At 37.4% G+C, this 144,179-nt stretch overlaps 1 long non-coding RNA gene across 2 annotated transcripts; it reads left to right on the forward strand.

Annotated features, from left to right (window-relative positions):
- The first annotated feature begins 891 nt into the window (after nucleotides 1–891).
- LOC135272079 (uncharacterized) lies at nucleotides 892–57,683 on the forward strand. Of its 2 annotated transcripts, none has more exons than XR_010340186.1 (3): nucleotides 892–1,057; nucleotides 1,908–2,130; nucleotides 57,600–57,683. It is a non-coding gene; the product is annotated as an uncharacterized LOC135272079 (long non-coding RNA). The 2 variants fall into 2 exon arrangements; XR_010340185.1 differs by having other exon boundaries at nucleotides 892–1,051.
- The last annotated feature ends 86,496 nt before the right edge of the window (nucleotides 57,684–144,179 follow it).

Consider the following 144,179-nt stretch of genomic DNA (forward strand, 5'->3'; position numbering starts at 1 on the left):
GCTTCTTTAAAAAAGTAACACAAACTGGGTAGCTTAAACCAGGAGTCCCCAGTCCCTGGGCTATAGACTGGTACCTGTTGGTGGCCTGTTAGGAACTGGGCTGCACAGCAGGAGGTGAGCGGCAGGTGAGTGAGTAAAGCTTCATTTGTATGTACAGCCGCTCCCCATCACTTGCATTACCGCCTGAGCTCTGCCTCCTGTCAGATCAGCAGTGGTATTAGATACTATAGGAGTATGAACCCTATTGTGAACTGTGCATGGAAGGGATCTAGATGGGGGGGTCCCTTATGAGAATCTAATGCCTGATGATCCGTCACTGTCCCCCATCACCCACAGATGGGACTGACTAGTTGCATGAAACCAAGTTCAGGACTCGCACTGATTCCACATTATGGTGAGTTGTGTAATTATTTCATTATATATTACAATATAATAATAATAGAAATAAAGTGCACAATAAGCATAATGTGCTTGAATCATCCCCAAACCAACTCCCATGCCCGGCTGTGGAAAAATCATCTTCCATGAAACAGGTCCCTGGTGCCAAAAACGTTGGGAATGAATTGGCTTAAACAACAGAAATTTATTGTCTAACAGTTCTGGAGGTATCCGTAGGGTTGGTTACTTCCCAGGTGAGGTAGAAATCAGTTCCATGCATCCCTCTAGTTTCTGGCAGGTTTTGGCAATCTTTTGGCATTCTTTGGCTCTGTTGCATTACCCTGATCCCTGTCTTTGTCTTCACATGGAGTTCTCTCTGTGTGCATGTCAATGTCTTTTTTTTTTTGCCCACGTTTACTGGAATCAGGTTACTGTTGCTTTCAACGAAAAGTCCTAGGCCTTTGAGACTTCAGTAGGTTTGCTAATACAGTTGATCATTGAACAACATGGGTTTAAACTGTGCAGGTCCACTGATATGTGGATTTCTTTTCACCTCTGCTATCTCTGAGGCAGCAAGACCAACCCCTTCTCTTCCTCCTCTTCCTCAGGCTACTCAAAGTGAAGATGAAAAGGATGAAGACCTTTATGACGATCCACTTCCACTTAATGAACAGTAAATGTATTTTCTCTTCCTTATGATTTCCTTAATAACCTTTTCTTTAGATTGCTTTATTGTAAAAATATAGCATATAATACATGGAACATACAAAATATGTGTTAATCAACTGTTCATGTTATCGGCAAGACTTTCTGTCAACAGTGAGCTATTAGTAGTTAAGTTTTGGGGGGGTCAAAAGTTGTATGTGAATTCTTGACTGTATGGAAGGTCAGCACGCCTAACTTCACATTGTTCAAAGATCAACTGTAGTCAGAATGCAGTGAAACTTGGAGATCCAGATGGATAAATCCTCTATTTACTTATTTGAGACAGGTTCTCATTCTATTGACCAGGTTAGAGTATAGTGGCATTATCATGGCTCACTCTTACTTTACCCTTGACCTTCTGAGATCAAGAAATCCTCCTGCCTCAGCCTCCCCAGTAGCTAGGACTACAAGTGGACACCAACATGCCCAGCTAATTTTTGTGTTTTTTCTGGAGATGGAGTCTCCCTGTGTTGCCCAGGCTGGTCTCAAATCCCTGGGCTCAGGTGATTTCCTCACCTTGGCCTCTCAAAGTGCTGGGATTACAGATATGAGTCACTGCACCTGGTCTATTTATTTTTCTTCTTGGTAGTCAAAAAAATGAAGAGCAAGGATTCTAGAATGGGCTGTAGGAAAAGATGGTGGAATTAAGATGAAGACTGGTATCGGCCTGGCTTCAAAGTCTAGTTATTGTGTTGGATGCTAAATTAAGGACACTCTAAAATCTTTCTCCTTATTTAGATTCCCTAATTTGGTCACATGAATTAGCTGTAATTGCAGGTTGGTCTCTACTGTAGTTTGATGCTAATCTATGCTTACACTTGAAGAGACACTGAAATAACAGCATGCAAAGAAGATGATGTTCACATTCACATCCTGACCCTGGAGCTATAACCGGACCTCTAGATCTCCTACTTAGGAAAGTATATCAAAATGCAAGTGAAAAGAATGTTTTTGAAAAAAACCTTGGATTTGTTTACATTCTTTGTGGAATAAAGAATTTAACCTTTTCCAGAGAGAGATCTGGCCTTTGCCCTCAGCTTCTGGGAGGTAAGCTCTATGTTCTTGCAATGTCATGCCTGATAGGAGTGTCTTGTTTGGGAATTTAGGCTGTGCCAGACAGTCTAACAGTGTAATTTACGATGGAAGTTTTGAGTCATGTCAACCAAAATTAAGGCTGCGGAGGCAGAAATAATTTGACAAAGGTTTATTGGAAGCCAATTGTGAGGACTGACTTGGGAAAACATACCCACAAAGTTGGGCATATTCCAGAGTCCACTACCGGTTGCAAGGCTTTACAGGAAAGTTTAGAAGAAGGAAGGAGAACTCCTCATGCCAGAGTTGTCATTTTCACTGTAGGGTGTAATACAGAGGTTATAATCATTGGCTACAGATTACAACATACAAGCTAAAATGTTCTACATGCAAGTCAATCAGTAAAAGTTCATGACTCAGAAACAAATTAGTGTTCTTTTCAGTGTTAGTAGCTTACGTATTAATTAGTACGTCAACAATTTGGAAATTCCCGACAAGATTTGAGGAACTCATGACAGGATTCTTTAGTCAGAATCATAAGATAAGCCTTTTAACCTAACCTAACCTGCATCCTAAACTCTCATCATAAGTAAAACAGCATCTCGAGAGTTCTGTGAGTCTTTCTACTGTATTATTAAACCTAAGTATGGTCTTAGAAATCCTAAACTTGAAATGGTGTCAGAAGTGGGGTTAGTCTTGTGGACTACACTTTAACGTTACAACTAAAAAATAATCTGTAAATTAGATTTCTGTAATTATTAATCATGCTAAATTAACAGTTCTGTGAAGAACTGTTAATATGAACAGCTGATACAAGAATAATGCTGATGATTGTTTGTGGAAAAGAAGAGGATTTGGGGTTTAAAGACCTAGCAAGTCCTCCAAGTACTGAAGTATTCTATTCATTCATTCATTCAACAAATATTTGCCCAGTGCCTCACTACATTCCTTAAAGACACAGTCCCTTCAATTGGGATGATCTCTAGTAAAGAAAAATGATAATGACTAACAGAGATATCTGATTCAATTCAAACAAGAATCAAACAATTTTAACAGAGATAGAGACATAAAAACCGTTAGGTCTGTTTTGTTGTAATAGTTAGAAACGTGATATTTGGAGTCAAGTAAAACTGGGTTGGCTACCTGACTGGTGATGTTCAGTACCACATGTACTGTGAAATTCATTGTAACTTTAAGCTCTTTCTCACTTTTCTTATTTGCGAAATGGGGATAACGACACCTACTTCATAGAATTGTTGTGAGGCTTAAATGAGATGATGTATTAAAGGTACTTAAGGTCAATTATATAATCAATACATGTTATATATATAATAATTATTAATATGCTCAGATTTATCTTCTAATCAATCTTTTCTGAGTTGAATGTGAGAGGGTATTGCTTTCCACCACACCTATGCTAATTTTAGTGGCTACTTATTTCCTTGGTCCCAGGAACTATTATGGCATCAAGAGTGTAGGCCCAGTTTTGAACTGTATAGTTTAGCAGAAAATGGCAAATGAACAGGTTTGGGATTTATTTAGTAGCAGTGACTTCAATTACAGCTTCTTTTGCTGCCTTTTGTTTTGTCAGTAAAATACCAGAGGGATTTGGGTATTGTATATACAGGGTATAAAAAGCCCCAAAGAAGGTGAAATTAGACTTTGTAATCTCATGGCTTTTAGGCAGGAGAAGGATTCTGAAGCAGCTGGTGAGAGTAAAATATTCATTAATTTAGTCTGTAGCAATATGCAAATGTTTAGATGGTTTCTCATCTGGGGTAACTCAAGCTATGCCCCTAAGACATTTTAATTGTGCAGAATATATTGAGCAGGGAGGACTAGCACGAAACCCTGGCAAACTGGTTATTTCTGAGATTTTATTCATTCTCAGGAAAATATGTATTAGACTTTGGGCTATCCTATCAAATTTACAGGATAAAGGGAAGAGACTACACAACATGAAAAACTAAGCTAACATTTTATAAAATTCAAATGTTTTGTCTTGAGTACATTAATTTTTAAGGCAATGTTGTCAAACATGATACTTTCGGCACAACCCCGTTTTCAAGCAGTCTAGCCATTGTTGTTCAGTGTGCTAATGTCTTCCAGGTAATTATACCTTACACTACTATCACACCTTGGGCTCTGCTCTCTTAATTCTCAAAATTTATTAATCTTGTTGGCTAACTCTTAGATTGTACTCATTTTTAAATAAATTGTTCAAAGTCACAGTGCTAGAGTGTGGCAGAGCTAAAAGATTTCCTGCTAGTTCTGTCAGAAGCATTTGAACCAGAGCTGCTCCATCCTGAATAGGGGCTGGGTAATATAAGGGAGACATACTGGGCTGCATTCCAGGAGATTAGGTTTTCTTAGTCACAGGATGAGACAGGAAGTCAGCACAAGATACAGGTAACAAAGACCTTGCTGATAAAATAAGATGCAGTAAAGAAGCTAACCAAGACCCACTAAAATCAAGATGGCAACAAAAGTGACCTCTGGTCATCCTCACTGCTCATTCTATGCTAATTATAAAGTATTAGCATACTCACAGACACTCCCTCCACTGCCATGACAGTTTACAAATGCCATAGCTACATCAGAAACTTACCTTATATGGTCTAAAAAGGGGAGGAGCCCTCAGTTCCGGGAATTGCCCATCCCTTTCCCAGAAAACTCATGAATAACCCACCCTTTGTTTAGCATATAATCAAGAGATAACTCTAAGTATATGCAGTCTAGCAGCCCATGCTGCTGCTTTGCCTATGGAGTCGCCATTCTTTATTCCTTTACTTTCTTAATGAACTCGCTTTCATTGTACTCTATGGACTTGGCTTGAGTTCTTTCTTGTACCAGATGCAAGAAGCTCTCTTGCGGTCTGAATCAGGACCCCTTTCCCATAACGGTTTCCTCTTCAGTAGACCTGTGATTCCCAAACTCTCATATGTATTAGAATCCCATGGGAAACTTGTTGAAAATATATATGCCTGGGCATGATACACATAAGTGCTGAATCACAATGCCTGGTACAGGGACCAGAAATCTGCATTTTAAACAAACACACCTAGTGATTCTGAATTAGGTGACTGTAGGACAACACATATGTGTAAGGTCTGTTCTCGCTGAGTTTAAAGTGAAGAAACTGAGGCCAGCACAAGAAGATCTGATGCGAAGGAATTTATTCAGGCTCCCGGACGAGGTTCTACAGTCCGACAGGAGGGGCCGGAGAAGTGGCATGGACTCCTCTCAGACAGGGGGTTTTATAGGGAGTGAAACAGCTCGATTGGTTGTGGGAGAGCAGGACTGCTATTGGGTAAGTTACAAGCCTTTACCTAGGACTTGGCTTGTTGTTGGTTGGAGTTACTCAGCTGCTATTGGTTGTTAAGACTTGGCTGCTATTGGCTGTTAAGGCTTGGCTGCTATTGGTTGTTAAGACGATAGGGTTACCACACCTTGTTTGCATACTGGGCTCTTTTAAGGGAAGGTCAGGCTGTGTGAGCATGGGAGAAGGGAAAAAACCTGAGCATGTCTGAGCTTGCCTGAGCTCGTCTGGGCTTGTCCGAGCTTTTGAAAACAAGGCAGGGGGCGGTCTGCGTCCGTGCTCCCAGCGAGGCAACCGGCCTTACAATATGGATCACATATGAAGGCTCTGAGAACAAAGACTGTTAGTTATTTCTGCATCTTTTAAACATCGTGTGCAATTCAGGGTTAATGCCACTCCTTATAGGAGAGAAGAAAATAGAACTAGTTTCTGTAAAAGGGAAATGCTGTTTTCTTTTTCTCTGCCTGCCTGATGCCACTGCTAGAAGAGGTATGCATCTGACTCTTCTTGAAGTTTTAAGTTGAAACTAAGCTTTACTAATGGGAGTCCCAGAAGTGGCTTCTATTAGTGATATTCATATTGCATTAAGGAATGAATGTGAAAATAATAGAAGCAAATCAAAGTTTCAACCATGAAATGTTTCCCTTTCTGGAAAATCCACTGATATCCTCCATAGCCACTATTAAATGCCACAGACCCACCCTATTCCTGCTTTTTGTTTGGGTCTCATTGACTCCCATCAACCTCTGCAAGTAGTTACCAGGAAACAACAACATTCTAACCTTTCCTAAGACCTACTGCTGCTTCCCAGAAATATCTAAGCAAGCCATCTCATGAGAATAAAAAATTGCCTCTGGGTTCATTCGGGTCGTCAATCTCTGGAGGACGGCAGTTTTTGCAGCAATTTGACACTCCTACTTTCGGCTGAAATTGGAAACTGCCACCTTTCTTTATATTAAGTAAAATTCAGCTTTTGGCATGAGCTTATACTGTCTTTTTTTAGCCTCAGGTTTTGCTGTTCCTAATGGGAATTACTTCCCTTTTTACAGTGCAAGTGCTAGATACATAGTGTCAGAATAAAACACCACGTTCTGTGGGGCTCCCAGGAACTATAACTGCACCATAGAAACAATAAAACAAACGAATGAAGCAGGTTTTATTTATGTCAGTTAATAATCTCCATACACATAAGTCTTCCTGTAAACTAACAAAGATGATATATTAGACAATTTTCTTAGCGATGTTCTGAATTAAATGATTGTATTTAATTTTCTCATCAGTAAAATGAAGTGATTAGACTAGATTAGGGGCCAGATTTGATTAGGCTTTGCAGACCTTACCGTCTTTTTCACAGTTACCCAATGCTGCTGTTAACCATGGAGAATACATAAATGAATGGGCGTGGTTCTGCTCCAGTGACTATTTATGAAAACAGGAGGCAGGTTGTATTTATTCTGCAGCGTATAACTTGATGACCATGGATGCAAAGGTATTTTCTAGCTCCTTGATTTTGTAATTTTATTCAAACAAATTGAAATCCAGCTGTCATTTGGTTACTCTTTGGTTAAGATCTCTAGTTTTGTCTACCAAAGTCTACTGAAATTAGAAATAATAATAACAGTGTATTTTAGTGAAACATGAATGTGTCGTGAATGTGGTAAATATTTTAAAAACATTATTTAGTTGAATCCTCTCAAACAAACCTAAAAAGTGGTAATATTATTATCAGTGTTCACAGAGGAGGGAAACTGAGGCTCAGAGAAATTAAAGTAACGTGCCGACAGTAAGTGATTGTCTTAGTTCGTTCAGGCTGTTGTAACAAAATACCTTAGACTGAGTAATTTAAAAACAACAGGAGTTTATTTCTCACAGTTCTAGAGACTGGGAAGTCCAAGCTCATGTTGCCAGCAGATTCGATGTGTGGCAAGAGCTCTCTGCTTCATAAATGGTACCTTGTTGCTGTGTCCTTACGTGATGAAAGAGGCAAGGGGCTTCTGGAGCCTCTTTTATCAGAACATTAATCCCATCTCTGAGGGTGGAGCCCTCATGACCAAATCACCTCCCAAAGGCCCCACCTCTTAATACCATCACTGTGAGGGTTAGGTTTCAAGACACGAATTTTAGTGGGACACACACATTCAGACCATAGCAGTGGTACAGTGGGAGTCAGGTTCAGATATGTCAACTTTGCGAACCTCATTCTTTGAGAGCCTATTTGATTCTTAAATACCATCCTCTCTACTGATTTACATGAAGGTAGAATATTTTTGCTTCCCAAAGAATTAGCTTTTGTGCTAATCCTTTATTGGGGAATGAATATAAAGCAGGAATGAGAGGAAAGGGAAAAGAACAAGAAAGAGGGCAGCCACGGAACAGAGGGGTTTTTAAAGGTATATTGTCAAACATGTCAGAGCCTGAGGCAGATGAGAACTGGGAAGAAACCACTGGATCTGAAAAGTAGAAAGTGTCTGATAACTCTTGGGCTAATGGTTGGGGCCAGAAGCCAGACTACAAAAGGAATAATAAGTGAAAGTAAATGTAGACCTGTCATGTCAGAAAACTGGCAATATAGAGGGGAGAAATGAATGGCTATTTCTAGCTCTCCTAATCTTTTCATTCTCTCTACATGGAGCATTTAGGAAAAAAACCAACAAAAGAACAAACAAACACATATCCTTTCATCAGCTGATTGCTATGCTGCTTGGCAAGGTTGTCACAATTTAAAGATCAGGACTTAGTCTGATATGGGAGCAAACATTTCTTTGTGGCAGAAATTCATTAGTCTTGCTCCCAGTCGGCTGGTGACAGAATGGGCACTAAGGTTTTCTTCTCAGTGGCTGGGAGTGTTGCTTCAGCATCACTGAGCTCATTATTATTTTACTTTCAGAGCAAGATGAAATTAAGAGGCGAGCTTGTTAGGAAGTCAGTTCACTGTGTCATGCAGATCAAAGAGGAATGTTGGAGCAGTGCAGCTCCTAAAACACATACATGGTTATTGGAGTAACAAGCAGAATTTTGTTAATTTTTGCTTTCCTTAGAAAGTAGGAGAAATGGATCATTTACGTCAAGGTTCAAAGCTCCCCATAGCTGAAGAGAAATATCTCCAAAGGCCATAAAAATAAAAAGACAGTTTGTTTATATCAATTCCTAACATAGAAAAATATCCCATTCATTATGATATTGGCTGTTGGTTTGTCATAAATAGCTTTTATTATTTGGAGATACGTTCCGTCAATACCTAGTTTATTGAGGGTTTTTAGCATAAAGGGCTGTTGAATTTTGTCAAAGGCCTTCTCTGCATCAATTGAGACAATCATGTGGTTTTTGTATTTGGTTCTGTTTATGTGGTGAATTACGTTTACAGACTTGCGTATGTTGAACCAGCCTTGCATCCCCGGGATGAATCCTACTTGATCATGGTGGATAAACTTTTTGATGTGCTGTTGCAATCGGCTTGCCAGTATTTTATTGAAGATTTTTGCATCTATGTTCATCATGGATATTGGCCTGTAGTTTTCTTTTCTTGTTGAGTCTCTGCTGGGTTTTGATATCAGGATGATGTTGGTCTCATAAAATGATTTGGGAAGGATTCCCTCTTTTTGGATTATTTGAAATAGTTTCAGTAGGAATGGTACCAGTTCCTCTTTGTATGTCTGGTAGAATTCGGCTGTGAATCTATCTGAACCTGGGCTTTTTTTTGGGTGGTAGGCTCTTAATTGCTGCTTTGACTTCAGACCTTGTTATTGGTCTATTCAGGGTTTCGACTTCTTCCTGGTTTAGGATTGGGAGGAGGCAAGTGTCCAGGAATTTATCCATTTCTTCCAGGTTTCCTAGTTTATGTGCACAGAGTTGTTTGTAATAATCTCTGATGATGGTTTGAATTTCTGTGGAATCTGTGGTGATATCCCCTTTATCATTTTTTATTGCATCTATTTGGTTATTCTCTCTTTTCTTTTTTATTAATCTGTCTAGTGGTCTATTTTGTTGATCTTTTCGAAAAACCAGCTCCTGGATTTATTGATTTTTTGAAGGGTTTTTTGTGTCTCTATCTCCTTCAGTTCTGCTCTACTCTTATTTCTTGTCTTCTGCTAGGTTTTGAGTTTTTTTGATCTTGCTCACATTCCCTTTGAAATCTGGCACTAGACAAGGATGCCCTCTCTCACTACTCCTATTCAATATAGTACTGGAAGTCTAGCCAGAGCAATCAGGCAAGAAAAAGAAATAAAGGGTATTCAAATAGGAAAGCAGGAAGCCAAATTGTCTCTATTTGCAGACGACATGATTGTATACCTAGAAGACCCCATCGTCTCAGCCCAAAATCTCCTGAAACTGATAAGCAACTTCATCAAAGTCTCAGGATACAAAATCAATATGCAAAAATCACAAGCATTCCTATACACCAATAACAGACTTAAAGAGAGCCAAATCAAGAACGAACTGCCATTCACAATTGCTACAAAGAGAATAAAATACCTAGGAATACAAGTAACAAGGCATGTAAAGGACCTCTTCAAGGAGAACTACAAACCACTGCTCAATGAAATAAAAGAGGACACAAACAGATGGAGAAACATTCCATGTTCATGGTTAGGAAGAATCAATATCGTGAAAATGGCCATACTGCCCAAAGTAATTTACAGATTCAATGCTATCCCCATCAAGCTACCAATGACCTTCTTCACAGAACTGGAAAAAACCACCTTAAACTTCATATGGAACCAAAAGAGAGCCTGCATAGCCAAGTCAATTCTAAGCAAAAAGAACAAAGCGGGAGGCATCACACTACCGGACTTCAAACTATACTGCAAAGCTACAGTAATCAAAACAGCATGGTACTGGTACCAAAACAGAGATATAGACCAATAGAACAGAACAGAGGCCTTGGAAGCAACACAACATATTTACAACCATCTGATCTTTGACAAACCTGACAAAAACAAGCAATGGGGAAAGGATTCCCTGTTTAATAAATGGTGTTGGGAAAACTGGCTAGCCATGTGCAGAAAGCAGAAACTCGATCCCTTCCTGACACCTTGCACTAAAATTAACTCCAGATGGATTAAAGACTTAAACATAAGACCTAACACCATAAAACCCTAGAAGAAAATCTAGCAAAACCATTCAGGACATAGGCATAGGCAAGGACTTCATGACCAAAACACCAAAAGCATTGGCAATAAAACCCAAAATAGACAAATGGGACCTAATCAAACTCCACAGCTTCTGCACGGTGAAAGAAACAGTCAATAGAGTGAATCGGCAACCAACAGAATGGGAAAAATTTTTGCAGCCTACCTGTCTGACGAAGGGCTGATATCCAGAATTTACAACGAGCTAAAAAAGATTTACAAGAAAAAAACAAACAAGCCCATTCAAAAATGGGCGAAGGATACGAACAGATACTTTACAAAAGAAGACATACATGAGGCCAAGAAACATATGAAAAAATGCTCATCATCACTGGTCATTAGAGAAATGCAAATCAAAACTACATTGAGATACCATCTCACGCCAGTTAGAATGGTGATCATTAAAAAATCTGGAGAAAACAGATGCTGGAGAGGATGTGGAGAAATAGGAACACTTTTACACTGTTGGTGGGAGTGTAAATTAGTTCAACCACTGTGGAAAACAGTATGGTGATTCCTCAAGGACCTAGAAATAGAAATTCCATTTGACCCAGCAATCCCATTACTGGGTATATATCCAAAGGATTATAAATCGTTCTACTATAAGGACACATGCACACGAATGTTCATTACAGCACAGTTTACAATAGCAAAGACCTGGACCCAACCTAAATGCCCATCGATGATAGACTGGACAGGGAAAATGTGGCACATATACACCATGGAATATTATGCAGCCATCAAAAATGATGAGTTCGTGTCCTTTGTAGGGACATGGATGAACCTGGAAACCATAATTCTCAGCAGACTGACACAAGAACAGAAAATCAAACACCACATGTTCTCACTCATAGGCGGGTGTTGAACAATGGGAACACATGGACACAGGGAGGGGAGCACTACACACTGGGGTCCATTGGGGGGAAATAAGGGAGGGACAGCAGGGGGTGGGGAGTTGGGGAGAGAGAGCATGGGAGAGAATGCCAGATATAGGTGAAGGGGTGGAAGGCAGCAAATCACACTGCCACATGTGCACCTATGTAACAATCTTGCATGTTCTTCACATGTACCCCAAAACCTAAAATGCAATTTAAAAAAAAAAAAGAAAAATATCACTGGTTACATTTCTAAACTGTCTATTTCTACTACAGCCTTCAAAGTGGGGATTTGAAATCTCCTGCTTACCTTGAAGAGGATTGAAATGATTGTCTCCTTTTGTAAAAATCTTTAAATTGAACAATTATTTTCAAGACAGATTGTCTATATTGAGTCATTCTGCAGAAATAAAAAACACTTAATATTTTAAATGCATTGTCATTTGGAGCACTTTCAGATTAAATAAGTAATTATCTTGGGTGATGCAATATGAAACCTTGAGTAGAGGTCAAAGAAGTTCTATGACATTTATAGATCTTTAAAAATAGTACTTAAAATAGAGGAAACTATGAATCATCTTTATTAACCATATTGATATAGTGAATAATGGCATCTACCAATAATCAACCTCAAGTCTCAATTAGTCACGATCCAGGGTTCAATCTCTCACTAAGAGCAAATATTTTACCAGAGTGGCTAATAACAAACTGATATAGTTCCACATCATAAAAATTATGTTTCCATTTTGATAAGGATGATTTGTAACCTTCTTAAAGAATTGTTATAGAAGGTAAGAGGTAGGGAAAAAGATTTGAGTAAGTTTTCAATATAACTGAGGCTTGGCTAAAATAGCATGTAATGTAATTAAATTATTTAGTGAACACATTGGTGGTGGTGTACAGCTTTCAGTATTTTAAGGGATATGAAATTTTTCATTTTCCCTTAATTATAATATTCCTGTACTTTTATTTCTATTAATTTATCTTTAAAAAGGAATTTAAAAGCCTTTATATAATACTGTAGAAAGTCATTCATTCATTATTGAAGAATAGGAATATAATTATTAATTTATCTTTCTCATCCTTTTATTTATCTTTACAATATTTGTTTAGCTGTGACTTTAAAAGACCTTTAACTGGTTCTGCTGTTTGCTCTAAGAGATGCAGCTTAAGTTATTTATCACAGTGGAATTAAATGCTACCTAATTAGATTCTCTTGATTTTCTCCATGGGCCATTCTTAGAAGACTGAAGATCTCTTGTTTGAGGACACATTGGCTTAGCATGCATGTCTGCCACAGTGCCCCAACACACAGAGAGTAGGCATGAGTGTGGTTTTGAGTTTATATTCTTTTGAATGCACTTTTTTTTTCAGTTCACTAATTTTTTTCCAAGTTAAATCTAATTTGACCTAATTGTATAGACAAACAAGATTCCTATGCTACTTATCATTTATGTTTGAGTATTAACCAACTTTGCTTGGTGATGTTGAAATAGACTCTAAAAGTAAGCAAATCACCCCAGAGTTCCCTCAGGTGCTATTATTTTTGGGGGTGCCATTGGAAGAAATAAAAACAAACTCTAAAACACAAGCCATGTCCGCATACAGCTGTAGAATAAGAAGGTATCTCTGTTATTTCAATTCTTAGGGCAAAATTTACTTTTTGAGAATCTGTTTATTATTATTTTGAGTATTAGTCATGAACTTAAAATATAAGTATAGTAGGCTTATAATTCTACCTACTAGCAATTTCTTTTATATTGAGACAGTTTCATTTATACTGAATGTATAAAATTAATAATGATATACTTAGTTAAAAAATGATTATGGAGTTATTTTTATTTATTTTGACAAACAGGAATTTATTCCAAGGCTTTGAATATGTGGAGACATGGATCTCCTCAGGGTGTTGTTAGGGTAGTGAAGCTATAATAATAATGTAACTTGTTTGAGAACTCTTGTTCTTGCTATGGGCAATCAAATACATGATTACTGAAGAAATAAAGTATTTAGAATTCAGTTTGTATTGAAACAAACCCTCTATAGTCCCAACTTACAGATACATTAAAATTGTGAGTCACAGAGTCCAACTGTATTTTTTTACTGGAAAGTTTAAACCCCAGACTCACGATAAGAATTTTCATAGAAGGAAGCAGAACTTTATTTCTGGAAATATCAGAGATTGCAGTTTATTTATTTATTTATTTTGGTGAGGCAGCAGAGTAAAAGGGAGTCATTTCTCAAAATTAATGTTGAAAAATTTCTGAATCTTATTTTGTCTTTGTATTAAAGGTGTTTATCTCTCACTTGTTTGCAGAGATAAAAGATAAAAAGGGCAGTTTTAAATATTATTGATTTCAATATTTACTTGACCTAGACAATTTACATTGATGTCACTAAGAATTAAGCATACCCATCTGAGCATAATTAATTTGTGAACTGTTAGAATGTCATTTTTTATAGAGTAGTTGTTAAGAGTTGAATTGTATACCTCTAGATTCACGTGTTGATTTCTTAACACCCAGTACTTCAGAACAGAATGTGATTGTGTTTGGAGACAGGGTCTTTAAGGAGATAATTAAGTTAAAATGAGGGCATTAGGGTGGGTCCTAATCCAATATGACTGTTGTCTTTATAAGAAGAGGCGATTAGGACACAGACGTGAACAGAGGAAAAACCACGTGAAAACACAGGGAGAAGACGGCCATCTTCAAGACAGGGAGAGAGGCCTCAGAAGAAAACAACCTTGCCAACACCTTGATCCCAGACTTCTATCTTCCAGGGTTGTGAGAAAACAATTTCTTATTCAAGCCACCCAGTCTGTGGTACTTTGTTATGGTAACCTGGGCAAACTATTATAATACAGTTACAGCTATAGCCATGGAAATTCTGAGACCAATCTCTGTCCTCTAAGAGGTTTTATGAAGCCCAGGCCCTGGCAGTTGTAAATGTTATAGTAGTCAGCTTCTCTGTCACCTGGTTTATTTCCTCTGACTCCTCCTCAGGTAGATGGGGAGAGAGTGTTGCAATGGATACTGCGAGTCTGATGCGTCCCAGTTCATCTGAACTCTGAATCTACTTTCCCTATGGCTCCAGGTGGTGGTTGTGTAAGAAGTCAGATTGCATGGGCATGTGTGCGAACTTGTGTGTGAGGGTGTATGTGTGTATTGAAGAGATGTTAGAGTATGGTATTGGTTAAGAGAATGGACTCTGGAACCAGATGGAGGCTAACAGCTCTACATTTACTACGTAATTTTGGGTAAGTTATTTAACCTCTCAGGGCCGCAGATCTTTCATCTGGAAAATGGGATCAGTGACGGTCCCTAGACTTGTAGGGTTGTGGTGAATATTAATTGATTAAAATATTTAGAATAGGGCCTGACACATAGTAAGTGCCAGGTCAGGCATAGCAATCTTTATTTCATAGAGTTACCGTGAAAACTAAATGACACAATGAGTTTGAAGTACCTTACATGGTGCCTGAAAAGTTGTAGGCAGTAAACACCTGTTGCCTTATTTTTCTCCTCAACGTTCCCATAATCTCAATATGGTGTTAAGGTTATACTCTCAACAAGGGCATCAAGGTATGGAAACTGCAAAGACACTTTGAAATCAACTGATTTAACTATTTACAAACGGGTGGAGGAGGCTGAGGCACATCAGAACACAGAACTACAGTCTCCCTGTTTCTCCCTCCTTCCACATTGATATAGTTTGGATGTTTGTCCCCACCAAATCTCATGTTGTCACGTGCTCCCCAGTGCTGGAGGTAGGGTCTGGTGGGAGGTGTTTGGATCATGGGGGTGGATCCCTCATGAATGGCTTGGTGCCCTCCCTATGGTAGCAAATGAGTTCTTGCTCCATTAGCTCATGTGGGAGCTGGTTTTTGGAAGGAGCCAGTTTCTTGATTACTTTCAGTGAAAAAATAAAGAATAAAAATAATAAAGAAGCCCAGCACCTCCTCCTCTCTCCATTGGTCTTTCACCCGTGACATGCCTGCTTCCCCTTTGCCTTCCACCATGATTGGAAAGCTTCCTGAGGCCTCACCAGAAGCTGAGCAGATGCAGGTGGCATGTATGTACAGCCTGCAGAAACGTGACCCAAATAAACTTCTAAGCTACCAGTCTCAGGTATTCCTTAATAGGAATGCAAGATAGATAAATACGTACATCAACATGTTGTCTTCCTGTCATGCATCCTTTTTTTTTCTCTCCCCTGCGTCTCACATGAGGGAGAGTCACATTTAATACAGTCAGTGGTTGGTGGTAGATAGAAACTGGCAGAAGAAACCAGATGATGGTAAAGACTTGGCAGGGGTTTTATTGTCCTCCTTCCTACAAATGTGAACATGTTTTTATTTTTCATAGGATTATGGCCATCAGCCTTTTAGAAACTGATGACTTAAGCACTAAATCTCTCCTGGTTCCTTCCCCGACCTTTGAGTCTCTTCTATACGGCCTAATTGATTTGCTCCTCTTTGCCTACTTTTCTTTACTCATTAATGCAAGGCTTTCACAGTTAGCCAAGGGAAAAGTGCATCAAACTCACTTTGCACTCTGAATCTGGAATTGAGACATCCCCTCAGCAGCATTTTTGCACAGTGGCTGATTTGCTATGAATTTCTGTTTTGTGTAATTTCATTAGTCAATTAATTCCCATTTTAATCTTTTATGACCCTTACACATTGCAGATGAGTAAATTGGAATATATTGATAAGATGAGGAATTTTCAAGCTATATAAATCCAGTCCACACCAATTTCAGTCCTCTTTCAAAGGAATGCAAAACTCTGATAAGACTGAGAATGACTCCAGAAGACAAGCTTGAAAGTTTTGTAAGTGACCAGATGGTGGCAGCATAGAATGTGTGAGAAAAACTCCATGAGCAATGTTAAAAACATCGCACAAATATGTTGCAAATAGTAGCAAAACTACTAATTATTGATGAGAATTAAGATAGAGAAACTGGTTATAGACATGCAATGCAGTACCGGAAATACCTGAATTTGACTCTGTGTTCCTACGCGTCGGCTGTGTGAACTTGGGCAAGCCAATTAGCTCTTTCTCTAAGCTCTGCTTCTTCATTTATGAAGTGGGGACATTAATAGTTACAGGATTATTTTAGGATTAAGGGAGATAATGTTAAAGACTTAGTCCCTCCTAGCAAGGATATTGTTAAGTACTTACAGAGACAGAGAGAGAGAGAGAGAGAGAGAGATTTAATCATGTCAAATACGAACATCATATTTCTTTTTTTTTTTTTTTTTTTTTTTTTTTTTTTTTTTTAGACGGAGTTTCGCTCTTGTTACACAGGCTGGAGTGCCTCCTGAGTAGCTGGGATTACAGGCACATGCCACCGTGCCCAGCTAATTTTTTGTATTTTTAGTAGAGACGGGGTTTCACCACGTTGACCAGGATGGTCTCGATCTCTTGACGTCGTGATCCACCCGCCTCGGCCTCCTAAAGTGCAGGGATTATAGGCGTAAGCCACTGCACCCGGCCTTGAACATCATATTTCAAAAGAAAGTTTTTGTAACTTTTTCTGAATCAGTAGGATAACGAGAGGAAGATGGGAGCAGTAATTAGCCCCTGTGTGCAGGTAGAAAGGAGATGCTTTGTCTGCAGAGAGTTTAAAAATACTAACAATGTCAACTGAAATCAGTCTTCTTTTTAAAATCACATGGATCAGCAACTCTAAACAATGTTAGTGATAAAAAACTCTTCTTCATGGGAACTTTACTGTTCTTAGCAAATTGAAGCTTTCATTATCATTCGAAGCATTTTAAGACCCTTTACCCTCTGCTTCTGACTTATGTGCCTTTTATGCTTCTTGCTTTCTGAATCCTTTCCAGTTCAACCGGACAGATTGTTCAATGGAGATGCTCTCCGTTTCCTGCTTCTCCATTTTGATCACATGATTCCTACCACCTAAAATGCCTTGTAATCTTCTTTTCATTTATTTACATCTTACGTTTCCTTCATGGGTGCAGCTTAAGAGCTGCTACATACTCTGGGAAGCTTTCCGCATCTGCTGGATCCTGCAAGGACATGTCTCCCTTTTTGTGTATGTAGCTATTTTGGCCCTTAGCATCCCTTAGCATCTGCTGTCTTTTTTTTTTTTTTCTGTACTTTAGGTTCTGAGGTACATGTGCAGATCATGCAGGATTGTTGCATAGGTACATACATGGCAAGGTGGTTTGCTGCCTCCATCCCCCCATCACCTATATCTGGCATTTCTCCCCGTGTTATCCCTCCCATCCTCCCCACCCCCTGCTGTCCCTCCCCTAGTCTCACTCAACAGACCCCAGTGTGTGATGCTCCCCTCCCTGTGTCCATGCGTTCTCATTGTTCAACACCCGCCTATGAGTGAGAACATGCAGCATCCGCTGTCTTCTGTTCAAACATATTGCCCCTTCCTTCCAATGTAAAGAAGAAGCTAATTCACAGAGTTGATATTATTTCTGTAATCTAGTGCAGCTTTAGGTTTTGATATCATGTGTACACTTGGTGCTTACAATTGTGTTTGCAGTTCAAGACATTCTGTCACAGAATGAACATAACTAGTGGGTATCTCCAATTTTGAACTTCCCTTGGGATGTGTATGCTACCTTAAATAGTGTACACAATGTAATATTAATTAACATTAGGCATTTTAAAAGGAAGATACAATTATTACCTTGTGGGTTTAAGGGCAAATGGTTGAAGTCTTCTATATGATATTCAAACCACTGAGTTTGAGAAAGAATAACGTGTAATTGTATCAGCCTGTGTCCAATCAGGAAACAGAAACTGCACAGTGATAATTTGAATTTCCCAGGGCCCAAGATTAATATGCAAGGTCTCATCTGGGAGCTCTAAATTCCACATTCAACTGATGCTGTTTTTCAGTAATTTTCCATGAGACCTGAAATCTTTTTATCTCTTCTTGGCTGGTGTAAAACTGAATGTATATTTTAGCATGTGGTGGCCACTCCCTTGGTGAAAAAATACTGGGTCTATGAAAAGTACTGGGCCTTTGAACTTGAGCTTCACCCTTGTGTCTGTATCCTAACCAGCTACTGTGAACAGAATGCTGTCAGCATTTACCTGTCATTAGAGAAAGTAAGTATAAAACCTCTCCCTTCACATCTCATATTCAACAAGATAGCCATATACTGCCAAGTCCTTTGTGAAAAAAATTGGCCAGATCCTGGGATCAGAGGCTCAATCTCCAGAAGTGCAGAGATCTCACAGGTTCCGGTACACCAAGTGGATGCTCTGGGAAAAAGGGAGTACTTCTGAGCTGAGGTGGCTCCTGGTAAGAACAAATTCTGGACAGGTAGTTTAGTTTTACTTCTCTCAGACTCTTGTGAAGTTGGACCTGGGTGTTTAGCCACTTCAATAATCTTTCATAAGTACATGGAGGTTGGCGAGGAAATCTTTGTCTCATATCATTGTTGATTAGAATTACCATCTTTGTTGTTTCAGGAATCTAGTTTAGAGAGTAAGCTAAAATTCTTCATCACCAAACCTGCAGAGTGTAGCGGGTGGGGGGGACATGGCAGAGGTCTAGCTATTTGAAACACTTGCTGTAGCACATGCCCCATGAACCCAAGGAACAAAACTAGGAATGATGCTAATAGAGCAACATAATAGTTCAACATAAATAGGAGAACTTTCTAACAGTGAGTTGTCTATATATAGGATGAACCGTCATGTTGATACTGAGTTTCCCATAATGTGAGATATTCACATAGGTGAGAATGTTGTGGGGTATTCAAGTATTGGTAAATGATGTGAATAAATTGATTCAAATTCTTTTTCTTATCTGGAGTCTATAGTTTAGGGATTTTGCCATTTCTTCTTCCAAATCAGTTGATTAGCCTGTTAGAAGTTTTCAGACATGAATAAACACATCAAAAGCAAATTATTGTATCCTATTTTTTTTACTCTTTTGATTATTGTAGATGGTGGTCTCATCTCCTAACATATACTAATTAGAGACATGGAAGGAATAAGCCTACAAACTGAAAAGTAGATGATATTAAAATATGACAAGTATGAAAAATTACATGGGATTTTGGAAATGCACAGAGTTTTACTTGTTTGCTTTTTTTTTTTTTTTTTTTTAAATTGGAGAGAAATGCAGTCTTGTAATGAAGTCTTAGGTGGCATGTGAAATGAGAAATCTAGATTTTGGCTCTCCTGTTGGGCTTTTCTATCAATGGAAGCTTTGTTCCTGTATTGAACAATTCTTTCCTCCTAGCTGGCTCATCTCATGGGAGAGATTTAATGAATAATTGATGGAAGGCACACATGCTCTGTCTATTGTATCTTCTATTCAAGGAGAGAAAGATACAAACCTCTTTGGGTGTCTGACTCACGTATTAGATGCAGGTGCTGTGTTGGCAATTTCCTGTATGACAAAGAAATTAAAATAGACAACCCACTTCTTTAGAGTGGGGTTGAACATAGGCACTGCAGTGAGGTGGTTTGAAGATCTTTAGAAGGAGGGTAGTTAAAAGCTTTCTATATGATATTCAAACCACTGAGTCTGAGAAACAGTAATGTGTAATTGTATCAGTCTATGTCCCATCAGTAAACAGAAACTGTGCAGTGATAATTTGAACAGAGAAAGTGAAATATAAAGAATTGTTAAGTATAATAACTTAGAGTAATGGGGTTTGGAGTAATAAAGGACTAATTAATATAAAACAAAAAGAAGTTTAAAGAATACAGAATAGCACATATAAGAAGCAGCCACTACTTCCAGGGCCGAGATAGAGCATCTAAATAAGAGCCTGTCCCCTGCCCCAACCCTTGGGGGTGAGACACAAACCTTGTTGGAGGACACAGTTATCAGTAACTAGATGAAGAACTCACTGGGGGTGCTGCACAGGTGGAACTTGCTGGAAATCTGAATCTAGGATTCCAAGAAAAGCTGCTAATGAGGAGGTATCTTATTAGGAGTATGTCGCTAAAATCATGCAATGGAGTGCCGGGAGAATATGCTAGCTATTGGGTCCTGCTAATCACTTTGGTTTGATCTCTTTTGTCTTTTTGCTGTTGTTGTTCTCAATTCCATTGATTTCTGCTCTTTTTCTTATTATTTTCTTATGTTTGGTTTGAGATTATTTTGGTCTACTTTTTCTATTTCCAAAATTGAAAGTGTGGATCATTGATTTGAGGATTTCTTCTTTTTTAATTAAGTATTTTGTGCTTATTCACAATAACAAAGACATAGAATCAACCCAAATGCCCATCAATGGTAGACTCGATAGAGAAAATGTAGTTGATATACACCATGGAATACTATGCAGCCATAAAAAAGAATGAGATAAGTCCTTTGCAGGAACATGGATGGAGATGGAGGCTATTATCCTTAGCAAACTAGCCTAGAAACAGAAAATGAAGTGCTATATGTTCTCACTCATAAGTGGGAGCTAAATGCATGCGCACACAAAGAGGGAAACAACAGACATTGTGGCATGCCAGAGGGTGGAGGGTGGGAGGAAGGAGAGGAGCGGAAAAAATAACTATTAAGTATTGGGCTTAGTACCTAGGTGACAAAATAATTTGTACAACGAACCCCTGTGACAAGAGTTTGCCTATATAACAAACCTGCACATGTACCCCTGAACCTAAAATAAAAGTTTAAAAAAGCATGAGACTTTTAAGTGAGAGAAAGGAAAGTTGAGGTGGCTATAATAATATTATGTAAAATCTCTATTTCTGATAGAATGTCTTCTGAAGTCCACTTTGTCTAATATTATTACAAGCCACCTCAACTTTCCTTTGATGAGTATTTTCAAAGTATCTCGTTTCCATCCTTTTACTTTTTTTTTTTTTTTTTTTTTTTTTTTGAGACGGAGTTTCGCTCTTGATACCCAGGCTGGAGTGCAATGGCGCGATCTCGGCTCACCGCAACCTCCGCCTCCTGGGTTCAGGCAATTCTCCTGCCTCAGCCTCCTGAGTAGCTGGGATTACAGGCACGCGCCACCATGCCCAGCTAATTTTTTTGTATTAGTAGAGACGGGGTTTCACAATGTTGACCAGGATGGTCTCGATCTCTTGACCTCGTGATCCACCCGCCTCGGCCTCCCAAAGTGCTGGGATTACAGGCTTGAGCCACCGCGCCCGGCCCCATCCTTTTACTTTTAACCTATTTATATCTGCTATGTAAACGGATCTCGCTTCTGTTATTCAATCCAGCATGTCCATTTCATTTGTGTGTTTAGACCGTTTGCAATAATTGTTGACATGCTTCTACTAAAATCTGTTATCTTGCTAGTTGTTTTCTTTTTTCCCCCCAAACTTTTTTACTTCCTTTGGATTGAGTATTTCTTATGACTTCATAAAAAGCTTATATGCTCTTTATATTTAGCTGATTTCCTATACGGTTTGAATGTGTCGCTTAAACTGTGTTAAAAGCCTAATCCCCAATGCAACAGTGTTGAGAGGTGGAGCATAACAAAAGGTGATTCGGTTATAAGGGCTCTGCCCTCATGAATAGATTAGTGTTGTTATCACAGGATTGGGTTAGCTATTGTGAGAGTGAACGTGCTACAAATGTGAATTTGGCCCCCTCTTGCCCTTTTCCTCTCTCTCACCTTCTCTTGTCCTCTCATCTTCCATGTAATGATGCAGCAAGAAGGCCCTCACTGGATACTGGCACCTTGATACTGGACTTCCCCATCTCTAGAACCTTGAAAATAAATTTTTTTCCTTACAAATTACCCAGTCTGTGGTATTCCATTTTCACAATACAAATTGAACTGAGACACTCTAGTATTTACTATACATATTTAATCAATTATACACTACCTTTAAATTATATTTTACAGGTTAAAATAGTATAAAGACCTTAAATAGTACATTCACATTTTTTTCTAATCCTTTGTGCTATTGTTAACATGTATTTTACTTTACATGCACCATAAATGCATAATTCAGTTACTATTTCTTTTGCCTTAGAGAGCCGATTGTCTTCCAGAACTTTTAAAAATTAGAAACAATTAAATTTAATATTCATCCTTATTTGTCTCAACTCCAGTGTTCTTTATTTCTTTTTGTAGCTCCTGGTTTTTGTCTGGCTTCCTGAGGAGCTATCTTTAATGCTTTATTATAGTACTTGTCTGATAGTAACAATTTGTCTCTTTTTACATGTCAGAAAAAATATTTTTGCTTTAGTTTTGAAAGATATTTTAATTAGGTCTAGAATACGTAGTTGACAGGTTTTTCTCCTTTTCTTTTTCTTTCAATACTTTAAATGCATCACTCCACTGCATTCTGGCTTGCATGATTTCTGACCCAAAGTCTGCTATAATTTTTGCTTTTACTGTTCCATAGGTAGTATTTTTTTCTCTGCATTTCTTCAAAATGTCCTCTTTCTCTTTGCTTTCTGATGGTTTTAATATGATATCTTCATGGATGTGTAAGTGTCTCTATAATTTTGTATATTTCATTAGTTTTGGAAAATTCACAGCCATTACCTTTGCAAATGGCCCTGTTCTCTCTTTATTTTCCTACTAGGATTTAAATTACATGTACTTTAGATTGATTTTGTTCCACTGCTCTTGAACGTTCTGTTTGTTTTTTACACTCACTTTTTTTCTTTGTGTTTTGATTCGGGTGATTTCTATTGACCTCTTTAAAATTCACCGATTTTTGTTTTTCCATCAGCTGTGTTGAGTCTACCAATCAACTTGTTAAAAGCATTCTTCATCTGTTACTGTATTTTTAACTTCTATTATTTCCTTTTATTTTTTTTCTTATAGTTTCCATCTCTCTGCTGAAATTCTCATGAGTTCAGGCAGTGTTCCCACTTTTTCCATTAGCATCTTTGACAGTTTAAGCATAGTTATTTTAAATTCCCTGCCTAATATTTACACACCTGGGTCATGCCTGAACCTGAGTTTGCTGATTGTTTTGTCTCTTGACACACCGTTTTTGTTTATTGCTTCTTCACGTATTTTGTAGGTTTTGCACGCATGCCATTTATCTTGTGTAGGAATGTAGAGACTGAAGTAAATGGAATAGGAACATGAAATTTGTAATACCACTTGCTAAACCTTTTGCATGGGGAATAAGTCCATATTTTTGGGGTACATAGTTATGTTTAGATTCATGCAATGTAAAGTGATAAACTCAGGGTAATTATTATACCCATAATCTCAAAATTTTATGATTTATTTGTGTTGGGAATATTCAAAATCCTCTTTTCCAGCTGTAATTTTTGTATCCTTTAACAAGTCCATCCCTATCCCCACAACCCTTTGCAGCCTCTGATAACCACTGTTCTACTCTTTCCTATGAGATCAACTTTGTTAATTTCTGTGTATGAGTGAGAACTTGTGGCATTTATTTTTGTGTTCCTGGCTTCTTTCACTTAAGTGAAAGAGGGCTGATCCTTCTCATGGAACTAGGCTCATCCATCTTGCTGCAAATTAAAGGATTTTATGTTTTTTTTAAAGGCTGAATAGTTTTCCATGTGTATATATGCTACATTTTCATTATCCATTCATCCGTCAATGGACACTAGGGTTGATTCCATGTCTTGGCTCTGTGTGTAGTGCTGCAGTAAGCAGGCGGGTGCATATATATCTTTGATATATTGGTTTCCTTTCCTTTAATATATAGCCAGTGGTGGGATTACTGTTACTATATAGTAGTTCTATTTGTAGTTTTTTCTAAGAACCTTCATAATGTTCTTCATAATGGCTGTACTAGTTTACATTTCCACCAACAGTGTATAAGAGTTTCCTTTTCTCCACATCCTCACTAGCATTTGTTATTTTTTGTATGTTTAATAAAAGTCATTCAAACTGGAGTGTGATGATATCTCAATATGGTTTTGACTTGCATTTCCCTGATGATTAGTGATGTCAGACATTTTTTCATATGTTTGCTGGCCACTTGCATGCATTAATTTGAGAAATGTCTATTCAGATAATTTGCCCAATTTTAATCAGATAATTTGTTTTGTTGCTGAGTTGTCTGAGTTTTTTGTAGATTCTGGATATTAATCTTTTGCCAGATGAATAGTTTACAAATATTTTTTAATAGGTTGTCTTTTTACTCTGTTAATTGTTTCCTTTGCTGTGCAGAAGCTTTTTAGTTTGATACAATCCCATTTGTCTATTTTTGCTTTTATTACCTCTGCTTTGAGGTCTTATTCATAAAATCTTTTCCCAGACCAATGTACTGAAGCATTTCCCCTACAGTTTCTTTTAGAGGTTTTATAGTTTTGGGTTTTACATATAAATCTTTAATCTGTTTTTTTTTTTTTTGTATAGGATGAGCAATAGGAGTCTAGTTTTATTTTTCTGCTTATGGTTACCCAGTTCTCCCAGGTTCATTTATTAAACTATCCTTTCCCTAATGAATGATTTTAGCACCATTGTTGAAAATCATTTGGCTAAAAAAAACATGGATTTATTTCTGTGTTCTATTCTCTTCCATTTTTTTTTCTTTTTAGATGGAATCTTGCTCTGTCACCCAGACTGTAGTGCAGTGGCATAATTTGGGCTCACTGCAACCTTTGCCTCCCAGGTTCAAGCTATTCTTCTCCCTCAGCCTCCTGAGTAGCTGGGATTACAGACACACACCACAACGCCCAGCTAATTTTTGTATTTTTAGTAGAGATGGAATTTCACCATGTTGGTCAGGCTGGTCTCAAACTCCTGACTTCAGGTGATATGCCCAGCTCGGCCTCCCAAAGTACTGGGATTACAGGTGTGAGTCACTGTGCCCAGCCCCATTTGTCTTTTTAAATGCCAGTAACATGCCATTTTGGTTACTACAGTTTTTTAGTATATTTTAAAGTCAGGTAGTTTGATGCCTCCAGCTTTGTTCTTTTCTCTCAAGATTTATTTGGCTATTAGAGGTGTTTTGTGGTTCTATAGAATTCTAAGATTGTTTTTCTATTTTTGTGAAGAATGTCACTGGTATTTTGGTAAGGATTGCACTAAATCTTGTTTTGGGCAGGATGGCAATTTTAACAGTATTAATTCTTCTGGGTGTATTTTAGCACCCCTATTTCTGTGGCTCTTTTTTCAGCAGTTATCTTCAAAACCAAATGGAGAGAAAATATTTTCCAAACCTCTGAGTAAGAAAAGGATAAAACATTAACATTATAAGAAAGGGTACAATTAACCCTTCAAACATGAGTTAAAAATAAATAAAATAAAACACTGACTAGAAATTATTGGTAAGCAACTTGTTCTTTGAAATATATGCTTTAATAATTCAGAGGCACAAAAAGAAAAAAAAAAGCAATTGAATGAATTGTCTGTTAAGAGAAGTTGTTTCACTTAATCCAGTTTAGAGTGAATGACCCCAACTGTCTCTTCAAATGTGGGAAGGGCCCACCAGCCAGATAGTGGCTCCCAACTGAAAATGGTCAGACTTCTAATGAATGAATTATGTTAGTTAAGGAAGACTCCATGGTGAGAAAAGTTTGAGCTGTTCTCTAAGCAGGAATGTTCCACCGAAGAAGTAGCATGGGAGAGCATTCTGGGTGAAAGCAAATGGCATGAGGCAAGTTGAAGATGTGAGCACAGAGGACATGTGTAAGAAGTAGAACTTACTTTCATATGATTGCAACAGCATGGAAGAGTGGAAGATCTGTAATGCAAAAGGAGAGTAATTGTCTACAACTTCGTGACCCTTAATTAGCTGTTTCATTTTGATCCTATAAAAATTTCTAAGAAGAAAAGTATGTAGTAATATTGCTAAAGTGAAAAAGGATTGATTGGTGTCTCATCCTAGCTCTCCTGCTAACTTGGTTCTTTGGTCATTCACTTTTCTCACCTATAAAATATGGGGTAATTGTACAGGTCCTTTTCAGTTTAAAAATATCCACAAGTCAGTAGTGAATAAATAGAAAGAACTGTTACAAAACCTGAGATGTAAGAAATAGTACACATTTTCTTCTAGATGGAATTAAACCTGGTTATTTATTCCACAAATAGTTATTGCATGGGTTCTGTATGTCAGACATGTGCTCAATTCCGCAGATATTCTTAGAAAAGAAGGCAGAGAAGTTTCTGCCCTCCTGAAGCTGAAACTAGCTCTCGTTTCCACAGGATGAAGTTCAATAGCACTCATTTTTCACAAAGTCTGCTCTATCTCTTGGGTTATTTTAGAACCTTGGGATTTTACACAGTCCAGGAAAAACAAGAGCAATCCCTGCCTCTGTCTGTCTCTGGCCATCATCAGAGTTACCATTGCTTTGTGTCTGGTCCTATAAGATACTTTTGAAGTGTCTAGCTCTGCCAGACGTGAAAATAATTGATAATAATTTAAGTAATAAATACTGAGAATTTTTATTGCTTTTATTATTGTTATTTTATTATTACTGACTTGGCTGTCATAGGCATTTCAATGAGGTCAACTAACTAGATATTTCAACATAGAGATACTAGTAGGGATTTTCTTCAAAGTAGTTCCACTTCCACTCATACCCCAGCAACATTTTTGGCCCTCAGCAACAACAAAATGCTTAACTGCCTCCTTAGGAGTAGGAAAAAAAGGTCTAATTTTGTGTGTGTGTCTGTGTGTCTGTGTATGTGTGTGTAGCACCTCCCCTCTGGTACTCACTTTTATTCTAGAAACTTTTGCCAAGAATCTATTGGCCTCCATTTCCACAAGAACTCATGTAACTGTCAATGTCCTGTGCATTATATGGTGCTGTGAACAAGGAGGCTGGTGTCTGGTAATTCACAAAAGCCCACCCTTACACACCTCTCCAGTCTCGGGATAAATCTGGGCTTTGAACTATGACTCTACTCAGTTCTCAGGGCCACACTGTCATTCATCATGTTCCACTTTGGACAATATGGTCACTATCTTTTTCAGGCATAAAGCTGCAAACCTATAGTCCAAAGATTAAATTTGCTGTCAGACAGCTTTGTTATCCAACTTACTATAGTCTCCATCACTCCTTTTTGATTCCCAATATTGAAACTGAGCATCTGTGCTGTCATTCTTTCACTGCTGCTTTTTTTGTATTTGTGGTTAAGAGCACAACCCCTAGAGCCAGACTATCCAAGACTGATTCCGAGCTCCGCTCCATACTAGCTGTGTGGCTTGGTCAAGTTATGTAAACTTTCTGTATCTCAGTTTTTCCATGTGTAAATTGCAAGTAATGTAAGACACCTATCTCATAAGAATGTTGTAAAGAGTAGCCAAATTTGTGTATGTGTGCCACGTATCACTCTACCTGACACATAGTTAGTGCTTTGTAGGTGTTATTATCATTATTGCTGCTGTTTAAGGTGTTATTTTCTTATTACTGACTTGGCTGTCACAGGCATTTTGATAAGATCAATTGACTAGATATTTCAACATAAAGATCATTAGTGAGGATTTTTTTCGAAGTAGTTCTACTACCACTCATACCCTAGCAACATTTTTGGCCCTCAATAACAATGAAATGCTTAACTGTCTCCTTAGCAGTGGAAAAAAAAGTCTAATTTTGTGTGTGTGTGTAAGGAGTGAAGGAGCATCCTTCTTTCCTGTGATTATAGTACTGGTAATTTTCTGGTCACCCTATCAAATTTTAACAGGTCAAAGACATTTTTTTCCAATTTCTAACTCTAAAGACTGCACAGATTTCCTCACTCTGCTCTTTACTTAAAGCATCACCAAGAATCTATCTCTCCTACATTGAGAAATTGGCTGAATTTTTTTCCCATCTGCTTCCTAGAACTAAATTGTGACTTTTCATTTTATATCACTTATAACTGAAGGTAATTTAAGTTACTTCTTAAAGTCTTGAGCTTAACATGTTAGCTAGATTTGTCTGTTAATCTGTTAGTTAGGTTTGTCAGTCTTTCATTTTCTGTGGTGACTCAAAAATATTTTTCACTTGGTCAATAAAATATAGATATTTCCATTTTATTGAACCATTTCACATTTCTAGCTCTAGGATTGTTGATGTTTTCAGATGCCTTGCACTTGCTATTTCTTGATTTGTGACCTTTATATTGCATCAAAAGTCAAACTTCCAATGGAGAAAATTTTATTTTAATATACACTTGGTATGTTTCATAGGTTCATAAGCTCTTTCTCTTTTGTGCAGCGAATGAAAATAAATGATCCTGTGACAGACTGGCAGCCAGAGTTTTATTACCTATGTCTGACCATGTCCCTTGGGTGGAAGTGTCAGCTCAGAGCAGCTGGGTTTTTATTTATTATCAGGGCGTTTTGTACACATTTAAAAGGAACTGTGGTTGTGGATCTGGAAATAGATTTTATGTAGAGACCCGGAGACCTAACTTCAGAAGCTGGTTGAATGATCCTATGATAAAATGGGCAGATCCTAATCTTGTTTTTTGTTGTATTACCTCTTAGGTAAATAAATTTCTGCCATTCTCTGGGGAAGTAGGAAGGGCCGTTCACTAAAACTGTACTTTTAGCATTTGCAGTCCTTCTGTATGCTGGTCCTGCAGGTTGATTTAGAAATATGTGAGTTCGAGACCAGTCTGGCCAACATAATGAAGCCCTGTCTTTACTAAAATGACAAAAAAAAAAAAAAAAAAAAGCAAGAAAAATTAGCCAGGCATGGTGGCAGGTGCCTATAATCCCAGCTACTCAGGAGGCTGAGGCAGGAGAATCCCTTGAATCCAGAAGGCGGAGGTTGTGGTGAGTTGAGATCATATCATTGCACTCTAGCCTGGGCAACAAGAGCGAAACTCTGTCTCAAAAACAAACAAAACAAATATATATATGGAGATCAGAATGGGAAAATTGAAGAGTTCAGGTAAAAGGAACCCTTTCTTTTCATGTGTTTCCAAATGATAACTTCAGATAGATCAAAGGACACATTTTTCATGGTGGTGGTTTTGTAAACTAAGAAGGAGAAAGGAAAAAATAAATAAATTATATTCTAAGAATTGTCTTCAGTGCTTTACATAGTAGGTACTTGGATACCTCCTTAATAAAGCTCAAATTTGTATTGTTGTAACGGCTATAAAATATAGAAATGACAAAAATAAGATTGTATTAAAATCATTAAAATTTAGATTGGGAAGAAATAATACAGTTTCAGCTTCTAGTTGAAAATAGAGATTGAAGGTGTTAAAAAATTTAGTAATTTTTTCCCACTTAGGTAATTTCTAAGTGTACTCACTCCTTTATAAGAATCAAGAAAGCTTCAACTCTGACTTTAGCATCAAGTATTTCATTAAATCTATAGATTTTTGACCTGGAATTTGTCTATAACATAATGTATTTATGTTAAATATAAATAATTTCATACATTTATATATTAATTATAGAAGTAAGGTTGGGGGGTCCAGAATAATTTTGTCTTCTTGGCTACCTGATCTCATGTAAGTTTACTTATATTTTCAGAGTCAGATTTCCTATGGTATTTAAAACTTGAAAAACATACTGTATTTCAATCATCTATCAAGCAGTGTCTTGAACAGAGAAGGGATTAACTGAATTAACGAGTTTAATTTAATTTAATTTACAGTGATTGGAAGATGATTTTTTTTCTTTAATACTTAGCTTTTGAGATCCTTTGCCATCAGAGACTTCTGAAAACTCTAGTTCAATTAGATTTAGTTAGGCATAAGGGAGAAAGGAATTATCAAAAGCAGTGACAAGCAATTCCCTTTTTCTTACCTGGCCTCTAAAAGTTCTCCTGAGATTGAGACTGTGGCCTTTAATAGATTCCTTGAGGTGCCCTGCATCAACTGATACCAACGCTTGTGCTCAAGGAGACTTGCCAGCAGTGACAATCGCGTTAGTGTTTGTGGAGTCAAAGCGTGCCACTGGTATATGAAGGCACATTCTTTCGCTTTAAGCAGTTTCTTCTGAGAAAAATATGCATGTATATTGGCTTCTTTTTAGAAAGAACCCTCTCCTTTTTTAAAGACCACAGATTTTTCTACCCATTGTACAGAGAAGGGTGGAAATTGGAGAGGTATACAATGCTCTGCTGGTGAGCACTACTTCACACCTGTGATTACTACTCAGGCTGAAGTATGTTAAGGACACGGAGTGTTATTTAGCATGGGTGTATGGGGGCTGCAGTATTCAATGGGAATACTTTAACAATCTGCTGGTAACAAACTATTGAAAATAAATACTTTATAATGTACCAGCAGAAATATTAAAACCCAACCTCATCAAAGGAGCATAGAGATTGAGCTTTTTTCATTCTTTCTGTGATTTTATTCAAAGAAGGATTATCTTTCCTTTGTTTCAGACGGTGGTGATCTGGCACCTGGGCAGCTCCATAGAGAAGGGGGCTGAGATGTAGAGAGATTGCTGGGAGGGAGAGGCACTGTGAGCTGGCACATGGTGTTTCTGAACAGATTTAAAGGTATTTTAAACATAGGCCTTTAATGCTGTCTTAGAATGTGTGTGCATGGCCTGCCTTCTGCTCCAGCTGCTGAGAATAGGCAAATTGCTCCCAGAAAGACAGATACAGTGTATTTATGGACCCTGCATTCTTGATCTCAAGTGCTGTGAGCAAGATAATTCCTAAAAACATATGCCTATGAAAGTATTCCTGTGATTAGAGAGCTTCATCTTTGGGAAATCGTGGGGTGGGGTGGAGGGAGACCTCCCTCTTTATATGAATTTAGCTTTAGAATTCCATGGCAGGAAGCAACCTGTGGAAGTTCAGCTCACAGATCTACCATTTCCTTTATTCTCCTGGAATATGTATTTCTATTCATGCCATTCTTGTATCTATTCTACCCTGTAATTTGTGCAAAAGAAAAGTATCAGATGTGCCTGCATAACCATCTCTATTGACATTTTGTAGAACAGAACATATTGGACCTATTTTATTTCTGCAATCAGTTTCAAGTGTTTGAACCTTCCTAGCAGCTGGGAGACAATATTTATTTTTAATCAGCAACTGATTTTGTGAGTCTGATGGCATGTAATATATGTGACTGTATATTAAAACATGCAGATGCCTAAATGATGAAGCAAAATTTCAACAGGAAGAGATCAAGTGTGCTATGACAGGAATGCTTTGGGATCTTGGAATGGGTCAAACTCCAATCTAGAAATATAATGAAATGGTTATCAGAGAAGTTCAGGAGGGGGCCAAGGATTGTCATTTCCAGGAAAGCCAGCCAAATTCACAGGCAGGAGGAAGATTAACAGAGCTTTACCTGGACAGGGTGGGGATGGAGTTAATGTGGCAGAAGAGCTGGGGAAGGGTGATATGCGTGGGACCATTTGTGGGGGAATTTCACAGGATACCAAATAAATCTCAACAACTTCTCTTTGTTTTTATGTTATTATTAGGGAGCTACAGGGAAAGGCTTGGGTTATGTGCTTTTAGAACGTGTGTGCAACAAGCATCTTGGGAGCTTATTAAAAATGCAGATTCTAGAATTTCTGGTTCAGAAGGTCTAAGGTAGAGCACAGGACTTGCATTTTAAATAATTACCACAAAAATTCTGATGCATGCAATTTAAGAAAAATTGTTAAATATTTCAAAAGGAGAATAAAGAATCTAGTGTTCTTATTGCTCCTGATTAAAACCCATAACTAATCCACAAGTATCAAGAATAGAAAGCAGGAAATAAAGACAACTCTGAAATATTTTTGTGCAACTTGACTGTAAGTGAGAGGGAAGATAATTAGCATTTTTAGCCTCTACTATTCATCAAACGACTGAACTCTTTATTATAGCCTCACCAAGTCAATTAACATTACACCATTTATAGGTGTAAAACAGACTCAGAAATGTGGAATGGCTTGTCTGCAATTACATATATAGTACTAATCAGGGAATTTTGGGCTTTTCAGTCTCCCCATTTTTCTCAGGGAAGTTTATCTGTGACTTCAATTACACAATGTCTATTCCAACAAATCTCACATCTGTGTCCACAGTCTGGGTTTTTGCTGTGTGTCTTCCAGCCATCGATCTAATGATCTATTTGGCATCTTTGCTTAGATATTTCTCAGATACTTCAATTTCTACATATTCTCAATTGTACTTGCTGTCTTCCTCCCACATATTTCTCTTCTCTATCCCTGGACTCAGCCAGTAGATCCTACCACCTATCTATTGGTTCAATTCAAAAATAATGTGTTTTTTTTTTTTTTTTTTTTTGAATTGAAGCACCTAGTTTGTGTCCTTCTCTCAGACCTCATTGCTAACCTGCTAGTTCAGGCCAGCATCGTCTCTTACCGGGCACAGCGGTTAGTGTTTGCTGCACAACACAAATCTCCCCATAAACTAATGGCTTAAAATGGAAATCATTTTACTTAACTCACAATTTTGTGCATCAGCCAGGCAGTTCTTTGGGTCTGGACCAGCTTGGCTAATCTCTGCAGGACTTTTTCTTATGTCTATGATTTGTCAGTGAGTTGGCTGGTGGCTTAATGATCTGCCATGGCCTCTCTCGTGTCTATCTAGTGGTGGGTAGGCCATCAGCTGAGGGCTGGATGGCTTTTGGCTAGGATGCCTAAGTTCTTTTCCCTGTTGTTTCTCATCCTTCAGCAGGCTAGCCTGGGCTCATTCACACGGTGGTCTCAGGATTTCAAGTGCGGTAAGAGTGAACAGGCAGCAATGTACGAGTATATTTCAAACCTTTGTGCCTTATTTGTTAATGCCAGCCGGTGCACTGAGTCACTGTGGCAAGGCACTGCCAAAGAGTGTCAGTAGAGGAAGAGGAACATTTTATGGCCATTTTTTTAGTGTATTATGCTAGACCTCTGTAATAACCCAGGATTGTTGGTTTTCCTTATCACCATTCTTGCTCTGTCCAATCCATTTTTTCACACAGCAGTCAATGGATGGTCTATTATGTAACCACTCTGCTTAAAACTTCACTGGCATATCATTGCTCTGAGAATAAAGTCCTAACCCTTTAATGTGATTAATATGATACCCCAGGATTTGTATTCTGTCCACCTCTCTGGGCTTTGACTCTCTCCCTATTATGTTCTTAATTTATCTTGGTTACTCAAATAGCCAGTTTAATCTCACCAAGGCAGAGGGAGCATACCGCAGTGAATTCTCCTTGGTTTCCTTTTCTCTGTCTACCTGAAAAACTCTTCATTTTCCTATCTTTCTTTCTGTCCTTTGCCTAACTCACCTATTTATCCCTCAGTATCAGCTAAAACATCCTTTCCTCAGACCTCCCTTAAGTGAAGTATAAGTGAACCTTAGCACTTATACTTCATTGTAATTACATGTTCAAAATCTGACTTTCCCATGAGACTAAAAGCTTTGCGAGATCAGGGACCATATCTGTTTCACCTAGTACTGACTCTCTGACATGTAACACAGTGCCTACGCTATAACAGGTCCTTAGTCAATACTGGTTAAAAGAACAGGCACCCCTGGATTGTCTGAGTTTTGAACTTTTCTTACTATAGCACATTGCAATTTAGATTCAATTTGCTGATCTTGTTTCTTTTGCCCATCTATTTAATTAATTTGATGTTCATGAGCTAAAAATGATTTTAGTAGTACAGATATACATATATAAATTCAAATCACTTTCCTTGTTCAGAGGTTAAATGTAAATGATGTTTTATGTTAATGCATTTTTCCTCCAGTCTGACCTCCTTAGAAAAAAAATAAGCAGATAATTTAGGGTGAAAGGGTCTGGACTACACCAAAGGACACTCAGGCAATGTTTCAGTGGCTTGAGAGCAGTCCTGCCCACATTACTTCAGCTGTGGCCTACTGCCACATGGAAATTTCCTGGTGGGTCACCATGATAAAGATTAGCTAAGATCTACTCTGTGGAGGCAGGTTTACCCTGGGGGTCATTCTAAAAGTAATGGAAAACCTACTCAGGAAATGTAATTTCAAGGCCTATCTTCTTTGACTTGTGCAATTTTGAAAGTTCAGCCTGTGTCATGCACATTTTGTGCTGGATGAAGTTTTCACAGCAAAGTTCATAGTAGTTCTGATACCTGTTACTATAAAGAAAAACCAGAAACACAATTTCCAGAAGCTTCTCTGGATGCTAGAAAAAATTGTCAAATAAAATAGTTCTTCTCAAATCAAAGTGATTGTTATTGCCCTTGAAGACTAAAATGATGTATTATTTGAATAAATCTAATTAGTGAGGAACCTACACAGTGGTTTACACCCCTCTTCCAGTACCATTTACCTTCTGGGATTTCTCAGTTTTTCCATCTGTAAAATGGAGATGTTCATAATGTTATATTTCATAAGTCTAAACAACATAATCTTAATAAAATTGCTGTAGAGCTAGGATGAGCTAATAGGCTTGAAATAACTTTGTATACTATACAATGTTATTCATTCATCAATCATTTATTAAGTACATATATACCAGACCTTGTGCTAGACCCAAGGGAGGGATAAAAAACCAAATTCTTGCTCTGTGATTGAGCTCACAACTGAGGGAAGTGACAGAGGAGGGTAAAATCATAATATAGGATAAACAAAACTGCAGCATCACAGATGGTGTACCAATTAGTCCTGTCTTGAGGGTTCACAGAAGAGAAGGTATTTAATATGGGCTTGGAACAATAGGTAATATATCACCAGAGGGAGAAGGCGCAAAGGGCATTCCAGTCAGATATCTACTTATAATCAGTATCAAGAGAGTCACTCCATTTTTGAAACAATGATAAGTGGAAGGAAGGTACCCAGAAGGCATATAAAGGAGATGTAATTGTTTCTTTTCTTTCTTCTACTTCTTTTTTTTTTCTTGGATTGAGAAAAGACAAGCTAAATTCATAAAACAAAGAAGCATCAAAGACAACTGAACCAGGACAAGAAATGGTGAAAGTATAGCAGGGCAAACAATCTGTTACTTTATGCATACCCTAAAAAAATGCATGAAAGCCTTGAAACCTCAATGAAACCTCATGCATAAAAATAGGATGCTCCTCTTTCAATGATCAAGCAAGTGAATATATCAATTTAGAGATTACAAAAAAATGAAAAGTGACTAACAGTATGTTTGTCAAAGATACATTCAAATTCATTTTACAAAACAACCTCAACAATAGTTCATGAACTAAGCAGGACAATGGGAGAATAAGCTAAGTTTTAGTTAGACTTGTTACCACGACTTTGTGTCATAGGTGTAAAGGCCTGTTACTCCTTTCTACCCCCTCAACCCTTTTGCTAGGTGACTACTGAGATGAGTGAATATTCTGATTTTATTTTAAAGATAGAAATCTGTGCAAGAAAAAGTAGCAAAGCATTTTAAAGGTAAATGATAAAAAATATCTCGGGGTAGCACACACATATACACACATATAAACTCATTTCTCACATTCAGAAATATTAAGTTAAAGATGAGACATATAATTTATATTACTGTTGAAGGTGAGAGGGGTGCTATTTATAATTTTCACCAGGAAAACAGGTACAAACCTGGACTGTCCCAGGCAGAATTAGATGTATGGTGACCCTAGTTATAGGAACCACACAGTTAGACTTTGTTTAACAGGACAAAGCCAATGCTCTCTGTGCTCCTCTAAGGAGTTCCTGGAGCTTCTAGGTTTGACATACCAGAAATTTGGGTATAGGCATAATTTTTTTTTTTAATTGTACTTTACGTTCTGGGGTACATGTGCAGATCATGCAGGATCGTTGCATAGCAACACATGGCAATGTGGTTTGCTGCCTCCATCTCCCTGTCACCCACATCTGGCATTTCTCTCCATGTTATCCCTCCCCAACCTCCCCACTCCCCCACTGTCCCTCCCTTGGCCCCCCTCAACAGACACCAGTGTCTGTTGCTCCCTTCCCTGTGTCCATGTGTTCTCATTGTTCAACACCCGCCTATGAGTGAGAACATGCGGTGTTTGATTTTCTGAGTGCTGATGGAATGGAGTGGGGACCAGTATAATATTGTGGTTAAGAGCATTACTAGTTTCAAATCCTGGCTAATTAATTGTGTGACGTTGGGCAAGATGTATCTATATGAGCAGCAACTCTGTGCCTTAGCTTCCTCATTTGTAAAGTGAGAACAACAATTGGCTATAGTGAGAATTAAACGTGTTAGTATATGGAAATTGTTTGCAGCAAGGTCTGGCTCACAGCATTATATATTATTATATACTGTCATTTTGCATAATTATCCCCATTTTGTAGATTTCAAAAGAAACACACACACACCCCCCCAAAAGAAGCAAACAAATTATATTTCAGGGTTTGTCTGACGTCTTTTAGGTTCACTTTAGAATATTCAGGAAGTGATCCAGGTATTAGATGGAGCTGCAAATTTGGGTCTCCAACAGAAAAAACTATCTTCTCGGCTTTCTCTGGAAACGAGTGGAGGGAACGAAGAGGTACTATTAGCCCTTATTTTGTTGGTTTGGTTTCAAGTCTCTGAGATGTCCAATGTTGATCAGACCTATGGTGGAGGTGCTACTCATAGATGTATTTTCAGGGCAAATGAGGTTTAAAAAATACTAAAAAATCCAGAACAACCACAGTGGGGTCCATATTTATATGTTTACATTTAAGTCTCACATGCCAGGTTAAAACTTCTTCATTATTATAAATAATAAAAACTACAGCTAACATTTTTGAACACTTACTAATTGCCAGGCTCATCCTTAAGTGTTCATACGTGTTAACTCATTTAATCTTTACAACACATACTTGAGGTAAGTACTATTGTTACTACCATTTGGCAGATGAAGATACTGAGGGACAGAGAGGTTGAGGATTTATTTATCTCTGCATTTTACCAGCGCCATACATACCCGGCACCTAGTATTTACTGAATCAAAATTTTAAGGCAGATTTATTAATATTTTTTTAGCAGAACTCATTTGCATGGCTGATTTCTTTTAGTAAAAAGAACTTTAGAGAAGCTGTTTAGAGGAAAAACATTTACAGCTGCCTTGTTACCCTTGCCTATATTTGTCTGTGGTATTTTGATTTCTGCGAGATCATGAGCGTTGGTGATCACAAATAACATTTCAAATAACCTTTTAAGTAGCATTTTAGGTAAGGATAGAAATATTAAATGAGATTTTAAGTTCTGGAAATCAGTCTGACAAATGAATATAGATTATTTTTAATAAATCATTTATATTTGGCTTAAAAAGCATTATTGTGGATTTTTTTTCTCTAATGATTGGATTCCTAATTATGTTTGCCTCAGGACAATATCATAATTGCTTGTATTTTCCAAGCACACAGCAGCTGATGAGGAGCGAGGAGGGACATTATTGGACAGTCGTGTAAATGCCAGGAGGCCAGTTTGGGGTTAATGGTGAATCTCTGACTACTCCACAGGGTGGAAAATCTCTGTCTGAACATCCTTCAGTGAATTGCATGCTGGTGGTAAAATGCATGAAGTACAGAGAGAAAGCCAAGCAGCAAAAGAGGCAGCAGGAAAGACATAAACAGCAGAGAACATGGGGAAGATAACACAGAGTAGCCATTAGAGGCGATTGGTCAGGGAGGCCAAAACAAGATGGTAGTAAATTTTTATTCTCCTCAATGGGCTATTTTGCAATGGTATTTTGTATCCTAAACGATTTGCTGAAAAAGCAGATACCACGTTTTAATGTTCCATGCCAGTTATAGAAAACAATAACGGGGAAAATAGTGTTCCCAAGGACAAGGTAATATTGTGTGTTTATTTGCTATATTTAAATTTTAAAGGGCCAGGCTCTTGAAATGAATTATGGTTAGATTAAATGCTTTTCTAAATGCCAAAATGATAATGGCCTATTTCTATTTCTTCCTATTATGCCTCAGTTTGATAACGGAAATCTGAGCATGACAATAATCTCATCAGACTTGTTTCTTTCATAAAAGACGTTACCCACAAGGATCCATTCATTCAACAAACACTTATTGAGCGGTAATCATGGGCATGTAAATAGTCTAGGAGGAGAGAGAAACACTAAGAAACAATAATACAGATCATCCTAAAATTACGATCATTTCAAATGCCATAAAGGAAAAGAAAAACTAGGGTGTTTCTCAGAACATGGTATAGAAGGACCCGATCTAGACGGGTGTGTGTTGGGAGAGGAAGGAGGGTCGGGAAAAAGTCTCTCTGAGTAAGTTATGCTTAAGGAGACCAAGGATAGTGAGGAATTGGCAGAGTGAAGGCAGTGACGTGAAGAGTCAGGTGCACATGACTGATCTTACTCTGTTCTTTATAATAACTTGTTTTGTGTCTATGAAGTTAGTACAAAAGAAGCTTAGTGCTGGGCGCATTGGCTCATGCTTGTAATCCCAGCACTTTGGGAGGCCCAGGTGGGCGGATGACGAGGTCAAGAGATCGAGACCATCCTGGCCAACATCGTGAAAAACAAAAATTAGCTGGGTGTGGTGGTGCGTGCCTGTAGTCCCAGCTACTTGGGAGGCCGAGGAGGAGATTGCTTGAACCTGGGAGGCGGAGGTTGCAGTGAACTGAGATGACGCCACTGCACTCCAGCCTGGAGACAGAGAGAGAGAGAAAAAAAAGCAGCTTAATTAATTAGGTCTGGTGTGGCCACCTGGAAGAATGCAATGGAAATATAAAAACATCACAAAATGACAATAGGGTACTGGACTGACACAATGTTTGTCTGCTATAATGCCCTCTTTTATCCTGGCAAGTAAAGATGTGTGGTAGAATTACAGAAATAGAGGTGGACGGTTTGCCTACTTTTTGTCTTTGAAGCTGCTGGAAGAGGGATGAAGAGTCTGTGAATTCGGAAGGGGCAGAAGATAGCAGTGAGGTAATGCTGATTGCTCTCCTCATGGTAGTGCAGTCACCACAGGCTAATGTGGACTTCTTGCTGGACAGATAGGTAATGCATAAAATACCTTCTAAGGAGGCGGATATAAAAAACTCAGATGGTAGGCATAAAAAATCCACCTCTGAAGACATTCTGAGGGGAATTCAGTGCTGCTGTCAGAGCAAGGGTTTTACATCTATGCAACTTAAAACTATGTGTTATGGATAATTTTAGATATTTATTTTTATTTCAATAAGAGGAAGAGGAAACTCAATGACGTTTTCTGTGCTGATGCTGGATTCTGTATATAGCCTCAGAATAAGTCTGACATTAAAAGTAAAAATGAATTAAAATCTTGTGGTTTTTTTTTTTTTTTAAAACCAAACCACACCAAACCAAACCAAAACAAAACAAAAAACAAACCCAAACCCCAAACTGTGTGGGAGGCAGTGCTCTGTCTGGGAGATCGGAGGGGAAACTTTCAGAATGCTCACAGCCCACATTTTCACATGCCGTAAATTCTTGGGGAGGGAATTCTTTGGCAGCCTGACATATATAATTTTCCTCAGAGCAGAAGACTTTATGTGAAAGATTTAAAATCGTAATAAGATTTAAAGGGTTGCTCTTTAATTAAGAAAATGGCTAGATATTTTCCTATAATTTCCTTTCAGAAAATAGGTTTCTTAATTATTTAATGCAGTGGTTACAGTAATGACAGAAAAGCACAGACCCGTCACATGTTCATTTAGGAACCTGTGTGTTGGTTTAGGCGTGAACCCCAACTGGAAATATGCATAAAATTATTCTATTTTATTCAGTTATGTGTATTAAATGATGAAATCTCACCAGGATAGTTCTTCTGTAAAAATCATGGCTAGATTGACAGTTCTCAAGTTCAGATATCTCCACTTGAAATGGAAGTAACCAAATGTAACAGTTCTTCTGTCAACTCTTGATTATTAGTGTGTAAATTATGCATGAATGTTACATTGACTGGCAAGGGTCAATAACAACACTTCATCAGGGAGCCCAGATGATTGAGTTATGCCAGCTTGATGGTGAAGGAGATATGAAAAGTTTAATAATGGTCATAGTTAATATTTATTGAGCATTCTCTATATGTCAGGCAATATTCTAAGTGATTTCATGTTTTATCTCACGACTCTTCAAAACAACCCTTTGAAATCTGTGTTATTTTTATCCCCGTTTTACAAATTAGTGAAAAGGAAAGCAAAAATTGTTCAAGGCTTGTAACTGTGCTCCGGCTAGCAAACCACAAATGTGCTATGTGAGAAGGGAAAACATATTTTATGGATTCTTTTATTTTCAAGACATACCTAATTAAAAAATTTAGCCTAATTTGTCCCCATTCAAGCACTTTTTTTCTTAGTGAAACAAAATTTAGTGCTATTAGAAACTAAACTTTACTGGTCAATACTCGCAGAGCAGTCCCAGGAGGTTACTTTTGTTATCTCGTCTTGACGTTGTCAGTTTGTAAGCAAATAATACTTTTCACTTTTCCTTTTCTTATCTCCCAAGGTGAGAAATTACAAATAGATTTTTAAAAATCCCCTTACAGGTATATGGTACGCAGTAGCACGTCTCAAATGTGTTCAACAGTCAACTCCCCCCATCTTTCTGGGGAGAATTTTGTGCAGTAAATGTTTTCCAAAACACACTTTGATAAATGCTACTGTGTGTTTACTATAAGCATATTTTGCCTCCTTTTTGTCTTCCAATCGCTATAGTCTGTGTATTATCTTTAAAGTTTTCATAATTTTGAATCCCTGACCTCTTTTCAGATCACGGCTTCCCAACAATTGACATTACAGACAATTTCTGACTCCTCTTGGAATGTTTTCCTTTCCTTTCTAGGTTTCCAGATTACCATTTCTTTCTGGTTTTCTTTCTGCTCCTGTGTCTTCTCGTCTGTTTTCTTTATTAACTTGTCTTTCTCTAATTCTTAGATGTTAGTGTTCCCCAGGCTTCCATCCTTGACTCTCTTTCTTCTATCTCAACGTTATATTCCAGTTGCTTCATTAAACTGCCACACTCATTCTTAATTTATGATACCTTCCCCAATATCTTTAGAAACAATCAATTACTTTTCATTTTCTCTGCCAAAGGCACTTTATTTATCCATAGTGAAGTGCATACCATATTGCACATGTCTGCCTTCTAACTAGCCTCTTTGTCAAGATGTGACCAGCTCTGTTGTAGTTAATACTAGTTATCAGAAAAAAAGTTTACATCTCACTCATGCAAGAATCTGTTGCAGATCTGGGCAACTCTCAAAGACAACTGTCTGCTGGTCTGTTCAGTGAGTCAGAGATCTAGGCAGCCTCAAATGTGACACTCTACCTTCTCAATACAAGGACTGTTTTCAGATTTCCGTGGCAGAAGAGAGGCAGAGTAGAAACTGAGTAGGGGCTTCTACTGCCTGAGCTTGAAGTGACACAGATGTGTGCTATTCACATTTCATTGAACAGAACTAATGATAGGGTTTTGTCTTTTGACAGTAAGATTGGAAGTTTAGTTATACATGCGCCCAGGAAAGAAAGAACTATTGTTGAAAAGCTTAACACAGGGATTGTATCATAAATATATCCCCAGTACTTGGCACAGAGTTTAACAATAGATGTTCAATAAATGTTTGGTAAATTGAATCTAATCTAGTTCAAACTTGAGTCATTTTACTGATGGACGAACTAAAGTCCTCCAAAGAAAAGTGACTTTCCTCAAATTATTCAGATATTTGCACAGCTAGAGCAAGAATCTGGGTCTTTTTGTTTCTGGATTCAGGGGTTCAGGAGTGCCCTCAGCTCCCCTAAGAGGACGTTTCTCCAGGTTCTTGGTCTCCTGCTCTCTCAAGAATGAGAGAGGGGACCATGGCCCAGTGTGCTCATGAAATAAATACCAGACCCCAAAAGTGTTTGTTTGCAGAAAGTGATTTATTTAGAGAGAGAAAGAGAGAAACAGGGGAAGAAGAGAGAAAGCTTCCACACTGGGTGGAAGGGGATCCCAGAGGGGGAAAATCCAGGAGGGGAAAGAGAGCTCCCACTATGTGGGAGGGGATTCCAGAGAGCTGGACATCTGGTGTGGGTGAAGGAGCAGGGGAATTTATCCTGGGAGAAATTCCCACCTCCTCAAGTTCCCCTGGCCAATGAAAGGAGTTCCTTTAAGCTTCCACTGGGGTGACTGACCCTTAGTTTCTTCCTGCGCCCGCAAAATTCAAGCATAAACTGTTAAATTTCCTGGATGAAGATGGATGGGAGGGGGAGAAAACATGGCGCTGGGAAGTTCTTGCCCTGGAAACTACTCCCCTTTGTGGAAAGAAAGAGAACACATTCCCTCATTTTGTTCTTTTGACTCTATCAGATATTCATGGAAGAGTTTGTTCTATAAGAATTGTATGATTTTGTTGGGTTGCACAGTATTACCATTAAGTATGAGTTTTGTTTGTTGGTATTTGTTAGCTTGCTTTACATTTTTCCTTACACAGTTAACAGAGATATGGCATGAGCATATATTAGAAAAATGATTCACATACAATAGAAAAAGTAAGTGTAATTACCAGCTTCTTGGCAGGCAGCATCAATAATTCTTTTTTTGGTTACTAAATAGCCCACATAATATTGTCTCAAATTGACCAATATTGTCTCATTTGCTAGATGGTGTTTAGTGGCATAGCAAATAATTTTACTGATAGAAAATCAAAGAAGATTAAAAAACACACACACAGTATTATCACCCATTCTTAGTACTACTTCTTTTTTTGTGTGTGTGAGATGGGGTCTTGCTCTGTCACCCAGGCTGGAGTGCAATGGCATGATCTCAGCTCAATTGCGACCTCTGCTTCCCAGGTTCAAGTGATTCTCCTGCCTCAGCCTCCTGATTAGCTGGGATTACAGGTACCCGCCACCATGCCCAGCTATTTTTTTTTTTTTTTTGTATTTTTAGTAGAGATGGAGTTTCTCCAGGTTGGCCAGGCTGGTCTCAAACTCTTGACCTCAGGTGATCCACCCGCCTCGGCCTCCCTCAGTGCTGGGATTACAGGAGTGAACCACCATGCCCGCCCCCCATTCTTATTTCTTATTTCCTTACTGTAGTTTTTGGAATGGTTAATTCTGTGTATTTGCTTAGCAATTTGGGGCTCTATTTTCCCATTTTATCCTTACTAACTTTTTAAGTAGTAGGTAGGGATTCTCTTAGTGCTGTCTGTGGAAATATTGCAGTCCTATGGCTACTATAATATCTTTTTTGGAAACCTTATTTATTTGCTTATTTGCTTAATACCTCAGGGTTCTCCTCAAAACTCCATTGAGGTTCTTTCTTAAGGTATATCTCTACAGGTAATATTCCACTTGAACATAGAAACTTTAATGTAATATTTCTAAAATAAACTCATGATCTTCTTCCCTGCCCTAAAGCTTCTTCAAACAAATAAACAAACTGGCAGAGACTGTTACCTGTAGCATGTGGTTAATTTCTAGTCAGAGAATATGAATAGGACTTACGGGTATTTCTTCCCTGTCTGGCCTATGTTATTTTTCTGGCCAACAAACAAATAAATAAACAAGCCAAATACAACAACAAAGATTAAAAAACAAAACAAAACAAAAACCCTTCCTAGTTTCCACTTGGCTGGAGCATACTGTGCTAAGCTTGGAAGCCATATTGTTGAAAGTGGCAGGGTGTTTTATCAACTTGACTTCTTCAATGACTCTGGGGAAGGAGTCCCATGACTCTCCTAGACTGTTTGGAGAACAAGAGATAAACTTATTCAATGTTGAGTCATTGTTTGAGTCTATTGTACCTCAGAATATTTTGATACAGAAACCTTAGTTTGTATATCTGTGAAATGGGAATAACAACTACTTTACTTTGAGAGCTAAATGAGATAATATAAATAAACAAAGCACTTAACGCATGACTCATAAAATAGATACGACAAATTTTAGGCTCTTCCCTTCCTTCCTTCCTTCATATAGATATGATAAAATACAATCCTTTAAATTCCATTCAGAAACTTCTGAATCCATGACCCCTCTTTCTTGACAGAGAGATAGTGGTTATGAGATTGAAACTCTGTAAATTTCCCATTGCCAAATCTACACATAGACATGGATCCAAATCCACATTCTCCTCCCTTTCTCCTGTTCCAGTACTATTCTTTCTGCTGTTTCATTTTAGCCAGTATTTATTTACGTGATTAGCACATGCCAGGTAATATGCAAAGCTCTGCATGGATTACACAATTAGATCTCATGATGTAGGCATTGTTTCATATCCCCATATTTCAGATTAAATAACTGGGAGTAGAAAAATTAAACAGTTTGCTCAAAAAGCAAGTTTATTTTCAAACTCATTCTGTTTTCGCCTTTTACCTGCATCTAAACATGCACATATCCCTACAATCTTGAGACAAACCATTCTGTGAAACTTGACTTCCTTCTTCATTATCTTCATTTTCTGTCTCAACTTCCTCACCCTCACTCTTCAACCCTTTGCTCTCACCACGCCAATGAAATGCCTTTATTTTCTAGTAACATATCTAGTGGAGCCCTCCTGGTTTTGATTGTCATTCAGCCTTTCTGAAATATTGACTTCTGTTGACCACTCTCTCTCCTCCAAAACACTAGAGGAGAGTTCTTGACACACCACTCTACTTTTCTAGCCACTCTTCCTCAGTCTAACTCGGGGGACTCTTTCTTCTAATGGTTCCTTGAATGCTAGTGTTCTTCAGGGTTTTATTCCTAAAATTTTCTTTCTTTTTTTTTAGATTAAATATTCTGCTTATAATATCATTTACCCCTATAGTTTCAATTGTGATATATGCTACTCATTCCTAGTTTTTAAAAATCTCATCTACATATCTCTTTTGAATTCCATATTCATTTCATCAATTTCAAGTTGAGATTCTAAATTTAGATCCCACATAAGCACCTCAAATTTAGCATATCTAAAACTGAACTTACAATCTCTCTCTTTCTCTAAATCTTTCCTTCTAACATTTCTCCCTCTGAACTCTGTCTCAGGAATTTGTCTATTTGTCCAAATTGGAAATTGCACATCATCTTGGGATCTGCTTCTTCATCCCCTAAACAAAGTCAAGTTCTAAGTCTTGTTAATTAATGTGAAATCTTATTTCCTAAATATGCTTCCTAAATGTATGTGATAGGTGTTTGTTTTCCAATCATCATTTACTACGAATTGCCATTATCCATGCCTTCTGTGCATCAGAAGCTGATGTAACATTATTTGCCATTCTCAGAAAACAGCATGCCTTTTCATGCTTTGAGAAGTGACGTGTCTCTTTCTTCCTTTTCTAGTTGGAAAACTCTTTTTGATAGTCAGCTATATTATTATTACCAGTGTGAATCTTGGGGAGTGTTTCCTGAGGTCAAGCTGGCTGCTCACCTACTCTCCCTCTTTTGCTACTATAGAGCTCTGCACCTGCCTCCTTTCTAATATTTATAAAGAGTTTTTAAGTCTTTGCCTATTCATTTCTCCTTCTAGACTGTGAGAGCCTTGAGAAAGGAAAGCCTGTTTTTATGGAAGTGAATTGGATCCTTCCTAATTTGAAAATACATCTGCTAAAGGACCAGTTCACCAAATCGTCATTTGCCGAATGATCAGATTCACCAGATTTACCAAATTTCTCAATTCATCCCAAATAGTTGTAATAGTTAAAGTGATTAGGATGTTTAAATTTGGTCCCCAATGATGAAATATGATTTTCTGGATATTAACTTTTTAAGGTTAAAATGTGAGAAGCTGGCAAAAAAATCTACAAATGCTAAAGAATCAGTATTGATTTTTAAAATTTCTCAAAGGAAAAGCTGTTTTTCAGCTCTTTTTTTTGGAGGGGGTTATTTTATATGTAATGGGACTGCTTGTCTACCTCAGATATAGTTTCAGTTATCTCTGAATGTCATTTTCTATTTTGGTAAACTTTATGCATTTTCCTTATTCTTCTGCCATTTCCTCAAATGGCATACCAGCTTTCCTTTTATATCTCTAGCATTTATAGTTTAAGATTAAATTAAACATTAATTAGGAGATTGAACTTTAAATTTAAATTCACAGGCACTAAAATGAATCAGAATTTTAAGTTAAAGTTTAATGAAAGAAAAATTTTAAATTAAATAAAATTTAGAATTAAAATTTAAATTCATTCAAAAGAATCAGAATTAGTTTAAACCATTACATTTCACATGAAACAAAAAATATTATTTCTATCAAGGAACAATTAAGGTATCTTGACTTTGTTGGTAGTAATTTGCAAAATGATTCTCTATGAAAGCACATGCACACCAAAATAACCACAATGGACCAAATGAAAAAGATGCAAAAAGTGGATAAAACATAAATAGATTTAAAATACTATAAATAAAAACAGATGAATGCTAAAAGGTTGGCTCAATACAAAATTATATTTTAAAAGGAATAAAAATCAGTATAAATGAGTAATTTCTATGTGACACTTAATTTTACCTATGACATATACACTGTTTTACACTGTCATCAAATCAATATATTTCTCTTAAAATTTATAAAATTATTTTTATTAAATCACTATATTTGATGGGTTGGCTTTCAGGGAATAAGCCGTGTGGTGAATTGATTTTTAGTGATATTTCCCTGCTCATTTGCCACCAGCAAAATTTCCCAAACTCCCACTTTCTCTAATTTCCATAACTTCTGTGAAATTGAAGTTTTTCTTCCCCTTGAGATTCTCAGCAGTGTTAAGTGATGGCCATTTATTCTTTTATAACTCAGGTTTCTTAAGCTTCTCTGGCTGGATGTTTTTCTTCCCTCCTAGACCTGGCCCATGTCTCCATGGGCATAGTCTACATCTGCTCTCAGATGTCTCAGAAACTCTTCAAATTCAGTGTTTCCAAGACTGAATGTAGGCATATTCTTCTCTTCTGTTCCCTGCCATCCCAACTCTCCAAACTTGTTCTTTAGAATTCTCTCTCTCTCTTTTTTTTTCTTGAGACCGAGTGTTGCTCTGTTGCCCAAGTTGGAGTACATTGGTGAGATCTCGGCTCATTGCAACCTCCACCTCCAGGTTCAAGCAATTCTCCTGCCTCAGCCTCCCAGGTAGCTGGGACTACAGGTGTGTGCCACCACACCTGGCTGATTTTTGTACTTTTAGTAGAGATGGGGTTTCACCATATTGGCCAGGCTGGTCTTGAATTGCTGATCTCAAATGATCCACACACTTCAGCCTTCCAAAGTGCTAGGATTACAGATGTGAGCCATAGAATTCTCTTTTAAGGATATAGTCACCATCCATCCAGTAGCATAAGCCAGAAACAAGGAATGAACCTGTCACTGGTTATTCTAGACATTTTAAAAATGCCCATTCATTTCAATTACCCTGGCTGTAGTCCAAGCAACCATTATTTTTCATTGAAACCCCTATAATAGTCTATTGCCTACATTATAGAATTGTGAGCATTACATTTTTAAACTTAAAAGCTTAGAAAAAAGGCTTTCACCTAGTAAGCATTCACTACATGTATGAATGGACACTGTATTAGTCCGTTTTCACACTGCTGTTAAAGACATACCTAAGACCGGGAAATTTACAAAGAAAAGAAGTTTAATGGAGAGCTCACAGTTCCATGTGGTTGGGGAAGCCTCACAATTATGGCAGAAGGCAAGGAGGAGCAAGTCACAGCTTACATGGATGGCAGCCATACATACCACTTCCATGTGATTTGCTTTCATACCTTCTAGTGCGTCCCTCCTCTTGCCCATCTCAGCACCCTGAGCCTCTTTTTCCATCTTGTTCTTCTTTCTTTGTTAAAAATACATTTTCTGTTTTTTTTAGAGCAGCTTTTGGTTCACAGAAAAATTGAGCAGAAAGTACGGGCAATTCCCATATACTCTCTACCCTCATATATTCACAGCCTCTTTCACTCTTTCCTTTGTTTTAGCCTCCCACGCTAGATCTATTTTTTTATTATTAGCTATAATAAATATGTTAATATTCATACAATATTATTAATATAATACTAAATATTAGTTATATATAAGACAACCATATTTTCTTCCTTCACATATTACTTTGAGATTATAATTTTTTATTGTGATTATCTATAGCTTGTCTTCTTTTCCTCATGAAGCGTAGAGCTCATGAGGGCAAGGACTGTACTGACTATTTTTCTCTGAGCTCTAATCAAGTGCCCATCATACGGAAAGTCTTCAATACATATTCATCATTGTGGTTGAATGACATATGTAATATAATTCTACATAGTTTCTGGGTGAAACATATTTCTATACAATTACCATTAGAATGCTTAGAAGATCTAAAGTAAAAATTAACCATAATTTTGCTATTTGTTTCTGTCTCAGACTAATTTAGCATTTCAAATTTATAAGTATTCTGGTCCAATAGCTCTTAAAATTTAACCGCAGATATTGTATTAAGTATACTCACACCAATGGAAGTAGTTATTCTGTTACATGTTAAATATAATAATTTACTTCTATTTTTATTTTTTCTTATGTCTGTTTTCAAACCTGAAGTGTTGGATTTCCTTCTGCAAAAATTTGCTTACCTTACCTGAGAGGCACATACCACCACAAGGGGGCAGAGATAGACAAATATTCAGTTCTTTCGGCTGCATTCTGTATCCTGAGAATATTCTTTGACAGAATAAATTTGAGCCATTATTTTTTCCACTAGTTTCTTTTTTCATTTGCCATTCAATTTAAAATCTAAAAGTACTATTATGCTCTTTATACGGTGTATGCCTTTTAAAAGATGAACAGACCTCCACTATATAAATTGTAGGCATTATATAACTTATCTCTTTAGTACATTAAGTAATTTTACAGTTATAAGAATGATATGCTAGACATTGCAGTAAATTGTTCACTGGTAATTTCATAGCTAGTTTCTACTGTCTTATCTTTAGCCTACACCCACATACACACACACATACATAGATATGTTGGTGAGGGGAAAGGAGATTTTCTTTCTTTTTTTTTTTCCATAATCATTCAGGGAATAGTTAGGTATTTATGTCACAGAAACTATAAATTAAACATTTGAAGAGAACAGAATTTTATAGTATAGTTTTATTATTCTATCCTTTGTGCACTAAATACATATTCATCTTTACTTGGAGTAAGAAAAACACATGCTGAGCTATATGTGTCTGTGTTAACATAGTTCTCATAAACAGCTTGGGTAAGCCTTTATGTCAGCAATCCAATTACATAACTGACCTTGTTTTATTGGCTATTCTAAAATTTAGTTCTCTGTAAATGTAGAGCCCATCCAATTTAGAGTTGAATTTTAAGAACGTTAACTTTAATGATAATGAGATAATTTATGTGTGAACAGATGCCTTGGTTAGAAGGAAGTTTAGAGGAGAAAGAGAGCTTTTTATTATAGAAAAACCAATAGCAGAAAGAATGTGATTTTGATTCAGATTGGGAATCGCCAAAGATTGGAAACCACATGAGTAGTTCACAGACAAATCATCTAAACTTGATGCTGAGCATTCAAGATCATCCGTAGACTGGGTCCACACATCCTTGCTGGTCCTTTTATCTTATCTCCACCAACCCTGAATTCTATTCACCTGGACCACTTGCCTTTCTGGTAACAAGTCATGCTTTTCTGTGCTTCTGTGTCTTGGCCCTTGCCTGCTTTCCTAATCTGGAATAACACCTCTCCACATCCTCCTTGAGCTTTCCCCCAGGTAATGTAAATTACTGAGCATATCTGTCATACTCTAATTTCTTGAGCTCATGGAAGATAATACTAATAGACCACAATATTTTCTCCAGTCTCACTAAATGTAGACTCAGTAACCTCCTCAGTACAGCTTCTCAGAATAACTCAGATACCTGTACCAATTAATTACTGATGGTTTGTAGGATATTTGCCATCTTGGTGTGACTTAGCCCAAATTGGTGGCTAGTTAAGTAATACCAGGATTGGGTGGCTTTGATGAATGTAATTTCGACTTGAACATGAAGATGCTTGTAGAACAGTGTTCCTTCCTCTGAACATGGCTATAGAAGAACAAATCAGTTAGTCTGAAGGTAAGAATATAAAGCAACTTAAAATGTTAAATAATTTTATTTATCTAAGTCAAACTGAATTATTATATTCATCCATAAGCACCATAGAAGAAGGGTCATGTTTATTTTGTTTATCACCATATCCCCAGCATTTAGCCAAGGGTCTGGTATGTATCAGGTACTCAATAATATTTGCTGGTTGAATGAACTAATAGCGACTAATGGCCAATATTATATTTCATGCCACACTATTTTCTCCTTTAAATAAGGTAGATTTGCACTCTAAACTGGTGACTGCTCTGGAGAAAGGGTTCCCAGAGAAGTGAAAGGGAAAGGTTTTTGAAGGTCAATACATGACCTTTTGGAAGGTAGCAACAGAAAGATACCAGTAGTAAAAGTTGGGAAACCCCTGTGAGTGCTTTATCTACTCTGCTTCATTTCAAAGTATCAAAGAATCATGTAATTTAAGGAGTTTGGAACAAAGAGAGATTTATCCTGAGTCAGTATGGATTCTATTAAATTTGTCCTAGAGTATTAGACATTGGCACTGTTCTGAGACCCAGTCTTTGGGAAGATTTAGTTCAGTCTTAAATTTTTGAGGGGAAATATTTGAAAATCTTCCAAGAACATTTAATGTGATTTACATTTCTAAAGGTCGGTTAAGTCCCACATTAATTCCTCTTGTACACTGGTTTCCTAAACTGAGAATAGAAAACTGAAAACTTATTATTCATATGACCACAGGAAGGATGAACAACTTTAGGTTTAAAAACTTGAGTTGTAAAAGCAGATGGCCTCTGGACCATCTGTCTCATTTAAAAAAATATAACTTTTATTTTAGACAGAGCGGGTACATGAGCAGGTCTGTTATGTGTGTATATTGCACTCAAGTCGTGAGCATGGTATCCAATAGGTAGTTTTTCAATCCATGCCCCCTCTGTCCCTCCCCTCTTTAGTAGTCCATAGTTTGTTATTCCCTTGTGTATGGCCATGTGTGCTCAATGTTTAGTTCCCACGTGTAAGTGAGAACATGTAGTATTTGGTTTTCTGTTCCTGCATTAGTTCACTTAGGTTTTGGCTTCCAACTCCATCCATGGTACTGCAAAGGACATGATTTCTTTCCTTTTTATGGCTGCATAGTATTCCATGGTATATATGTACATTTTCTTCATCCAGTCCACTACTGTGGGACACCTAGGTTGATCCTATGTGTTTGCTATTGTAAACAGTGCATTGATGAACATATGAATGCATATGTCTTTTTGGCATGATGATCTGTTTTCCTTTGGGTATACCTCAGTAATGAGATTGCTGGGTCTAATGGTAGCTCTGTTTTAACAGCTACCATAAGCTCTTTGAGAAATATGTAAACTGCTTTCCACAATGGCTGAAATAATCTACAATTCAACCAATAGTATAAACATTCCCTTTTCTCCACAAGCTCACTAGTGTCTGTTGTTTTTTGACTTTTTGATAATAGACATTTTGACTGATGTGAGATGGTAGCTCATTGTGGTTTTGATTTACACTTCTCTGATGATTAGTGATAATGAGCATTTTTTTCATATGTTTGTTGGCCGCTTGTATGTCTTCTTTTGAAAAGTGTCTGTTTATGTCCTTCACTCATTTTTTAAAAAATGGGGTTGTTTGATTTTTGCTTAAGTTCCTTATAGATTCTGGATATTAGACTGTTGTTAGATGCATAGTTTGCATATATTTTCTCCCATTCTGTAGGTTGTCTGTTTATGCTATTGATATTTTATTTTGCTGTTCAGAATCTCTTAAGTTTAACTGGATTTCACTTGTAATTTTTTGTTTTTATTGCAATTGCTTTTGGTAACTTAGCCAAAAACTATTTGCCAAGACTGATGCTCAGAAGGGTATTTCCTAGGTTTTCTTTTAGGATTTTTATAGTTTGATGACTTACATTTAAATCTTTAATCCATCTGTAGTTAATTTTTGTATATAGTAAAAAGTGAAGGTCAAATTTCATTCTTCTACATGTGGCTAACTGGTTATTTCATCACTATTTATTGAATAAGGAGGACTTTTCCCATTGCTTGATTTTGTTTGCCTCATTAAAGATCAGATGGCTGTAAGTGTATGGCTTTGTTTCTAAGTTTTCTATTCTGTTCCATTGGTTTAAGTGTCTGTTTTTGTACCAGTACCATGCTGTTCTAGGTTATTTTATCATTTTAGTATTGTTTGAAGTCAAGCAGTGTGATGCCTCTGGCTTTGTACATTTTGCTTAGGATTGCTTTGGCTATTGAGGCTTTTATTTGGTTCCACATGGGTTTTAGAATAGTTTTTTCTAATTCTATTAAAAATGATTTGTTTTCATACCTTCTCGGTAATTTGATAAGAATAGTGTTGAATCTCTAAATCTCTCTCCAGTGTTTTTTTGTGCAATATTACCATTTTAATGACATTGATATTTTCAATCCATGAGCATGACATGTTTTTCCATTTATTTGTATCATCTGATTTCTATCAATCAGCAGTGGTTTGTAGTTATCCTTACAGAGAACTTTCACCTCCTTGGTTAGCTGTATTCCCAGGTATTTCATTTTCTTTGTGGTTACTGTAAATGTGATCATGTTTTTGATTTGACTTTCAACCTGGACATTATTGGTGTATGGATATGCTACATGGATTTCGTGTTCTGAAATTGTACTAAAATCATTTACCAGTTCTAGTATACTTTTGGCAGAATCTTTAGGGTTTTCTAGATATAGGATCATACCATCAATGAAGAGAGATAGTTGACTTTTTCTTTTCCTAGTGAATGCCTTTTATTTCTTCATTTTGCCTGATTGCTCTGGCTAGAGCTTCCTGTCTCATTTGTTGATGCATTAAGGAAAAAGTAACTAAATGCTTCAGAGCAAAGTAATAGCATATATTAGCAAATTCCTTAGATTTTTGTCTCTTCTAGAGTTGTCCAAACAGAACTTTTGCTGTGATGACAATATTCTGTATTTATTTTATCTGATATAATAGCCACTGGCCACAGATGGCCACTGGGCACTTGAAATGTGGCTAGTACAATAGAAGAACTGAATTTTTAAATGTTATTTAAAATAAGCAATTACAATTTATATTTAAATAGCTACATGTGCCTACTGGCTACTGTATTAGAGTGTAGGTCGAGAAGAGTATATGCTTAATTAAAAATTAATTTTTAAATTAAAATGTAAAGAATTATAATTTTTGAGATGGGCTATTGATAATGTCAACAAATTAGATATCAGACTGAAAGCAGAAGAAGAAACTCGAGTTGTAGTGTGGGAATTTTAAAAGGCAGCAAGCTAAGCACTTACCATGTGTTAGACCCTATGCTAGACCCATTCACATTTATCATCTCAGCGAATGCTCATAACAGCTCTGCAAGTAAATATTTTATCTCCACTTTATAGGCAAGAAGTCAGATATTACAATTTCCTCAGTGAAAACAAGATTAGAACATATACCCATCTGGTTTAAAAAGCCATACTGTACAATTTGAGTGAGCAAAAGAAAAATATCCAGATACAATTATGAATGTGCATTTTAGGAGGTGAGATCAGGCCTGGAGTGAGTGTCACATCCAAATATTGCTCAGAAATTTCTTTAATTCCTCATTGCTGAGGCTAGGCTTGGTTTCTGATGATGTAATTAATAGTCCTGAAGCTAAAGGTGGGATCATGTAGTCCAAGTTGGGTAGAAGAAGGTGAGTTTGGAGACCAGCCAACGAACGAGAGCACTGATGTTCTGGGTGACCATCGCTCTCACAGACATTGCCTCCCAGGCACCTGAGCGACAATTGCTGGCCTTGCTGTTTCCATTAGAGGGGCTGACTTATGACAGCATTCTCAGCTATAATTTTACGGTTGGATACTTTGATGTTATTTTTCTCTCCAATAACGCTCTGTGACCTGATTTTCCCCTCATTTGTCAGATAGCTTATGTGATGCGGCATTCACAGGGGCATTTCCCTGCAGTAATGTGAAGAGAAACAGCTTCTGTAACACCAGAAAGCATGCTTCCTTATCATGAGGTGAATGGAGATACGCTGCCACGTGCTGACTGTGTCATTAGATCTAATGCTAATGAATGCATATGTCTTGCTGGCCCTTTCAATAACCTGTACTTGATATCTTTAGAATAAAAAGATATCGGCATTTTTCCTGGCTGGTCGTTGGAGTTCATGCTACAAACGAATGATACTTCGCTAGCTCAACTTTAAATGAAGGAGTCTGCCTACCGAAGGCTGAATATCTTGGTTTAAGAACTTGGCTTTCCCAATGATTGAAATGAATTAGATAGGAATGATGGCCTGGGTATCTATATTGGGCTAGTCTTGTGTCTTGCTATCCTGGGATTCTTTTAGAACTAGAAATACAATACCAGAATTCTTTGATAAAGATTCAAATTCTGAGACAAAGCAATCTGATCCAGCCAATTTAGGACTGGGGATAAGGCTTATTTAAAATGGGGCCATGAGTGGTCAGAGATATCTGTGACAGCCACATATGAGTTTGTTGCAAGATGGAGAACCTTTTAACAGATTAACAGTCCATGGAAGTAGTGGTCTAGGAGGCAGCATGCTAGCCAGAAATGGGATATGAATCGGATTTCTGAAGTGCAGATAAAATGATACTTCAATCTTCAGGGCCAAAGCAGGAGGGGAGCTGAAGAAGGAACACAGAATCAGAAACAAGATTGTTACAAGGTGGTTAGGGAGCAAATTGCTTGAATTGCAGCCCGCTTACATTTGAGCAAATGTGCTTCCTGGAGCTGAGGGCTTGTTCTTTAAAAGAGACAGTTCTGTAGGACAGGTAACTTGCCAAAGTCCAGATTGACTTCAGTGCTGGGAGGTATAGATACATCTTGCAAAATCCAAATGTCCAAGCTGAAAGAGAGCCCAGTTCCCAGGAAATGATTTTTCTTTATTTGATATTCTCAAGTATCAACCACGTATTAGACAATATGTAGCTTTAAAGAGTTGCATGAAATTTCTGTAAGCACAGCAAAATTGCTGGATGTCTCCAAAAATAAGAAGAAATCTAGCTGAAAATCTTTTTCTCTCCCACTCTTCCCTTTATAAAGAAGGCTAATAAATCTCTCACTTTTCAAAATGTATCTCAGCTTTGGAATGGAGAAGTGAAATGTATTTCTATTTGAAAGGAAGGCTATCTAAACACTGTAGTGTGTGATTCTATTAAAGCCTCCTTGATTTAAACTCTGAGCGTACCTAAAACTCTCAATTCTACTTCACATGTGGTAAAAGGTCAAATACAGTCTTGTTCTACCTTCCAATCATTTACACTCCCTGTCTACCTTATAGGGGAAGACAGACTATTATGAGTCTGTGGAAAAGGCATACCGGGATTCATGTAATATAGAGAGATATGTTTCTCTTATTTTTTGCCCAGACAATGGTGGTGGTGTCTGCAGCACACAGTGACATAGAGCTGAAGCCAGATGTGGTCCTATAATAGGCAGGACAAGTAGGAGAAAGGCTGCTCTTCTTGTCCATAAATATCAGCTCACATTTCTCTTTCTCCTTTTCTATAAAATTCTCTATACATGTATGAAGGCATGTCAACACATGCAAATATATGTAAAATACATAATAGGGTCGTGAGTTAATTCAAGTTCATTCATTCTTTCAATATACATGTATGTTGGGCACATTATATGAGCAAGTGCTGCCAAATGAATTGTCTCTAGACATTTGTTTTTTTTTTCCTGCTTATTTTTCTGTTCCTTCTTAGTTTAAGCAGATAACTTTTGTTTTTTGCTTCAAAGATGTTTGCAGAATGGAAGGTAGAAACTTTTCGAAAGCAAACTTTCTGCTGTTCCAAAAGACTGTACTCACTGCAAGTGGAGAAGTGAGGACAGGAGTGTCATCTTCAGAATCACCAAGTCAGGTTGGAGATGCCTCAGACTGGGGTGAAGGCAGAGGCTGCTGGGTTCACAAGTAGAATAGCCCTGCCCTTGGCAGCAACCTTGGGCAATGGCAAACTAGAAATGCACCCAGAGAGGCTGCTCCCAAACCATGGAGTTCTCACTCCCAGTAAACATACCCAGACCCCAAGCATGGTACAGAGCTGACAGGGACTAGGAAAGCCCATGTGAGACTGAAAAACGGGCTTCTCTGATGTAACCAGTGAGAACCACAAACAGGATGGACCTCGCAGTGTGTGCTTTAGGACAGAATAAGGCACACCACTCAGATTTTTCATGACACTAAGTAAATAGAAGGGTGGAACCCAGTAATCACTGGGATTAAAACTCTCTTGAGATTGGTGGGATTTAGATTTAAACTGATTAGGCAGGGATTAGATTTAAGATAATTTTGAAAAGAAAAAACAACAGTGCCTTATTTCTTACACATCTGGATTGGTGGATTAAATTTACTTGCTATCATTATAGCAAGGAACACAAATATTAAACAAGTAACTACCATTGGGAATTGACCTATAAAGGAATAATTGTGGGTACTTTGGAAGCAGAACTGTGGGGCCTAATTAAAAGTATGTTTATGGGTAGAATGGATGGGGGTGGAAATTATTCCCTGAACGAATAACATTTTAGCTGTTATCTATTGGATGAATTAAAGTTAGTTAGCTTAGTTAAAATTAAAGGGTGATCCAGGCAATGAACAATGGGTGGAAATATCTAGAGGTGGAAAAGAACTTGTGTGGCCAAGACATGAGAGCAAGGGGATAAATGGCTGGTCAAGAGGCAAAGAGGAGGCTGGGTTCAGGTCACACCGGGCCTACCAGCTCACATTAAACAATGATCATCAGTGATGGAGAAAACCATAAAAGGATTTTAAGTAAGGAGTGAAATAAAAGATTTGAGATTTCCCAAGATAAACTTTTCTTGCAGGTTACTGAATAAATTAGACAAGTGACAAAGAGGATTTGGAGGACTGGCTAGTAGGTCTTGTGATTATAACTGATTGAACAAGCTTGTGGCAGGAAGGATGGTGAGAAGTTTGTAATGAAGAGACTTTGAACAATTGTATCAATGGACCCCAGTGATTGATGTTGTGGTGAGAGGTGTGAGATAGAGGGGGAAAAGTGAGGATGCTTTATAAACCGCCAGCATAAGCAATTAAAATAGAGGAGGTGAAATTACGGATTAAGAAACACTAGTTGAAGAACACATTTTGGGTCTGCTTTTGACTACAATGAATTTGATCTGCTTGGGAGATATTTAAGCTTTTTCATGCATGTTGTAAGATATATACTATTGAACATAATAATTAATTTTTATACTAAAGGTACTTGTAATGAATACTGTTATAATAATAATTTAGAGGCAGATGATTTTATTTCATTAGATATATGAAAAAGACATTTTAAAAAGGAATTAAAATGGACATGAACTGGCATTTTTGATACAGTTAACAACTTTGACCAAGAAACTGGCCAAAGGTAAATGTTGAGAAAAATAAAATTTCTTCTGATTTCCAGATGAAAACAAGAAGCTGATGGAAGACACATTCTGAACTGGCTTAACACACCACTCTGAAACTGGAGGATATCAGCTGATAAGGTATTAAGTTCTCCCTTAGTTTCAAATACACTGGGCTCATAAATTATTAACATAAACAATGGATGTCCCATCAAATTACCATGAAGATAGCTAGATGTGCACTCCTCCACAAGTGCCGATGCCTCCAAGCACATCCTTCACCTGGAACTGTGAACTGAATAGATAAATGTGCTGGTTAAAAAGGTCTTTACATCTTTGAATTGTAATGATCATGATTAGTTGCTGAGCTAGCCCCCTCCCTGCCCTCCATCTTCCAAGAGTTATCACTACAAAAATAGCCATTTGGCTTCTGGCATAAGCTTTATCATAAAGCTTGACCCATATTGAAGGATCCAGGCAATTTCTAGCCAGACTTTTATTTCCTTCATTCACAGGAGCATGGTAGAGGCTTAGTATTTATCAAACCATAGCTTTTCCCCAAAGGAAAGGGAAATGGGAATAGACTAGCTGCTTCAGTAAGCAAAATAGGTGGATAACAAATAAGAGATGATTGGTAGTTTATCAGGGTCTCTTTGCTAAAACTCCTTGTCAAAAGGCTAAGGGAAGACATTGAGAGAAGGCAGGTGTGGGTGCTTTGAGAGTCTGTTAGATCTGTGTTCTTGAAGCATCTTGTACTTTTCCTAATGATGCTTATCTTACTCTACCTTGTAGTATAATTAAAAGGCAAGTTTTCTTCTTCTGAGGTAGTAAGTATAAACTTCAAATAGCAGATAGTAAAGAGTTAAAGGGCCTCTATGTGCCTACCCCAGCCAGCAGCATTTTGTCATGATTGATTGCAAGGCTGGTTGCAACAGTTGGGAGGCGTTTGGCCAGGAGGACCTTTTGAAATGGAAACAAGAAAAGACTATAGAGATGGAAGCCTATTGTTCCCTACAGCATGGTCTTCTTTGTGGCCTTGTGCCTGGCAACTCTTCTTTCCAATATAACACCAGTGGAGCAAAAGGCCTCAAATTGGGTGTAATGGGTAGTAAAGTTCAGTTAGGGGGCAGTTCAAATCTGCCAGACTGCAAATGTGTAATGTGCTTTGTGATCCAGGAAGTGATGGAGAGACTAGGCTTCTTCATAATTATTGTCAGGGATGTTCTGGAAGAACAATGTGCTGGTCACAATGGGAGCCATAAGGTTAGATCACTTGTCTGGGTGTATCTACTCAATGGGTAATTATAAGGATGGATTCAGACAATATGTTCAGGATCATTGGGTCATTGTAAATACTCAATAAGTGTTAGCTGTTACCATGATAAGTCAGACTGGTTAACAGGGCCAGAGAGGAGATATGACTGATAAGACAATTTAAACTAGCTATGTATAGGACAGTAATCACATCTGTTACACTCAGGCACTTGGCTAGGCATTTTACGTATCTCCCTTCACTCTCACATCAAGTATATGCAGCATTATCAACATCTCCACATGATGGAGGGAGAAATTACAGACTCAGGGAAGCTAAAACCATTTTCTCAAGGACACACAGCTTGTCAATGCTGGAGCCAGATTTAGAAGTCTGTCTGATTATGTGCTTCTTCCAAGGGCTAGTTTTTTACAGTACTAAGAGATCTGTGTTAGAGAGAAATGGGTTACAAGGAGAAAGTCTGAACTTTGGAACACAAGGAGAGAGAAATACAAAAATATAAGTGCAGGGGCCCCTCTTCGGTGCTCCCAGGACACTGTATGCAAGCTTCCGTGGCCCATTCCATACAGCGTTATACTTATGGATTTATTTGCATGGCCTTGTCTAGACTGTATACATCTGAAGACTAGGGAGATAACTTTCTATTCCCAGTGCCTTGTACGGTACCTGACACTTAGTAGGTGCACATATATGTTGAATGAGCGAATTTATTAAACCAAGCCCAGAATTGTATGATGGTATAGCATGCAAACAAAACACAAGTTGAATTAATGGCATTGCAGCAGAGATCTTTGTATAGCAAAGTAGCCTGTACTATAAAGAAATCAGTTTGGGTCAACCAGTTAAACAGAGTAATATACACAGTAACTTGAATGCAGATTCGTTTGTGCTCATCTTTGAATTCCACGAATTCTCAGAAAAATGCCTTTCACATTGTAGATAATTGCAATTTAAAAAATTGATTTCTAAAACTAAGATAACAGTTTAAATTAATGCATGATATTTGTATCTTGGTAGGAATTAATATTTCCATAGCTGTTGAAATTTAACGTCTTTAAATCTTAATATATGAAATATATATGCTGTTTGTCATTTCAAGGTTTAAGTTCATCTCAAAACCAAATCTAGTCTCTGGATTAAAAGGGAAAAATGGAAAAATTAATTCTAGGCCAAATGTTTAGATATTGGAGGAATATTTTGCATGATATAGAAACAGCTTAAAGTATAATATTTGATTTTTAAACCCCAAACTCAGTGCTACCATGAACGTCATATCTACCTTTGCAAATGGGCAAAATCAGGTACCCAGCATTCCTCTGATAACCTCGGTTAGTTTAGATTTGCAAATACAAATTGAAACAAGACAGAAAGCCCTTGGGATGCTGAGAAATGGTATTGATAATACTAAGACTCTGGTACTTCTACTGTGCTGGCAAAAAATACTAATAGGGTCAAGCAACTGAGAACTCAATGAGATGAAAACAACCAGGAGTAGGAAGGAGCAGACAGGGGCGAGGGTAGCTGGGAAGTTAGTATCAACTTCCATCTAATTTAGGATTTGGATTAAAAAGCAAAGAAGCTCAAACCTGCTTAAATCATGCTGCCATCTGTGGTTCTGATGTGGCATTTGGAAGAGTAAAAACACATGCTGGAAAATTACCAAGACAAAGAGAAATTCTGGAATCTCAGTACAGGATTTTCCTTTGTGGCTAAAAGGCTGAGCTGCTTTAGAAACATTTGGATTTCTTTTCTGCCTCATCTGTGCTGCAAGGCATCTCTTTTTAAGCATAGATTTTGCATTCTATATCAGAAGGAACCTCTGTGGATTAATCAGACATCATTTTCCAGGCTTGTCCAGAAGTTACATCATTAAGGAATATAAATACTAGTAGTCATTGATTATATAACAAGAGAAATTTAAAAAGTCTTGTTTAAGTGGCATATTATTTAATGAGCTGTCAAGTGTTCTCTTTAGCCCCAGTTTTCACGGAAATTATTTAATTCTAAGAAAGAGTTCAAAGCATTGAGGGAGATTGCATGTTTTCAGAGCATCTAAGCAGAGAAGCAAAGCAAGCAGGATCTGCATCTTTGAATAGAACATTTTTTTGTGTTACATGCACATCTGCATTTACACCTTAAAAAAGGTTTCCAAGAAGCTGGCTAAAATGAAAGACAATTTTAATTGAAAGAACTAATTTTTTGTTTTTTATATGCATGATTCTATTATGAATCAAAGTGGACTTTTTTTAGACATCAAAGGGAAATTATGTGATACAAAAATATAATGTAATACTATTTTCTGTGAACTCCCTGTATTATAAGAAGACTTTCTTTCAATTCAAAGGAGTTAAAAAAAATTAAACAATTCAAAGGAGTTTAAAAAATTTAAAAAAATTCAATTCAAAGGAGTTAAAAAAAATTCTTTTTGGACCAGGCTAGTGGTGGCAGGCATGGTTTAGAATGTGACAGATATCAATGAAAGTATAGTGCCCTCAACTCACAAGCTGCTTAATACCTTTCCTGTGTCACCTACAGTCCATTCTACTGTATTCTATATCACCCCCATTTAATTACCATCTCTCAGTGGCAGCAGTGCTGAGCCTCATGGTGAGGGAAAATAACTTGAACTTCAGAGCCTGAAGTGCTGGGTTCCACGACTGGCATTGTTTCTCATTAGTTAGGAGGTTGTTGGCAAGTTACTGAATATCTCCAAACCTCAGTTTTCGCGTTTGTAGAATAAAAACAGCATCAGCTACCACAAAGTTGTAAAAATTAAATAAGATACTTAGCAAAGCTAATTCCATTCATCCTTTTCCATCAGATAGCTACACATACCATCCTTTACAAAATAGCAGTCACCAGAGAACATTCAACATCACCATGAAACAGTGACATGGATAATAAACCATAACATTTCCTTTACTGTATTAATATTCCACAAGTATGCAGGAAAGAAAGATGATGTCCCTCATGAATAGTCTGAAGTGAGGAGTTGACACGGCAAATGTGTATGGCTTCTTTGTCAATGACACTTCATCACAATGTTAACAAAGTTCAAATAAACAGTCATTTTTTTATGAACTCCCCACCCACACACAAAATAGCACTGTCATAATACAAAGACCTCTTTAGATATGGTGCCCAAATTCTCTTTTCCCTCTTTTTTTTTTTTTTCAGTAACAGCACGCTGATTCTTGGGTGATAACTGCCTACTGTTATCATTTGAGATGGATCCAGGTCTAAAAACATTACATACCTAGTCCCCCTGGCCACAGTGTTTGGCTTGGGTGATCCAATTTGGTCTTTCAGCTGGGGCTGCAGGCAGGCAGGATGGTGTAGGCCTAGAGTCTTGCCCCTTTGAGGAGCCTGAACATGAAGCCCATGGAGGAAAGAAAAGTTAAACATCATGAGTCTTGACTTTTCTTGAACTCTTGAAGCTGCATGTGCAAAGCTAAGCCCAGCATGTTCTAGACTTTTCATTGTATGAGCCAAGAAACGATCTTTTTGCTTTAGCAAATCTGAATTAGTTTCTAATACTTCTAACTGGAAGGGTTTTGACTAACACTTCCAAAGATGTAGACCAACTTGGGGTTGAGGTAAAATTTAAATTTGGGATAAAATCACTTTTTTATTTGCAACCTATTTATGTAGCTATTCCATGCATTGTGTTATTTCTTTAATGCATTTAAAGCAAAATAATCTAGGCTATTACGTTATTTTCGTATTAGAGTTTCAATCTAAGAAGCACAGTAGGGTCTTGCATTATGAGGATAGAAACAGTATAGAGAATTTTATTTGAAGTATGTATAAGATAATTCTGCATCCACACCAGAAGCACCATAGCTGTGTGGGTGTGGTGGAAATTAGAACGTGACGACTGTGTAATTTCAACATGAACTTGAACAATTCTGGCAGTCCATATTGGAGGCTTTCCTCCCACACTAGAATGGGTAGACAGTGGTAAAGAGGTCAGATCACAGCAGAATGGGGACAACAAATTAATGGAATTTGTTATCCTATGGGTCCTTTAAGATAAATTAATAATGTGGAAAGACTTAAATTTATTCTTGTGAGATAAATAGCGAACTCTTGAAAGATAGAAGACAACTGGAGAAAAACCTGTAATCTTAAATGTCCACAGAGTACGTGAGGGGAGAGAAAAGACCCTCATGACTCACAGAGTCCTGAGTCTGGTTTAGCCTCCTCAACACTTGTGTGGTCTTGAGGCCACTGCCCAATATAGAGTCATGACACTGCTCCTGACATCAGTGTGGGAAATGCAGAATGAATCATTATTTTATTGCCTTTAAAAGACAATGAACAAAGTTGAAAGTAAAGTTCTAATATACATAGAAGTCTGCTTCTATCGTGATCACCAGGAATGTTCCTGAGGTAAGCCCCCAGGGTCATCTCATTCCTCAGTCTTTACTTGACAAGTTATCGCTCTCTTTGAAACACTCCGTTTCACTACCCGGATGCCGCCCTCGCTAGATGTTTGTTTTCCTTTACTGGATCCTCCCTTTCAGTCTCTTTGCTGGTTCTTCCTTGTCTTTTCAAAACCTAAAAGCTGGAGATGCCTCAACACTGAGTTCTCTCTTCTTTTTAATCTAATGTGTCTCCACAAGGGCAATTCCACTCAGATCAATGGCTTCTATTCTGTCTGTACACCCATGACACCCCAATTGATATCTCCTGGTGGAATTTCCGCCTGAAAGTGGGGATCCTTGTTTCTAGTTGCCTACCTGACATCTCCCCTAAGATGTCTGACAGGTACCTTAAGCTTACCACGTTCAAAGCTGAGCTCCTGATATTTTCCTGCAAGCCTGTTCTTCCTGAAATTTTCTTGCTAGTTAATGTCCTCTCAATCTTTTTAGCTGCTCGGTCCAAAATGTTGGTGTCATCATTGACTCCTGTCTTTCTCTCCTGTATTGTATTAAATCAATCCTACCAAGTCTTTGAAATGTATCCAGAATTTGGCCACTTTGTTATGACATTTGTTGCTCCCATCCTGGTCCAAACCACCACCGTCACTCACTTTGGATTACTAAAATGGCTTTCTGGTTGCCATTGAGATCTTGCTTTTGTCCTTCCTAACACTCACAACACATAGCCAGAATGGTTTCATGTAAGTCAGGTCTTGATTCTTAGCTCAAAACTCACCAATGGCTTCCAACTCAGAGTAAAAGCTGGTGTCCTTGACTTTACATGATCTGACCCAGTTACCTCTTAAAAATAATCTCCTTTCTAGTTGGTATGCTGTTCATCCTACTCCAGCTACACTGGCCTCCTCCATATTCCTCTAATAGGGCAGACATATTTCTGCCTCCAGACCCTAGTATGTTCTGTTTCTGCTGCCTGGAATGTTCTCCTATCAGATATTCACAGGGGAGTTCCTTAACAACCTCAGATATTTACTAAAAAGTGGCCCTAGTGAGTTTCTTTCCTGGTCACTCTAAAATTTCATTACCTTACACAGTCCTTCACAGCCCCTTTCTCTTCTGTTGGTACTTTTTTTCCTTAAAGATAACAAATTTTTAATTCCAAAAGAATTTTAGGCTCCAGTAGGATATTAGAGAAATAAGGTCCCTGGTAACAGACATTCCAAGTGGTGGATTTGCTGTTGTAAAGGCATGATCACCTTCTGATGACTTGACCATGCACTAATATCCCTGTCCACTGTCTGCTGGCGTGGGGAGGAGTTTTCAGACCCAGAAAGCCTGGCCCATGGCAGGTAGAGGGCTTGGCTGCCATGTTAGTGTGCTGAGACTGCTGCACAAAAGTACTGCAAACTGGGTAATTTAAACAACAGAAATGTATTGTCTCATGCTTTAGGGGACTAGAAGTCTAAGGTCAAGGTGTTGGCAGGGTTAAGTCTTTCCGAGGGCTGAGGAAGAATCTAGATTCTGGTGGTTTGCTGGTAATCTTTGGCATTCTTTGGCTTGTAGAAGCGTCACCCATCTCTGCCTTCATCTTCACAGACATTCTCTGTGTGTGTGTATTTCTAAATAACTCCTTTTGATAAGGCCATGAGTCACATCAGATTAGGGGCTCACTCCATGTTAGTATGACCTTATTTTAGCTAGTTACATCTACAAAGGCCTCGTTTTCAAATAAGGTCACATTCTGAGGTACTGGAGGTTAGGACTTCAACATATGAATTTTGGGAGGGACACAATTTAACCCATGACAGCTACTGTCTTCACATCTCCACAGGGATGTCCAAGTGTTCCTGCAGGGGAACAAATGAAGAACAGCAGGAGGAGCTGTATGGAGCATAGAGATTGACTTAGCATTAGGAAGAATTTACATATTGGCTCCCTTGAGGGGAGGGGAGCACCCATTACAGGAAAACAGCAGACACCAGATGACCATCTGTCAAGAATTTTGTGGAGCAGATTCATATCAGGAGGAGAGCTGTAAAATCCTTTTAGCTCTGGAATCTGAAGTGACACCAGCTAGCAGGGATGCCTGGGTTTACCTGCAAGCCAAGCTAGTCTACAAAGCATCTTGGCTCAAGATTATTGGGCTCATGGCCTCATTTCACAGGCTCAGTTGTCCTTGTGCCATTGGCCTTGACAATTTCGGTCCTCTGGGCTGACCTGCCTGATCCCCCAAATCTGGAGAGCCCTAAGAAGCTGTGTCCTCCTGCATATTTTGCAAATATCAAGCATGGGATTTTAAACTGTGGGAAGATGCCAGGAGGCAGTCAAAGACCTCCAGTGTGAATTCTTATTTGTGGAAGGAGTGGCTCACCTACCTTCATAAACCAGTGGTGCATGAATAGGGGCTTTATTGGTGGGGCTTGGGAAGCTGTGACTGAGCCCAGCATGCAGACTGTGAGGGCTTGGTGCAGCTACCAGGAGACAGGGATGAGGGGACCAGCCTCCGTGGGCCCTGGTGCTTGGGGCATTTTGTCCCTTCTCAGTTCTTAGGGGCAAGCGTACATGAAGAAGGCTCAGCACTTAAAAACTGCGGCATGACCTCATAGATTCCGACAGACTCCCTGGACCTTTCTGTCATAGTCAGTGCAATCTTTCTCCTGCAGAATGTCACTGAAGACTATCCTTGACTTCAGGCCCTCAGCAGCAAACCCAGCCTAGGGCTGGAATCACATGGTTTGAAGCCCTGACACTCAAACTCTCCTGTGGTTTTGAACTTCTCTCTGTCTTTGGCATTGTAAGATTTGATGGGGCCACTCGGAATCTCAATGGAGTTTTCTGTGTGCACAGCTTGTACGTCTGGACCATGAAGGAGCTGCCATGGCCTCTATTTAGTGCCACACTGTCCATCAGTGGATGTACTGCCACTTCTCTGAAATCATCTTATTTTCAGGTACCACTGGAAGTCTTCATCCACAGGCCAGCAGCAGGTGACATTCTCCAGCGCAGCTTTGAGCTGTGGTACAATTTTCCCTATCAGGGTCTGGCTCAGCCCAGTGCTGGCTGCAGTCACTTATTTGTGCTTTATCCTTTGTGAATAACACTAATATAGTACATATTTTATTTTATCATGTTTATTATCTGCTATATTATAAACTCCACAGGGAAAACAGTTTTTATCTCTTCTGTTTTGTCTGTTCCCTTTACTGCTATACTCCTGGCACTTAGAGGAGTACTTGACCCATGCTTAGCACATTTTTATAAGTGAATACAGAGCAACATTTGGAGGCTTCTGTCTGCTACATGTGAGCCCTGTAGTTGCTGGGTGTCACTGTGACTGGGACGTGGAAACTTGTTGGGCAGTGGTACGAGCAGCCGGGTTGGTGGCGGGGACACTGGCATCATCTATTCATCAACTGGGATAGAAGTACTGGTGTAAATTGGCCAAAAATCAGCTCTGGGGACTTCAACAATTCCTGAATTTTCCTACCTCTGCACCTTTGCTTACGCTGTGCCTTTTAGATGATATGACTGCCCCTTCTCCATAGGTTCCTAATAAAATTTTACTTATGTTCAAGATGTAGTTTACAATCAATTTACCTTCTTATATCACCCAAATAAGAATAAACTTAAAGTTTTCTCCCAGCTTCATTAGGGCATATTTGACAAAGATTGTTTATATTTATGGCATACAACTAGATGTTTTGATAAATGTATACATTGTGAAATTATTAAATGAAGCTAATTAACATCCATCACCTCACATACTTAACATTTTTTTGTGGGGAGAACATTTGAGATCTAATCTCTTAACAACTTTCATGTGTGCAATACGTTATTATTAACTGCAGTCACCATGCTGTACAATAGGTCTCCAGAACTTATTTATCCTGTCTAACCAAAACTTTGTACCCTTCGTACCTACCAGAGCATGCTATATTTAACAAAGGAGACAATATTCATTTAGTTGTTAATTCAGTCGTTAATTAACGTATTCACCGAACAGATATTTTCCAAGTGTTTGGAATACGCCAAGCACTAGACTATACGCATTCTACTTCTGAAGGTTCTTTTCTTAACTGTTCAAAGGAAAAAAACAAAGCAAAATGGAAGCCTGTAACTCATCCTGCCTTGTTATCTTCCGTGAGCAGGACTAGGTCCATTTCATGATATACACTCTCTGGAACAGGGAAACTCCTAGGGAGAAAAAAAAAACACAAATAACTTGAACCATTTTTTCCATGTCATTTGGACAGAATAAAAACACCTTTTGAGGAGGTAAATTTAAATCATTCAGCTTCCAAAGTACAAACTGTGAGAAACTGAATAAGACTTACTTCATGTTCTCTTAGTATTTTATTTGTTCTTTATTTGTATACATCCCCCTCCACAATGATTTAAAAGAACTTGAGGGAACATTTGAAATATACATGAGAGAGAAGTGAAAGGCAAAAATAGAATAAGAAAGCAGATTAAATAGGAGGTTAAAATTAGAAAAAAAGCTAATTAAAAATACAGGATATGCAGGTGAACAAAATTGTAGCTGAACACTAACTTTGAGATTGAGTTGCCTAATAGCCAAAGTGAAAAAGTTTCTTTTCACAATTTTATACCTATTGGAAACTAATGATATCTGAGAAGCTCAGTGCAAATAAGATCCCCATAGAATAATTCATCCTTTCTTTTTCTCAGGCGGAAATATATACTTTCTTTTTGGGAGAAGTTTCCCTGACCATTAAATATATTTAAAAAGTTGAATACTTTGAAAATAAAACTGCAACAATTACGGTTAACTATCAACCTATTTATATTAAACTATTTAAATCTTTGGATGATTTCTTTTAGTCTATAAACATTTAGGGAATGCTTTTTTTTTTGGTTTTTGGTTATAATATGAATAGATATTTCAGTAATCCAGTATGCAGTTCCTCATTATTTGATATTATACACTCAGATTTACACAGTTTTCATGGTTGTGATGGCTCATTTTAGGTATTGACATTACTGAATTACAGGATAATTAGAGAGCTGGTAAAGCATTCTTTCTAGTCATGTCTATAAGTTTCCAGAGGAATTTGACATGTGAGTTGGTGAACTGAATGGGGAAGACCCATCCTCATGTGGACAAGCACCGTTCAATTAGCTGGGGGCCCAGATAGAACAAAAAGTCAGAGAACCTCTCCCTTCTCCTCTGGTCCTTGGATATTAGAAATCTAGGTTCTCTGATCTTCAGGTGTTGAGACTTGTGCCGGTTGCCCCCTGGTTCCCAGGCTCTTCAGCCTCAGGCATAAGAGTTACACCATCAACTTCTTGGTTTGGAGGCCTTTGAACTTGTACTGAGCCCTGCTGCCATTCTCTCTGGATCTCCATCTTGCAGGTGGCCTATCCTCAGCCTCCATAATCCCATGAGTTAATTCTGCTAATACATCCTCTCTCCTCTCATGTATTTATCTAACTCTATATCCTGTTGGTTCTGTTTCTTTGGAGAGCCCTGACCAATGCAGATTTTAAAATCAAGAATGAGGACTCTTGGCAGCACCCACATGGTGCTAATTCTGCAGGCACACTGAGTGCATGAGCTATGAAGGCAAGCCTGCCTCCCTCTAGATTTCAAAGGATGCTACAGAGACCTGACACAGGGGCAGAACCACTGCAGAGAGTTACACTAGAGGGCAATGCCTAGTGGAGCCACTGGGTAGGTTCCACCTCTGAGATCCCAGAATTGTAGAGCAACCAGCTTACAATATCAGCCTGGGAGGGCTGCAGGCTTGAGGCTCCAACCCATGAGAACAGCTGCATGAGCGGAGCCCAGCAAAGCCAGGGAGGGTGTTGGGGCCAAGGCCTTGGGGAACCAACCCCCATCCCAGTGTTCTTAGAAGTCACTACATGGAATCAAAGGAGATTATTCTGAAGCCTTAGAATTTAGTATTGTTTTTCCTGTTGGATTTTGTACTTACTTGGAATCCGTTTCCCCTTTCTTCTTTGCTGTTGCTTTCTTTTGGAATGGGAATCCTGTGCCTGTCTGCCATTTTGGGACGTATCATTGTTGAAGTGAACTTAAATCACCTGACTGAGGTAGTGTTTATTAGTTTTCTCTACTGTAAAGTTATTATTTTTTTCTCCATTTTCATTTCCTTTTTCCTTATTGACTTCTCTTTGAAAGGAAGTCAATATGTGAAGCCCACACCGAAGCCCACACGGAAAGAGTGGGGAGTTACGATGCATCTCCCTGACAGCAGAGTATTTACACAAAGTATTTGGAATACTTTCATGTGGGATGTTTGTCTCTTCTCTCCCATTCATTCGTGTAGTCAATTGTTTATTGAAATCAGTTTGAACTCATGGATATTTTCTTTATGCTTCAGGTTATAATCCAGGACTACTCTACTTGTTTTGTTGCTCATTTTTTTTTCAGCTTTGGCCATTGGGAGCACTTTCAGTTGGCTCCTGTGTCCCTTTGACATACTCCCATCATTGTGTGCATGTGCATGTGGGTATGTGTGTGTATGTGCACATGCGCTTCACACTTTCTTACTTTTTGACACAATAATGTACTCCAGGCTCATGTTGTATTTATCCTGCCCCAGTTCTAGAATCAGCCACTTCTCTAAGGAATACTATTCCTTTTGTTAGAAGTATTAAAAACCCAAATCACAATGCTAGGTGTGCTTTTTGCTACTGGGTGTCATTACTTCTAAGCCCTCTCAGCAGACAGAACAAGGATATATGTGTGTATACTAACTCATGTATATATAGGTAACTATAAGTGTTTATGTAACCATCTAATCTATGTAAAGCTATCATAAGTACTGATATCTTCAACTGTAATCCACTATTACATAAACCGTTCTAGCTTCTTATTATTTTTTGTTTTCTAAATTTATTTTTATTTCATTTTTGTTTATTATATTTACCAGTTTCTATATTCTTGTTTATTTCCAAACTCACACTCCAACAGTGAGAAAACTGGGTCACCTCCCATATCCACTTATTTAATTGTTCAGTGCCACTATGCATGTATAGCAGTATTAGAATTGCTAACCAATACTCTTCTATGAAATAAATGTATTAATTAGAATACTGTACTTCAGCATAGTTTTTTTCCCCATTAGTCCTACAGACTCTACTCATTTTCAAAGTTTCTTTGGTCAATAATGCATCCCCACCTTTTCCTTTAGTAAGGTTGTTTCATCCACTTGCAATACAGTTAGATTATCTTGCCATGTTCTGTATTTCATTCTGTCATCTCCCAACGTCCTAAAGATCTTTAAAAATTTACATACATCCATGTCCACTCTTTGTGCTGTAAAGTTCTGTGAGTTTCCACAAATGCATGGTGTCATGTGTCCATCATCACAGTATGAAACAGAATAGTTTTATGCGATAAAAATTCCACTATACCTCACCTATTTAATCCTTCCTACCTCATGCTCCTCCCCAACTCCTCCCCCTTATAGTCTGGCAATCACTTTTTAAAGATACTTTCTATAGATTTTAAAATGACTTAAGCTGCTATAAATATTTACATAATCCTAAACGTCTAGGAGTGTGATTGCCAGATTTCATAGTAAGATTACATTTAGCTTTGTAGGAAACTGACATACTGTCTTCCAAAACGGACGCACTATTTTGAATAGTGCATGAGTGCATGAATGAATGAGAGTTCCTGTTGCTCTGCCTCCATGACAGTAATTTGTATTGTCATTTCTTTTTGGATTTTAGCCATTCTAATAGGTGTGCAGGGGTATGCATGGTTTCTGGCTGGAAGTCTAATGCTATATCTGAGTCTGGTTCTGATGCTTGCTTTGTCTATTCATACTGTGTTTTTTCATAGAATGCTTTGTACTATTTTGTTGAAGAGAGATATGATGTATTGAGTGGTAGGAACGGAGGTAAATACTGCACTTTTACTTTGAGGTTATATAAATCTGGCCAGGACTTGTGCCATGTTTAATGTCTGCTATGGTGGTAGGTGCCAGAGGCTTTAAATTCCTTTATTATCCTCATTTTTGTTTGTCTTGTTGACTTTGGGCTTCCCTACGTACTTCTTCTGAGGGAAAATCTTAGTCTTGCTGTTGTATCAGTTTGAATCTACTGTTATTATACTGGAGCCCTATTGCAGTGGTAGTAAGCTATGAGGGAGGGAACATATTTTATAATCTGATGATTAAATTTCAGCTTTTGGTGGGCCTGAGTTCCTGGGCTGTGACCTTAATAAGTGTTTCTTAGCCTTTTTACTTCCCTTAGGTGAGACAGCAATGCCAAAAAGGGCTGGAGTAGGAGAAATGCCTTGCTCCAAATGAGCAAATACATTTGTAAACAAATAGTTATTATTTGAAACATATTAAATTCTTACTAAAGAGGAATAAATTTTCTAGCAAATACTGAACTGTTTGAAGCTACTCAACTGTTGTTGGCCCCTGTTTTCAACCTTCTCCCGGTGGTTTTTAATAAAGGACAGAAGGGTGAGGGCAAATTTTGGGACCACTCAGGGTTTGTTTGGCTTGGTGTTGACTCCTCTTCCTTGGTTGAGAAGCTCTGGTATAACAAAAAGATCAACGGAATGCCTTGTGTAGGTCCTAATATTATCCTAGATTGAATCTGAAGATAGGATATGTCAACTGATATGCCCCAAACCACATGGTTAATCTATGGTGCAGTGAACTCCAAGTTTTAAAATTCCAGCTAGGATGATCAGCCATCTGGTTTACAGGGGACTGAGGGTCTTCCTGGGACACAGTTACTTAAAGCAGGAAGACCCCAGGAAAACCAGGAAATGCCAGTCACCATTATGGGAAATTAAAAACTCTTACTTGAAACCAATTTAAAAAGATAATACAAGTGATGGATTTTCCCCTTTGCACTTATTATCTGTGTGCTGATAATAAAACTTGCTTAGAGCATGCCTACAGATGTAACATGGCAGATTACAGGAGGATCAGTTTCCTGGCAAATGGTTTATACATTACTTCATTACTCATATCAGAGTCATCTGAGATTTCTGTCTGTCTGACTAAACAACAAAACAGACAGAAGCTTCTCTTTTCATGGGAACTGCATAAATGCTAAGCCTATCTGCCTACTGGCAACCTACACTTGGGTGGGAGTTTGATGGCAGCTCTGAGTAAATCTTTCTCTACTTGAGATTTTAGCAACCAGAATCAGGAGTGGGAGGAAACAGGATGGGGCTGAAGGGAAAGATCTTTGCACAGCCAGACTTGGGAACAGCTCATCCTGCCTCTACTGTAACCTCCGCTGCAACTGGATTGTGTTTTCCTGAATGTAGTATGGATCGAGGTCACCAACATGTTCTAGTAGCAGCAAAGTCCAGTTGATCATCAAAAAGCTTATATTCCCAGCACTCTGAAGAGGGATCTGGGAGTGGAATTAAGGGTGGAGTTTCTGGCTGTCGTAAGCTGGTTATGTGAACCAGGTGCTCTGATCTGAGACACCATAACAACTACCACTGTGGACCTGTGTGCCCCAATTCTTACAACTGGGATTAAAGCCTCAATCCCAATACTCCAGTTACAGTTATTGTAATCACCTTGTCTCTTATTTTCCTCCAACCTGGGACTGAGGCACAGTGTTTTCCTAGACAGTTCCCTTTTCCAAGGACAAAAATCTTGCCAGCAACCCCCACAAAATTGCTTAGGACCTTGTGTACGAAGACTGATACTACCTATCTCTTGTAGACTGCAGCTTGAAATTCACCATCTCTTTGAGCCCTCGTGGTCACAGACAATCTGCTTTAAATCTAATTGGAGATGAGTCTATTTCTCAGGCACTGTTTTGTACCTTGCCTGCTGAAATTGCAATGTTTGAAACTTCCTTTCCACTCTCCTAGTCAGAAGGTCAGGTTTGTGTCAGGCTAAACCTGGACAAGTGCTACATGGGTGAATGCACTGTCTGGGAAACTAGAGCACAGAAGAATGAAGTGGTGTCCTGGAATTTTGTCAAAGGTTGGTTACTTGGGCATCAATCCAAGGGCTTTAATGGAGAATCTGACCCAACAGATGGAGGCAAAATGGGAGCCAGGGAATCAGGGAAGTGTTGGTAATAGGAGTAGTGGAACTGCCAAATGAAATACAACTAGGAGGAATTGTGGAAGGGTTGGTGAGCAGACAGGCACTAAAGCTTTGATCCTGGGATGGTTCAGACTCATGAGGCACGTTAAAGGGGATGTAATGAAATGACCACTGACCCGACCTAATAGGCATGTCTATTGCCATGTCCTGCACGTTTGTGGCAAATAAGTCTTACGTGAGGGGACAGCAACATCTCCCCAGTAATTACAAAATTGTGATTCAGATATTCTCTTTGTAACCTGCCAATACTCTGATCTTTGTTTCATCTAAATAGAGTTCTATTTTTGGCCTCTATCTATGCTGATTTGAAATCTTTAGGGAATACCTATTTAGATACATTTTTCCTCTGAAGGTAGATTCTGAGTAATTATTTAATGATCATACAACTGACAGTGAGAAATATTCTAAAATAATAATTGCCATGTTAGAAAAAGAGAAATTGAGACTGCCTTAGGCAAGAACCCCTAAGATTTCATGTTTTTACTTTTTGATGCTATTATAACCATGGAAAATTTTGCTTGAATATTTTCCATCCTTGGAAAAGGAGTTTCCAACTTTTTAGGAGGTAAAGTAGCGCCTTTGCCTCACAGCCATTGGAGTTTGGGGGAGGTATTTGCTGATAAGAAAATTTATTACTGAAAGATCATGTATCTTATGGCAACCTCTGTTCAGATGAAAATATCACAAGGGTCTGCCCCTGGGGTGTGTGTTTGTTGGGGGAGAAAGTCTGGCTGAAGGCTTTTCCCCAGTGAGCCATAATTTCAGGGACTAATCTCTCCCACTTAGGAGAGAATATTCTTCTTATGTGGTCCCTGTTATTTTGAAAAAATGCCTCTGGGAGTCTCTGCTGTACCAGAGGAAGGAAGCTCTGATACAACACCTTCATTTATTGTTTAGAACTTTGCTAAAAAGTACCAAAGCACGGCCAGGCATGGTGGCTCATGCCTGTAATCCCAGTATTTTGGGAGGCTGAGGTGGGCAGATCATGAGTTCAGGAGTTTGAGACCAGCCTGGTGAACATGGTGAAACCCCGTCTCTACTAAAGATACAAAAAATTAGCCAGGCATGGTGGCAAGCGCCTATAATCCTAGCTACTTGGGATGCTGAGGCAGGAGAATTGCTTGAGCTCGGGAGGCAGAGGTTGCAGTGAGCCGAGATGGCACCATTGCACTCCAGTCTGGGCTATAGGGTGAGACTTCCTCTCGAACAAACAAACAACAAAAACCAAAAAAAAAATAAAGTACCAAAGCATAGATTTTCAAAGTTCTCTCGTTCAGAAACCCATTTTGTTGTTCTGAGATACCGTTAATGTGTTAACATAAATTTAAGTCTTTTATATGAAGAGATTCAGGTCTTCATAACTGACTTGGGGAATATGGAAAATGGGATAGTGTTTATGAACGTTGTTTTGATGACTTAGGGGTGATGATCATATCTGGGCACTTCTGGGAACTGTTGTTATGGCTCAGTACCTTGCCTCCCTTTCTGTCATTTTAATTTATTTTTGTAAACAAATAAAATAATTATTTAGATAAAGGAACTTAATGAAATCTTTCATTTTAAAATACATTATCCCATAACTAAGAGTTAATAGAATAAATCTGATCAGTCATTTTGAAAGGGACCTAACATCCCCTATAAAAATTCTGCCAGTGCACACTTATACGGTGTTTATGTTGAGCTTGGTGCTGGTCTGAGCACTTTACATATGTTTACTCATCTAATTTTTATAACAGTCATATGACATAGTTGCTCTTATTACTCTAACATCACAGATGAGGGAACTGAGGCTTGGAGGAGTTAAGCAAGGTTGGAGGTTGCACACACAGAGCTGACACCAGCCCGTAGGGCCTTACTCTGTAAGCCTTTAGACGGTGTTAGAGGAACAAAATTGTCATTGGATCACAATGAGCTCAGGCCTTGATACAGTTCTCTGGTTTGTGTAAATCAACTCTGCATTTCCTCTGTACGTTTAAAGTCACATGATCAATCTTGGACAGGTTGTCTGTTAAAATCCATACCGATGGGAATCATGAAAACAAATGACATTAGGATGATGACATTTACTGACTAAACATGCCTGGGGCTTTAATAGCACCAGTTTTGTTTAGTTCCCATCAACTTCTTGATCATGTGGATGTGCTTTTGTCAATCATTTTTGCGCTTATTTTCCTCGGTGACTCTGATTACCTATTCTCTTTGTTAATCGGCTTCTCGTATTCACACGACCTTAACAGAGTGCTGATGCTTGCAGCTGCAAGAACAGAATATGCTTCTAAATTATAATTCTCCCAACCCTGGACCCTGAATCTTCTCTTTTTCTTGTCAACAGTTCGTCCCTCTACAAAGGCCCTGGTGTTTATTCTTCACTGGCACGTGCCCTTTGCCACCTCAAATACATTGCTGGTCTTTTTCACAATCTCTTCTTTGAAATTTAAGATCTTTCCTATTTGTCCTTTCTGCCTGTCCTTTGTTATTACTTACCATATTTTTCCTGGTCACCTTCACCTTTTCTTTGTTTGGGTCTCCTTCCTTATTTCTGGGCATCTTTCTTTCTATAAGACATTGACTTTCTTCATGCATCCTACTTAGGAACTCATCTTCCACCTTTTCTTTTGTTAAAGTAAATTCTTAACCTTTTGAAAAATCCCATTCACTAAAATAAGCTCATGAGTATTAATGTTTCCAAACATTTAGGCCTCTCCTTTTCTGACCCTTCTCTTCAAAATATCCAGCCTATTAAGAAGGGAGGCATTTTCAATATAATGAAAATAATAGCTAACATTATCTGTGCCAGATGTAGTAGTTCACAGTAGTCTTTACAACTCTGTGAGGTAAGTATCATTATTATCTTCACTTTACAGATGAGAAAGCTGAAGACCACAGAGGGAAAGTAACTTGCTCAAGCCACACAAGATAGTTGAGTGGTGGAGCTAGGTTCTGAACATGGATAAGGTGATTCCAAAGTCCGTGATTTTAACCCCTGCACTCTGCTGCTCTTTAAAGATAGTAATCTGGCTACATAACCTCTGTCATGTCAGTGCAATAAATATTTGAGTCTCCGCATCTCTTACGTAGATTGATCATTATTGCCAAGTACGGAATTTTCTGCTTCTAAATAATGAAGAGGCCTCTCAGCCACTGAGTTTCCTAGTGATAGTTTCTGTGCAATGTAATAACTTGCCCTTTATTTTAAAGGGAATGTTCCAACATACCCGAGACCAGTGAACTCCAAAGAACATGAGTAGAGCAGGTTCCAATATCTTTATCATGTTTATTTCCCTCACCCTGGGGAGTATGTTTCTTATTAAGACATCTAGAATACTTACCACTTTTTACTCATTGGGTCCAATTTATATGATGTCATCAATAGAGTATGTGATTTTCTGCAGAGTGTACAGATTGTTCATGCCCCTTCATATTGTGATAGAGGATATAGTTCTGCAGTAATACAATTAATGTTTACTTGTCCACATCAAGTGAATGCAAAGTGCTTCTGATCGCCTCTCCTGACGGATATTGATGAGAACACATTTACCAAATCAATAGACTCACTTGACATCCTTGGGACTTCATTCACATGCTTTAGTGAAAATGCCAAATCTGGTATGGAAGCTGTAACTAGGGCTAGCGCTGGTTATGTTTGTGTTAGTCCACTGTCATTTGTCAGGATCTACCTGTTTTTTCCACAGGCCAAACTAATAAATTAAATGGGTATAAACAGGGACCACTGCTTTCGAGTCCTTCAAGGCTTTTACTGTGGCAGTAGCCCATTCTCCTCAGATTTTTTTTTGGATTCACTACTTCAACTAAATGACTTCTGATGTCAAACACTCAGAGGGTCTCTGTATTTTAATGAAAAATTGCTTAAGTACTAAATTAATATTTAAAGACTGAACAGAAGATGTCAAATTTATACATTCTTTAAACAAATTGTTTTTGTATACCTATTAAGGCCTGGTGAAGAATATTAAGAATTTTAAGAACTGACAATACTTAGAGGTAAGAGATTAATGAAAAATATAAGAAGACATAAACAGAGATCAAGCAAATATATTACTATTACTACTATTATTATAGTAATGTTTAACGTTAATGAGCACTTATTATGGACTAGGCACTTTATTTACATTTTCTCAATTAATCTTTACTTAATCCACTGAATTGAATTCCATTACAGATCTCATTTTATAACCAAGAATACTGAAGAAATGTTAAGTAACTTTTTCTAATTTAAATCCAGTTACTGCTTCCAACGGGGTTCAAATGCTCTAAACTGAGAGCTATGACCCCATGCTCACCACATCTCTATTGGTAGTGATGTGTTCTGTTGGAGACTGTAGTAATCTAAGTTTGTGGTGACTGGAGTGGGAAGGCAGGTTATTAAATGAGGGAAGAAGAAAGATGCAGAAACACATGTTAATATAGCCCCTTGAATGCCTTGGGCAATAGGCAATTAGCCTCCACCTGAAGGTTATAAATGAAGAGTGAATAATTTTAGTGTTGAACCTGCTGAAGAAGATAAAGGCATAAAAGGAATTTGGTTACTAGAATTCCTATGTCCTACAAAGTGATGTCAACATAACAATATTTTGTACACTTCGTAGATATGGTGCAAAGAAATAAAAGGCATTTATGAGGACAACCTCTTAAGAAGGCAGAGAAGGCTTATTACCATCTCTTTTTTCTGTTAGGTACATTATAATCCCTCTGTTCCTTGCCCGTGCTACAAATTAATAATCTAACAGGGTTTTAACTTAATGCTTACTTGTTCAAAAATAAGGTACCATTTTTCTTCTGAAACAGGGATGGTTGAGGTGGTGTTTAAATGCAAACACACTGGTTAAAAATGTGATTTTTCACGTAATATAAACATATGCTACTGTTCTCTTTTTTAAAAATAATTTTAAGAAGGCTACCTTAAATAACAATAATGGAAATTAAATACATTACCCACAAACACCATGAAATACATTGCTTAATATTTTACTTCCTTCCAGTTCTTATTAATATGTACATTATTTCTGCATAATTATAATCAAAGGAAAAATAAAATTTTGTTTTCTTTTTTCCATCAACCTCTGAGCAATTTCTCATATAGCTATTTAGTTTTTTTAATTAGCTCCATAGAATTACTGTAGCAAAATGCATTTAACCATTTTCATATCACTGAACATTTAGTTTTTTCTAATTTAAAAAATTTTTTTAATTTTTGTGAGTATGTAGTAGCTATATATATTTATAGGGTACATGAGCTATTTTGATACAGGCATGCAATGCATAATAATCACATTAGGGTAAATGGAGTTTCCATTACCTCAAGCATTCATTCTTTGTGTTAGAAACAATCCAATCATACTCTTTTAGTTACTTTAAAATGTATAACTAAATAAATTATTATTGACTATAGTCACCCTGTTGTGCTACCAAATACTAGTTCTTATTCATTCTATTTTTTTGTACCCATTAACCACCTCTACTTCCTCCCCAGCCCCACTACCCTTCCTAGCTGCTGGGAACACCCTTCCACTCTTTATCTCCATGAGTTCCATTGTTTTAATTTTTAGCCCCCACAAATCAGTGAGAACATGAGAGATTTGTCTTTCTGTGCCTAGCTTATTTCACTTAACATCTCATTCTTCTTATGACTGAATAGTATTTCCCTGTGTATAGGTACCACACTTTCTTTATCCATTCTTCTGTTGGTGGACACTTAGGTTGCTTCCAAATCTTGGAAATTGTGAATAGTGCTGCAATGAACATGGGAGTGCAGTTATCGCTTCAATATACTGATTTCTTTGGGGTACATACCTAGCAGTGGGATTGCTGGACCATATGGTAGCTTTATTTTTAGTTTCTTTGAAGAACCTCCTAATTGTTCCGCATAGGAGTTGTACTAATTTACATTTCCATCAACAGTGTGTGAGGGTTCCCTTTTCTCCGCATTCTCATCAGCATTTGTTATTGCCTGTCTTTTAGATATAAGCCATTTTAACCTAGTTGAGATGATATCTCATTGTAGTTTTGATTTGCATTTCTCTGATAATCAACGATGTTGAGCATCTTTTCCTATGCCTGTTTGTCATTTGTATGTCTTCTTTTGAGACATATCTATTCAGATTTTTTGCCCATTTTAAAAATTGAATTATTAGAGTTTTTTTTCCTATAGAGTTGTTTGAGCTCCTTATATATTCTGGTTATTAATCCCTTGTCATATGGGTAGTTTGCAAATATTTTCTCCCATTCTGTGCTTTGTCTCTTTAGTTTGTTTATCCTTTGCTGTGAAGATGTTTTTTTAACTTGATGTGATCCAGTTTGTCTATTTTTGCTTTGGTTGCTTGTGCTTATGGGGTATTACTCAAGAAATCTTTGCCCACTCCAATGTCCTGAAGAGTTTCTCCAATGTTTTCTTACAGTAGTTTCATAGTTTGAAGTCTTAGATTTAAGTCTTTAATCCATTTTAATTTGATTTTTATATATGGTGAGAGATAGAGGTCTAGTTTTATTCTATTGCATATAGTTATCCAGTTTTCTTAGCACCATTTGTTGAAGAGAATATTTCTCCCAAATGCATGTTCTTGGCATCTTTGTCAAAGATGAGTTCACTGTAGATGTACAGATTTGTTTTTGTGTTCTCTATTCTGTTACATTGGTTTATTGGTCTGTTTTTATGCCAGTACCATGTTGTTTTGGTTACTATAGCTTTATAGTATAATTTGAAGTCAGGTAATGTGATTCCTCTATTCTTTTTGCTCAGCATAGATTTGGCTATCTGGGTTTTTTGTGGTTTCACATAAATTTTAGGATTGTTTTTTCTGTTTCTGTGAAGAATGTCATTGGTGATTTGATAAGGATTGCATTAAATCTGCAGATTGCTTTGAGTATTATGGACATTTTAACAATATTGATTCTTCTAATCCATGAACATGGAACATCTTTCTATTTTTTGTGTCCCTTTAATTTCTTTCATCAATGTTTTGTACTTTTCATTGTAGAGATCTTTCATCTCTGGCTAATTCCTAGGCAGTTTTTAAAAAATTTGTATATTATAAATGGATTACTTTCTTGGTTTATTTTTCATACTCTCCACTGTTGTCATATAGAAATGCTACTGATTTTTGTATGTTGATTTTGTATTTTACAACTTTACTAAATTTATTAGTTCTAATAGTGTTTTGGTGAAGTTTTCAGGTTTTCACAAATATAAGATCATTGTGTCTCGTTTTTTACCTGCATAAATAATGAACAACAAGCAAATGGAATTTGAAGTCTGAATGCTCCGAGTTTGAGTCCTGACTGCTATTTACAAGGCACAGAATGCTGGGTCAGGTACTTAGGTTCAGTAGCCAACAGTATAATGTACTCAGGTGTCTGTTATGTTAGAAACCATGCTTGGTGCTGGGTACATAGTGGAGCACAAGAAAGATGTGGTTCTCATTCTGCTCAAATATGTAGGTAATAGGTTAGTACAGTCTAAAGTGATGATAACAATAACATCTATCTCTCATGATTATTGTGAGAAGTAAAGGAAATAACAACTAAAGTGCTTAGCATAGTGCCTGACAGTGTTATATTTTTATTACTATAAGTATTATTATCACTATAGTGCTCTTATTACTATGTTATTTATGCTTAATACTTTCTTCAAAACTACTGGTTTTCAAATATTATGAACCTACTGGTTGCTTTTATTATGCATAACTTAGCATTTCGTGAAGCTGCCTTAAGGTAGATTGGTTTAAAAGCCCAGTATGGTACAGTTGAAGTGACAGCTGTAAAGGAGACAACTGTTTTCATATATTGAGCCTCATTTATGCACTGTCAGGAACTGTGCCAGGCACTAGGGGATCCAGGAGTAGAGGCTGACCTTTGTCCTTACCCAGCCACAAGCTAGGTGTTTCTTCGAGAAAACAAACAAAATTACAATGGTCCCTATTGTGTTTTACATAAAGCTACATGATCAATTTTCAGTGTTTATATTCACAGGATATGGGAACCTTGATCTTGGGTAGAAAAACCTAAAATCTGTTGTACTAGGACATCACACCTCTAATAAAGCAAATAAACTCATTTTCTGAAGTTTACTTAAGTCTACATGACTCAATTATTATGATCATTTTGATGATGATGACTCCCTTGGGTCACTCAGCATTATTATCATGTTAGTTTTAACTCCTAAATTGTGAGTCAACATTGCCACTATTTAAAACCCTTGGAAAATTCAGCCTTTTGATATAGCCAAGGTGACATTTAAGTAGAACAATTTTATTACAGTTTAAATTTTGTTCATTGGCTTTATTTCCTAATATGAGGCTATATTCAAAAAATTAGTTACTAAGAGCCTGTGTAATTAATTTTTGCTTATGAATTTAATAACTTTTAAAAATTAAATCTGAACACTGATATCTGGGTAGTTTAGTAGAGATACTTAAGCAGTAGGTTTGTAGCATAAGCCATAGTCTTCATGGGACTCCCTTGCAGACAAATGTAGTCTGATTCATGTGCCATTTGATGAAAATAATTTCTCTGTACCATTCTTCTTTTACCCCTCAGCCTATAGTTGTTTTTGTGCATATTTAAAGTGTTACAATGTAATGTTTTGATATAGCATGAACCTGGGAAACCGTCATCACAGTCAAGACAATGAACATTTCCATCACTCTCAGATGTTCCCTCATATCCTTTTATAATCCTTCCTCCACAGTCGCCTTGCCTTTACCTTCATCTTCAGGCAACCACTGATGTGCTTTTTGTCATTCTAGATTCATGTTTTGCTTTTAGAATTTTATATAAATTGAATCATATGGTATGTACTCTCATTGCTTGGCATCTTTCACTCTGCAGTTATTTTGAGATGCATCCATAATGCATGTGTATCAACAATCTATTCTTTAGATTCTTTTGATTCTTAAGATTTAGTCTATTATATAAATATGCTGAAATTTATTATCTCTTAATGGAGATTTCATTTGTTTCCAATTTCTGATTATTGAGTATAAAGTCGCTCTAAACATCATGCGTAAGCCTGTATATTTTCATTTCTCTTGGGTAAACACCTAGGAGAGGAAGGACTAGGTCATGTGGTAGGCGAGCTTTAAAAATACTGCGAAACTGTTTCCTAAAGTGGGTGTACCATTTTACATTCCCATCAACAGTATATTTTCATATTGAGATTCAAATATATGGGCCCTGCTTTAGAAAATACTAGATATCTGAAATGAGAAATTTAGAATCTGTTATGAAATTTCTATCTACTAAATGCACATTAATCTTATGAGACTAAAGCTTGCTGAAAAAAAAGTGAGGATATTCCTGTAACCCCAACACGAGAAAGATTTTCTTGATATCTTAATATTTAGGCTTACGTGAATTGATCTGTATAAGGACATTTATGGAAGATCTAACTGTGCTTTCTTTTTTAACTTATTGAAAGATGAAAAAAGTGGATTTCCTCACATTTATTTTCTTTGATGCTTCCTCAGGCATTCCTAAGGAATATTCAACAGAGGAGGAGCATCGAAGTTGGCAATTAGTGTTTTGATCAAGCCAGTATGCCACATTTTATTATTCAACTTGCATCAGATACTTTAGCCTTTGAAAGAATTTTTTTTTCTACATAAAGACCAAAGGATTTTCTTTCATGTATAATAACCTTGCTCAACCAATAAGGTATTTTGTTGATGGCTTTTTGTAAAGAACAATGGATAAGACACTTGACAAAGGTCAACTAAGTTGAATGTCCCTGAAAACTCTTGGAACACTTTGATTCTGTGCTTCTCATCAAGCTTTCTCCAGTGCCTAGAACAATGCTTGACATGCAATAGGACTTCAGAAGCTAGTTACTGAATGAATATTATAAATTTACAAGAGTCCTTGTATCATATCCCTGTCTCCTGCCCCTAAAGCAAAGATATATCTTTTTTAAAGAAAACAGAGCACCTTTCATTTCCATGTTTGCCAAAAACATTTGTTTTAAAATACTAAGAATAGAGAGCACTTAATTTATTGAGATGGAGCTATATGGCAATACTATTTGAACTTGTTGCATGAACACTGGATCCCATTTTTGATGTGGTCAGAAATAATGTATTCCCCTTTCCTCCATTAAAAAAAACTGACAGACAAGCAAAAAGTGGTCATCCAAGTTTCCTTTTGAAAATTCAATGAGCACACTGGGAATAACCACAAGAGATACTTCAGAGAAAAACTATAGTGATGGTTGTCATTTCCAGTAATGCTGTGAGATAAAGAATATAATGGAAATCTAAGCCCTAAAGGACAAAAAGTTTAATTTGCTCTGTTGTTTTTATAAGCCTTGAATGTAATAATAGTTTTAGTTAGGTTCTCTCACCCACTTCCTCTAAGCTTTAAATAGACTACAAAGACAGGAAAGCCTATTATTTGGTCGTCTTAATGCATTCAGTACTTTTGTTTATGCTAAATATTACAGTAGATGCCAAGAATAACATCTGCTTTTAAAAATTACCAACATTCCTAAGATTGTAGAGCTATAAAGTACAGTAGAATTTTCACTCAACATTGAGCCACCCACTCAGTTTTTTTCAAGCGTATGTCTTATAATAAAAATTCTCAGAATATAATTGTTCATGAGAGCTTCTAAAATGAAACAAATTGATGTTATATATTTACATATGAATTGCTGTGTTTTGAGATTATAGACCATAATTTCATAAATAAAACTCTTATCCAAAATATTATCATTATATAAGAACAGTATTTCGAAGTCTCTCTGTTAAAAATTCCCATGCAATTTACATAAATTTTAACAGTTCAGCCTAGTTTCTTTACTTTCTTATATCTCTTGAAAAGATGGTGTAACTCTGCTTGTATAGGTGGCTATATATATAAAATGATAAAAGGATGATTTTCCTCTTCTATCTCTGTGTTTTATATTTTCTAGAATGCTAGCTAGTATGTAAAACTGAAAGGAGTGTGATTTCTGTATAAATGCTTTTTTTGAAGATATAGTGTTTGAAATAATTTTTAAAAAGAGTTTTTTTTGGGAGGCCAAGGCGGGCAGATCACGAGGTCAAGAGATCGAGACCATCCTGGCCAACATGGTGAAACCCCGTCTCTACTAAAAATACAAAAAAATTAGCCGGGCGTGGTGGCACACACCTGTGGTCCCAGCTACTTGGGAGGCTGAGGCAGAAGAATAGCTTGATTCTTCTGCCAGGAGGCGGAGGTTGCAGTGAGCCAAGATTGCGCCACTGTACTCCAGCCTGGTGATAGAGCAAGACTCTGTCTCAAAAAAAAAAAAAAAAAAAAAAAAAAAAAAAAAGAGTTTTTTTTTTTTAACTTGGTAAGTTAATTTAAAAATTAAGCATTAATCACCTACAGTAAATAACTTATAAAAATAATATAAGACAAATCTAAATATAAGATTTTGTGGGAATTTATCTCAGCCCTACAGTAGGAAGCACTTTGAAGGCATTTCTGAAATGAGTCTTCAAAACTGCTTTTTGCTGCATAATTCTTTACTCACTTTAGATTCCATGTTTAGGGATTAAAAAAGAGGCTGGGCGCAGTGACTCATTCCCGTAATCCCAGCACTTTGGGAGGCAGAGTCGGGTGAATAACTTGAGCTTAGAAGTTTGAGACCAGCCTGGGCAACTTGACAAAACCCCATCTCTACAAAAAAATACAAAAATTAGCAAGGCATGGTAGTGTGCACCTGTAATCACAGCTAATTGGGAGGCTGAAGTGGAAGAATGGCTGGAGCCTGGGAAGTTGAGGCTGCAGTGAGTCGTGATTGTGCCACTGCACTCCGGCCTGGGCGACAGAGCAAGAGCCTGTTTCAAAAATAAATGAATAAATAAAAAAGAAAAAGAAAAGAAAACACAAAAACAAAAGAACAACAAAAAATTGATTGGTCTGTAGATCACTAGGGGCACTTGGTTCTATCTTTTGTTCCCTTGACTCTGACTTAAAGGTAATTCTTGGATTTGTAATCCAGTTATGCTTCTGTTTTCTCCTAACGATGAGGTTGAATGCATAAAATGTCCTTGAAAATATATTTTGAGATTTCAAACACAATTAGAATATTTGACTGAATGAAATCTCTCTCTCTTTTTCTTTTAAGCTGATTGATGTCAATATTTATATTTATTTGTTTTCCTACTCTTTAGCCATTCTTGAATAAGTAAGAGTGTATCTAGCATGAAAAGTCATAAAGTTGTAATTTAAATGGTAAAATGTGTGATTTGGTTTGCCATCTTGAAGTAAAATGGCTGTTCATAGAAGTTTTCAAATGTGCAATAACAGTTTTCTGTTATTGCTCACAAATTTTGGTAAAAATGAAAGTGGCGCAGTGGCTCACTCCTGTAATCCCAGCACTTTGGGAGGCTGAGGCAGGGAGATCACCTGAGATCAGGAATTTGAGACCAGCTTGGTTGACATGGTGAAACCCTGTCTCTACTAAAAATACAAAAAAAAAAAAAAAAAAAAAAAAAAAAAAAAAAAAGAGCCGGGCATGGTGGTGCACTTCTGTAATCCCAGCTACTTGGGAGGCTGAGGCAGGAGAATCACTTGAACCTAGGAGGCAGAGGTTGCACTGAGCCAAGATCGCACCACTGCACTCCATCCTGGGCTGGGCGGCAGAGAGAAATTCCCTCTCAAAAAACAAAACAAAACGAAACGAAACAAAACAAAACAAAACAACCCAACAGAAAAGACAAGTGGCTATACCAACCAACCTCTCAAAAACGCTAGTTAAACTTCTCGTAACTGTCAGCCAAGCATGCTATTGTGGGGTACTGAAATTCTCCGATTACTGAACAACTCATGTTCTTAATGCATTTCATTAGGAAAAGCATCCAGTTGTGGCAACTGAGAACATTGACTGTGACTGGAAGACTGAATCCAAAGTAAGCATAAGAAGAAAGCTACTGGCATCTGTAGCAACATGGCTCTAAAGTCCAACCTCATTAAAGTCCAGATTGCCTCAGTTTTCAGGACTATGCTTCTTTAATACTATCTACCTCGAGTCTCCTCTCCCTTCAATCCCCTTCTCACTCCTACCTTGTCTTGACTTCAATCCTTACATGTTTTCTGGCTCCCGACAACCTGCTTTAGAGAGTCTAGTCCTGTCTCTGACAGTGCTGCCTGGGATCTCCAACCAACACAACACTAGTGGGGCAATTCCTATGTTAATAATAAAACTTAGCCTTTTTTGGTGGTGGAAAATTACAGTAACAGTAAAGAGCACAAGCTTCGGAGAAAAACAGAATCCACTTAAAATCCTCTCTCTGTTATTGATTAGCACTGTGACTATCATCTGGAAAGTGGGGGCAATCATAGTAATCTTACAGGTTATCATAAGAAGTAAAGAAGATAATGCATATGAAGTGTCCAGTGCTATACCTGCATAAGGAAGATAATAAAATATATCATATTTTATAACCAGATACATGCCACAGGTTTTTTAACTAAGGGTCCATTTCACAACCAAAGTCAACAGGCAGTGTACAATTTCTTTTCCTAAGACTATGCTCTTGGGACTCTTCTTTAAGTTTTAACATGCCTTTATCATGAGATGCCTTTAACACATTCATACCTTTAACCAGGTAGTCAGAGGTCAAAGACACTCTAGTACCATAATAAAAATGGACTCAGCACCCCTAGCACGCACTGCACACAATGTGAAAGACGGTGGCTGATGCATTTCCAAGACCCACTTAGAAGTAGCTTCTCTGAACCATCTTTTCTTTCCTTCAGGGAGAGCCACAGTTAGCACCTCTGAACTGGCCTGCGCACTTCCCACATAAAAGATGCAATACTTCAGAGTAAAAATTGTTGTAAAAACCCACGTGAGTCATTTTCAGGAAGCCAGAACTATTTTAAAAGGAGGACTAATGTAGCAGTTTAGAGTATGGAGGTTTGGATCCTGGCTTTGGCATTTCTACCTATGTGACACCAGGTACGTGACGTACTCTGTCTGTGCCTCAGCTTTCTTCATTGTCTAACAGGGAGAATAATGTTGTTAGTGAGGACTAAACAAATGATCACGTGTGAAGCACTTAGAACAGTGTCTGGCATCTAGTGATCACTTTGTGAATATTAACTATTATTATTCTGCTGAGGCCAGCAGGAATGGTTTATTATGATTATTTTAGACAACCTCAGTCTCCAGTTTTATTTCTTGTTTCCCGTAAGTTTTGAAAACATTAGGAAGTACATTGATTATCTTCAGAGGTATGAGCCACTTGAAAGGTTCTCAGTGCTATTCAAGAAGGTTAATATTATGTGGTATTTCACTTGGAGCAATTGCATTGGAGGGAAGTTTTCTCATTTCAGGGCATAAGAGCAGTATGTTCCCATGTTTGGTGAGGAAAGTTTTCAAAGCTGCTTTTGTGAACTGTTGGAAATCTGAAGTTTAATTCTTTTAAGGAGAGAGTAGCTGTCTTAAACTAAGTAGGTTTGAAGGTATTTCAGGGACCACTTTGTTGCAATCTTTTTGAGATTTTGTTAAACAAGCATCCAAAAATAATTTGATTTAGCTTAATTATCATCACCAAATCTAACAATTTTTTGTTAGTTCACCAGCCATAAGTGACAGAGTTTGTTTTGTGAAGATGTTCTGACCTATAATAACAGTAATGTCCCACTGTTGAAATCTACTGGACCTGCAATGTTGCATTTGGGACTTTCGATCCTTTTAAAAATAGAAGAAAGCAGAATATAGCAAAACTCCATTTTCAGGTATTTCTGATAAGTAAATCTTAGGAGAGACTTGTTTCAAAATGGTCACTCTAGATTTAATTAGTTTGACACCGGCCACTCTTCTGGAGATCCTTGTTGAAGAAGTCTCATCCATGTTGAAGCAAAATGATCCGACACAATGCCTGCACCATGACTGCCTTATCCTTTGGCCAAGACCAATGGCATAGTAAGTTTTCTCCTAGGTCACCTACATCAACGTTCAGAATGTGTGAAGAAATTAAAAACTGGAGATAGAATTTAAATATTCATTCCCTAAATTTTAAAGCTTGAACTTGGTGAAAAAAACCATCTTATGTTCTATAGGTTATATAATGATGACAATAAAATAAACAAGCATAATCTATAAACTATAGGGCAGATATTAATCACCGAATATCAAAACTTTTCAAATAAAATATATTCAAAAATTAATGAAAAAGCAGCTTTCCTACAGAAATGTAGTCTTTGTGAACTTTGTTTCAGTAAAACATAATTGTAGAAAAGTATGCAAATTATAAGTGTATAGCTCGAAATTTTACAAAGTCAATTTTCCTATGTAACCACCACCCAGATCAAGATGTAACAAGTTGCTTCATGCTCTTCCTAGTCAGAACCCCTTCACCAAACTCCATGGACAGAGTTCTAAAGATGGTCGTCCAGGCTTCTCATTACCTGATTATCTTATCAAACACTAATCTAGGCATTGTCGTGAAGGGAGCTTGCAAATGTCAGTTGACCTTAAGATAAGGGGATTATTTAGGAGAGTCTGCAGAGCATCATCTCTGCTTGATGTCAGAGAGAAGCCAGAGATTTGAAGTGAAAGGGGAATTCAAAGAATCTTTGCTGCCTTTGAAGATGGGGGTGGCCTTTAAGAACTGAGAGCTTATACGCAGTGAGCAACTGAATTTAGCCATTAACTTGAATGAGCTTGGGAAGTCTATTCTTCCCCAGAGCCTCCAGATAAGAGCCCAGCCTAGCCAACCCCTTGATTTAGGCCCTGCGAGACCCTCATTGGTGAGCTCAGCTAAGACAGTGAAGACTTCTGACCTCTAGTACTGTGAGCTCACAATGATTTAATCTCAGAAAGAAGGGAGGGACATATTATTAGAAACTGGAGGAAAGGGGATCCTTGTTAAGCAGAGGCAAGGAGTTTAGCAAAATTAATTCTTGCAGCTATGTGGAAAGCAGAACTTGTAAACAACAAAGATTTCCAAGTGTTGAAGGTGTGGCCTAATTTTTTTCTTGCAGCTTATAGCAAAATTAGAGAAGTGAGATATAATTTGTGAAAAGAATTACACAAAAGAGAACCAAAACCTGATGATTTGGAATATTTTCAAGCTATCCGGGTGGCGAAAGAGGCTAAAATTCAGAAATGACTGCCAAAAGCACGGCTAGAGAAAAGGCTGAGTGTGGCTGTACAACTTTTTGTGGAAATCTTTGAAAGATCAAAGATTATTCAATTGCAAGAGATTAAGGGTGCAGCTCACAGATTTCAAGTTTGAGAGTGTTGAATGGTGTGATCCCTTGGCCATCTCAGCAGAAGCCGAAAACAGAGAAGAGATTAGCTGAGAAAGATCTGTTGGTGAGACTTTTGTCTAATGGAGTGAACCTCATGAAACTCATGCAAAATTCACAAGATTCTAGAGAAAATGATATTGACAGAGACATTGCAAGCTAGACTGAAAGCAACAGAAAGTATATAAAATAAAAGGAGACTTTCAACCTCCGTAAACCTGCTTGTCTTCAAACACAAGCTACATTTCATGCACAAAGAAAAGATGAATCAGAGGGAAGAACCAAGAGCTGGGAGAGCAGAGCCTAGAGCCCACAGTGTGGGGCTGAGAACTGAGTATGAAGCCCACAGCACAGAGGGCAGAGCTAAGAGCCATAGGGGATTATTCAAGGTCTTAAATCTGGTAGTCACTGTCTAGATGCTGGTTTTTAAACCTGCTTTGCACTCATGACTTCTTAAAAATTTTCCACTTCCCCCTGTATATTCATCTGTCAAACATGACCAGTCTCTCAATTACTGTAGCTTATGGTCAACCTTGATATCTGGTGGTATGCCAGTCCTCCAACTTTGTTTTTCCTTTTGTAGAATTGTCTGAACTATTCTCCATCTTTTGTATTTCTGTTTAAGTTTTAGAATCAGTTTGTCAATTTTCATGAAAAAAATTGCAAGATTTTGATTGGGATTTCATCGAATTTATGTATGTAGTTGAGTAGTTGAGGAGACGTGACACCTTAACAACAATGAATCTTCCAACCCATAAACTTGGTATATCTCCTGATATATTTAGATTTTTTAAAACTTTTTTTCAGTGAGGTTTGTAGCTTTCAGTTTAGAGTTCTTGCAGATTTTGCTCAGTTAATCCCTAAATATTTCAAGGTTTTGATGCTATTTCAAATGCTCTTTCAAGATTTAAAAAATTTTTAGTTTCTAATTGTTCATTGCTAATATATAGAAATAAATGTTGTAGGCTAAATGCATAGAAAAAAGAAAAGTATTAAAAATTAGCTTGGCGTGGTAGTGGGTGCCTGTAATCCCAGCTACTCGGGTTCATGCGATTCTCCTGCCTCAGCCTCCCAAGTAGCTGTGACTACAGGCATGTGCCACCATGCCTGGCTAATTTTGTATTTTTAGTTAGAGATGGGGTTTCACTGTGTTAGCCAGGATGGTCTCCATCTCCTGACCTCATGATCCGCCCGCCTATGCCTCCCAAAGTGCTGGGATTACAGATGTGAGCCACCATGCCTGGTCAGTTCCTTAATTTTAATACTTCTTTTTTTTTTTTTGAGATGGAGTCTCGCTCTGTGGCCCAAACTGGAGTGCAATGGTGCAATCTTGGCTCACTGCAATCACCGCTTCCCGGGTTCAAGTGATTCTCCTGCCTCAGCCTCCCAAGTAGCTGGGATTACAGGCACCCACCACCACACCTGGCTAATTTTTAATACTTTTCTTTTTTTTCTATGCATTAGCCTATAAACATTTTTTTGAATATAACTTTAGCTGTATTTCACAATAGTGTTTTAATTGCATTTAATTCAAAATAGTTGCTAGTTTCTATTTTGATATTTCCTTGATTGTGAGTTATGTAGAAACATAATTATATTTACTTGATATACAAAAAAAACCTATTTAGTTTTCACTTTGAAACTTTTTGATTTTGTTTATGCTCAGTTATATTTTTGACAACTGATTCGATATTTGTAACATACATATATTAAATATTATACTATCAACAAAAAGAGTCAGCACCAAAGTCCTTAGTATATATTTTGCTCACGTTGCACTCATTCCACATTTATTGAGCATGTGCTAGATACAAGCACTGTGCATGCTAGTGACAAGTGAGGGATTCAGAGGAAATGTATGGACCCTGCCCTTGCCCTAGAGGAACTCACAACCTACTGAAGTGATAATGCCAGGCAACACAGTGTTCGCTGGTTCCTTTTAGCTTTGTTCTTGTCAACTATAGTCGCCAAATTAAAATGTTAATGAATAAAACCTCGCAATCTTTAAGTGAAGTGAAAATTCTCATAGTACTAAATGTTGACTGCCTTATGGTTCCTCTTTAATCTCACAGATAATATTATAGTGGGGATAAGCTGCTGTCTACAAACTTAAATGTGCAACAGTGTTTTTTTCTGTAACTGAAACTTACTTGTATTCAAAGCCCCCATTTTACTGCAGTGACAAAAATCTTATCAATGGGAGGCCTCTCTACCAGAAAGTCAGATACAGTGACTGAAGCATAGTCATCAGTGGGCTGCAGATTCTCCAAGGTGCCTCTGCACAGTCTTTGCCTGGGAAGCAGTGCGAGGGCATTCCCAAACTGTCTCTCCTTCCCCTGGAGTGGAGAAGGAGGGTGCATGAGTCTCAGTCTTCCTCCTCTCTTAACCTTGATTTTGTTTTTCTTTTTTGCCTTAGATGACGACACTCCTTCTAGCCCAGGGTTTTAGCTTCAGAGACACCTGCCGCAACTCATTTTTGCAGATGAAGAGTTTGAGGCTTCAGGTTAAGTGACTGGTTTGGAAAACCACAGGGAGACAGAACACAGCAAGAACCTGGCCCATAGTAAATGTCTAACAAACGTTTGGCTGTCAGTACCGACACTCCCCAACTGGTGTTATTTTTCATATGTGAGCAGGTTAATTCAGAGTATTATTTCGAGGAACAAATACTTGAATACCTGTATGTCCAAGGTGCCAGCATTACAGGGAATTAACTAAATAAAGTCTCTGGCCTTACTAGGTTTACATTATATAGAAGGGCAAATAAGAGATAATAAATAGGTTTAAAAAAAGAAAAGAGAGAAACAAGGTAATTTCAAACATGACCAGTGCTGTATTTCGGGTAACCTATGTTGTCCTCCATGCCAGAATACGTTCCCTCTAGGGTGCCCCAGGAATCTCTTTGGCCTCTGCCATTGGACATCATAGGAAGCAACTGTGGTAGCTGGCTCTTCCCTCTCTTCCTACAAAACCTGACATGCCATTTACTTTTTCCTCTGACGTCCCTTTCTTTCCTCTTGTCCTGGGAGCATTTACCAGCAGGCACAGGCCTTGGCACCCCACCCAGCACCCTCTAATTACTTTTTATCAATTTCCTATGTTGAAAGAACATGCTCTATAATTTTCATTTTTAGAAATGTGGTTTGTTTTATGGCCAGCATATGGCTTATTTTGGTAAATAATCCTTGTAAATTTGAGAAGAATGAGTATTTTTCAGTAGTTAGGTTAAGTATTTTTTATGTGTATCAGTAAGGTTGCTTTTGTACATGGTGGTGTTCAAATATTTGCAAATACCTCCACTGATTTTTTTCTGTTTTTCTTTTTTTTTTTTGAGACAGAGTCTCACTCCGTCACCCAGGCTGGAATACAGTGGTGTAATCTTGGCTCACAGCAAACTCCGTCTCCTGGGTTCAAGTGATTCTTCTGCCTCAGCCTCCTGAGTAGCTGGGATTACAGGTGCATGCCACCAAGCCCAGCTAATTTTTGAAATTTTTTTTTTTTTAGATGGAATCTCTGTCCGTCACCAGGCTTAAGTGCAGTGGTGCCATCTCGGCTCACTGCGACCTCTGCCTTCTGGGTTCAAGCGATTTCCCTGTTTCAGCTTCCCAAGTAGCTGAGACTACAGCCACGCACCACCATGCCCGGCTAATTTTTTGTATTTTAGGAGAGATGGAGTTTCACCATGTTGACCAGGATGGACTCAATCTCCTGACCTCAAGTGATCTACCCACCTTGGCCTCCCAAAGTGCTGGGGTTGCAGGCATGAGCCACTGTGCCTGGCCTCTTCTATCATTTTCTAAGTTGAGTTAAATCCAAATATTTTCTTGGATTTTCGATTTCTCTTCTTAGTTTTTGCAATTTTGCCTCTATTTTAAGTGCATGTTATTAAGAGCATACAGACGTGGAACTGCCATACCTTTCTGTTGAATTATTAAAGTCTGCTGTATCTGGTATCAGTTTGCTACACCACATTTCTTTAGCTAAGTTTTATGTGAAGTGTGTGTGTGTATAATATTCTTTTAATGTTTTCTGTGTCCTCATTTTAAAAGCATGTCTTTTGTAAGATAGCCAAACTATAGACACACACACACACACACACACACACACACACACATACAAACACGCACACGACTTTCTTGATATTTTTTCCACTTAATAAATAAAAGGAAAAGTTTCTCAGAAGAAGCCACTCTACTGATTTTTAAAACAATCCATGTGGCTTCGTATCATCTACTTAACTGCCCTGTACTCTTAGCCACCATGCCGACCCTGCCACTTTGGGAAGTGTAAGTGGGACAGGAAGGGCTGGGGAAGAATGAGAAGATGGAGGTGTAAAAAAAGATAACAGGTAAAGAGAAGATGGAAGGAACAGGTGCCGTTATGTTTTTTTTTTTTAAATGTACCTCTACACTCTCTCTCCTGTCCTTTTGCTCTTCAGTTACATATGTTTGGCTTCTTGTGAATGCTTTACATTTCTCACCCTCTCCATTATTTTTCTATCTTTTTGTCTCACACTCCCTCTGGGTATGTTCTTCCGACCTGTTTTCTAGTTCACTAATTTTCTTTTCTGTTATGTGTAATTTATTATTAAACCCATTCATTTGGTTCTTAATTTTATTACTGTATTTCCAGTTTTCTCCAAAGTTGTATCATCTTCCCAAGTACAGACTACCTCCTCCTCCTCCTCCTCCCCTCCCTCCCCTCCTCCTCCCCTCCCTCCCCTCCTCCTCCCCTCCCTCCCCTCCTCCTCCCCTCCCTCCCCTCCTCCTCCCCTCCCTCCCCTCCTCCTCCCCTCCCTCCCCCCTCCTTCTCCTCCTCCTCCCCCTCCCCTCTTCCTCCTCCCTGCCTCCTTCCCTCCTCCCCTCCCCCTCCCCTCCTCCTCCTGCCCTCCTCCTTCCTTCCTCCCCTCCTCCTCCTCACCTTCTCCTCCCCTCCTCCTCCTCCCCTCCTCCTCCTCCCCCTCCCCTCCTCCTCCTCCTCCTCCCCTCCTCCTCCTGCCCTCCTCCTTCCTTCCTCCCCTCCTCCTCCTTCCCTCCTCCCCTCCTCCTCCTCCTTCTTCTTTACACTTTTCTGGATGTTGATTTTCATTTAGCTCACCCAATGGACATTCACAGCAATAGGCTAAACCTTAAAAGATAACACATAACCAGTACTTAACAGAAAAAATAATTTTGTACCTCAATTCTGTTGGGGTTTGTTTTCTTAATTAGGAAGGTGACTGTGCTTACATGGTGTCAGAACATCAGAGCAGGTTGTCCAACTGGGTCAAATTTACTTAGAAAAAAAACCAGAAAAATGTCAAAGGATTTAAGCTTTTCTGTTTAGTGAATATTAATACTTTCTTAGTCTTCTGTAGCTCTCACAGTATTTTCTCCTCAGGCATAGATAGATAGTAATTGCTTTATTTGTCCACAGTTTCACTTTCTTACTTTGACAAGAAATACTTCTACTCTGAGTCCTCCCAAAGGCCTGAAATTTCAAGCAGATGTTGATTCTCTGGTATTAATGATCTTTTTAAAGGTGTGTGTGACTAAAGCTGGCCCAGCAGAACTTTTTCCTGGGATTTTATAATTTTGGATTGGAGAGATAGGTTGCAGGCTTCCTTTGATAATAGGTATTAGAGATTCTGGCACTGATGGATGAACATACACCCTATCCTGAAAAAGAAGCTAATTCGTAGCAGATGCAGATGAAACCAATAAACAGAAACAGAGTCACTTGAGGACTTCCCAACAGCCCTTTGGTTACCACAGCCAATAAATTCCTCTTTGCCTAATTTGGATTTTTGTCAGACACAGCCAAAAGAGTTCTGACGAAGGTGTCTCTTTTTGTTTTGTTGAAGCCTAAAAATTACGGGGTGGATTTTATAGTTTGATCATTATGGCTTAATCTAAGGGTACTTACACATTTCAAAGGCCTTTTTAAATTTCACATGTATTCTTACAAAAGAAGCAACTTGGCATATTGAATGAATATTGTTGAAGAGGTTTGAAGATCCAGAAAACCGTTTTTCTCTCGGAACCTATAAAATGGGGATGAATATTTTCTTATGGCACAGTGTGTGGCAAGGGTTAATTGAATTAATACAACTGAAGAGATCCTGAAAGAAAATCAGGGGAAGTGTTATCTCTATTTGCTTGAAGAGAAAATTCGATCAATCGAATTCTCTTAAGCACCTGCCTTAATCGCACATTATGAGCATCTCTACGAGTTCCCTAACCCATAGTAGACACTTGGCTCCTGTGAAGAGGCGCAGGAATGAAGTGAGAGAGAAGTTATCCCCTGGGGCAAACGTCAAGCCTCCTAGTCCTTCAAGAATCTAAATCTGAGGGATGTTTCACACAGTTTCTCAGAGGTTCCCCACCATGATTTGAACCCCAGTGGTCCTAAGTGGTAACCAGCTAAATAAGGCACACTTTAGTGCCTTTCCATATGTCACTCCCCAACTCGCTTCTGCTTCCCCCATTTTTCTGCCAGATAAACTACTTTCACTCAAGATGACATTGTCTCAGCCTCTGCTTTCAGGGGACGCCAAAATAAGATATAATTATTGACTTCTCAAATCAATAAAAATGAGAAAAAGCATTACAACACTCATTTTTATCAATCTTGACTACTCATTGGTCTCAAAACTAAGACTTGAACCGCCAGGAAACTTAGGATATTATTTGCGTAAGCCGTAGTTATTAAGAAATTCACTTTGGTTTTGGAATAGAGATTGATGTACAGAAACACAACCTCATACACACATTCTCACACTCTGTGAGAAGGGCTTCCAGATCATTCTTTTTTGTGGTATTTGTTGTGTGGTCCTAGTGGGGAAGAAGTAAAGAGTCTTTGTTCACTTCAGACAAACTTATAAACTAACTGAATAGATGACTGGCCAAGAGATGGACTTTGTTTACAAGTCTGTTTATAAATAAAATGATGTTCTAATTTTTATTAAATAATGAGCAGTTAAGCAGCAATGAAAATAAGTATATTAGAATTAAACAAAGAAGGAGGTCCATATCTCACTTTCAAGTGGTCAGCTCTTTTCCCCTAAACCCCAAACAATCCTCTGTCTCCTCACACCACCTTGCTTCAGAACTGACTACCAGCTACTGCAGGAAATTGAACTGTTTTTGACCTACATTTGTGATGAGTCTGCCATAATGTAATTCTGATTGCACTGTCAAAGAAAATTACATATTCCCCCTCCATAAAATAATTATGTGTAAAGCAAACGTGATTATCATTGTTAGTGTGGAAGGGTACTATTTAAAATCATGAATGAATATTTTTCCTTTTACATTTGCTGTTCCTCTTTGACCTTTCCTCCTTTCTGGCAGCTCAGCAGTTTCATAGAGAAAACACAGAGCAAAAACTAGAGAAAAAAATAAGAAGTCTTTTTCTGATTGTTGCTCCTTTGAGAACTATGTTTAAGTCTCTTTACAAATAAAGTGATTTTCTGATTTTTATTAAGTAATAGCAAACAGTGAAATACTATGAAGAATAGTTATAATCGAATTAAACATGGGAGGAAGTTCAGAGTTGGTTTTAAAGCAGCCAACTGTTTTTCCTCCAAGTCCCAAACTAAATGTAACATATCCATTTCCCTTCCTTAGAGAAACAAAATTAGATGAAAAAGAACAACCCTCCTACGCCACATACCCTGGCGGGAAGGCTTGTTCAGCATGTGAGAGGAAAGAGAAGTGTTAAGAATGTGGATGTCGGCCGGGCCTGGTGGTTCACATCTGTAATTCCAGCAGTTTGGGAGGCCGAGGCGGGTGGATCACGAGGCTAAGAGATCTAGACCATCCCGGCCAACACGGTGAAACTCCGTCTCTACTAAAAATAAAAAAAAATTAGCTGGGTGTAGTGGCATGAGCCTGTGGTCCCAGCTACTTGGGAGGCTGAGGCGGAAGAATCACTTGAACCCAGGAGGGGGAGGTTGCAGTGAGCTGAGATTGAGCCACTGCACTCCAGCCTGGCAACAGAACAAGACTCCGTCTCAAAAAAAAGAATGTGGATGTCAGTCGTTCAGCGTGAAAAGTCCTTTAACTTCCGTGACAGAACCCGCCCCCCAGAGGCAGGAACACAAAACCAACCCAAACCCAGCTGGCCAGGGGCTGACAAAAAGTCTTTTCTCAAAAGAGAAAAGACACTTGCCTCCTTTCCTAGTGAAGAATCTTTCTTTTTAAATTGTACTTTAGGTTCTGGGGTACATAATACAGATCTTGCAGGATTGTTGCATAGGTACACACATAGCATGGTGGTCCCTATTCCCCCTTCACCTCCATCAGGCATTTCTCTCAATGTTATCCCTCTCCAACCTCCCCAACCCCCACTGTCCCTCCCCTAGCTCCCCACCCTGCAACACACCCCAGTGTGTGATGTTCCCCTCCCTGTGCCCATGTGTTCTCATTGTTCAATATCTGCCTGTGAGTGAGGACACGCAGTGTTTGGTTTTCTGTTCTTGTGTCAGTTTACTGAGGATGATGGTTTCCAGATTCATCTGTATCCCTACAGAGGACATGAACTCATCCTTTTCTATGGCTGCATAGTATTCCATGGTGTATATGTGCCACATTTTCTTTATCCAGTCTATCACTGGTGGGCATTTGGGTTGGTTCCAAAACACCAAACATGGAAAGGAACAACCAGTACTAACCACTAGTTAAGAATCTGAGCAATGGCAAGACCCCCTCAAAACCGAATTGGTTGAGTGATATATCTAAGCACTTGACACCTTAAAACAGACAGCTAGGATTTCCACACTCTGTGACTAGAAAAATGAACAATTCTTTATCACTGAATAACAACATGGAAGCCATGCAGATAGTTGCTGGACCTGAGGGGTCTTGTGACAGAAACCAAGCATAGCTAATGCAATACAGGGATGAATGACTGAGGCCCAGGTGGCATAAGGGACATCTCTGTGGATTCCAGGGTTCATAGCTGCTGACAGCAAGGCAACATACCCTCCTGTGCCCCGAATACCTTGGCACTACGTAAGCTCCCGAGCTTCTATACAACTCAGAGGAAAAATGGCGGCTCAACTAAGTTGGCTAACATGAAGTTTTCACCTCTTGGAAAAGTTAGGACACAAAGTAGCAATTGCATTTAATTATAGAAAATAGGGATTTTTTTCATATACTTAAATATGCATGAACACATGAGGTGTACACTAATCATGTTTGTTTCTAATAGAAATTTTGCTTTGTTAAATTCCATATTTATTCTTCCTTCTAGACTTAAAAGCAAAAAAAAAACTCCTTAAAAAGAACATTAATGTGACTTTTTAATTCTATTTAAGAATTGTCAAATAAAAAAAAAATATGTTGCAGGTTTAAAAGAAAATGACATCTGCTTGCCTTTCTTTGAGTTTTGCTTCTGCTGTGCTGTAATCATGAAAGTTCTGTTTTGTACACTTAGGCCTAAAGCTCATTTATTGTCTCCATGTTACTAAAAGCTTTTGGTTTGATTATTTAGTGTCACGATGTAGAAAGATGATTGCATTTTGCCTGATTCTCATGTACCGTTTGACAGCCTCCTACTCAGAGAGAATTGGCAGACTGGGCTCAGTAGTTATTTTGCTGTACAAAGGGAATTAATACAAAGAAATATTCATACAACAGGAAAGGAAAAATGAAACTCACAGATTTCAGCACAACACGAACTGATTTACTTCAGACAATGAATATCTTCATGTTAAGGTTATGTAATTAAAATCCTTCTATTTAAATTCTTTCAAATGTTGTTTTAAAAAGTGAATTTTCTTTCATTAAGAAAATTAGAATAATCTCTGTACTTCTACACCTCTGTATGTATAAGTACTACTTAAATTATGATAATTATGCCTAAGAAGTGTCAGCCCTAATTTATTCCCTTAAGAGGCACCCCCCCACCTCCATTCCCACACATACATTCATTTCGTAAATTGCTTTTTCAGATTCTCTAATGTAAATCAACGGCATTGAAGACCACAATTAATGGCCTCCCTGTATCCATATCCTTTGCAAAGTGACTTTGCAGATTCTTCCATCAAGAGATAAGTCTATTGCCTTACTCCCTTAATCTGGGCTAAGCCTTGTGCCTTGTTTTGGCTAATAGAATGTGACTGAAGCGCTAAGGTGTCACTTTTGAGCTTAGGCTTTAGGCAGTCATAAATGCTTCTGCTTTTTCTCTTGAAACCATGCCACTGCCCTATGAACAAGCCTAGGCCAACTTGTGGCGAATAAGGATAAGAGACTATGTGGAAGAGGTCCCCATTATTCCAGCTGAAGCCAGCCTAGAGTTAGATGATCCTTAAATGTGTGAGACAATCCACCCAAAACCAGAAAAGCGGCCTACTAGACCTATGGCTGATTCAGATGCATGAGTGAATCTAGCAAGAATCCAAGAGCTACCCTGATGATATGTGCTTTTGTTTGAAGCCACTTAGTATTGGGGCTTGTTTGTTATGCAGCAGAGCTAACTAATGCATCTAATAATTAGCATTTTCTTCCAACATTTCATTTTACCCTAGGATTTCTTAAAAGCCCTTGGACATTTGGATGGAGATTTATAATTTGTGTAATATTTTATAACATTGCATTGAGATTTTTCATGTGAACTGGGTGTGTAGGGTATTCATTTCAGTATTTATTTATGTTGTACTTATATGGCATTTGTATTAGTCATCTTGGGATACCATAACAAAATATCATTGGCTATTTGGATAACCATAGGTTGGCTTAAATAAAAAATACTTATGTCTCAGATTTCTAAAGTTAGGGAAGTACATGATCAAGGTACAGTCCGGTTTGGTTCCTGGGGAGGGCTCTCCTCTTGGCTTGCTGACAGCTACCTTCTTACTATGTCCTCTTTATGTGGTGGAGAAAGAGAGGGAGAGAGAGAGAAAGGAAGAGTGGGAGAGAAGAGGGGAAAGAGAGAGAGAGGGAGAAAGGAAGAGTGGGAGAAAGGAAGAGTGGGAGAGAGAGGAAGAAAGAGAGAGAGAGAGAAAGAGAGAGAGCTCTGACACCAATTCTACCAGATTAGAATCCCAACTTTATGACTGTATTTAACATTAATTACTCTCTTAATCTGAATATAGCCACATTAAAGATGAGAAATTCAACATATACATATACATTTATACATTTAGGAGGACACAACTCTGTCCATAACAGAGGCCATATGGTTCAATCTCAGAGTATAATATATCTATATCTAGATTTTCCTAGCAAAGGAAATAAAAAAACTTATTTAAAATGTTCCTGGGACTGGCAATTCAACAACCATCCTGGTAATAGTATACTTCTCTTACAATCAGTAAATGCTTGCTTATACCTACTTATAAATTTTCAATTTCATGAAATTGAACACTTTGAATACAATTTAATACTTATTCTCTCTTTTGTACAGTTAGGGAATAAGTGATTGGCATATTATTAAACTTTTATTGCTTGAAGGCAGAATGGTCACAGCATTATTTCCTTTCCTCATTGTGTTTGTTGATATAGTTTATGATTATGAATTTCAGGACGATTTCTAAAACTGCCAGTGATACCAGTTAGGGTCTCCCAAGATTGTTTCTTTCAAACAGCATTTGAAAGTTTCTAAAATTTGTTAACTGATTACATAAAGCACACTGTTTCCATAACACCCACAAAGATAATATTCAGAATGACCTAGACATGTTTCTCCACAGAAAGAAAAGGCACATACGAGGAATTTATTTTAAGATAACCAAAAAGATATTAATTTTTAGTTGATATAACTAATGTTTATATTAGTATGGATGCTGATCTGTCTTGTTCATCTTTGTATATGGCTTTAGTCACTTTCTACTGAGTACATTGTACTGATTTCTGCCAGCTTATTTTACTGCCACCCTTGAATCAATTTCATTGATTCATGTATTCAATGTGTTAAATACTACCCTAAGTTCTGAGAAGCCAAATCTGGTAAACAAATGAAGAAAAGGCACTATCTTAGGAATCTTACTATCTAGTTGGGAAGAGGGCAACACACAAATGAATGCAAAATATACTGTCTAGTACTACAATGTGTTATGAGGAAAAATAAATCAAAATAAGTGAATGGAGAGTGGAGGGGGGATCACTTTAGACAGAGGGGTCAGGGATAGTATCTCTGAGGACATGAGATTTGAGTGGACATCTAACTAGAGTAAGGGAACAAGTCATACATGTATCTGGTAGAAGAAAATTCCAGCTGGAAGAAACAGCAAATGTCAAGGCCTGAAACAGTGAAAACTTGGTTTTAAAATTTGTAACTCAAGTAGTATTTTCTATTCCTTCAATCATTCTACTTAAGTTTCATTTGCTTTGTTTTATTTGGAAGTGAGATTTCAAAATATAGCAAGGGAAGGCTTTATATAAAGAGACTGAAGAATGTTCTCTCTGGAGATTTCTAAGATTAGGTTGCTTAAGTATTTGAAAGAATTTTTATGGCTTTGCCAAGCCCATCACATTGTCCCAGCTGATGTTAAATTGGGATTTGTAAGCCTCTTGGTCATTCTCTGCCTCTATGCCTATCATTAACTTATTAAGAGTATTTATCGACACCTAAGATATTTCAGGGGCTGTATTAAAGGCTGAAGATATATAATTGACAGGTAAACCATGGTCCTTGCTACCATAAAGTTGCTTATTCCTACTAGAGATCAGCTGTAATAATAGTAAAGAGATAAGCTTTATCTCTTTACCACAAGTGTTTATAGTCCACTGTGGTCATTTACTAAATTTAGATATTATACAATTTATGCTTGTTTATGCTTCAGATTTCCAGTTTGCAAAATGGGGATTCATTTACTCCACAAATGTTTGTTCGTACCTTAGTAGGTGCCAGACACTGTTATAGGTGGTTTGGGATACAATAATCAACAAAACAGACAAAATTAACATAATATCTACTGAGAATGTTTTAAGATTTACCTAGATGATATATATATAGTTCCCAGAACACAGTGACTACTAGATAAATGTTAGGTATATACTCTTTATATTTGCAAAACTAGTGCTGGTAAATATAAAGCCCTGATAAAGCATGGTTGAATTGAATTTTGTTATTTTACGGAGCTGGAAGCAACCTGTGTTACAGATTGAAAATACAAATACGGTGATAAAGTTATAGATAATGAAGTGAAAATAGACTAATGAAGAGAAAAACGTCTAAATGCATGAAGTCTGTTCCTAACTTTTGGAGCTGACATTGAGAGGCAGCCATGGCATTCTTCTTCAGGTCTGTGGCAAAACTGCAAGTTGCCTTCCCAGTGTCCATAGTCTCCCTTTCTGTTTTTTTGTTGTCTATTTTGTACAGGTTATCATGCTTTGTCTAAATCAAAAGTATTATATTGTCAAGCATTCCTCACAGTCAGGATGGCCAATGAGATGAAATGAGAATTTACTTGGTGAGATTCCTAAAAAAGGTCTTTAAAAGAGGAAGGAACTCAGCTTGCATATGCCTTTCACCTTTCAGTGTTCACCCCTTCCTTGTTCTAGGACATGAACACAATGCAGGTTGTAAACAACCATATTGTGAGAATAAGCTAACAAGCAAAAGCAAACATGAAGATGATGAAACAGAAGACTAGAATGAGCCTGGCTCCCCAGTGGCGTTGTAGAGTTGCCAAATTAGCCCCCGATTTCCTGCTCAGAACCTTGTTACATATGCAATAGATATTCAAATTTGTTTAAGGCACTGTTACATTTTTTGGGAGGTGAGGGGTAGTTTCTGTTATTCATAGCTGAATGCATCCTTCAACCAATATAAAGTTTTTGGATATCACTGTCTACCAAATGTTTTCATGGACTTAGTGGTGACTCTTGCATTTTTAGGCGTTTAGGTGGTTGCCCACATTACAAGCCCTGGTTTACTGACCAATAAAACATGTGATTGTTTCAACCTCATAATTCAGTCCTCTCACCACTTATTTTAATCCTAAATTAACTTGAACACACAGGTGTAAGATGAATATGAGGGGTTAGCCAAACCTCTTCTTGTAGAGTGTGGAAAAGTCTTTCTGGTAAGGAGTGCCCAGTATATTGATGGATGCTCAGTGGGTGCCCCAAGGATACACAGAGTTTAGGTTGCTCATGTCATTCATTCCTTCATATCAAAACCAGCTTCCTGCCACTGCTTTAGTGGCATCCATGTGTCATTTAAATGTAGAATTGTGGCTTTTTCACACCTATGCTTTTCCTATTTTCAAGAAGTCTTGGTTACAAAACTAGAGAATCAGTTGGCCTTTCCATATATGAGTGAAAGTTTTAATCTTTTACTAATTAGAAGATAACCTAGATTCATTATTTTTATTCATCTTTCTTTTTAGTTATTAAAAATTGATCTTTTTATTTATAGCTGCATGAAAAATTCTTTTGCAGTTTCTCCAAAGATTTTTTTCTCCCCATTTCTTTATCTTTCTTTCATTCTAAAATGAAACTTGAGATGTGCACATGGGAAAAATCTGTTTGTACATATGTTTGGTTGGAAATAAAATGTGGAAGGGAAAAGCCAGCTACCAGTTGCACAGCCATATTTTAAATTTGGACTGTACCAAGATGTCATAGTTCAGGAACATACCACTTCATTTAAATTGGCTTTTTGTCTACAGGTACCATACTTAATTTTCCATCATCTCTGGAGAGGATTTGTCAGAAATCATGAGGCTACATCATAAATTCTCCTAATAGCTCTTAGCTCCGGTGTCTCAGTGTGCTAGCCAGCCTTTGCCCCTTTGACTTCTGCATCAGAGTAGCATCCCTTAGGCATTTCTTATTACTTGCAGGGCTGAAGTCAGCACTTTCCTAGAGTGAGAAGCTCAGAATTTTTTCCTGGGAGTTGCATTAAAAACTTAAACAGTTATGGGCAGAGAATTTGTGTATACTGGATTTCTCCAGGTCAACTGAAAATTGGTAATAAGCCCTGACATTTCTCTTCAGACTATTCAATAAGTATTTTATTTCCAGAGCTGAAAGCATAGGTACACCGTGAATGTCTGACTTATCCTATCCTATCTATCCATGGGTGTCTATTTAAGAAGTATGTTCTAGTAGAAATGTCATGGTTTTGGAAACAAAAGACTCTGAGCTCTGCCAGTGTTTGACAAATGTAACTTGAAACAAGTAGCCTAAGTCCCAGGAGTCTGTTCTTTATCTGTGGATGGAATTAGCAAGGCCTGTGCTGTCTTATCTCATATGACTGTTGTAAGGTTTCACAGTGAGACAGTGTGTGGGGATGATTTGTGCACTATAAAGTAGTATAAACATGTATTTATAAAATCTCTCCACTGTACCAGATCTTATCACTTCTCTTCATAGGCATGACTCATGGATTGGAAGTAACTTTACTTCCAGGCCAATCCCTGTAAATACTGTCCATTCCTGCCAAGGTAAATCTCAACCTAAACTTGACCACTTTGCCAGGTTCAAATCCAGACTTCTTTGTTCACTAATTATGGAATCTTATATTATTTACTCAACCTTCCCATTATATATATATATATATATATATATATATATATATATAATGTTTTATAATGTTTATATATATATATAATGTTTTATATATATAGTGTTTATATATATATATATATATATATATATATATATGAAACATTTTCTTTATCCACTTGATTGATGGGCATTTGGACTGGTTCCATATTTTTGTAATTGCAAATTGTGCTGCTCTGAACATACTTGTGTGAGTACCTTTTTCATATAATGACTTCTTTTCCTCTGAGTAGATACCTAGTAGTGGGATAGCTGGATCAAATGGTAGATCTACTTTTAGTTCTTTAAGGAATTTCTGCTTGTTTTCCATAGTGGTTGCACTAGTTTACATATACACCAACAGTGTAAAAGTGTTCCCCTTTTACCACATCCATGCCAACATCTATTATTTTTTTATTTTTTGATTATGGCTATTTTTGCAGGAGTAAGGTGATATTGCATTGTGGTTTTGATTTGCATTTCCCTGATAGTGATGTTGAGCATTTTTCCATATGCTTGTTGACCATTTGTATATCTTTTTTTCAGAATTGTCTATTCATGTCCTTCGGCCACTTGTTAATGGCATTGTTTGTTTTTTCTTGTGGATTTCTTTGAATTCTCTGTAGATTCTGGATTTTAGTCCTTTTCTGGATGTATAGATTGTGATGATTTTCTCCCACTCTGTGGGTTGTCTGTTAATTCTGATTATTTCTTTTGCTGCGCAGAAGCTTTTTAGTTTAATTAAGTCCCATCTATTTATCTCGGTTTTTGTTGCATTTGCTTTTAGGTGTGTGATTATGAAGTCTTTGCCTAAGCCAGTGTCTAGAAGGATGTTTTTATTTGCTTTGTCAAAGATCAGTTGGCTATATTTGGCTTTATTTCAAGGTCCTCTATTCTGTTCCATTGGTCTACATGCCTGTTTTTATACCAGTACCATGCTGTTTTGGTGACTATGGCCTTATAGTATAGTTTGAAGTTGGGTAATGTGATACCTCCAGATTTGTTCTTTATGCTTAGTTTTGCTTTGGCTATGCAGGTTCTTTTTTGGTTTCATGTGAAGTTTGGGGTTTTTTTTTTTTCTGGTTCTGTGAATAATGATGGTAGTATTTTGATGGGAATTGCATTCAACTTTTGGCAGTATGGTCATTTTCACAATATTGATTCTACCCATCTATGAACATGAGGTGTGTTTCCATTTGTTTATGTCGTCTATGATTCTTTCTGCAGTGTTTCATAGTTTTCTTTGAAGAGTTCTTTCACCTCCTTAGTTAGGTATATTCCTAAGTATTTTGTTTTATTTTTTGCAGCTATTGTAAAAGCAATTGAGTTCTTGATTTGATCCTCAGCTTAATTGCTGTTGGTGTATAGCAGAGCTACTGATTTGTGCACATTAATTTTGCATCCTGGAACTCTGCTGAATTCTTTTATCAGTTCTAGGAGCTTTTTGGAGGAGTCTTTGGGGTTTTCTAGATATACGATTATATTATCAGCAAACAGTGACAGCTTGACTTCCTCTTTTCTTCCTCTTTTGGACGCCCTTGATTTCTTTCTCTCGTCTGAGTACTCGCGGCAGGACTTCCAGTACTATATTGAATAGAAGTGGTGAAAGTGGATATCCTTGTCTTGTTCCAGTTCTCAGGGGGAATGCTTTCAACTTTTCCCTGTTCAGTATAATGTTGGCTGTGGGTTTGTCACAGCTGGTTTTTAGTACCTTAAGCTGCGTCCTTTCTATGCCGATTTTGCTGAGGGTTTTCATCATAAAGTGATACTGGATTTTGTCAAATGCTTTTTCTGCATCTATTGAGGTGATCATGCGATTTTTGTTTTTAATTCTGTTTATGTGATTTATCACATTTGTTGACTTGTGTGTGTTAAATCATTCCTGCATCCCTGGTATGAAACCCACTTGATCATGGTGGATTATCTTTTTTATATACTATTGGACTTGGTTAGCTAGTATTTTGTTGAGGATTTTTACATTTATGTTTATTAGGGATATTGATCTATAGTTTTCTTTTTTTGTTATGTCCTTCCCTGGTTTTGATGTTAAGGTGATACTGGCTTCACAGAATGATTTAGAGAGGTTTCCCTCTTTCTCTATCCTGTAGAATAGTGTCAATAGTTTTGGTAGCAGTTCTTTTTTAAATTATCTGATAGAATTTAGCTGCGAATCTGTATGGTCCTGAACTATTTTTCGTGAGAAATTACCATTTCAATCTTGCTGCTTGTTATTGGTCTATTCAGAGTTTCTCTATCTTAATGGCTTAATCTAGGAGGATTGCATATTTCCAGGAATTTATCCACCTTTCCTGGGTTTTCTAATTTATGTGCATAAAGGTGTTCATAGTGACCTTGAATAATCTGTATTTCTGTGGTATAAGTAATAATGTCTCCTATTTTGTTTCCATTTAAGTTATTTTGATCTTCTCTCTTCTTTTCTTGGTTTATCTTGCTAGTGGTCTATCAATTTTATTTATCTTTTCAAGGAACCAGCCTTTTGTTCCATTTATCTTTTGTATTTTTTTTTTGTTTCAATTTCATTTAGTTCTGCTCTGATCTTTGTTATTTATTTTCTTCTGCTGAGTTTGGGTTTGGATTTTTCTTGTTTCTCCAGTTCTGTAAGGTGTCACCTTAGCTTGTCTATTTGTGCTTTTTCAGACTTTTTGATGTAGCCATTTAATGCTATGAACTTTACTCTTTTTTTTTTTTTGAGACGGAGTCTTACTCTGTTGCCAGGCTGGAGTGCAGTGGCGCAGTCTCGGCTCACTGCAACCTCCACCTCCTGGGTTCAAGCGATTCTTCTGCCTCAGCCTCCCGAGTAACTGGGACCACAGGCATGTGCCACCACGCCCAGCTAATTTTTGTGTTTTTAGTAGAGATGGGGTTTCACCACGGCCAGGATGGTCTCGATCTCTTGACCTCGTGATCCGCCCGCCTCGGCCTCCCAAAGTGCTGGGATTACAGGCGTGAGCCACTGCGCCCGGCCCTGAACTTTACTCTTAGCACCATTTTTGCTGTATCCCAGAGGTTTTATAGGTTGTGTCACTATTATCATTCAGTTCAAATAACTTTTCATTTCCATCTTGATTTCATTGTTAACCCAACAATATTCAGGAGCAGGCTATTTAATTTTCATGTATTTGCATGGTTTTTGAGGGATCCTTTGGGAGATGATTTGCAATATTTTTCTACTGTAGTCTGAGAGAGTACATGATATAATTTCAGTTTTCTTAAATTTACTGAGACTTGTTTTGTGGCCTATCATATGGTCTATCCTGGGGAATGTTCCACATGCTGATGAATAGAATGTATGTTCTGCAGTTGTTGGGTAGAATGTTCTGTAAATATCTGCTAAGTTCATTTGTTGTGGGGTATAGCTTAAATTCACTATTTCTTTGTTGACTTTCTCTCTTGATGACCTGTCTAGTGCTGTCAATGGAGTATTACTGTCCCTCACTATTATTGTGGTGCCATCTGTCTCATTTCTTAAGTTTAGTAGTAATTGTTTTATAAGTTTGGGAGCTCTAGTGTTAGGTGCATATACATTCAGGATTGTGATATTAATCTTTTCCTCTTGGCCTACTCCTTTTATCATTATATAATGTCCCTCTTTGTCTTTTTTAACTGCTGTTGCCTTAAAGTTTTTTTATATGCTACAACAATAGCTACTTCTGCTCACTTTTGGTGTCCATTTGCATGATATATTGTTTTCCACCCCTTTTTCTTAAGTTTATGTGAGTCCTTATGTGTTAGATGAGTCTCCTGAAGACAGCAGAAACTTGGTTGGTGAATTCTTATCCATTCTACCATTCTATATCTTTTAAGTGGAGTATTTAGGCCTTTTATAGTCAATGTTGGTATTTGAATGTGAGGTACTATTCTATTCATTGTGCTATATATTGCCTGTATAGCTTTTTAAAATTTATTTATTGTGTTTTTGTTTCATAGGTCTTGTGTGATTTATGCTTTAAGAAGTTTCTATTTTGGTGTATTTTGAGGATTTATTAAAAAATTTAGAGCTCCTTTTAGTGGTTCTTGTAGTGCTGGCTTGGTAGTGATGAATTCTCTCAACATTTGTTTATCTGGAATAGACTGTATCTTTCCTTCATTTTTGAAGCTTAGTTTTGCTGGATACAAAATTCTTGTCTGATAATTGTTTTAAGGATGCTAAAAACAGGAACCCAATTCCTTCTAGCTTATAGGGTTTCTGCTGAGAAATCTGCTGCTACTCTGATAGGTTTTCCTTCATAGGTTACCTGATAGTTTTGCCTCACAGTTCTTAAGATTCTTTCCTTCATCTTGACTTTAGATAACCTGATGACTATATGCCTAGGTGATGATCCTCTTGTCATGAGTCTCCCAGGTGTTCTTTGAGCTTCTTGTATTTGAATGTCTAGATCTCTAGCAAGGCTGGGGAAATTTTCCTCAATTACTTCATCAAATATGCTTTCCAGACTTTCAGATTACTCTTCTTCTCTGTGAACACTAATTATTCTTAGATTTGGGCACTTAACAGAGCCCTAAACTTCTTGGAGACTTTGTTCACTTTTTAAAAATTCTTTTTTCTTTGTCTTTGATGGATTGGGCAAATTTCAAAGCCTTGGCTTCAAGCTCTGAAATTTTTTCTTCTGCTTGTTTGATTCTATTGCTGAGACTTTCCAGTGCATTTTGCATTTCTCTAAGTGTGTCCTTGATTTCCAGAAGTTGTGATTGTTTTTTATTTATGCTATCTATTTCACTTTCATATCCTGAATCAGGTTTTTGATTTCTTTAAGTTGGATTTCACCTTTATTTGATGCCTCCTTGATTAGCTTAAAAATTAACCTTCTGAATTCTTTTTCTGGCAATTCACAGATTTTGTCTTGGTGTGGAACCATTATGGCAAGCTGGTGTGATCTTTTGGGGTTGTTAAAGAACCTTACTTTGTTTTGTCATATTACCAGAATTGTTTTTCTGGTCCCCTCTCATTTGGGTAGACTGTGTCAGAGGGAAGATCTGGGACTCAAGGGCGATTGTTCAGATCCTGTGTCCCACAGGGTGCTCCCTTGATGTGGTGTTCTCCTCTTTCCCCTAGGATGGGCCTTCCTAAGAGCAAAACTGCAGTGATTGTTTTTGTTCTTTTGGGTTTAGCCACGTAGCAGAGCTACCGGGCTCTGAGCTGGCACTGAGGAGTGTCTCCAGAGTCCTGTGATGTGATCCATCTTTAGATCTTTCAGCTGTGGATACCAGTACCTGCTCTGCTGGAGGTAGCAGCAGGGAGAGTGGACTCTGTGAGGGCCCTTGGTTGTATTTTTGTTTAGTGTGCTAGTTTTGTGTTGGTTGGCCTCCAGCCAGGAGGAGGTGCTTTTGAGAGTGCATCATCTATGGTACTATAGGGGGATACAAACTTGCCCTAGAGTTGCCTGGTTAAATAATCAGGTTTCTCAGGCAGTGGGAAGGGCCATGGGACTCCCAAGAGATTATGTCCCTTGTCTTCAGCAACCAGGGAGGGTAGAGAAAGACCAACAGGTGGGGGCAGGGATAAGCGTATCTGAGTTCAGACTCTCCTTGGGCAGGGCTTGCTAGACTGTTGTGGGGGATGGAGGTGTGGTTCCCAGGCCAATGGAGGTGTAGTTCCCAGGGGTATTATGGCTGCCTCTGCTGCTGCGTCATACAGGTCATCAGGGAAGTGGGGGAAAGCTGACAGTCACAGGCCTCACCCTGCTCCCACGCAGCCCACAGTTCTAGAGGCTGGTCTCACACTCACTGTGCCCCTCAACAGCTCTGAGTCTATTTTTAGGCAGCTGGTGACCTGGGCTAAGAAGTTGCCCCAGACCAGAAGCCTCCGTGCTGAGAAAGCAAGCAGACTCTCATTTTTTTTGAGTCTCAGGGATCCAGCATCAATCCAGTTCCTTTAAAGGCTCTGTGGATTCTCTCAGCTTTCCTGATATCTTCCTGTGGTAATTCTTGGAGCAAAACCTCATGATGTCAGTCTCCACATGCTTCTCTGTCTGCCTGAGTGGGAGCTGCCGGCTAGTCTTGCCTCCTATCTGCCATCCTCCCTATTACCTGTTGTTAGCATTCTATTTTCGTTCCCTTTAAATGACTGGCAGTTTGCCATGGACTCTAGGGTACCTCTTCAAAAATTTCTTTCTTTTTCTTTTTATCCCTGTCAGCCAGACTAGGGTACCCTGTAAGAGCTCATATCAGTGATAGCAGCTAGGTAGGGTTGCGTGTGTGTGTGCCTGTGTGTGTATGTGCGTTTTACCTTTTTTTGAGGCTACTACAATTTGAGTTTGTCCTCTTGACCTGTACCTTCTCTTTATTTCACATTCTAACAGAAATGAAGAGTGATCAACATTATATAGTTACTATAACTTTATTTTCTGCCAAATATCTGACAGTTTACATTTTTGATTTGAACATTTATCTATATAATCTTATAAAGGAGAAATAATATATCTTATTATATATTTATTTAACTTTAATTTTGGAAAAAGGATAAAAAGATGTGAAATATATTCTCTTTTGGAAAATCTTTTATTTATGATGATAGTACTCATGGATTTATGATTTAGATTAATTAAATTAATCTCTTTAAACTTTCAGAAATATAATTAGAAATTCTCTTTCCTGTAAGGCAAATAAAAGTGGTTCTTAGATATGAAACTCAACACCTAAAAAGCTTAGGGTGGAATATCAAGTAAGAGGTCTAAAAGAGAAAGATTCATTTCATGGACATCTATTCCTATTTCTGTGGAGATTTTTAAATGCTTTTTCTGCTAATCTATTAAGAGGGAAGCTACCAATGACCTGATGTGGATGGGCACAATGGAAATTTTAGGACAAAGAGGATGAGGATTAACAAGGAAATAAATGTATTTCATTGATAGACTTGCTCCTGTGTGAGCTTGGAATGGGCTGACTTACCAGACAAGGCTCACATCTATATAACTTGATTTTTGTTATATGTATAATCACTGATCTTGCCAAGATGTATAGGACATTAACAGGTGCCACACACAGGACCCCCTCTGCCAATGTATGCCATTCAACTGTCTTCTGTTGATCACTGAAGAGCTAGGATAACTTATAAGAATACAGTCATGTGTTGGAAGCCTTCCCAACTCTCCTGTATCTTCAACCTTTCCCTATTAATTTTAGCTTTATTTCCTTAAACTTAAAATATGTCTAAGTCTCTCTCACATATGTAAGCAAGCAATGACAAGAAACAAACAAAAAACAAAAATGCTTTCTCCATGCTTTAGGGAATTATCTTATTTTTTTTGTCTCTATTTCTTTTTCTCCTACTCACTCATTAATCTGGTTTCTCCTTCTGCTATGGTCCAGCACACACATTCTAGTAATGCTACCCCCTCCTAGGTCTTTAGAGACCTTTAGTATGGTGAATTCAATGGATGATGCTCAGATGTCTTCATACTTCACTTTTCTGTGGTACTTGATACTATTTAAAATTTGTTACCATTCTATTTCTTTTGTAGAATCCTTTTCTTCCATCTGCCTCTTAAATGCTGAATTCTTTGGTTTAATCTTTGGTTATTTTTCCTTACTTCCCAAAGCTTTCTTGAGTGATCTAATAGATACCCTTCTATATGCCAGTGACTGCTACAGTGTGTCCATCCCAGGGTCCAAGCCTATGTTTCTTACTACCTATTAAGTTGCCCTCTATGGATGTCTAATAGCTAAATTAAATATAATAGGTCTATAATGAAAATATTTTTCTCCCTAAGTTTGTTTCTTCTCGAAACTTTTATAATAGGTTGCTTAATAATAATACTGTTCATTCAGTAACCGAGGAAAATTCAGAATCTTACTTTTAGATTTCTGGCTGACCATCAACTGATCATCAACTACTCCCTCTATTACTGCACATATCCATTCCTGATCTCCTCCCATCTTTTTGTGTTGGGATCCCCAAGACCACCCTCCAAGCTCATTGATTTGCTAGAATGACGTGCAGGACTCAGCATATAGTTGTACTCACAAATAAGATTTATTATAGTTAAAAGATACAAAGCAAAATCTGCAAAGGGATAATGTGCATGAAGTGAAGTCTGAGAGAAAGCCAAATACAAGATTCCAGGAATCCTTTCCCTGTGGAGACACATGTGACATGGTTAATCTTTTCAGCATTAAATTCAGATAACATATATGAAATGCTGTTTGCCAGGCAAGCTCATTAGAGACCCAGTGCCCAATATTTTTATAGTTGACTGGTCACGCAGACAACCTCTGTCTTTCATTTACCAAAATTCCAAGTTTGCAAAAGGAGAGCAGCTGTTCGGGACAATCACATTGTTGGTATAAACAGTTTAGGCAGAGCCATTTTAATAAGTTGGGGAATGCTGAGAACCTTCTTGAAATCTAATTTCCCAGACACAAGCCAAAACGTAATCTTATAAGCAGGTCTTTCTGAGAATAGCAGTCTTAGGCTTGCTGTGTAAACCCTCTTCTGCACACTATCATTTGTATTAAATGTCTTTGTACGAAACCTATCAATTCTCTGGCTAAATGTTTTTAGTTTTCATTAACTATACTACACAGTCCAACCTCCCATTCAGTGATATGTCTCATTGAATATGTGATAGGTCTATAATGGAGCCTAGAGCATGGCAGACACTCGATATTCTTCACAATTGATTTGAGAATATACAAATTCATAGTCTTGTCATGTTCCACATTTCCAATGTCATCTCTTATCTCTCCCCAAAGAATATTCTATATTTCAGACTTTCCAAAGACTGCTCTTCCCAAGTTTTCTCACATGTGTCAGCTCTTTGCAAAGGAAGTTTCTTCTTTCTAGAGTACTCTTTCCTCCCTTAGCTACTGGGCAAAGTCAAGCCTCAGCTGAAGGGTTAGCTCCTACTCTTTCATCCCATATAATGTGCTCCAGGTAGAGTTAGGTATGCTGTCTGCACATCTATGATATGGCCTTTATCACTGTAGAAGATTTAAGAACACATGTAATGTGGGTGAATAGATGTTTTCATGTGGTAGGTCAACAGGTCACCTATATACAGTGCCTCAGGATGGTATTCATTTATTTGCCTGGTGACCTTGCCACAGTGCAGAGTCGGACTCTGAGCTGTGTGGGCTCAGAATACAGCCTCAACCATGTCTCTGTTAATAAGAACGATTGGACATAAAGATACTAACTCACACTGAGAGACCTCACAGAGGCCCTTGTGTCAACTTAAAATGAGAAATATCTGTGAAACTGACTTGACATTCACATTTGTCTGTTAAGTACATTTGCTCTCTGTATTTAAGCTGTAATGAAAACCAAATTATTAGGGAGATGCTTGATGAGCATGGAATCAGAACAAGGAGATTTATATCCATTGTGTAATTTCAATATTTTATGACATCAAACTCCAATAACTGGAAGCAACTATCTCAGCAACAGGGATGTGCTTTCAGGCAGAGTAGATAGTCCTGTAAACCTGATAAAATACTTCCTCTGGGTAGTTCCTCTGGTAGTTGGAATAAAACTACTGACCTTTTCCCTTGTATATTACTCTCTTTTTCTCTGTATATTTAAATGGCCGTCTTATTGGCATATTCTTTCTGCTTGTAGTGTATTTTAAACAGCTGATAGTCTAAATTTACTGGCTTGACATTCAGTCTAGTTCTTTAAGCAGAGTTTCCAAATCTCTATTTTGATAGATTGTGTTGATTTTTGAGGTCAAAAATGATTTTTCTTATTTTCTATTTTTTTTTAAAGATGTGGTGACCCCTGCATTGTGAATGCTTGTTTATTTTACATTTTTGATTTATCAAAAAACCTGTAATTTTCTACAGGTGATAGACTATAAATTCCTATTTCTGGTGTCCCAATCCCTAAACCAGAATTGGATTACAGACTAATATGTTTCATACATGAATGTAAAGTTTTTTTTTTTTGGTGGTAAAGTGGTATTCATTTACATTGGCATTTTACACCATCTAAGTAAAAGTGTTGTCACTAATGATTTTAACATTTTAGAAATTGTGATATTTTAAATATGTTTTCTGCAATTCAGCTTCCTTTTCAGGAAGTGTTATTCCACCAGCCAATAATGTATTGATACAGAGAAAAAAAGTGGTTAAAAGCAAGGTTATTATCTTGTAATTTATGCATTACAATACTCTCATGTTAAAATTATACAATAAACTTTGATAAATAATATTTAGCTTAGGAATAGTATAGCATTATTTGTTAAATTTCTTAAGTTGGAAATAGCCAGACATGTGTGACATCAGTGGGACCCTAACTTTGAATTATAATGATTACTAAGATTTCTGAAAGCCATGAATATTTTTCTGATGAAGGAAGCAGATCAATTATTCTAAACAAAAACTGTAATGTCTATCAATTTTAAATGGTTTATATGTGACAAGTGTATACCAGGATGGTTAGGTACTTAGGTCTGTGTTTTACAGCCAGTTTATCTTGCAGTTTATACTGGAATGTTAGAGCTTGTCGGGTAGTTATAAGGTTATTCTTGGTGGTTTTCTTTTTCTTTCTTTCTTTTTCTTTTTATTTTTTTTTGAGATCTTTTACAGTCACTGTAGCCATTTTACTTCAGGTGAACTATAACAGAGAGGTAAAAAAAAAATCATTTACAATAGACTGTTGTCTACCATATCTGTAGAGTAGTAGACTAAGTAAAATGAAAATGGACAATTAAAATATCTATTAACTAAACTGGGGCATGATAAGAGAATGAATGAATGGCTTGCAAGAGTAAATGATGCACATTACACTGAATATACATGAAAGCAAAAGAGGATCACCACTGGATAGATTGTTGAGATGACAGAAAGGAGGGAGTGGGGGTTAATATAAAACCTTACTTGATAAAATTCAACATCCCTTCATGTTAAAAACTCTCAAGAAACATTTATGTGGCCAACTAACATATGGAAAAAAGCTCAACATCCCAGATCGTCAGAGAAATGTAAATGAAAACCACAATGAGATACTGTGTCATGTCAGTCAGAATGGCAATCATTGAAAAGTCAGGAAATGATATACGCTGGTGAAGCTGTGAAGAAATAAAAACAATTTGACACTGTTCGTTGAAGTGTAAATTAGTTCAAACACTGTGGAAGACAGTATGGCAATTCCTCAAGGATCTAGAACCAGAAATACCATTTGACCCAACAATCCCATTACTGGGTGTATACCCAAAGGAATATAAATCATTCTACTATAAAGACACATGCAAAAATATGTTTATTGCAGCACTCTTTACAAGAGCAAAGACATGTAACAAACCCAAATACCCATCATTGATAGACTGGATTAAGAAAATGCAGCACACATACACCACGAAATATTATGCAGCCATAAAAAGGAATGAGATCATGTCGTTTGCAGGGACATGGATGAAGGTGGAAGCCATCATTCTCAGCAAACTAATACAGGAACATAAAACCAACACTGCATGTTCTTACTAATAAGTAGGAGTTGAACAACGAGAACACATGGACACAGAGAGTGGAACAGCACACACCAGGGCCTGTTGACGGACGGTGGGTGAGTGGAGAGAACTTAGAGGTTGGGTCAATAGGTGCAGCCTACCTGTGTAACAGACCTGAACGTTGTGCACATGTATCCCATTCTCTTTTTAGAAGAAATAAAGGAAAAACATATATAAGACCTTATGCAAACTTCCTTTTTACTTTTTTTTCTTGTTCTCTGCCTGATTATATAGTGCTGGGACCTGTATTTCATCTGTGAGTTCCAGAGAAATGTTCAATTGCCAAGCATGACACTATGATACTATTTCAAAATATAACTGTCAAATCTATAGAGAAATGGTGGGAGGGGTATTTATTTCTCACCTAAGTCAGAATTAATGGAATTAATGGTGTCTGCCTTTTCCTCACACAGTGAATAAAAAAATGTGCTTTTCCAATCTTATTCCAGAGGAAGGATGAAGTGGTACCTGTGTCGTGAGTCATTCCTCTTGCTGAATCTGGTGTTTATTTTCCATGGCAAAGGGTTTGAATTAAAATTAATGACAAATGGAAAGAAGGTGAAGTAACTGCTGATGCAAAGAGAGCAAATAAATAGATAATGTTAAAAGGGAAAGCTAACATTACCTTGCTTTATTGTGAGATGCTGAGATCAAGGGAATGGTATTATCTGAAAGCTGTATTTACACATGAACATGGGACTGGCTACAAAATTTGCAGAGCCCAGTGCAAATAAAAATGCAGGGTGTTCAGAAATGATAAAGCGTTTCAAGTCAGTCAAGCATTAAACCAAATATGTCTCTTGTAAGCACGAGGCAGTGTACGACTGCACAGGTCACAAGCTCTTGAAGCCAGCCCTGAATCCTGGAGGAAGGAATCTATTTGCTTGAAAAAATATACTCCTTTATTTGAAGCTAAAGGTCAAGGATGGGTTCTAGCATTCAATATAGAGTTGACTGTGTGACATATCTTGATAACCTTAAGGCCTTGTGGATGAGCACTTGGGATAATTCTATTTTACTTTGTCTTTTGTTTCCATTAGATACGTTATGTGCAGTACAGAGAACTCCTACTAGAAGGTAACATAGGAATTGTTGCTCCTTTGTGCACACAAAACACCTTGTTGTATAACAGAGCCACTGTGTAACTATTAACCTAAGTGACGGTCTGTTGAAAAGTGCCTGGAATGAGTGGACGTAAAACATTCTCTCGTTTCCTCGTGTTTACAGACATGGTTCTATAAGTGGAGACCAATGGCCAAAGTAAACAACAGATGAAAAACTGAAATCACTGTTTAGGAATGACATGGTGAGGTTGCCTACATACTGCGGATACCCTGATACCAAGGGTATGAGAAACCCTATGGCATGTTCAAACTGGAGTATATTTGGGGATGACAATTAACTATGTGACACTGTCTTGGGACACTAACATCAGTGTTCAGATTTATTGGGAAAATGAAAACGGAAATTTATGTAATTAAATTATACTCTAATGCTAAGTGCTCAATGACGATGACACATTTGATGAAACAATAAACATTGGTAAAAAAAAAAATCTAAAAGAGGATTAGGAGAAATTGGTACAGATCCATGTCCTAGAGCAAGACACATTTACCTTTAATGAAGAGAGCGGTGTTGAGAAAAAAGATTTATTTGCGATATTGAATATTGAAATGGTGCTATTTTGGAAAGAAAGGAAAAGGATGGCATTTGGCCTGGACTGATAACCCAGCTTTAGAAAAATAGTTAAAACAAACTCAAAAGATAGTCAGGCAGTTTGCTAGGGGGTATAAATGGGGAAAAGTGTGCAGGCTGACTCCAGACCAGAGGGGCTATTAGGTAGCTCAAGGAAATTGGCCAAAATTTTGGCAGTAGAAGCCAAGGAATAAATTTGTGGGAGATTTATGATCTCTCTAGTAAATTGGAATTTATAAATGAATAATGTAATTTATATGGGTGTCTCTCTAACTTGCAAGATCCCATGTACCAACAAAAACCACATCTATTAGTCAAGCTTCTTCAGAGAAGTCAGACCAATAGGGGACACACACACACACACACACACACACACACACACACACACAGATAGAGAGAGAATCAGCAGTCAGTATTTATGAGTTCCACATTCATGGGTTTAATCAACTACAGATAGGAAATATTTGAAAATAATGCATCTGTACTGAACACACACAGACTTTTTTTTCTCAACATTATTCCCTAAACAGGGAATATGCATAACAATACAATGTAACAATTATTTACATAGAATTTACATTGTATTAGGTATGATAAATAATCTAGAAATGATTTAAAATATATAGAGCATGTGCATAGGTGTATATGAAATGCTACATCATTTTATTTCAAGGATGTGAGCATCCATGAATTTGGTACCCATGGAAGGGACAAGTGTACACACATCTTTTCTCCATGGCACTTATCACCTAATATAGTACATAGTTTATTTATAATGTTTATAAATATATTTATATATATTTTTATATATATATAAATTTATCCTACTTTCATACTTATACAATTTATTGTGTCTCCCAATCTGTATCTCTATCATCTATATCTATCTATATATTTTATCTAGAGAGTTCAGCCCATGACAACATCTGTACAAAGATTATTTTTGTAGGAAAGTTAGAAAATTCTATTGAAATTCTGATTAATTTTGTTAGAATCTTAGGATAACTCATCATGTAACTGAATTTTGGTGTGCCGGTATAAGTGGTAAGGTAAATTTGATTTTAACAAACCTGCGATATGCTGATATCAGTGTTCAGATTTATTGGGAGAATGAAAAAACTCTAATGAGCTGTTCTTCTGATGAAAGTTGATTGGTTAGAAAAAGAACGGATTTTGTTAATCATCAGTCAACTGTTACATTAAGTTTGTTTATATTGATAACTTTTGGAAAGTTCATATTTAGTAGTGGACGGAGGTAAAGGAGATGTCAAATTTGTACATGATTTTGAATGCCTGTGGTGGAGTATTTGGTAAACTCAAATGACTCTGTAAAGCAATGACTACTCCTCAACAGCAGATACAAATGATTAGTGTTTTGGTATGTATCTTTCTATTTCTTTTTTCTGTAAATGTTGAAAGATGCAAAAAGAATAATGCTATGTGTTTGGGAATTTAGAAAACTGACCAAGGGTCAGGGACTTGGACTATGTAAGTATAGGTCTAATTTCAGTTGTCCTGTTGCATCCCTGTGCTTAACTTCAAGACCCTGAGAGCCATAGTGCCAACCACTGGCCAGACCCGAATGAAATGTGCTAACTAGTGATTGATACAGATCTGTCCTAGGGTCTGAAAAACATCAGGAACAACCTTAGCAGTTTATCAGAATTTGTTTCAGAAAATGTACAGATTGATTGTTTGCACCTGAGTTTTGTTATTGAGGCTGATCATGCAAATTGCTTTTGGCTGTGTGATCAGTGTGATATTAAAACTCTTGCTCAGGTGGGACTGTGGCACCACTGACAAGATGCCTCACGCAGTCTTGGTGATTCATGATCTGAAGATGAAATGTGTTCTGCCATTCTGAGAAAAAACCCTGGGAACCACAGTTGGAAGTCTCAGGTTGCTCTGATGTTGGTCTGTGCTTTTCCTGCTGTACCACATTCTTTACTCTTTTAAATGTCTTACGGGAGTACACTGTGGAGTATGGTGAGTCCTTTTAATTATTATATGTGCTATAATTGCTGCTATATATATATTTATTTTCCAGACCATTTAACAGTAAGTTTCAAAGTTGATGACTCTTTACCTCTAAATATTTTAATATGTATTTCCAAAAGAAAAAAATTATATTATATAACCACAGTGCAACTATAATATTAAGAGATTAGCATTAGTATCGTATGATTATTTATGTAGTAAAATACATATTATGTTATATAATCTATGAGATTTTTTTCAAATTTGTCTTTATATAAACTTCATTCAGACTTTATACAATAATGTCTGTCTAGACAAAGTAAATCTAATGTCATGTATTATAATTGGTTATCACATATCTTAAATCTCCTTTAATTTGAACCTTCCTAAATCTTTGTCTTTCATGACATTGACACTCTTGAAGAGCAAGGCCATTTATTCAGTAGAATATTTCTCAGTTTGGGTTTGTCTGATGCTTTCTCAGGATTAAATTTAATTTATGAATGTTTGGCAGGAATATTATAGATGTGATGCTGAATTCTTCTTAGTGCATTATATCAGGAAGCACATGCTATCAATTAATCTCATTATCAAACATATTAAACTTGATCAAGATGGTGTCTGCCGGGTTTTTCCCCTGTGAAGTTACTATGTTATCCTTTGCAATTAATATGTATCCTGGGAGGAGATACTTTGACACTATGTAAATATTCTGCTATTCACTTAGATTTTATCCTCTAGTTTTAGCATCCCTTGCTAATTCTTGCCTAAACTAACGGTTATAATGGTTGCCAAACGGTAATTTTTCAAATGATATCATTCTGTTGCTATTTATTAGTAAGCATTCTATTGGAAGAAAGAGCCCCTATTCCTATCGTTCTTTTTAGCAGTGTGGATGCATGGATTCTGGCTCTATCTACTATCTTTATCTATATTGATGCTCATCTTGTCACCAATTTGGCCAGTGGGAACGACTTTAAGCTGGCTTTTGTGTCCTATCCCCACCATTTTTTGAACCCTTCCAAAATTTTTGGCATAACAAAATGTTCCTGGCTTCATTTTGTACTTTCCTTGCCTCAGTCTTGCAATCAGCTATTTCTTCAAGATGTCCTATTCCTTTCAATGAAGAATGGTAGAGAGAATGAGAACCATGAACACTATCCTATTCATTTGTCTTAAAAGGATAACTACAGCAACAACAGAAAGAAGAACATAATAAAAATAAGACTACTCTATGTCCACTTGCAACCTATCAGGTCCCAGAGTAGGGGCTTTCAAAGAACTGTATGTAAGTTTCATGACAGGTATTAAGAAAGCGGTATCTAGGTGCTAAGTATGCTAATTGCAATTGGGTTGTCTTGGCTTCTAGACCTCCTCAGCAGACAGAGCTAGGAAATGGAATCTTTATATGAATGTACATGTTCATATACTTAAAACTTTACATCTCACTATCACTCCTAATTTCCTTTTCTCCATGGCACTTGTCACCTAATACAGTACATAGTTTATTTATAACGCTTATTAATATTAGATTTGTTGTCACCTTTGTCTTTTTCTAGCAGCATGTAAGCTCCATAACAGTGTGAATTTTAATTTGCTTTGTTTACTGATACATTCCAGGAAGCAAGGAAAGTGCTGGGGTTCAACAGCGCTTTGTGAATGAAAAATAAATGAAACTCCAGGGGAAACAAAAATTGGTATAAGAAAGGAAATCTAATTATATTACATAGTTCCACTGTGAAGAGTGTTTCTGTAATTATAAACTATGTTAAATTAACACTACATGTTAATGTAAATAAATTATGACATTATATTGTAAAGATGAGGTGGGAAAAAGGATATTTATATGTGAGATGAAAGAATTCTAAATCTTTACTTTTTTGGCAAAGTCAATAGAAAATGCCTAAAGTGGAAAAAAAAATCAATAAATAACTACATCAACTTTTTTTTTGTGTGTGTGTTTTTAATTATACAGTTAAGCACCAAAAGAAACAAGTAGCGAAGTTGAAGACAGTTGCTTCTGAGGAATTGAAGAGAGCGTGATGGAGAGGCTACACAGAAAACTACATTTTGAAAATAAATAGGACAGAACACTTGATGGATTAAATTGGGTGGCTTTGTTATAACTACTATTAATATATTGTCTAACCATCTCCCTACAGATCCAAACTTACCTTTGACAATAATAAAATAAAAATTCTCTTAAGAGAAATCACATATATGCATGACTATGTAAAAATATGCATGTTATTAATTTTTATGGAATGTGCTCTAAAATATTCCCTTTTAAAAGACAGGTCAGGAAATAGCTGTGCCAATTGACATTTTTAATGCTCAATTGCACATTAGAATGAAACTCCCTGCCTACATTGCTGAAACTTTTCATCTTGCTTACTCTAAGTGGAGAACGTCACACACTTGTAACATTATATAGGATAATCTTTTTTTCTCTTCTTCATACCTCACATTGTGTATTTCTCCCAAGTGAGTTGTTTGCTTTACTGTATGACATGGCAAACCAAAAAGCTGACAGTCTGTGTCTCTGTAGAGTATTAGAAAACTCAAAGAAGCATTTTTTCTCTCACTGTGCTGGATCTCCCAGCAGGTATCTTGTTTACTAATTTTTTTCTTGGGCTTGATTATAGCCTTTTCCACCCAGCTGTTCTTTATTTCCCCTTGATTTCATTACATATTTCATCATAAATTGCATGAAATTCTGTAAACCTCTCAAATGTCTTTTGAAACAAGGAAAGGTATAAATGAATGAATAGTAAACTAATTACATATATTTTTATTCACTGAAACAGAAAAGTATTCCTGAGGTGTTAATAATCCCTCGAGATGGAAGATATATAGTTATAGTTCTTCTAATTATTTATTTGAAACTTCTTTACTTTTCTTAATTTAGTTAACATTTTCTGTAATCTTGCTTTTAATTAAATTTTGAGGAAGACATTTAAGATAATTTAAAATCAATGTACTTAATATTTACTTTTAAATGATAGGACAGTAGATTTTTGGGTGAGAAATGGTTGCAGTTTTTTTCTCTTTCATAGTCCTGTGATTGACTACTTATTTTTCTTTCCCTTGTTTTGTTGGAAAATCCTTTCTTTAAACTAAAGCACACACTCTCTCACACACAATAATTTTCAGAGTTTTCTCTCTGTTTTACAGTGTGCTCAGCACTGGGAAAACTCAAATGAATAAAACAAGCTCCTTGAGCAAGTTATTCTAAAAACTTGTTTCCTGATCTGTAAAGCAGGTATAATAGTAGCACCTGTCTCACAGAAATTTGGTCTGAGTGTTGAACAAGATAAAGCACCAGCCACATAGGAGCTCAAGAAATGTTTGCTGCTGCCACATTTCACTGGCTTGTTGCTAACGATAATAAAGACCTCTGAAAAATGCACAGCACTATTAAAATATAAGGAAGTTATGTTAAATGAAATCTTACTAGTGGTAGGTTATAATTTCAGCCAAGTGAACACTTTTTGAATGTGATTCTATCTTGAAGCATATCAAGGATTTATATAATCATTTTTTGAAACTGTATATAGTCTTAACACAGCTCCATTAAAAGTTCATACTTAACCCTTTGTTCAAGTTTAATCCTTTATTGAATCTTCATCCTAATGTTCAATGCATTATCTCTAATTTTCTAGTTTTGTAAATGTTATAAATAGACATATCAAAGCCATCAATAATTCTATTGATTTGTATGAACATTATCCTGCTCCATATTACCACTAAACAGTTATTTAATAAACTATCTTAGACAAGTTACTTTGGATTTTTTTTAAAGTAAAGCAATCTCTCAACTTTTGTCTGGAAAGAAATTTTATTTATTTATGTTCCTCAGACTCACAGAAGCAAAGGGCTGGGCTAAGAACCTATTTAAAGCCCTTTGTTGTAATAGGTAGGTTATCTCCCACTGGGGTTGTTCTGGCCAGCAGTCTGACTGAAGCCAGCCTTATTAATAGCTAAATCAATAGTAGAATTTAGAACCAGGATGACTTCTGTAGTGTGTGCATACAGTCTTATCGCCTATATTTACTGAGGTGTTTGACAGTAATTTTAAATTATGATTTTGTGAGGGAAAAAAGCCTTACAAAACCATAATTATTCAATTTGAGTTTATTATGACATCAGGCATTTTGTATCAGGAAAGGCAGTATTCCCTAAAGATAAGTTATCTCAGTAGGAGAGGTAAGTCAGGGAGTGAGAAATAGTTTATGTTCAAATTGAGGTTATTGGGTTTCCCATTACAATGAAATGCATAATCCTATATCTTAAAGCACCAAGATTAGGACATTTATTTCTTCCACCTCTGTACTTACAAATAGTCTGGCCCAAATCTATCTATCCAACCTTATTGCTGTAATGTAGACCCTTTGCTCTATTTAATGCAGATTTCCATCTTTTCCACCTAAGCACGTTAATACCCATTTCTGAATTTTCTGTTTCTCTTCTGTCTAGAATCCACGCCTTAGGATCTCTCTGCCTATACAGATTCTATACAAAATTTTTCCCTAAGTAAATCTCTTTCAAAATGATATTTTTTTCCTTTCTTGTTTCCACTGAACCATAATTTTTGTAACACATTTTATCATAGGATTGCTTTGTGTATAGAAGTGTTAACATTCTCAATAATATCTCATTAATCCAGGATTAATAGTTAGCTTTATAAAATAACTGAAATAAATTTTTGATAGGACTTTTTAAGAAAATGTTAATTTTTACAAAAGGTGTTACTTCCCTACTTAAGTAAATGTCTATATCAAAACAACTGGGGCTTTTCTTGGTGACTTATGATCATACACATGTAACTATTGTTTTGTCCTGATACAATTAGCCCCAAAACTACCGTCAGTTATTGCTATTCATGGCATAAACATCAGAAGGATCTCTTATTTCTCATTCAAGCTTCTGCTTCTAAGAAGATTCAATCATTTGTTCATTGGGTGATTATCGATCACTGTATTCCAGTATTATGCTAGTTACTAGACAGTAGTAATGCAGATATTGCTGGATCTTATAGTGCTTATAGAGTATACATAAAACAAAAAGCACATAAATAGAAGTCTAAATTAAAGAAGGCACAGAGAAGGAAAATTACAGGGATTTTATGATGAAGTAAAACAAAGGTAACTGATTTAGACTGGTGTGTCAAGGAAGCCCTCTACAGAGAAGGGATATTTAAGCTGAAACCCAAAGAGCAGGTAAATCTTAGCCAGATGAGGAACAAGGGAGGAACATCCCAGACCAAGGGAATATCACATGTTAAAGCCCCAGGTTGCAAAAGAGCGTGGTGCTTGTAGGAATTGAAGAGAAGCCAGTGTTGCAGGAGTATAATGACAGAGCAATGTGCGGCTGGTGGGGTCAGATACTGCTTGGCCTTTTTGGCTATGTTATGGATATGTATTTTTCCTAGTACAGTTGGAAATAGGTTTAAGCAGGAGAGCAGGGAGATTTTAAATATGTTTTAAGAAGATTTCCAGCTGTGAGTTGAACAGGTAAGGCAGAAATTCCCCGAACGGTCGGTAGGCTGATTATGAGGTCCAGGCAGTGGCTCCACGTATTATTGGTGACAGTGGAGGTGGTGAGAAGTGGACAGAATCAGGTTTGACTTTGGAGGTCTCAGCAACAGAATTTGCTGAGGATTTGCTATGTGGGTGAGAAGATAGAGATCAATGATAACTTTTTTCAGGGCATGAGTGAAGGAGGCAGTTTGGAGACAAAGACATAATTAAAATGTATGTAACCAGGAGGCACAGAATTTCTTGACCTATGTAACTGTTATCTGTCACCTGAAATCTGATTTTAGTTGTTTTCAGATCCTTGGTGTTATTACTGAAGACTGAGGCTCCTGGATATCGGCATTCTAGACATACGAATGTCAAATTTTAGAGCTTAAGCTTTTTGATACCAGGGACCAATTCTCACACTTCTGAATCCTCTTAAAGTGTTGTTCTCAGCACAGAGTAGGTGGTCACTAAGCTAATTTTACGTTAACTAATTATTGTTTAATTAATGGTAATTGTTTGATAATTTCCTTCCTGGTAAGGATTATGTTTTACATTTGTTTTTCACTCTTTTTAGTGGTGGGCACATGATAATTCTTTGGAAGACCTGAATTAGAAGTTACACTTTTACTATCTGTCCTGATTAACATTAAGGACAGGATAGGGGAAAGCATATTTAAGAACTTCATTGTGCATAGTGATGTGAATATATTTAGTTAAATTAACAACTTTCTGTTCTCTTATACTTTTTCCTGCTCAGGGAGTTTGGGAGCCAGAATTAGACATGGCATACACAGTTTGACTGCTCCTCATTCTTTTTTGGGGTTCTGCCTGACTGCAGAGAAAGTTTATTCTCATCTTCTTTCTCTGCCATGCTGTAAACTGAATGGAGCAGTGTTAAATAATTATTCTGACACTTGTTAAAACGGTAAGGAAGACTATTCAGAGCTATGGGGGTAAGTATCCAGACTATTGTAATAGGGAAGGAAGATCCAGCTCAATTTTAAATACAACAGTAAATGGAGTTTTATAGATAAGGAGCAGGTTAGGAGAAAGGAGGTGGGGGGGCTGTGGATGAAAAATTCCTAAGAGCAGACATCAAGGGGAGGGGGAATTCTTGCTAAACTAACATGGTTCTTGCTGAAGGCAGACCACGATGATGAGGTATCCACCTAGCTGGTAGGAGATGAGGAATTTAATCAGCTATCAAGGATGATCAGATATCAAGGGTGGGAAATTCTTTCTAAACTAATTTAGCAAGATTCATGATAAAGCTGGGATATGCAGGCTCAGCAAGAACAGAGGCCAAGGTCAAGATTTACTAGAAAGAGAGCTCAGAGGCACCTGACTCAAATTTGGTCAAGGAGAGATTCTGTCAGTAGGCTCTGCCTCTGGGCCTACGGTGGTCGTCTAGCTGTTCACAGCTGCTAAACTGGTTGAGACTTCAGGCATGCAGTTCTAAGCTATTCTCCAAATGACTTTACCCATAATAAAGCTGAAATATTTATCTCTAACTGTTTGACAGCTACACCTGTTTTTCAAATGGCTCAGAACTCAGGTGGAGAATATGGGTGCTGCTGATATTCATTGAGTCGGGTTTCTCTAGAGGGACAAAACTGAAGGACTAGATATAAATATAAAGGGAAGTTCATTAAATATTAACTCACACCATCACAAGGTCCCGCAATAGGCTGTCTGCAAGCTGAGGAGCAAGGACAGCCAGTCTGAATTTCAAAACTGAAGAACCTGGAGTCCAAGTTTCGAGGGCAGGAAGCATCCAGCACAGGTGAAAGATGTAGGCTGGGAGGCTAAGCCAATCTCCCTTTAAACATTTTTCTGCCTGCTTATATTCCAATCTTGCTGGCAGTTGATTAGATGGTGCCCACCCAGATTACGGGTGTGTCTGCCTTTCCCAGCCCACTGATTCAAGTGTTAATCTCCTTTGGCAGTATTCTCACGGACACACCCAGGATCAATACTTTGTATCCTTCAATCCAATCAAGTTGACACTCAGTGTTAACCATCATATTCTTTTAGAAACCTCACACATGTGTCCAGGTGTAACAATGCCTTTACATGTTTTTTGCAACATAAGAAAAGAGTTAACTCCAGAACTACAGTTATGACTACATTGTATTAGTTTAGGTTCTTTAGATACGTTACTTTATTTATTCTCACAGTATCACTGAAGAAGTCAGTAATACCATAGAAAACTACAGCAGTGCCAGAGGTTTGATTATAATTCTTTTGTTTTGTTGGTTTTCTAAAACACACATTCTAGGTATAAAAAGGCGAGACCAGACATTTTCATACATTTTATTATTGCACTCATGTCTGTCGTATTGTGCAATTGGGTGTCAGCTGAAAATTTTATATACTGTTCAAGCTCGACACAGCCTGGAGGAGTTTTGCTAAAAAGTTATGCTAAGCAAATACAAATTATCAACTTTGTGCAACCAACAGTTCATTTGACTTATTCTGTAAAAACCTGGTAACCTACTATATCTGCTTTTCCCTGTTCTAATTATCTTCACTTATGGTGTATTTCAGATTTTCTTGAAAATAACTTCTCTGAAAATTATGTAACCAAAACAAAATTTCTTAGAATATAATACTGAGATGATTTAATGTTTGACCAAACTAAATTACAGGAAATGATTAGACAACTGTTATCTTAAAGAAAACAGTAGTAATTTGGAAGTTTAAAATCTTTCAGTTTGCAATTTTTTCCTATAATTTTATCTTTCCTCTGAGAACTGTTTCTTCTCTTCCACAAATAATAGTGACTAATTTCCACTTTTGTATTTTCTTTCTGTCTTATGTTGTTTTTGCTTATTTAAGATACTACACTCTCTTTAGCTGAATGGCATGTACAGGTATACCTCGGAGGTATTGCAGGTTCCGTTCCAGATCACTACAATAAAGTGAATATAGCAATAAAGTGAGTCACATGGAATTTTTGGTTTCCTAGTAAATATGAAAGTTATTTTTACACTCTATGTAATCTATTACATGAGCAATAGCATTATGTCTAAAAAAAGTACATACCTTACTTAAAAATACTGTATTATTAGAAAATGCTAATAATTATCTAAGCTTTCATTGAGTCCTAGTCTTCTGGTTGGTGGAGGGTCTTACCTCAGTGTTGATGGTTGCTGAATGATCAGGGTGGTGGTTGCTGAATGTTGGGGTGGCAATGGCAATTTCTTAAAAAGATAACCATGAAGTTTTCTTCAGGGATTGACTTTTGCTTTCATGAAGAATTTCTCTGTAGCATGCAGTGCTCTTTGGTAACATTTTACCAGTAGAACTATTTTTCACAGTAGAACTTTCTTCAAAATTGGAGTAAATCCTGTTAAATTCTGATTCTGCTTTACTGAATAAGTTTATAAAAGAGTCAATCCTTTGTTGTCATTTCAACAATGTTTACAGCATGTTCACCAGGAGTAGATTCCATATGAAAAATCACTTTTCCTGCTTATCCTTAGTAAGGAACTCCTTATCTGTACAAATGTCATGAGATTGCAGCAATTTAGTCACATCTTCAGGCTCCACATCTAGTTCTATTTATTTTGCTATTTCTACCACATCTGCAGTGACTTCTTCCACTGATGTCTTGAACCCCTCAAAGTCATTTATGAGGGTTGGAATAAATTTCTTCTAAACTCCTGTTAATGTTAATATTTGGCATCCTCCCATAAATCACCAATGTTTTAATGGCATCTATAGTGGTGACTTTTTTCAAAAGTTTTTAATTTACTTTGATTCCTCTCATTCCATCAGAGGGATCACTATCTATTACAGCTGTAGCGTTTCAAAATATATTTCCTAAATAATAAGACTTGAAAGTCTAAATTACTTTTTGACCCATGAGCTGCAGAATGGAAATTATATTCACAGGCATGAAAATATTAATCACATTGTACATCTCCATCAGAGCTCCTGGGTGACCAGACGCATTGCCAATGAGCAGTAATATTTTGAAAGAAATCTTTTTTTTTTTACCAGCAGATCTTAAGAGTGGGCTTAAGATGGTCAGTAAACCATGCTGTCAACAAATGTGCTGTTATCCAGGTGTTTTTGTTCCATTTATAGAGCACAGGCAGAGTAGATTTAGCATAATTCTTAGGAGCCCCAGGATTCATAAACTGGAAAAGGAGCATTGGCCTAAACTTCAACTCACTATCTGTATTAGCCCCTAACAAGAGAGGCAACCTGCCTTTTGAAGGTTTGAAGTCAGCCATTGACTTCTCCTCTTTAGCTATGAATGTACCAGATGGCATCTTGTTCCAGTAGAAGGCTGTTTGGTCCACATTAAAAATCTATTTGGTGTAACCACCTTTATCCATCATCTTAGCTATATTTTCCGAATAACTTTCTAGAGCTTCTGCATTAGCACTTGCTGCTTCACCTTACACTTCTGTATTATGGAGATGGATTATTTCCTTGAAGTACATGAATCAACCTCTGCAGAAGAAAAGATTCAAACTTTTCTTCTGCAACTTCCTCACCTCTCATAGCCTTCAGAGAATTGAAGAGAGTTAGGGCCTTGCTCTGGATTAGGCTTTGGCTTATGAGGATACTGTGGCTGGCTAGATCTCCTATCCAGACCACAAAACTTTCTCCATGTCAGCAATAAGGCAGTTTGGCTTTCTTCTCATTTGCATGTTCACTGGAGTAGCATTTTAATTTTCTTCAAGAACTTTTCCTTTGAATTCACAACTTGGCTGTTTGGCACAAGAAACCTAGCTTTTGTCCCATCTTAGCTTTCTGCATGCCTTCTTCACTAAGTGTAGTCATTTCTAGCTTTGGATTTAAAGTGAGAAATGCAGAACTCTTCCTTTCATTTGAATACTTGAATTAATTAGGCCAATTAACTTCAATTAAATTGAAGTTAATTAATTAATTGAAGTTAATTGGCCTAATTATAATATTGTTGCATTTCACAGACGAGGAAGAATTGAGAAGAGAGAGATGGAGGAACTGCCTGTCAGTGGAGCAGTCAGAACACAGAGAACATTTATTGTTATTTTCTGTCTTCTCCAGGTGTGGCTCATGGTGCCTCAAAACAATTACAATAGTAATATCAAAGAGCCCTGATTTTTCTGCACATCATTTTAGGGCAAATATAAAAAAGATTACTGGTCACAGATCATCATAACTGATATGATAACAATGAAAAATTTGAAATATTGTGAGAATGACCAAAATGTGACACAGAGACACGAAGCGAGCACATACTGTTGGGAAAATGGTGCTGATAGACTTGCTCGGTGCAGCATTGCCACAGACGTTCAATTTGTAAAAAACACAATGTCTGAAAAATGCAATAAAGTGAAGTAAATTAAAACTTGGTATGCCTGTATTTCTTGGTCCTAAGAATAGCATTAGAGATCAAAGTCATAATTACGTATGAAAAGTATTAAAATAGGCATAACCTTAATTCAGCAAATTCATGTTTAGGAATAAAGTTAGTTCTGCTGTAACACAATTGTGATGTTCTCAAGAAACTTTGCTTTATTATGAATCATGGTGTAAACCTGGTTGAATGGAGGCAAGGAAGTTAGAACCTCAGTAATTTTAGAATGACAATTATAAGCTCATATTTTGTACAGGTATTTCAGTGACACAGGTATCTTAGAACTACAAATACTTTATATTTTTAATGTAAATATTAAAGATTAATTCAATAAAATGAAAAATTACATAAAAAATTCGGAGTTAAGTCCTATGCATTTTAAACAATGAAAATCAATGAGCCTCTAATGAGTTACCATTATCCTAATTTTTATAAATCTATTGCTATGATAAAGACAAGGCTGAAATTAGATGTTTTAAAAATGCATTAAGTCAAAGTTAATTATAACATTTATAGCTGCCAATGGTTTTTAATTATAAGCAAAGAAGAAGGCTAAGAGCTGTGCTCAACATTAAAAGTCTTTGAGATACCAGTTCCTGGGACTGGCCTCTTATAATTAATAACAATTCATATATTAAAAATCAGGGTCATTATGAAAATCACAACAAAAATAAAGTTCTTTTTACTCAAAAAATTAGAGTCAATGTTGCATAAACAAATTTACAAGTAGATTCATCACAGCATTTTTTGTAACAGGAAAAACTAGAGAATAACCTAAAATTTCAGCAATAGAGAATTGGATAAATGTATTTTTATTTTGGTAAATTCCTATAATGTATGTATGTATGTACATGTAGTATATGTATTTATGGTATATTATTAAGTGACAAAATCTTATAGAATAGTCTGTATATAATAATTATGTTTTTGAAAAAATGCTTAAATTGATACATAATATTTGTACATATTTGTGGGGTACATACGATATTTTGTTACATGTATAGAATGTATAATGATCAAGTCAGGGTATTTAAGGTATCCGTCACCTTGAGTATTTATCATTTGTATGTGTTAGAAACATTTCAAGTTCTCTTTTCTGGCTGTTTTGAAATGTACAGTGGTTGTTGCCCTATAGTCACCCGACTCTGTTATCGAACGAACGTATTCCTTCTACTTACTTAGACTCACATTTGTAGCCATTAACCAACCTCTCTTATCTCCTACTACCACTGTCACCAAACCAGACACCTTTCCCAGCTGTGGTATCTGTCATTCTACTCTGTACCTCCATGAGATCAACTTTTTTAGCTCCCACGTATGAGTGAGAACACGCAGTATTTGTCTTACTGTGCCTGGTTTATTTCACTTAACATAAGACCTCCAATTCCATCTATGTTGCTACAGATGACATGATTTCATATTTCTTCATGGCTGAATAGTATTCCATTGTATCTATGTGCAACATTTTCTTTATCCATTCGTCTGTTGATGGACACCTGGGTTGATTGCATATCTTTCCTACGGTGAAGAGTGCTGCGATAAACATGCAAGTGCAGATATCCTTTCGATATATTTCATTTCTTTTCCTTTGGATACAGAGTATTGGGATAGATAAATCATATGGTAGTTCTATATTTGGTTTTTTGAGAAATCTCCATACTGTTTTCCATAGTGGGTGTACTAATTTACATTCCCACAAACAATGTATAAAAGTTCCCTTTTCTCTGCATCCTTGTCAGCATCTGCTATTTTTTTTTGCCTTTTTAATAGTAGTCATTGTTACTAGGGTAAGAAGCTTCTTTTTTTAAAAATATATATATTTTATTCTGTTTTATGTTCTGGGGTACATGTGCAGAACATGCAAGATTGTTGCATAGGTACACACATGGCAATGTGGTTTGCTGCCTTCCTCCCCATCACCTATATCTGGCATTTCTCCTCATGTTACCTCCGCAACTCCCCACCCCCCACTGTCCCTCCCCTAGTTCCCCCCGCCACAGACCCCAGTGTGTGATGCTCCCCTCCCTGTGTCCGTGTGTTCTCATTGTTCAACACCTGCCTATGAGTGAGAACATGCGGTGTTTGATTTTCTGTTTTTGTGTCAGTTTGCTGAGAATGATGGTTTCCAGGTTCATCCATGTCCCTACAAAGGACACGAACTCATCGTTTATTATGGCTGCATAGTATTCCATGGTGTATATGTGACACATTTTCCCTGTCCAGTCTATCATCAATGGGCATTTGGGTTGGTTCCAAGTCTTTGCTATTGTAAACAGTGCTGCAATGAACATTCGTGTGCATGTGTCCTTATAATAGAATGATGTATAATCCTGTGGGTATATACCCAGTAATGGGATTGCTGGGTCAAATGGAATTTCTATTTCTAGGTCCTTGAGGAATCGCCACACTGTCTTCCACAATGGTTGAACTAATTTACACTCCCACCAACAGTGTAAAAGTGTTCCTATTTCTCCACATCCTCTCCAGCATCTGTTGTCTCCAGATTTTTTAATGATCCCCATTCTAACTGGCATGAGATGGTGTCTCAATGTTGTTTCGATTTGCATTTCTCAGGACGCTTCTTAGGACTTGGGGAGGTGTGTGGGACCTTGCTTGAGTGCCTTCTCTGGAGCAATGCCATCATTTGGCTTCTAGGCAGCTCCTTATGTTAGTCTCAGGGCCGGTGTGGGTTGAGGGGCTATTCTCTTACTCTTTCCCAAACTGGGGAGCCTCTCCTGGCTCCCAGCTGATCCTGTGGAGCAGGCTGCCTGCCCTGCTTCCCTCTCCTTCCTTGCCTTAGTTGTTTTCTATTACTTCTCTATCGAATTCCAGCATTTTCTCTTAGGCGATCCATCCAAAGTGTGATGATTTACTTCCTATTTTGGTTCTTCTTTTTAGAGGAGGTGGATACCATGTGCCTCTAGTCAGCCATCTTGAAACCCCTCTACCTGAAAATTTACATTTGCATTTATTTTCCCATGAAAATACCTGCAAAGATATATAACAAAACACTAAGACTAGTTCTCTCTGGTGGAATTATGAATGGCTTTTCATTTAGCTTGTTTCAGTTGAGTTTGTTTTCTAGAATAAACATGGATTATGTTGCTAAGAATTATAATTATCTTTTGTAATTATTATTTAATTAATAAGTAATTTGAAAAGAACTCAAATCTCCTTAGTACTGCAGAAATTGAAATAGGGCTTTTGAAAAGAGGGAAAAAAACAGAACTACAATAAAAAATTATTTATTAGTACATGCTAAGCTATTCTATCTAAGTAACTGATTCAACAAAACACTGTCATAGAAAAACTTAATGGACAGAGTGCTATAGCATGAACACATGCATATATAGTTTATAGAATGCATCCAAGTCTCTATTTGTCCTTAAGTATAATTAGAAAATAATATATAGATAGAAATGTGTATTGTTAATATTCTGCATGGCTGAATGGTCAAGCTATTAAAATAAGGCAACAAAATACTAATGCGTTGGCTTTTCTGTAAAAATTAACATTTAAAAAGGACTTTGACAGTCATTTATTTAGCCCTTCATGTTGTAGACTTGGTGCTAGGTGGTAGGGTACAGAATGCAGGCAACGTGGTGCTTTCCTCCAACAACTCACTATCCAGCTAGAGAGAAAGAAACATCAAAAACCAAATGGTGCTTTAAAAGCCTTGCTAAGTCCCTGTTGCAGCCCACAGCTGTCAGAATATGGCAGTGCTTCTTGAGCTGGCACCAAAAGCTCATTTTCTGCAGCACATTTTTCCCGCATGAGGGTATTTATCCCCAAGTAGCTACTCCCTCCTTTAAAAGGACTAATTTGGTATTCAGTTTGGCTGCGATGCCACAGGTGTTTTAAATTTGAAGGCAGTTTCCAGCTGAGGAGCTCTCTGTGTTGCCTGCCTGGGTGAGCATTTGCCAGGCCAAGTAAGCTCATTCATCCAAGGGAGGGCCTAGCAGTTGAAAGACGTGCAGCACAAATGCATTGCCATGAGTTTGCCTGTTTTCCTCTTTTCTTCTGTGATCCCTGCCACAAGCCCCAAAATGTATTACTTCCTAAGGAGGGATGAATGCCAGCATTTGCCAAGACGTTAAAATACAGATCCTGCTTCTTCAGTTGACTAGATTAACATATTAAACGGCCTATTCTGGTAAGATGGTTTTGACTAAAATTTTTATTTCTTATCTCCTCCTGCTGGCTGTGATTTTGCTGGGTGATTTTTCACCTGCGATGGTGCTCCCTCCAGTCCTACTCTGCTCCAGTCATCATCCACACTGCCAACAGACTCATCTGTTCTACATGAACACCTGAACATGTTATCCCTTGCTTAAATTTGTACAAACTGAGCTCATCCTTCAGCACTCAGCTCACAGTTTGCTCCCCATGTAGAGATCAACACCTTCTGGTCCAGCTGAACTTTGGCATACCCTCGTTAAAAGATAAACTTAACCACATTCAAATTTTAATGAGTTTATTTGATCAGATAGTGACTCATGAATTGAGCAGCAGCAGACAACTGGGATTAGGGGGCTGGGGCAAGAGAAGAAACTTATAAGGTGTTCATGGAAGCAAGACAAAGAAAATGCATTTGATTGGTTAAAATGGAAAGTCCCTAGTTAGAGGTGAGTGGTGGTTTCTGACAGGTAAAGTCTATATTTAGATGTTAGCTAACAGTTTCTTTTTGGCTAAGCATAATTTCATCTTACTGTTTTCATCAGGCTTTGGTTTGCTTATGGAGGAACCCAAGACACTGAAGCTGTCTCAGCATAATGGCCTCCCAATTAAATTTTTAAAGACACCTTTCATATGTTACGTATGCATGGTATTTGCAGTCTTTTTTCGTCATCTATTTCTGTTTCTAGTTAATGTCTGAGTTCGAGGACTATATTTTATTTACCCTTTTAGTATCCAAATCTCATGTAAGCCTGGGCTATTGTATGTACAAAAATTAAATAAATTTATTAAATATTGAATAAACTATTAAATATTAAATGAATGAATGACAGTCGTTAAATCTCAGTAACCTCAGTAGAAGATGAATGTGGAGGAGTTGGGAGGCAGCATGTCTAATTGTTATCTGTAGCATCTGATAAGAGCTAATTAAAATGGCTGGGATTTCTTTAATGATGTGTAGCTGGTAGCCTCTGACACAGTCTTTTATTGTCTATATATAATTCTTGGTATTTGTGTGAAATCACTGAGTATCTATCTCAGTGGCTAGTCTATAAACATGTAACGAATGCTTTTTGGCAATAAAGAAAATGAGTACAAGATGTGACCTAGGAAAAGGCTTAATTAAAAAATGGTGCATTGAAAATCCCTCTTTACCCTAGAGGCTCTAGGGTAAAGATCATCCTATTATATAGATAATACTTAGGATAGTTTTAAAATTCAGTTTTTCTTTAGATAGCCCAAATGCCAGAAATTACCTTTCCTCTGAGGCTCTTAAGGAATAGTGAAAACCTCAGAGAAATAAAAATTATTCTATCTTTTATAGAACTCTCTGAGTTGCCCTTTCCTTTTTCTTACTCTAGGGGAGTATCTAAGAGAAAAATTTCATGTTTTTCCTACTCAAATTTTGCTCCATTTGAATAGTAGAGAAAACAGCAGGGGGTAATCTAATACTTTAAGAAAAATAGAAGATAGAATATCCAACTTAATAATCTTAAAAGTTCATTTCACCTAATTATAATAAAAAATGCATTACCTTATCAGTATGAAGAATATATGTGTATGTAAAAGAGATTAGAAGGATGCATAATAGCTACTCAAAAGGTTAATGGTAAAAGAGAGCTTAATATAGCTCAATCATTTTTAAATGTCATGAATTATACCTGGATAATATTTTACATTGGATAACTAAGTGTTAAGCCTTAGGTTACTCTAGCATCCTTGAAATGAAAGAGCGAAATGCATGATATTTGATGATTGGTACCTAAATTTGAAATTTCCTTTAACCAAAATTTGAACAATTGCTCTCTAATTTAAAGAAAATATTTCATGTCTTGTTAATGCCCCTTCATTCTTTTAGAACAAACCAAGTTAAGCTTTTTATAATTGGAATAACATGAACCCTAAGGAGAGGATTTATCTTAAGGCAAGGTAGGCAACTGAGCAGAAAGAGACCTAGGATCTGTACCAAATGTACCCTAAAGGGGCCATCGATAGAACCAACCGGAAAATAATAGAATTCACTTTCCATCAGATATATGATAATGTTTTTTGATGCAAATGCCTTGTTTCCAAAACACATGTTACAACTCCAATTTTCTAGCTTTGCATCGTTTTCCTAAGAAATCATGGCTCACTTATTTCTTTCCTTAGAGATGAAGACCCCTGTATCTAGCTGCACAGTGGACCTCTCTTCTATGTCTGAATTTCAACGTATAAAACTACCAACTTAACCCCCAACATGATTCTTATACATTTCCTCTGTCTTAGAAAGGACACCATCTACTAAATTTGCATGCCAAAAATTTATGGGTTACTTTGATGTTTCTTGTTTTCTTACTTCTGCATTCAATCTAGCGCCTCCTAATACCTACCAAATACCTCTTTAATATTTTCTCCTTCTACTACCACCACTGCCTCAGTACCAGTTACCATGACCCAGGAGAAACCAAAAAACGGCCTTCGGAGTGATTGCTTGCTTTATCTTCAGACCCTCTCCAATTCCCGTGCATCCTGCAGCCAGAGCTATCTCTCTGAAATGCAAACTATATATGTCATTCTCCCACCTGACATTCTCAAGTGGTTTTCAATTATTTTAAAGTTTAAAAAGAAAATATTAAACACAGATTATGAGATCCTGAGCGGTCTGGCCCATCTCTCTCTTTAACCTTCTCTGAGCCCACTCTCATTTTTTTAGCATCAGTCCTTCACATATAACAAGCCCCCTCCCTCCTATGAATAAATTGGGAAACTCTTCTGTCTACTTATCACTGTATAACCTGGTAATCTTCCTTCCTCAGCTTAGCCATAAAACCTCTGACCATGACCAGCCCAGTCTCAAGCACCATGCAACTGTCTTTTATTGCACTAATCATAATTCAAAGTTTAGATTTGTTAAATTATTAAGCAGTGTCCTTTACCGAACTGTAAGCTCTTTAAGGGCAGGGATCACATCTTGTTTTGTTCACCTATGTGTCCAGAACTTAGCATATTCCTCAACATGTACTGTATTATCAATGGTAATGGGCGTTAGCATGTACTGACATCACAGATCATCATTTTTTGTTTAATAGTTAATATTCAAAAGGAGAAAATCTGTTTTTAACATAATAACACTAAATAGATCTGTCTTAGATACTACTATTGATTACATATGAGGTGTCAATCTATTTCTTGCATTCTTAAAAACAACTGAGCAGATGTTACATGTTTGGATTATTTGGCTTCTGTTAAGACATGTTAGGCCTGGAATATGTTTTATCTACCTCAAAATATCGTACATTTTTAATTTCTCAGAATAAGAAGATCTTTTTCAGAAGTATCAGTCACTGGGCACAATGGATTCATTAAATGGAGTCAGTGCAACATATTGGAATGAACTTGAGACTTAGAACCACACCTATTTGGCTTTAAATTCTGGTTCTGCTATTTCTTACATGCATAAATTTGGAAAAATGACTTCATTTCTCTGAGCATTAGTTACATCATCTGTAAAAGGGGTTTTGTAATATTTATCTCATGGGATCATTGTATGGGTTACTAAAGTTAATATATGTGATCATAATTCTTTCTATTTAGTAGGTACTAAATAAAAGGCTTCATTATTCCTGCTCGCTATACCTTCCTCCCAGGTAATCTGCGTGTTTAAAAAGACATAAAAATTTGATTTTTATCTCTTCTGCATGCTCCATCTGCATGGAAAATATTCTTTAAAACTGAACTTTAACTTAAAGGGAGCTAGAGAAAAAGGATGGAAGGAGGACACAATATGTCAATGAATCACCATGGGACACCCAGGCTCATGCCTTTTAAACAGACAGAGAAAAAAAGGATAGGGCTATTAGGCTTTAATATAGTGGTTACTTAATTTCAGGTTGCTTTTAGTTTGCTTAAGTTATTCATTTAAAAAACCCTCTCCTTTGGGAGAAACTGGTTTTGCTTATCTGCTTCTTTGAGGGAAGGATGTATTGATGTTTCATGTCATAAGTGCTTTCAGCGTGCTCTTTTAATATGACTTAGTTTAAAATGAAAAGATAAAGTGGGTATCGCAAACATAGTAATCAAGTTAACTCCAACTTTAGTTCAAAATTACAAATATGGCTAATGACTGCATAAGGGTGCTGTTACATAGTGAAGAGACAGATAATCTTGAGGCTCCTAATTTTATTAACAAATCGTGTGGCTAAAAATACTACTATATTCAATTACTTGGCTACTTTTACCTTCAGGGAAGACTGTGCTTGGACCACCTCAGCAGAAAGATTGTCTGGTTCATTGCTTCTAAAATACTGTATGGGCTGGGTGTGGTGGCTCAGGCCTGTAATCCCAGCATTTTGAGAGGCCAAGGTGGGTGGATCACTTGAGGTGAGGAGTTCAAGACCAGTCCGTTCAACATAGTGAAACCCTGTCTCTACTAAAAATACAAAAATTAGCTGGGCATGGTGGCATGTGCCTGTAGTCCCAGCTACCCAGGAGGCTGAGGCAGGAAAATCACTTGAACCCGGGAGGCAGAGGTTGCAGTGAGCTGAGATTGTGCCACTGCACTCCAGCCTGCTCAAAATTAAATAACAATAAAAATAAAATACTGTATTTCGAAGACAGTTCTGTTAATCCAAGCCTGGTGAGCTTTGCGCTTTCGGTCTTCCTTTTCCTTCAGAGATAGTCATTTTGTCTTCATGCCCACTTTTTAACAGGTAACCTGAAATACTATAGATGAATGTTTTAGTAAAGAGAGCATAGGAGCATTCACTAACAAATCAAGAGTGTTATAAGAATTAATGACAAGGTACACATCTGTCTTCAGAGGAGAGATGATAAATATGAAGTCAGTATGTGATGAAGGCATTATTCTTTGACCTCTTGTTACTCATTGCACATTTTTATTTTTGCACAAAATTAAAGAATAGGTGTAATTTCCACATACAAATAAATACATGTATGCATTGTATAGATGCTTCAATGGGCTATAAAAATCTCTCTTCACAGGCATTAATCTCTGCAAATCCTTCCTTGATTAATATGCTACAATAATAATTTATATGGCTAACAATTATTTAGTGCTTATCATGTGTTAGATGCTGTGATAATTATTTTATATATCTACTTCTCATAATATTTTGTTGAGGTAGGTATTTATAGGTTATGTTTACTACATGAAGAAAGTAAATCTTGGAGAGGTTAGGTAACCTTCCTAAGATCTCCGGAGCCTAGTGTGTGATGGATGTGTTTTGAGCTCAAGTTGCTTGATTCTAAAGCTTTTGATTTTTGTCATTAGTCAGAAGTCAGCAGACAGAAACTGATGGGAGGTCAATGCTTTTTTTTTTGGTAATGTGATTATTTTATATATTTATGTGAGCATTTGATTAACACAAGCAACATGAATTTAGGAAGTTATTTTTACCTCTGTGTTCTCTGAAAAAGCTTCTGGGTATGATCCTTTCTGCTAGTGAGGGCAATTGGATGTGAGTAATAGCCTATGAGATTACTCAAGCACTTTGTTGCCATGGAGTTAATAAAAATGCCAAGACTAAGAGAAATTGCCATGTGCAAAAACTGATGCTGCTACATCAATTAAATCATCTATTAATCCAACAAAGCATTAGGAAGCTATTATATGTGGAGTAAGATTTCAGGTTTAAAAAGCACAAAAAATGAACAGCATACATTCTAGGTCCTTCATAAACATATATTCTAGTGTGTGTGGCAAGATAGGAATTGATAATTAATAAATGAAATAATGACATACATTTAGTAGTAAAGGCATAGAGAATGACTCTTAGCACACATACAAGGAGTGCACATAAAAGAGAGCGTTTAACTGGTTGGAGTTTCAAGGAATTATTCTAGAGAAAGTTAATAGTGTCTCTAGCGTGTGAAATGTAGTTCTTCATGTGAATAGGGAGAAGTACAAAGTGATTGCCATTCCAGAAAGAGAAAATGATGCAAAAGCAACCGGGACTGTGAGTAGTTTGATGTGTCTGCAATGGAAGCACCATGTGTAGGGAGGTGACAGACAAAGTTGGAAGGGGGAGTTAAGAAGAGTGTATGAGAAACTTTGTAAAGGATTCTATCTATATTTGATGAGGAATCATTAAGGGATTCTAGATAGAATAGTGACATCATCAGAGTATATTTTTAAAAGATCATTCCAGATCGAGCATCACTATCCATAGAAAATCTGTGTTGGTAAGGGCTACAGACCACACAATTCTCTCTAGCTAGTTTAAGGAGAATGACATTTATTGACAAACACAAGGCTTACTTAATTTCATAGTACTCATCCTGGAAAACATGTCCGGGAACTATGAAGCCAAAAAATTTCCACTCTGTACATCTTGGACTATTCTAGCAGAAACACCACACCTACTTTAACCTGCTTGGATCACTGATGTCCTGGAATGGATACGAAAAGCTCTGCCACATCTATTTAATTAGTCAGCGTTCTCCAGAAAAAACACAATCATCTATCCATCTGTCTATCTGTCTATCTATCTATCTATCTATCTATCTATCTATCTATCTATCTATCAATCAATCAATCATGTGTCTGTCTGTCTGTCTTCTGTCTATCTATCTCTTTAAGGAGTTGGCTCATGTGATTGTGCAATTGTGGGAGCTGGCAAGTCTGAAATCTGTGGGGCAAGTTAGCAGGTCATTCTTTATGTTGTATTCTTGACACAGATTTGTTTCTTCTTTGAGAAACCTCAGTCTTTACCTGTGAGAAACACACACTCAACCGTCCAAACCCAAAGAATGAACTCGGAGACATGAAGAACAGTGGAAACAAGAGTTTTAATGGTGGTCTTGCAAGATTTTGTGTGTCTGGTAGGCCGGCATACTTGGAGCAGTTATAGCAGATAATTTATCTCCTGGCAGGCAAGTTCCTACCCCAGTTCCTCACTGGTCGAGTATTATGGGGTTATAATCTTCCTGGAGGTCACCTACATTTAATTATCCCCCTTATAAGGTTATCGCCCGGTCCCCTTCTCTGCTTAAGTTTCGATTTTGCAATAATGAAACTTTCTTCCCTTTTGTGGGCTCACCCCTCCTCTACATTTTGTTTGCTTATTGTGACTTTTTAGGTGCATGAGCTGTGCGGATTGTCACATCTGCAGGCTGACTGCCAGTACTTAGATTTATCATGCCTTGAAATGGACCATTTAAAATGTTTTCTCATATTGCCTTCAAGACTTCCAAATGATTGGATGAAGCTCACCCACATTATGGAGAGTAATCTGCTTTACTCAAAATGTACTGATTGTAAATGTTAGTCACATTCTTAACAGTATCTTCACAGCACCATCTATACTAATGTTTGACCAAACTGGCCAGCGTAGCCTAACCAAGCTGACACATAAAATTAACCATGACACCAGCCAAAGAAGAACCAGTTTCTTTCTCCTTCATGTATTATTTTTTCCTCTTGCTTATAATGAACTTTAGTCCTATGTAGATACAGAGTAGAGATCACTTTCTTGCACCCCAAATACAAGTGAGTCTAAGAAACAGAATCTTTAACTTTCCAGCCTTTAGAAAACCAGGAAGACAAAGTAGAAGTGAGCTCAAATGGGCATTGAATGAGTCAACTAAACACTCCTTTAACTATTCAACATCTATTCAGACTTTATTCTCATACTTATACCTTCAAGCAAGAACAAGAACAATAGCGTCAACGACGTAAAAGTAAAAACAATATAACATAATTCAATTTCCCTTTGCTCAAATGAAAACTCCTTGTTCTTCTCTCAAAAGGGAGGTCCGCAATCTCCTCTATTTCTGCTTTCTTTTATGGATAATGTTCATAATGTTCATTTTTATTCTATTACAGACACATATCTTGGTATTTTGTAAGTTGTGGAATAAATTATAACGTTTCTAGCAAAGACTTCATTCTATATAAATTGGGAGAAGAAAGATACAGGAAAAATAGAAACATTCTTTCTCTCTCTCTCCCCGCCCCCCCAACCCTGTTCTCTCTCAGAGTAGATATAAGGTAGCTTATATAGCTAATGGCTGCAACTTTTATGAGCCTTTAGTTAATATTAGTAACTAGTGATAAGTTTTTCGTTATTATTTGTAACATCCTGCACCACTAGCCATTTGTTTTTGCTTTGTGCTGCTATAACAGAATACCTGAGACTGGCTAGTTTATAAAAGACAGAGACTTATTTCTTACAATTCTGGAGGCTGAGAAGTTAAGGTGGAGGATCCCACCTTTGATGAGGGCTTTCTTGCTGAATCATCCTTTGGAGGAAGGTGGAAGGGCAAAAGGGAGAGAGAGAGAGAGAAAGTGAGAGAGAGAGTGAAAGGGAGAGAAACAGAGAGAGAGCACAAGTGACCAAGGGGAACAGAACTCACTTTTAAAACAAGTTCACTCTTGACATAACTAACCCACTCCCATGATAATGGCATTAATCTATTCATGAAGGCAGAGTCCTCATGGCCTAATCATCTCGAAAAGGTCTGACCTCTCAACACTCTTGCATTGGGGTTAAGTTTCCAGCATAAGAATTTTGGAAAACACATTTAAACCATAGCACCGTTCTTAAGTTAGATTACTACTCATAAATCTGTGGCCTTTTTTTCTTTTCTAATATAGGCATTTTAATCTATAAAATCTTTTTAATAGTACTTTTTTGGATTATGTACGTTTTGATATACAATGTTTACATTATTGTTTATCTTGTAGTATTTTCAAATATCCACAAACATTTCTGACATGTAGGGTATTTAGAAGTGATTTTTGAAATTTTTTAAGTATGTGGATTTTCATTTGTCTTTTTGGTATTGATTGATTAATCGCATTGTGTTCAGATTATATGGTTGATAATATATTAGGTTTTTGAAATGTTTTTGCATTTTATATTACTTGACAAAAATGTACATTTTCTAATTCTTACTTGCTCGGTTCCACATATGTTTTTAAAGACTGTGTTTGGTAATTGTGCAATTGAAATGTTCTTTCCTGAGTCGCTGTTTGTTTATCCTGTTGAAAA

The sequence above is a fragment of the Aotus nancymaae genome, unplaced genomic scaffold, assembly GCF_030222135.1.
Source record: "Aotus nancymaae isolate 86718 unplaced genomic scaffold, 86718_ANA_hifiasm-v0.15.2.pri h1tg000103l, whole genome shotgun sequence".
In the NCBI taxonomy this organism is placed as follows: domain Eukaryota; kingdom Metazoa; phylum Chordata; class Mammalia; order Primates; family Aotidae; genus Aotus; species Aotus nancymaae.